Source organism: Cololabis saira, chromosome 10, assembly GCF_033807715.1.
Source record: "Cololabis saira isolate AMF1-May2022 chromosome 10, fColSai1.1, whole genome shotgun sequence".
NCBI lineage: Eukaryota > Metazoa > Chordata > Actinopteri > Beloniformes > Belonidae > Cololabis > Cololabis saira.
In genome coordinates, this window is record NC_084596.1 from 11,984,904 (window position 1) to 12,121,636 (window position 136,733).

Below are 136,733 nucleotides of genomic sequence, written 5' to 3' on the forward strand. Positions count from 1 at the left end.
TTCTCTTTCTTTTCTCTTTTTTCTCTTTTTTTTCCTTTTTTTCTTTCTTTTCTTGTTTTTTTTTCTTTTTTTCCTTTTTTTCCCTTTTTTCTTCTTTTTTTCTTCCTTTTTTTCTCTTTCTTTGAATTTATTTTCTCTTTTTTCTCTTTTTTTCCTTTTTTTCTTTCTTTTCTTGTTTTTTTTTCTTTTTTTCCTTTTTTTCCCTTTTTTCTTCTTTTTTTCTTCCTTTTTTTCTCTTTCTTTGAATTTATTTTCTCTTTTTTCTCTTTTTTTCCTTTTTTTCTTTCTTTTCTTGTTTTTTTTCCTTTTTCTTCTTTCTTTCCTTTTTTTCCTCTTTTTTTCTTCCTTTTTCCTTTTTTAATCTCGACATTTCGTCTTTTTTCTCGACATTTCAACTTTTTTCTCAACCTTCCGACTTTTTTCTCAACATTTCGACTTTTTTCTCAACATTTGAACTTTTTTCTCGAGATTGTACTTCAACATTAATCTCAACATTTTGACTTTTTTCTCTAAATTTTGACTTTTTTCTCCACATTTTGACTTTTTTTTCGACATTTCTCCTTTCACCATTTGTCTTCATTCTAAGGCTTATACAAGACCTTTCATTTTTTGCGGCTCCAGACATATTCGTTTTTTGTGTTTTTGGTCCAATATGGCTCTTTCAACATTTTGGGTTGCCGACCCCTGATATATAACAATATAATACTATAGTTTAACATCCCATGAGATTTCATAACTTAATATAATAATATGAAACAATATATCATGATAATGCCAGAAATAATTATTAGAGTTAGAATTGGTAATTTATGTTTTGCAAACTTGTCCTGCAAGTTTCACATGTTTCCCTGCATCAACACACTGGACTCAAATGAATGGTTCATCATCAGCTTGTCATCATGGTCTGCACAAGTCTGTTATTGACACAGCCATTTGCATAGAGTGTGCTGAAGCAGGGAAACATTTAAAACAATGCAGGGCAGCAGCACTCAAGGACCAGGGCTGCCTACTCCGGACAAGAGCCAAGACAAGACAAGACAAGAGCCTTTTTGTTAATCTAATGTTCATGATGAATATATAAAAGTGTTTAAAGATGCCTTTAATTTAGCTAGAAAGTTTTTGGGCTCAAGAAAACATGCTCGTAGGCAGTACTGGAGTTGAGGGGGGATGAGGGGGGATGGCGTCCCCCCTGAAATAAATACGGTCCAAATCATCCCCCTGTAAAACTGCCATCCCCCCTTTCCATCCCTTATGTCATTTCATCAATGAATGTGGTTTTACTGCTATTTCAACATTTAGAGTCATCACCAGAAAAATAACACCAGAAAAAGTAACTTATTTGACAATTTTCACCTGTTTCAAGTACATTTTCACTTGAAATAAGTAGAAAAATCTGCCAGTGGGACAAGATTTATCTCTCATTACAAGCAAAAAAATCTTGTTCCACTGGCAGATTTTTCAACTTATTTTAAGTGAAAATCTACTTGAAACAGGTGAAAATTGTTGTTTTTTCCAGTGATGAGTCTTGTTTTAAGTGTAATGAGATTTTCTTTACTAAAATGAGACATTTTAACTAGAAATAAGACAAATATTCTTGTTAAGATTTTGAGTTTTTGCAGTGATCCATTTTACTTATCCTGTGAAGGACAGAGTCATATTGATAAGTTCAGAAAACTGTTTTTTATTGTTGTGTTTTGATGTATTTGATGTAAGTCCAGTGGATATTTAAAGCTTACAGAAGGCTGCATTTAACTGCTGCTATGTCATTCCGGCAGTATTTCTGCAGGTGTTTTGGTCAGTGCTATTATTTGTAATATATTATATTATTTGTATTCAGCACAAATTATCTGTCCCCATATGTTAAAATCCACCATCCCCCCTGATTTTTTTTTTTACAACTTGAGTACTGCTCGTAGGGGAATGGAAACAGCTTTTGAAAATAAATCCAAATGTGGCACAAGAGCTTTATGAACAATCAGCACTTTCCTCTTCTTGAGAATGAATTTTTCTCCGGAAAAACACGATACATTGTTTTCTTTTTGTTTTAAAGATTTCTTTCTTTACTTTGGGACCATTTTTTTCAGGACTATGTATTCAACAGTTACCCAGTGAAAAGACAAAAGAAAAAGTTTTTTTTTTTTTTTTTTTTTTTTTTCATAAAACTAGTGCAAAATTCCCAAGAAATTAGTGAGCAAATCAACCCATATCAGAGTTGAATGATCCCTGTTTCACAGTTAAATGTGGACAATTAGAGATTTTTCCATCCGTGCAGTAATGTCCAGGAGTCTGATGCAACAGTGAAGGAAGATGTGTGACATTTATAAAGGCCACAGCTTTTAAAGTAAAGAGAAGAAGATTGATTTTCCTGCTTTGCTGCAAGTAAAGCCAGCAAGCGTCTTGGAGTGAGTAATGTATTAGGGCAGGAGTGGGAGCTCCGGTTCAGGCGGATGGCTAGTGGAAGTCCTGCAGGAAGTCCTGCAGGACTTTGGAGGATGTGCTGTAGAGGGAGCTGTTGCATCAATCAAATCTGGTGGCGATAAATAAGACTCAGCTGCCAAGCAAGAGAGTTAAAATGAAGGACGGAAGCAGACAGCGTCTAGTGGCAGAAAAGGCAAAGGAGTGCAAACTAACATCCAATGCTGCAGTCATTTCCCGTTTTCCACTAAAGTAACACTTTATTTAAGATTAATACAGATGTCAAGTAAAAGCTAAAGCATATATTATATGGAGCGGGATAAAAATAAATACTTACACATGATTAAATCTGTTACAGAATCAATGATTTGCGCTACATCGAAAAAAAAAACAGATGAAAACAGATGACCTTGCAAAAAGAGTAAAAGATCGTGACTGCCATCTATTGATCATGATGTAAAGGTTTCTCTGCAGCTCAGACACAGTAATCACTTCACTTTCATGCCTATCTACTGAAATAAATGGACGAACACATGAATAATTCAACAGAGTTGTAAAAGCACGGCCATTTATTTTGTAAATATATGTCCGACATCCTGATATTCTGGGACTATCAGTGGCACAAGTAGATATCCAGTTACACACAGAAAGGGAAACAACATCTGTGGAAGTGGTTCTGCAACCTTTGACCCTCCCACTGGTTAGAGCGAGCCAGAATCACTTGTGCATACCGAGCTGTCAAGTCAGCTGTAAAACTTTTCTCTGTGGTACAAGTGGTGTCACACAGAAAATGCAGACAAGCTAATTATAGTCAGTAATTTGATGGCATAAATAGACACAAGATATTTTGCACTCTTGAATGAAAGTCTGAAGTTAGTCGCTGATGATAAAAATAATAAAAAAACATGACTAAAGATATTTTCCTCAAGGATTTATTTTCTTTGCTCAGTTAATCTCTACTTTATAAAGTGTTTTTGTTTTCAAAAGCACTCAAAATTGTGGAAAATAAAGCAGTGCGTCAACTTTTTAAAAGAAAGAAAATGTGCTTTCATTTTTCATTTCATTTAATTATTCATTCAAACAGGTTAAAACAAAAACAAAATAATCAGAATACATAAAATGTATATACCGAAAAAAAGAAAAAAGAAAACCATAAGCAAAACAAAGCAAATTAAAGAGACAAATCTATATGTAAATAAATATTTCCTGTTTGAAAGGTTTAGGATGAAGTTTCAAAAAACTTTTCTAGTCCTACCCCTTCTAATGTTCTGTTTTTACAATGTATTCATTTCACAGAACTACTAAAGAAAAGCATAAAGGAAAAGAAAAAGAAAAAGTGGTTCAGCTGAGCAAGGCACTTTGGTCATTGGCTGTCAGTTCATGTGTCCATTTCCGTTTTGTATCCATACAGAGTATTGTTTTTAAAGATTCGTTTGAACTTACTTGGTGAATTACATCTTTACAGTTGTTCCACAAATTAACTCCCTTCACTGATACACAATGGGTTTTGATGTGCTTTAAAACCTAAGAAGACATTAACAGTAGTTGTCAACTAATATTCAACCAGTCATTCACTGACTTCATCAGCCAATCCCCCAGCTCTGTTTCTCTGAATTGATGCAAAGTATCCAAGGAACTCATAATGACAGGATGCAGCTTTGGTATTTACTTGAAAAATATCAACATGACTGGATTATGACATCATCACGGATGTGTGCTTTCCCAGATGTACCATATCATTAAAAAAAATAAATCTTATCATCTGATTTATTTCCTTATTCATCTTCTTGTTCTTTATCCATCCATCAATCCACTTTTGCTTATGCGGGTTTGGTTTACATGAGCAGCAGCCTAACAGAAAGGCCCAAAACCTCCTCCTCTCCAGCGACCACCTCCAGCGCATTCGGGGCAGTACCATGCCGTTCCCAGGCCTGGCCTCTGCCCTCTTTCACATGCCCAAAATACCTCCCCAAGGAGGCATCTTAACTGGATTCCAAAACGACCTCAGCTGGCTCCTCTTGATGTTGAGGAGCTACGACTCTACTCTGACTACGTTCACATGCAGTCAAAATCCGGGTTATTGCTAATATTCCGGTTAATGAGACATTCGGAATATTCCGTTTACATGCGTGAGCAAACAGGGTTATCCCTGTTTACATGGTGATTAATCATTCGGGATATCTGGATCAAACCGGCGACGCACGGAGAACATCATGACGCAATTAGCGTCATTTCTGCTTCTTCATCCTGTATCCAAATTCAAAACAAATGCTGCTTCGCGCAACTTTTCTCTCACCTTCTTGTAAATCTCGCTATCCCCGTACTTTCTACCGTCTACAAATGCCAAAATGTTCATATCCTTCATTAAATTTATGAAGTGATTAGTCTCCTCCTCAAGTGTGGCGTGGTCTTGCGTTTCTCCGTGTTTATAAGAACTTCCTGGACTCAAAAGACCAGGATTCCTTGTGAACAGAACATGCGCAGAAAACAAATTCCTGTTCCGTTTGATGGGGATATTCCGTTTGGCGTTTACATGACCGAATATTCAGGTTTTAAAAGGAGTAACCCAGGGGTCATATTCAGGTTTTTAAAAATCGGAATATGAGCAAATTCGGGTTATTCAAAGGGGTTATTGGTGTTTACATGGCCGTGCAAATTTGGGTTACTGCCAATATTCGGGTTTTAAAAGGGTTATTGACTGCATGTAAACGCAGTCTCTGAGAATCTCCTTATACAATGTTCTACTGGTACTAGTCCGCACTAATGCAGACACGGCACTGATCCGCATGCCAGTCTCCTGTTTCATTCTTCCTGTACTGTTGAACAAGAACCCAGAGATTGTTGAACTCCTGGACTTGAGCCAGCGTCCCGTCCCCAAGCCAGAGGGGGCAATCCACTCTTTTCTGCCTGATATCTTTGGTCTCATTTTTGGACTTGCTGATTATCATCCCTGCCACTTCCAGGTCAGCTTTGAACTACGCCAATGAGAGATTCACGGCTACATGGCGCCGCAGCACCACATTATCTGGAAAAAAATGCAGAGATTGAATCCTTAAGCTGCCAAATTGGACTCTCTTTTCCCTCCCGGCTGTGCCAAGAAATTCTGTCCAAAAAAGTTATGAACAGAATCAGTGACTGAATTTCAACTCCCACTTTCTCTCCTGACAATGCAGAACCAACTATTGCCCCCTTCCTGTACAGATAGAATGTCTCGTACCAGTGGACCACATAGAATATCCCAAGGCGCATGGTCAAATGCCTTATCCAAGTACACAAAGCCCATGTGGACCGGTTGGGCAAACTTCTATGCCCCCTAATAGTCCATGGGCCAGGCCAGATATCAGCACCACTCAAGGTGACCAAACTTGCATATAATTTTTGAAAAGATCCATGTCTGTAAATGATATTTTGGTATGATAACCCTTCCTGAGTGGCAGCTGGATCATAGTTATCAGCTCATGAAGTTCAGAAAATTACATTTTAGATGCTGGTGCATATCCTGGTTTAGACTCATGTACAGGATATCTGTCAATGTTTCACAATATTGTCTTTGGTATCATAGCACGTTGCCAAAACATTTATTTTTTGATTTATTTGCGGCTTTGTCTTGGCAACGACTTCTAATTCCAATTAGGGATGCTTGATTGGTGACTAAATCAGACGGAAATCTGATTTTATTTTATTTTTTCCAGTAAATTGAGCACATTGAGCACAAAGTAACACTTCTGATACACTTATGCAAAAATAACATGACTGGTGTGGGAGGGTTCACTGACAGAAGTCTGCAAAAAAACAAACAACTTTTCCCATTCATACATGGCGACTTCAATAAATAAGTTTAATGTTTCAGTTTAATAAGTCATTGACATTTAACAGGAGGAATATAAAAATATATTATGATATAATAAAATATATAAATAAGTAAATAAAATGACACAATTGTAGCAGGTGAGAAATGTACAAAAATCACACTTGTGGTCTTTCCACATTTGATTCCTGTATGATTATCATGCAGTTTTGACCTTTAAACTAAAATAACTTGATGCATGACGACACGCAGGAGCAGCATGATAAGACTGATGACCTGCGCTCATATTTTTGTGTGTTGGAAGTAAAAAATAATGAGCAGCTGAAGCTATGACATAATTGAAAGCATTCATTCAAGCTAAGATGTGAATCTTTCTGACCAACATAGAGGTCACTGCAGCTCTTTAAACTATAAACAACCCACATTTTTACACAATTTCCGCCTAAATGATAACTATCTTTTATCCCTGTGTCACCTAGGAACAACAGATCACATCTTAGCTTGAATGAATGCTTAAAAGATCCCCTTTAAAATGATACCAAAGACAATATAGTGACACATTGACAGATCCTGTACATGAGTCTAAACCAGGATATGCAGCAGCATCTAAAATTTAATTTTCTGAAGGGGGTGGGGGTAACTTCATGAGCTGATAACTATGATCCAGCTGCCACTCAGGAAGGGTTATCATAACAGAATATCATCTATAGACATGGATCTTTTCAAAGATTATAAGCAAGTTTGGTCACCTTGAGTGGTACTGACCAGTGACATTTTGGGCTCTGGCCCCTGGACTATAATGCGGGTAGCTGGTTTAGAGTTCCAGAGGGGAACCTGCCTTGTTCCTCCTGAATCAAAGGTTCAACTATTAACTGGACTTTCTTTTTCAACAATGCCTGGATAGACTTTAAAAGGCTGACAGGCGTGATTCCCTGAAAAGGAAGCACACCCTTCACGATTCAAGATTCAAAATGCTTTATTTGTCCCGAGGGAAATTGCTGTGCAGCAGTTACAGGAAGCAATATATTTGATAGTTTTTTTCAAATATTTTTCCTTTTAAAAAGTGAGCTACCTCCAGTCTACCAGTATTGTTCTTTTTGGGGGCTATCGTGTGCACAAGTACATAAGTATGTTGCATTTGAGCTATACTCAAAACCTAGGTTGTTAATTCATTCATTTCATACATTTGTTTTTGGAAAGCATAGTTCTTATTTATGAACGGAGGCAAAACAAACGAGGACATTTATAATAAATGTGTGTCCCAGCTCTTGGACATGAACTGGAATGAACCTGAGCTTGAGAGCTTTTTCATATGATCTTGCTTTGACAGTAATTTATGAGACAAGACAAAAAAGAAGAAGAAAAAACCCCTCCCACAGACAATGCTATTTAAGAGCTGCGGCACTAAATAAGATGCCGCCACTTAAGAAAATAAGAGAGGCCGCTTCGGCGGAGCCAAGACTGAACACTATATTAGCATAGTGCGTTGAACCAAACTCCAGGCTTGGCTGTTCCAGCACAGCCTATCTTTCTGTAATGTCTATTAACAAAGCATAAAAGCCTTCTCAACGCTTCCAGCGACCATCAGAAGCTTGCGCCCATAGAGTAGCTGATGATATCTTTGAAATCGTTCCCTAAATGAGGTCACCAACCTCTTTATTCATGCTCCATCCACATTCCGGCCAGATTAAATGTGGACCGAGTAAAAGTCAGTAGCTATACGGTACATAAAATGATGATTTTTCCTTCTCTATCTGCTGTCCTTCAGCATTATATTCACAATAAACAACACTGAGATTTCCTTGACATCCAACAAAGCTTTGCACCTATTAAAACAGACACATAATTCAACACAAGTGATAGTGAGGGGCTGTCACGCTGAGTACAGCTTTGATTTCTCTCTCCCCTGCTTCACTTTTTGTGCATTGCTATTCTTTTCAAATGGGAGAATATGAAAGCTGAAGGTTTCACTTTGTTTTTGAAGGAAGTTTTCTCATTTCCAACATTTTTCAGGTTTACAGAGGTTATGAAATACGTATGTTTGACTGATGGGGAATAAAACTCTATACAATCAATCAAAAAAATGAAAAGCATCGGAGAGTACACTGAGTAAAGGTGTGGTCGTGAACTTGAAGGTCAGAGGAATGGCATAGTGCCTTATGTGAAAGTCTTAAAACTGCAGGAGGCACTGAAAATAAGCCACACCCTCAAAATTGATTAGTATGTATCACAGCAAGGATGTTATAATTATTATGTTTCCCATCTGCACTTGGGAATGAATGAATTGCATCTAAAACAAATTATGGAATTTAATGACTAGAGAATCTAATTCTCTAACTAGTACGTGTTCAGTTTTAAATTTGTGTACTCTAACAGCTTAATATGTGATTGCCATATATCAGTGTTTGCAATGATTTTGATTCTGAAATAGAGTTAAATATCTAACGTACCCTCAGGGCATTATACTGTATTGTACGAAGGGTTATTTTGTGCAAAGTGAACGTTTTCATCCACATCAGCAGCATTGACTTTTGATCTATCTATTCATTTTGCTCAGGGTGAATAATCTTAACAGCTATTGAATGCATTGGCACTGAATATCCATCCGTCCATCCTTCCATCCTTTCTCTTTGTCTAATTTTGTTCTGCGGTTCCAGGAGACTGGAGCTTATCTCAGCTGATAATAGGTGTCAGATGCGGGACACCCCACAAAGAGAAAAATGAGCATGCTTGTTCATTCTCACACTTTTGACAAATTTCCCACCCCTTACTTACATAACATTCCTGTATGGACGTTTGGATTATAGTGCACGGTGTATGATTTAAAAGAAAAGAAAACCTTGGTCAGTTGATAACAATGATAATAATAACAATAACAATAATAGTCAAGAGGTCATACATAGAAAAAGGGAGGGCGCTTTCTAAAAGTATATGATGGATGATTGAATGAATAGCAGTCTTTGTCCATCTATTATCGGAAAACTTTGATCAATCTAATCAAAGAACCATGAATATGTGGGTCGAGACTGACTCATTGTTTGAATTTGGATAAAGAAAAACAAAAACACAATAGAAAGTTAAATCGTTGACACATAATAGACATTGATTTTCATTGTTTCATGTGTCTTTGTGGTGATAATTTTAGGATCATCACTATATTTACATTGGTATCGTGATTCCCCCTTTGCATGATTCAGAACATTCCCACCCATAATAATTGTGCATGATGCAGAGACTCCATTCGTAAATAAATGGTACATTGTTTCTTATGCTCATTGTTGCCAGCAATCTTCTTTTACTAAAAGAGCAGAAATAAAACAGCTCCCATTTATTATACATGACGCAAACATTCTTAGGAAGTATTTCAATTGTCTTTGTTTTTTGATGTTTGTATGATCTATTTTATTACATCATAATTTTGATTCAACTTGCCATTTTTGTGATAATGAAAACAAGCTTGCATACGTTAAAACAGCCAAATGATTCTTTTCTATGTGTAATAAATGATATACTGTTATAAGGAGCTTAAACGTGTGTGGCGACAGGAGTACCAGTCAAAAAACACGACATAGGCAGGAATCCAAAAATAAATGCAAAAGGCCTCCACTAGAAAACAAAGAAAACCACAAAATGCAACTGCTGACTGGGTAGTGACTGAGACACACAGGCAAACAGACTACATGAAAACAGACGGACCAGCTGGGAAGAAGGGAAAGAAAAGAAAATAAATACTCAAAGGTGCTGAGACACAGGCGCAAAACCACAGGGGAAGTCTAACTCTGACTAGTGAAACCAAGACAGGCTGTCAAAATAAAACAGGAAGTACTAACAAACAAAGCCAAAGCTAAAAAAAACAACCAGTAAAACCCCAAGAAAAGCACGATTAGATACTCAAACAGAAACATTAGACATGACATATACTGTACAGTTCCCAGGGTTGCAGAGAATTGACTTATTATGTGCACTTGATACTATTTAGCTATCAGCTCATCTACGTTTGGGTGTCGAGTTAATACAAAAATTATTATATTATATATATATATATATATATATATATATATATATATATATATATATATATATATATATATATATATATATATATATATATAGGAAAAGTTGGCTCAGGGGATGTAGTTTTTTGTTAGTTCTTTTTTTAGCCAGCCAGCAAGGGAAATGTGACTACTTGCATTTTCATGTACTTCCATAGGATTCTTTTATCAACAAGGCCAATACCATCTTCAAAAATCTGGATGGTGACGTTGCAAAACCTGAAGCTTAGAAGTAAACGATCTTTGTTGAGTTGGCAACCAGAATGTGTGTGGATTTTAGTGTAAACATTTTAACCCTACTTCCCAGAATACGCTGCAGCTGAAAAACGTATAAATACTGTAGTAAGGAACTAGACGACAGCATAATCAACAAAGTTACACAATGGTGGTTTAATCGTCATAGTATTTCCCGAACAGAGAAATCTAGCCGTAGACTTTGTTGTCACGGTTTGTTTCACTATCCAGTTCCACATTTTAAGTCTGATTCTGGTTCAATGTGACAGGAAAGATTAGAGGAAGTCATTTACTGAAAACGTCTGAGCAGCAGCAAATACTATTGATGAGCCATTAGCTGTACCCCTCTTTGAACCTGCAAAAAAGCAGACAAAAACAAAACACTTGAATCGACTTCACTCATTTTCATGAAGAGCACCTCCTTGTGATCCTCAGTATTTATTTTTCTTAAAGGCTTTTAGTGTTGCGAAATGCTGTGTGCCAATAGAGGTACAAGAGACTGATATATATTATAGTTCTAAAAAATAGCATTACATGACTATTTTAAATACAAATTCATGATAATACTATTACATACTATTAAAGCCATTAAAACATACTATTACAAAACTCTGCAATAAACTTATTTCTGATTCTGAATCTGATCTTAATGTTGCAAGGAAAATATCTTAGTTCTTTCACCAGAGAGTGAAAAAACATCACATACATATAGACAATGAACTTTGGCTGTGGTCAGTTTAAATTTTCAGCTCTGAAACTAATACCCAACGGCACTGATGTCATTCTGTTTAATGAACAATGTGATGTGGGCTCATATGGGTCAGTATATGTTACTGCTGAGTTGGAAGAAGTCTCACTATGTGCTCCACTTTTAAATACGGAGCCTCAGACTGTGAGAAGACGCAGGCCAGGCAATTACATCTGACACACATGTCCCAAGACTTTCTTCCAATGAACGCAATACAGTAAAGGCAGTCTAATGTTTGTTTTTCATTGTTATTGTAAAAACTTTGGTTTGGCTTTTACTAGTATTTTGTTCACATTTTTTAAACACTTTCTTGACATATTAAACTTTAATTTGTAAAATATGATTTTGTCCTGTGGACATATCTGAATCTTGGCCATTTATCTTGAGTTACAATGAACGTCTTTTTACAAATGTTGAACCTGATAAAATACACAACAAGTTAAATTATATTCACTCAGCAAAACAAAATGGTAATTTTATAATAAAATGAAATAAATTATGTATTATTCAAATAGAACACAAGTATTGAGCCAGATTGGGGATAAACACCTTGGTACTTACCTACTGTATTAGTCTATAACAGGGGTCGGCAACCCAAAATGTTGAAAGAACCGTAATGGACCAAAAACACAAAAAACAAATATGTCTGGAGCCGCAAAAAATGAAAAGTCTTGTATAAGCCTTAGAATGAAGACAACACATGCTGCATGTTTCTATATTAGCTATAACTGGGGGAAGTTTTTTTTTTCATTATGCACTTCGAGAAAAAAGTCGAAATGTCGAGAAAAAAGTCAAAATTTTGAGAAAAAGACGAAATGTCAAGATTAATACCTTCTTGAGAAAAAAGTTGAAATGTTGAGAAAAAAGTTGAAATGTAAGATTAAAAAGGAAAGGAAAAAGGAAGAAAAAAAGAGAAAAAAAAGGAAAAAAGAAGAAAAAATAAAAAAGGAAAAAGAACATAAAAAAGAAAAAAAGGAAAAGAGAAAAATGGAAAAAAGAGAAAAAATGGAAAAAAGAAAAAGAGAAGAAAAAAAGAAAAGTAGAAAAATAGGAAAAAAAGAAGAAAAAAAAGGTGAAACATTTTTGAAAAATCTCCAGGGAGCCACTAGGGCGGCGCTAAAGAGCCGCATGCGGCTCTAGAGCCACGGGTTGCCGACCCTTGGTCTATAAAGATATACATTGCAAATGTCTCAGAGCAGGGGTCTTCAACTCTGGTCCTCGGGGCCTGTCCTGCATGTTTTCAATGTTTCCCTGCTCCAACCCCCCTGATAGAATTGACTGTGTCATCAACAGACTTATGCAGACGACCATTAATTAGAATCAGATGTGTGGATGCGAGGAGACGTTTAAACCATGCAGGACAGGGGGCCCAGAGGACCAGAGCTGAAGACCACTGTTTTAGATGATTCCCTGCTCTAGCACACCTTACTAAAATCAATGAATCAATCATTGACTTGTGCAGAGGACGCTGATGGTATCCATGTCTGAACAGACCTACTGTGTATCATTACTCATTACCACCCCAACTCAGAAACATTGACTCATTCCCTTTTTTCAAATCACAACTCAAAACTAATTTGTTCAAGACTGCCTACCTCATTTAATGTTCATGTCTTCTTTATTTCTTACCTCTGCTGTTTTTAAATATTTTTGATGTTTTTTTTTAAATGTGTTCTGCTGGTTTTATTTCTTAAAGTGTTGTGTACGGCGACCTTGAGTGCCAAGAAAGATGCCTTTAAAAATAGAATGTATTATTCTTATTATTATTATTCTTATTATTCTTATTCTTCTTCTTCTTCTTCTTCTTCTTCTTCTTCTTCTTCTTCTTATTATTATTATTATTATTATTATTATTATTATTATTAGCCACCCCCATACAAAAATCAAATAATCAGTTCTGATTTTAAGGTTTGACTTGTGACATATCTAATTTTATTTAGCGTTACGTCTATAAACATGCTCTGACCGTGTCATCATTGACCCGTTCTGAAAGCCTGCAGAGAAAAGCATCCCTGGTCCCTGGAATGTGAATAACCACACCGAAAACTGGAAGTTCAAGTATACTTTCAAAAGTAAAGAACTTTTCATGACAACAATGGCTTATATTCTTGATTAATGTATGTTTAAAAACACCTCAGACACTTGGTTGTATCTTTAACATTTCCGCAATGACTGCTCAAAGTCTAATACTGCTCATTTTTGTTCTGCATGTTACTGCAGGGGTGGGGGTTGAGTTTCTTGGCAGGCGTGCTTAATTCAGGGGCAAAAATCAATCTTTTCCTCCTTGACCTTTTCACATGGGCAAGTTTTCATGACATGTGGTGAATGGTATCTGGTGCATGTACATCAAACTCTGATGCAACACACTGATAGTTGTGTATGTGAACTGTAAAATCAGATCTTTATAAAAAAAATCAAAGTTGTATTGGAATTGAACATTGTGACTTGAGTGAAAGTAATGTTCGAGTAATAACTTAGGTTGTTTCTAATCATCAATGACAATATTTTTGATTTTCTTTCTTTTTTTTAATTAAAGGACAATCTTTTTGAAGTGTTACATCTTGGAAAAAAACCTTACATGGCTACATTTGCATGCAGTGATTATGAAATGTTGTTGCATTTCCAGCGACAGGCTGTCCTCAACTTCTACTTCTCTGTTTCCCTTGTCGCCATTACACAGCCAGGTAAACCCAAAGACTGTTTCCTTGTTCTCACCATGGAAAGTGTAGTTTCATGGTAAGAGGGTGAAAATAATCATTTCATTCCTATTTCCTCATTGTCATCCATGCTAACCTCTTCTGAGCACCATTTCAAGGCAACATGCACTTCCCCGATTATTATTCTGTCCATTTGTACCTTTGCCATATTTATTTGGATTTCAGGCCTGTTCTGGACAGATGCCTCCCTTCTGGTGTCCTTGATGCTTGGTGCATAAAACCAAATTACTTTCGGCACCTTGAGGTCATTTATGGCCTGTGCAATTTCCCTGGAGGTGCAGCGTATTGTGAAATAAGTTGGATGTAATATTGACTAACAATGTGAACTCATTCTGGCAATTAAAGCTATACATTTAATTTGTTTCTAATGAAAAAGAATTACATGCATTTTCTCTCCTGATAATAATGTTTCAATCCTATACAGAGAATTTGTGGCTGAAATCGTAGCTTTATGCAGTTCTGCTGCTTTTTATCCTTAAAACCAGAGCACAGCTTCTCTCAGCTTCCATGTCAGTGTCTCAATAATGAATTGCATGATGCAGCGTTTTTGTGGCACCGTGATGCAAGTTGGTTTCCTGGCTTGGGAATGGGGATTGTTTTATAATCCTCTTTGGAACAATTTAACCATTGTGTTCCTTTTAAAACAGGACGTACACAAAGACACAGAACACTGATATCAGATTTGACCTCCTTCGGAGACACTAGTCACTAGTTACCAGTTAATGCTCATAGTACAGTTTTTCTGACCATTTTTCAGATAAATAATAATTTTTTACATTAAAACACCAACAAGCTGCTGCTGGAGAGGAATCTGCATGATTAAGAATGACACATGCCATTTTTTTTTTTTATATATTTCACATACACCAACTTGGCATTCTCTATTAACTTGTACATTAAATTGTAATAGTTTCTGAGCTTTTTAGATGGTTTAACCTTATAGCTCAATATTCATTTGAATCATGCTTTTCTATTAAACTCTTTTTATGCTCAAATTGTAAAAATAATACATAAAAAGAGAGAGCTGGCTTTTTACCCAACTTCAGTTAGCACTAGTCAAGGTCTCGGCTGACCTAGTGTCTGCCTGTACTCTATTCTAATTCTCTTCCCCTCAGCGTTTGACACGGAGGCTCATGATCTGCTAACTCTCCAAGGAGCTGTCTGCTCCATCACTGTTTTCTGGCAGGACAGCAAAGCCACTTTTGCCTTTGTTGTCTGGACTTTTCAGCTGGGAACTTCTGTCTGGAGATCTTAGTTTTGTTGCCTGGCATTTTGTCTCCCTCATCTCTTACATTTCTTGCTCCGCTTTATTATACTTTGTGTGTTTTCCCTTGTGTGTGTGTTTGTCAGGGATATAATTTCATTGGATCTAACTCGCTCTCTCCAGGATGCCGTAACAGTGGAGCCGAGAACAGAAATCAGAATAACCCCTCCCAAAGACTTATCATCAACAATGCGTCAATTCCACATTTTTTTTAAATGTGATTAAGGTTTAAAATGTGTTTCAGTAATGTATATTAAAAAATTTAAATTAGCTCAAAAGACAAAATATGAAACACAGTATCTTAGATTCATGTCTCCAGCTCAAGGAAATTCCTGGCAATTTGGATCTTAATTATTTGATTTAATCTAATATTATAGACTAATATAATATCTTATATTACTGAAATAGATTTTTATAATAGGCTTTATTGTTTTACTATTCTCATGTTTATATTGGGCATCACATGGTTACATTTTCCTTTGCTGAAAATGGAAAGATTGCAGTAGAATAAAATGTATTATCATCCAACTAAAAAGAAAGCACGAATACAATTATTGAATTATTTGTTGAACGAGAATAAAATTAAATTTATTATAAGCTAATACCTCAAATTACGCATGTGCTTTATCTGTGCTCTGGAGTCTGATAATGCATGTCAGTAAATGACGCACACAGATCAGCGTCCAAACCTCAGTAATCTGACTCAGACTCCAGTCATCTTAGTACAATCCTGTCAAGGTTGGTGGAGATGGAGGAACCAGCTGCAGCAGAGTGGGAGGCAGGAGTAATAATCAGCCTCTTTTAATAATCTAAAAGCACTACAACTGCAGAATTACTGAAATAACAGGAAACCACAGGCAAGATGAGAACAACTTGTGGACACATTCATGACAGGTTGGTCCAACAGACGGACTAGGAATCAAGAGGAAACAAAACACAAAACATATTGAAAAAGTTTTATAATACAACTGGCTAGTCTACTGTACCTTCCATACTGCTCATGTGACTGCCATGGCATAATTACTTTTAAGGTGATACACTATGTCACAACAATGTATGCTTGTTTGCTATACCAGTATAACCTCCTGAGACCTGGGCTTTTGTTTGATGTGCATTTTTTATGTCTCCTTACTATTTGGGATCAGTAGGACCTCATTTTTGTTGAAATTACATTTTTGCTTTCCATGTGCTGTTGAACTATGTCAAATCCAATGGCCTCACATGAGGACAATGGGTTTATTTTTCTCTATTTCCCTTTCTTGGTCCTGCCCTGCATCCTTGCACATCCTGGTCAGGTTCTAATAATAGAAATATGATACATTTTATTTGCAATATACTCAGCATTTTGAATGAAATAAAGTGCTACAGAGTAAAAACATGGGTATTAGGTTATATCTCTATATCATTTATATTTATAGCCTATATAATTTTCAATTGTTTTCTTTCCTATAACAAGGGAAAAAAAACTTGCTCCACTGGCACATTATTCTACTTATTTCTAGTGAAAATGTGCTTCAAACAAATGGAAATCTAAAAACAAGTATTTTAAGTGTAATGAGACTTATTTTGACTAGAAATTGGACATTTGGGCAAGAAATAAAGACAAATATTCTTGGGAAGAATTTACGTGTTTGCAGTGAAGATAGACCTGATGTCCTCAAACGAGACGTTGTAACTTGCTAATATTACTCAAATATATCAAAAAAGCATGCCATGTGAAGCTGCAGACGTTATTGTGCATAAATATACTAGTTTCAATCATAAAATTAGGTTAGGATTTTTACCATGTCCATATTTCTGTCGGGAGCTGCCATAGAAGACTTTCATTGATATCTCAGCCATCTTGTTTTTTCCCAAATTAGTGTAATTTCATTATGAGACCACTAGATGGTGCAGGCGGGGGTCCCGGATGAGGACAATGGGTCAATGTTCGTACAAATTAAGTATCATGGTGCAGAACAGCAGAAATGTAATGTCCTCATATGAGAACGCAGGGTCTCAGGAGGATAAAGTACAGTACATACTAGTTTGGGCAGTATGGAAAATGTTGTTTCGAAAAAGGCCACTGACAAGAACAAGGACACACAATTAAGTTAAACAACGGCTAATGAGGTACAGGTGGAACAATCGGGGACGCAACCGGACAACTAGAGAAACGCAGAAAAGCATCAAAGAAAAAAAACACATAAAATCAAGATCAAGATTATCACAAATTCAGCTTCACTTTTCTTTTGTGAAGAAGTGTAATGGAAACACAACTTTAGACTGTTTTCAAACAATAGTCATCCTTTGTACTGATCTGCCAGTTGTGCACCGTGAGGTGACTTTTTTAGCAGCCTAACCTAATTAATTCACTAGTAACAGTCTGACAACTGATAAATACATAACCCATGTAAACAGATCATAGATAATGATATCTTTACTATTTTCTATTGATTTGGTAGATCATATAATAGGATACATGTAACAAGATCTTTGCATTTAAATGAGCGCTGACTTAAAGGTGGAACTTCTGAGATTAAATCATTTGACGTGTGAGAAATAACACAAGCGCCCGAATACAAATGCAAGCATATTTCACCACCTTAGAGAAGGGGTTATATTTGAATGCACATCACACATCAAAAAGACACTTAGATTCAAGAAGCATTTGTTAGAGTGGTTATGCAAACATTTTCTGTTCCACAATTTATTGGGAGGGTAAAAATGTTACACCTTGAGAATTAATTTGAATGGGTCAAAAGTATTTGACCCTAAAGGAACAGCCGAGACACACGATTTCCCCATGTAATCCACAGATTTAGACTTCTGGACCCGTGCAGTAAAGCACAGGAATATTGAATCAGTGTGATAGAATGATTGTGAATGTTTTATTTAATATGGGTTCTCTGCGTTGTGTGTGCACTCTTGAACTGTTATAACTTGATTCAAGGGCTATTGAGTGTAGTATTTGTCCAAAATACAACAGCATTGTTGTAAAAATCTGAGCACTAATCTCAAAAGTGGGACACCAATGGAAACAGAGGTAGAGTGTAGCTCACTCCACCCTAGAAGATCTAAAGATCTTTAGAGATGTTTAAAAAAAATGGAGCTGGTGTAATGTATATCTGGAGTATTTCAAAAGAAGCAAATCAAAGACATTTCTTCAGCAAACTGCATTAGATTGAGAGGCTGAGTGTGTAATAAGGGTGTAATAGGTCTAATTTAAACAGTCAATCGATCAAATCAATACATCCAGTACTGGAGTTGAGGGGCGATGAGGGGGGATGGCATCCCCCCCTGAAATAAAAACGGTCAAAATCATCCCCCCTGTAAAACTGCCATCCCCCCTTTCCATCCCTTATGTCATTTGATCAATGAATGTGGTTTTACTGCTATTTCAACATTTAGAGTCATTACCAGAAAAATAACTTATTTGACAATTTTCACCTGTTTCAAGTAAATTTTCACTTGAAATAAGTAGGAAAATCTGCCAGTGGGACAAGATTTATCTTCTTATTACAAGCAAAAAAATCTTGTTCCACTGGCAGATTTTTCTACTTATTTCAAGTGAAAATCTACTTGAAACAGGTGAAAATTGTTGTTTTTTTCCAGTGATGAGTCTTGTTTTAAGTGTAATGAGATTTTTCTACTAAAATGAAACATTTTAACTAGAAATAAGACAAATATTCTTGTTAAGATTTTGCGTTTTTGCAGTGATCCATTTTACTTATCCTGTGAAGGACAGAGTCATATTGATAAGTTCAGAAAACTGTTTTTTATTGTTGTGTTTTGATGTATTTGATGTAAGCCCAGTGGATATTTAAAGCTTACAGAAGGCTGCATTTAACTGCTGCTATGTCATTCCTGCAGTATTTCTGCAGCTGTTTTGGTCAGTGCTATTATTTGTAATATATTATATTATTTGTAATCAGCACAAATTATCTGTCCCCATTTGATAAAATCCACCATCCAACCTGATTTTTTTTTTACAACTCGAGTACTGAATACAACCCACTGTTAGCTAAGTTAGTGAGGAGGAAACTTGCCTCTATGTTATGGTGATACAAACAAACATTCATCTTTTTACAGTCTTTGTTTTCATGATAATGTTTTACAAACTCTGTGCAGATTGAGTGATATTTATATCTGGGTCTGTGTATCTGCAGGAGAAGAAAATAGACAACGCCACCTGACAAATTCCTGGCACCATTCTGAGCGTTTGTTCTGACCTCATGCTGGAGTGTCCGTGTTTACTAAAGAGGTCAGGTTGACCATGGTGAGGACAGATTTCACAGTGGTGAAGTGTGGCTTTTATTCCCTCCTCTACTCTTGCCCTCTGGTTGTGCAGCGAAGCAGGAGGTGGACAGGATGACAAAACGGTGTGGTGTAAGTGCTTCACGGGCTAGAAACTCACAACACACACCCATACACACACACACACACACGCAAACTCACACACACCATGTCCATTTATAAGTACTTTTAAGCCTGTGTGAGAGCTGCAGCCTTTGATATTCCTTTTGTAGTGCATATAAAGAAGAAGATCGGCATGAAGAACACCTGCTAAGAAATATAAGGATTAAGATGACAAGTAGAAATGCTGCTCTGTTTTCGCTTATCAATTGTCTTCACTCTGGCTGGATGAAGTAGATGAGCAAAGCTTTTATTTAGCATGAGAAAAAAAACATTTTCACAAATTGAGAAAATTTATCATAATAATAATAAGAAGGAGATAAAGATTATATGAAGTGATTGATAATGCAATGTGAATAAGATAAACTGGGCTCAACTTAAATATGATTAAATAGTCAAACAAAGTAAATAAGATTACTTTTTTTATTATCTGACTGCAGTTTTACAATGTTTCTCCTTGAGAAAATAGGTATCAAAGCTATGCAAAAAATGTGGAACTCAGAAACAAACATTCTTGTCTGGGTATAAAAGCGGCTATTATGAATTTTTTATAGGAACTACTAGGTCACATGGTCACCAGCATGCCCAACGAGCTATTGACGGTGATGGAACCACGGAGACTTAGCGCCGTTAAGGTTTTTCAGTTTTATTTCTTAAGCCTTAACCGTGCAGATTGAGTGATGTTAACATCTGGCATTTCTAGGTGGTGACGAGAGACTGGTTTAGGATCACGTTCACTGGTTTTAAAATGGTTCTAAAACTGACAGCAGTCTCCTGGTTGGCACCAGACCAGCTGGTTAACAGAACAGCATTCAAAAGTCGAAGAGCTGTTTTTTAAAGATCTTTTATAGATGATGGGAAAGTCAGTATAGAGTTCAAGAGAACATCCATCCAACCTTTCATCAGTTATACCCACTGTTTCCTATTCTGGGTCACTGGGGTCTGGTGCAGTCTTTCCCAGGTCACCTTAGACAGATCACCAGCACATGTTAAAAAGATAGTAATCTTCCTGACAAATAACTTTTCCTAGAAAAGCAAAACCTGTAAGTTGGTCTTGCAATATATAATTCACTGAGCCTTTGCAGGCTATTATGGCATGTGGTGCGGAATTATCCAGCTTCCCCATCTTTATCTTGACATCTTCACATTATGCTGGATTCATGGCGCCTCACAAGTGTTTGTGCAAAGCTGTAACTTAGATTTCAAAACAAGCACATTTAGTTGACTTACAGTCATAGTTGGGTCACATAATGTTCAACCTATAGGCCACAAAGATTTTCCAAGGTAGCTACTAGGAAGGATGGGTGCATCATTTTAACAACTGAAGGCTAAATCTGAACTCATCAGCCCACATGACCCCTTACTACGCAGCTATTTAGTCCTAATACTTCGATTCATTTTCTAGAACTTTTGAAAAAGAAATTCACTACTAAACATTGCTGTATACTTTTTCTTTCCTTTTTGCAATTTTATTTATGTGTGGGTGTGTATTTGCATCATGGTGTTTAGAATAATAGTTTAGTGAGCTGTTTTCTTTCTTTTTTTCTTTTTTTATTTTATATATATATTTTTTTTTATTTTTTTTTTTCTATTCTTCTTTTTGCAATTAATTCTTATCCTGCTATAATTTTATATCCATTTATTTTTATTTTATTTTTATGTTTCTATGTTGGAGGGGTTAAAAAAAAAAGGAAAAAAAAATCTTTGAGTTGTGATTTTCTTTTGGTGATACTTGGTACACTACGGTCACTGAATGTAGTGATCTTTCTATTTTCTTTTTCTTCGAAATAGTTATAAAGATGTATGTACCATTGTTACTTTGGCTATTGATCTCAATAAAAAAACTGGAAAAAAAGAAAAAAAAACATTGCTGTGAGTTGTACTGTTGTGATCTTTAGAAGGTTTTCAACATTTCTCTCTTGAAGCTGATGGTACCAATCAAGGTTTTATTTGCTAAGTTAAATTCAAGCAACTTTTCTAACTTTTCTTCCCTTCTCTTTTTTATTTCTCTTTTTTAGGTCACCAGCCAGGTATGCAGATAAAATCACTGCAGCTGCAACTTTTTCTTTTGCACAGTTTTGGCTGGACTGTCTATCATCCTGCTGGGAAGGATGGATCCTCTTCATTTTCTTCACTTCCTCTGCTGTTATCTTCAGTAGTTTATTTTTTTTTCTTTTTACAGTCCATTGTTTTCAAGGTTCCAGTTATTTTCTTTAAAAACAAATGTCTGGCTGCTGGCTGTCCTCGGTCACTGTGGACATAAAGCTGAAACTCCCTTCAGAGTGTGGAAGACTGAGTTTCTTTGTCCTCTTTTTATGTATACCCTTTTTTTTCTTTTTCTTTCGTTTTTATTTATGTGCAGAGTATGGTTATTGTGAAAAGAAAATGAAATTGACAGTCTCTAATTTAAATATTAAATCTTTATCTATTAAAACTCCTTGCAGCTTTTAACTAGGAAAGACTTGTGACATTAAAGGGGACATATTATGAAAAACACGTTTTTTCTTGTTTTAACATATATAAAGTGTTCTCCCCTCACCCTGCCAGCACAGGGGAGACAAAATACCATGAATTTCTGCAAGGTCTCTGACCCCCGCCGGACAGAGTCCCCCAGTGTCACGTGATTTTTTTTGAGCCGATTAAAGTCTGCGCCTAGGGTGACGTCACCATAGGCGCAGAGGTTCGGCCTCCGTTGCTGAAACCACGCCCACAACCAGCTCTCTCCGCCGGCTAGAGCGTCCGCCATTGTTTACAAGCGGTGGCTGTTTCCACCGCGAGGGAGAGTAGAAATGAGATTTTGCATCGACATTTACCCTCATAAAAGGATCAGTTCCCACAGCACGGACCCGGCAACTGCACACGAGTCAGAGGTAAGTTCCTTTTCTTTTAATGTTATTTGTATGATCTTTGCATGGGCTAAGTATTTAGCTTAGCTCCGGAGCCCCGGCGCCGCATACGGAGCTGCGGGGGCTGCTCACGGACCGGACCGTCGAGGAACTCCGGGCTCGGGGCTCTATTAGTACCGTAATACATTTTTCTTCCGTGGTTTCAGATCTTTCAAGCTCCTGGAGCTGTTCACATTCAGAAGACGCGCAGTCCTTTCTTGAGCCAGCAATAGTGCATACATTTTATTTATATATTTTAACAATAAAGTTGCCATTTGTGAAAATTCAGTGTTGTGATTTCTTTAGAGTTAACATGATTCATTTGTCTTGTAACATAAGAAGTGAAATGATGAGGAATTGGAGTAAATAACCGTGGTGTACCTGTTTAGAATTAAATTCAATCTTCCTGTTTGAAGACGAGGTAACTAAAGGCTGATTTATGGTTCCGCGTTACACCAATGCAGAGCCTACGGCGTAGGGTACGTGTCGATTTAACGCAGAACCGTGGACACGCTTTGCTACGCAGCCGCTGCTCTTCTCCCCGGAGCGACGCTTTGTCTCCTCCCCTGCTACACGTTATTCAAGCAGCCAATCAGCGCAGAGCCTCATTATCATAGCCTCCCCCGCCCTGAAAATGATTCACAGAAAAAGGCTTTAGAAGCGTAAAAAATAAAAACATGGCCCAAAGACTGAATTTCTGATTTATGTAGAAAAAACAAGCTTTAGATAGTTTTTAAGACATTCAAGGCCTGTTTAAAATATACATTAAATGCCATAATATGTCCCCTTTAAGTCTCTTGCATGTGTGTGTGTGTTGGAGATCAGCTACCACACACAGAAAACAACATATATGTAAATATCACAGCAGGAACTATAAAATATCATAACATGAGTTTCAAAAGTACAAATAAAAAAAGAAAGAATTAAAAATCTCCCCCAGAATCCTTTACCCCATGTTCATAACAGCTTAAACAGAGCAGAATGTTCAATCAACATATCCAGAAACACACACATTTACTTCTAACATGTTCTAAAATGTTGGTTTTAATGTTTAGAGCTTTAAATGATCAGGCACCAGTTAATATTAGAGACCTTTTGCAGCCTTACGTCCCCAGCACGTCCCTGAGATCACGTGATCAGGGTCTGCTCGGTCTGCAAACACGGCTGAAAACTAAAGGTGACAGAGCCTTTGCAGCAGCGGCTCCCTCCCTCCTGAACGCCTTTCCTCTCAGCCTGAGATCTGTACACTCTGACATCTCTTTTAAGAAGCAGCTAAAAATGTTATCTGTTTAAAATTGCTTTTGCTTAGTTTTTATATTTCACATTTTGTCCCGTGTTTTATTCTGAAGTACTTTGTGATTTTTATCTTGAAAGGCGCTATATGAATACAATTTTACTCACTTACTTTCCTTGGTAAGTACGGCTCCTTAAAATTGATGTGATTTCCATCCGAGACATATTTATGCATCTTTTGTTCCCTCCTCTGAGGGAGGGCATGAGAGATAAATGTACCCGGTACCTTGCAAACCTGAGATAAATTGAGGTCAATGGAATCATTCATTGGAATGCAAACATTAACTCCCCATACTTTTTGGAAGGATGCAGGTTTGTAGACAACTGGACAATATGGCAGTGTCTGAGTCTAAGAGAGGACAGGGCAGACGTCCAACCCGACCAGACTATGTGCAACGGCGTGTAAAGGTCCTTGTAAAACATTCAGCTGACAATCAGTTTTCAAGAACATTAGGCACATCTGGTGAACATCTGCCTTTCTTGTCTATTCAATTTGTGACACACCTTTAGCACTGTCAGACCCCTTAGTGATGATAAGTGGAAGATTAAGATTTCAATCTGAATTCAATAATATTATCAGAGAATCACATTTGAATCACACTAACTGTATTAAAAACTTGATGTAGTTGCATAGCCAGACAATAATAGAGTCTCAGGGATGCAGGGAGCTATGACAATGCCAAACTTGAAGTAACCGTATAAAAGTAGTAGAGAAAGAAGTGATCTGATGCACGAGCCCAGGTCTCTCAGCGTTTTATGACCAAAGATGATGATGCATGACATCAGATGTAACACACAGAAAGAGGCCAGTGAGGCAGTACTGTGGAGTAAATTGGGTGAAGATAAAGGACAAGTTTGATCTAAAACACCAGGAATGCACCAGTATAAAAGCTGAGATCCAAGCCAAAAGGTTTCCTTTTTAATATGACGTTTGGGCCCATCGAGATCAAATGGCTCATCATTGTCCCAGCCCCCCGGAGGTGAATAATTTCTGTCGTTTCTAACTGATGCTGAGCCAGATCTTCCCAGATGGATGAAATAATAGAAACCGCAGTTGGCTCTAATGGTCCATGTAGAATATATGATGGATGAGCTCCGGGGACTGAATACAAGAAAAAGTTCGGGGGAACTCACCCAGTCTCTGCACTTGTCAAGCCTGACAGGTCTGCTTCGTACTGCATCTTTTACTGGTTGATGTCAGTGATTATGTTGATTAATCCGATCCGAAGGAATCTCTGGAATTTTAGAAACTTCAAAAACTATAAGTCAGTCAGTCAAAGTGTAAACACCTTGCTATGCTGATAGATGCAGTGCCATATTGGACTGTTTGCCTTGAGAGGGACATAACTAGGGTTGCCACCTTTCACAAATAGAAATAAGGGACGCCCCGATTTCAGCAGCGCAGACGCCAAAAAAAAAGGGACATCCCCAAAACTTCTAAACTGCATAGAAATATATATATTTTATGCGAAAAAAAACAAAATGCTATGCTTTGATTTCAAGTTTAAAGTGCTTTAATAGCATTGAACTTGCATGACTGTACAGACAGCCACCCATACTAGCAACTGAAATAGCCTCCTATGCTATGTTTGTGTAAAAGTATGGTAATATATGGTGAATATAGTGTAAAAGTTCATTTATTTCAATACTTCAACTGAAAAGGTGAAACTAATATATTGCATAGTCTCATTACATGCAAAGCAATATATGTTAAACCTTTATTTGTTATAATTTTGATGATTGAATTGTTTATTGATTTCATAAAATATTCTAATTTTTTTAGATTTTTTATTTGGGGTTTTCATAGACTGTGAGCCATAATCACCAAAATTATAACAAATAAAGGCTTGAAATATCTCACTTTGAATGTAGTGGGAAATAATATATTTGTTTCCCCTTAAGTTGAATTTACTACGAATAAAGTTTTGCAATATATTCAAATTTTCCGACGTTCACCTGTATATTATGACATTAATAATAAGAGCATAATGTGTCTGTTTTGGTTCAATACGGAATGCAACTTTTAATTCCCAATTACGTAACAATTCTGTATTTCAAGGGACGGGTGGCGACCCTAGACATAACCTTTCCTTCAAAGCTTTTTCGCCTGTCAAGTCTCCCGTTTTGGCCGGGAAACTACCGTATTTGACCGCTCTTTTCCGCCGTATTAGTATTTTCCCGTAAATGTCTCGTTTTATAATATAATAATTTTTAAAAAGCATTTCTGTGCCTCTACAAAGTGAATTGTCACCGGCCTCACGACAACTGCCACTTGCTGCAGCCTGTTTCTCGCGAGGTTAGTGGCAACAACGGGAGAAAACTCGGGACAACTCAGAGATGGATGGATGTAACCAGAGAGAGAAGACATTTCTGCCAACAAAGCAAAGACTTCATTTAAATATCTCTAAAAATGGGATACCAAATTTACTTCTCTAAAGAGGAGCAGGATAGGGGAGAGAGCCACATGAGCTAAAATGACAACTTAAAAGAAAATGTAAATGTTTCACTTAAGACAATCAGTGTATATAAACTGAAATTATTTAAAATAAATGCATGTGCTTTAATTCCCTTTTATGTTTTCATTGAGGCTCTATTATAGGAATAAGAATGCAGCATTTCAGTGTCAACAAAGGTCGGCCTATCAGAAATTGAGCACATAATTGTAGTTTTTAAGTGGTTGATGGGTTATTTTAAATTTCTTGTAAATCTGTCTTAAAATGTAAGATACTGGACGTCGGTTGGGCTGGTGCGACGGCTGGCAGTGGAAAATGACCCTTACTTTTAAATCCAAAACTTGACAAGTATGTATAGGGTTGCCACCCGTCCCGTAAAATACGGAATTGTCCTTTATTTGAGAAAAAAATGTTGCGTCCCGTATTGAACTAATACGGGACACGATTTGTACCGTATTTTCATTAACTTTTACACCATATTCTAGTTGAATTATTGAAATAAATTAACCTTTACACCATATTCTAGTTGAATTATTGAAATAAGTTAACTTTTACACCATATTCTAGTTGAATTATTCAAATAAATTAACTTTTACAACATATTCTAGTTGAATTATTCAAATAAATTAACTTTTACACCATATTCTAGTTGAATTATTGAAATAAATTAACTTTTACACCATATTCTAGTTGAATTATTGAAATAAATTAACTTTTACACCATATTCTAGTTGAATTATTGAAATAAATTAACTTTTACACCATATTCTAGTTGAATTATTGAAATAAATTAACTTTTACACCATATTCTTCACCTGTAACTATATTCTACATCTGGGCTGATGTGGACATACGTAGCATAGGAGGCTATTTCAGTTGCTAGTATGGTTGTCTGTCTGTACAGTCCTGCAAGTTCAATGCTATTAAAGCACTTTAAACTTTAAATCAAAGCATTTAGTTTTTTCATATAAAATAAACACATTTTTATTCAGTTTAGAAGTTTTGGGGCTTTTTTTTGGCTCCTGTGCTGCTGAAATCAGGGCGTCCCTTATTTCTATTTCTGAAAGGTGGCAACCCTAAGTATGTACTACGCTGTCAAGTGTCCTCCTCAACCGGTGGTGTGAATTCACTTGAACATGACACTGAAGTGGATAGAAAAAAGAAGAAAATTGGTGAGAATGGAAGAAGACAAGAGTGAAAATTGTTGTATTTGTTCAGAAATGTTGCCTTCTGTCCCCCTAACTCAGAGGGCTGTCTACTCACTTGTATAAGTATGTCTGAAACAAACCCCACCTCCCCCAGTGTTACTCTTTCCCCTCCCCTGCCCGGGCTCTGGCTGAGGAATCCCAGGCAGCGTTTAATTGCAGAGTGCAAAAGGCTTTAGTTGGACTAATGAGCTCGGCACCGGAGCTGGGAGAGTTTTTCACGCAGACGACCGCATGGAGCCCCTCGCCGGAGGAGCCCCAGAAAGCCACTGCGTTTCAGGTGCCGGGGAAAGAAGGAGCTCTCAAATCCAGGTACAGACGGCTGCGTGAGAGAGAGTCCTACCAGAGAAGCGAGAGAGAGGTGGAGAAAGAGAGGAGAGCGGGAGAAGGGGAGGGGAGGAGACGGGAAATACGCTGCCAGAGCGACGGGGAGAGGGAGAGACTGGACGCCTGCAGCAGCAAATGAGACAGAACAACGAGAGGGAGAGGTAGAGGGAGAGACAGAGAGACAGAGAGACAGACAGGGAGAGAGGGAGAGAGAAAGAGAGGGAGAGGGAGGTGGAGGGGCCCCGTGTTGGAGAGAGGGCTACAGGGTGAGGAGAAGAAGGACTGGGGAAAAGTTAGAAGTATGAGAGAGACGGTTTGAGGAAATTACGCACGCAAAGATTAAGAGCTACAGGGGAGAAGAAAGGGGGAACAACAGACAGGAAGGAAGGGGAGGGAGAAGTCTTGGTTGGAGTAAAAAAAAAAAAAAAAAAAAGAGCTGAAGAAAAGTTTTCTTGTGGGAAGACGCAGATGAGGAAAACAGCGAGTGAATGACTGGGCTGGAGAGAGCTGGGAGAGGAGGAAACCAGTTGTTTTTTCAGGCGTTCTCTACGCAAGTCTCTGGATTTCGTCGGACATGTACACAGAAGGTTCAACTGGACACCAGCGATTCCTCCAGCACAGCACCGCTCCAGCCCCCTGCCCCCGCCAGCGCTGCATCCACTATGACCAGCTGTACGACTACCACCGGGGGTCCGGGTACCCGCCAGCATCCGCCAGACGGACGGACCACCCACTGCCGGACTGCAGGAGGGAGATCCAGGCCCCTCGGGCTCCAGACGTAGGAGACGTAAGAGCGTTCACGGAGGACGGAGTTCCTGAGAGGAACGGTCACCTCAGCCACCTCAGCCCACAGAGGAGGCCTGTGTTCGCGGGGCCGGGCCCTTACAGCCAGTCACATGACTCGGGCCAAGCGTGCCCTTGTGAACTGAACCCTGCCCAGTGGAACCACCCGCCGGAGCCTGGGGTGAGACACTACTCATCTGTGAGGGAACAGTGTGGCTGTGTGGTGCACAGCGGCGCTATGGTTCACCCCTTCCACTCTGGGATACCACACCCTCTCCCTCATCTGCAGGTCAAAGGTCAGGGCTACAGGCGGCGGAGGACCGTCAGGTACATCTCCATGGATGAGGAGGAAGGCTGTGCATGCACTTCCGAGGACTATCAGGCGGAGCCACACTATCTTCAGTTGCAGCATTTGTACATGCCAAACGGTCACTCCGGAGCGAGGCATGTGTTCTTTGAGGGAGGGGAGCCGAACGATAGCCATCAGGACTCGGGCAGAGTGAAGGGTGGATCAGAGGAGAGTTTTAATAGCTCTCACAAAGGCTTCTTCCCCACCGAGGTCCCGCAAAAGCACTTGAGCAAGAACAGACGGAAGGGATCCTGCGTCCTTCCCTCTGACTCCACCTGTTTGGAAAGCTCCAGACCGGCGACTAACGATGACCACCAGCGCCAAGATATGGGGGTGACAAAGCAGAAGAAGAGGCAGGACTCAGTGAGGGAGCAAATCCGGCAAGTGGTGACAAATCTGGAGGACGTGCTGGGGGGTTTGAAGCAAGTTCACGTTGAGATGAAAGAGGTAGGAGGGTCTGTAATCAGTTGTGTACATTACCTGTCTCATCGTGGAGGTCTGCGACAGATGTCCCCGGCTTCTCACCAGTACTGTGACATTTAAATTGATTATTGCAAAAATGCTTGAATGGGGCGTGCTTGCAGGAGCACGCTGATGGTATTGTTTGTGACTCAGTTGTCCTCACTTACCGAAGCAGCGATTGAGAACAGTTTGCACCAACCTTTTGCAGAGGGCTGCTGTAACTGGCAGCGTTCCGGCCAACACATTACAAAGCTTGGAATTAAGCTGTGGCTTAATTGTTCCTCGCTCTCAGAGCATCCATTTGGTATACGTCTGTAAATGAGCATTGATTCATAGACGAATGCATCCCTGCAAGGACTTGTACTCTTATAAATAAATGATTTGCCAGGTCTGTGGATGGAGAGACGTGGAGGTAAACTTGGGACAGGAAGAAACGAAGCAAAACAAAAACAAAAACCCCCATCTTGATTAGTTTATTTCATTTATATAATTTTTTAGATATATTATTGATTTAGTCCAAGACATTCAAACATTGTCACAATTACAGTCGATCCAGTTTAGGAGTAGTTTAAATTTTAATACAAATGAAAATATGTTATAAGTACAAACATAAGTTGAATATTTTGTCCCGCCCTTATCCAAAAGGAAGATCTTTCATGTTTTATTAATTTTTTACCCCCAAACAGATATTTTCCTGCTTTTACCCGACTTGTCAATGTTAATGCTCATGTTTGTTCAGTTTCAGTTTCATTTTATTTAGAAAAGGACAGTACACATTAATCAACATTACTGTAAATGCGCCAGTTTTAGCCAACTGGCTAATTCGCAACTGTAGTCCTTTTGGCAAGATGTTATAAAACATTACACCTATAACAGAAGCATTAAAAGTAAAACACAATATTTACAACACAATCCAAAATAATAGTATAAACAATAATGCAATACACAATTAACTGATTACATGTGGTCACATGTTTGATTTGTTAATAGCCAGGTCTTGAGTTTTTTTGTAAAGGTGTGGTAGGTAGCACAGTATCTTATATCAGTTGGTATGATGTTCCAAAACTCGGGCTCTGACTGTAGTTGTAGTTTAAAGGGGACATGTTTTGCCCTTTAAAAAAAAAAACGAATTCAATTTCCTGAAGGCTTAACGAAATGTCTGCTCAAAATAGCAAAGTAGTCCAGAACAGAAGCACATTTTACAGTCACATCTTTACATCTCAGCTGATTTCAGTGGGGGGAGGAAACATCTTATCTCCACAGCCCACTTTTCTAGGGTATGACTCTTTTGAAATTGGTGTTACGGCTTTGACCTAGCCACTTCGGAGGGACAGAAAAAATGGAACAATGTTAAGCTAAATGAAGAAAAACATGAGGATGCAGAGGATTGTTACTCTGGTATGTGACATCACAGGACCCTGCAAAACCTGACCCCTTGCTGAATTACATATTTTCAGACTTACAGTTGCAACAACACAGTAATTACATATTTTCTGGACTATAAGCCGCACCTGTATATAAGCCGCATCCGCTCTATTTAAAAAAAAAAAGATATGCAAGCCGCAGATATTTATGTTGTTAGATTAGATATTTACTACATGTACAGAAGGATTTTGAACTGTAAATGATGTACATGTTTGTACCTAAATAGATCCTTTCCTTTAACACGGCAGCAACTTTGCTGATTAAAACGGGACAGAACCAAGAGAAAATAACCGGTATTTATTTATCTATTTATCTGTTTGAAATCTGCTTCTACCTACTTCTATCTGCTAAAGAAGAAGTAGCGTATTCTTCTTTGCATTTATTTTGTCTTAGTTTTTAATTCTAATTCCGGTTAGCACTCCCCCTAGCGGTGGAAGAAAAATCCACAGAAATGCCTTACTATTTTTACTATTCTTACTTAATAACCTTTGTATAAGCCGCATGTTCAAAACCTATGAAAAAAGTAGCGGCTTATAGTCCAGAAAATACGGTATGTGTTTTTTCTCAAGGTTTTTTAGCTCATTGTAACTTCAGACACCTTCATACATGTGTTGAGGCACAATATACACATATATGTTTATAATACACACCCTTTAATATAGAGGTTCTTAACCTGGACTTTGGTGTGCAGTCATGAAAATCAATTTATATGAAAATAAATGACATTTACTGGAAGTTTAGGTTGTTAAAGACATAAGAAAACATCTGAGGAAAAGGTTTAACGTTCGTTGAAGCTGAAATTAGATGGTACCTTAAACTGTGTTGCAGTTTTGTAGTATTTATCCTTTTTATCATCATTCAGGTGGTTGATCAGATCGATCGTCTCACGGCCAATATCGACCTCAGCGAGGAGGCACCGTGCATTGCTCAGGGCTCATCCAAAAATGTTCATGAATCAACTCATTCAGGCGACTTCAGAGTACCGCCGCTGGCCAATCACAAGCCTGTTTCCGTTCAGGCGTCACAAGCCTTCGCTGAAGACCGCATCATCCTCAGAACTAACTCGCCCTCCCCGGTCCACATGGCTTCGGTTGTCAAAACAAACTGTTTCACCCCAACCAGTCTCAATAAAGACATCAACCACGAAAGAGCAGGCGTGAACGGCCACCCGCCCCATCTGTACCCTACGAGAGACTGCAACCACACCGGTCAAGAGCACCGGCCACAAACCCAGGTCATCGTAGCCAACAGCAACCCAAGAACTCAGAAACCGCCACCTTACCCCCAAAATGGCCGCTGCGGAAAGGGTCCGTACCCGCCGCCCAAGCCCGTGAGGACCCCCGCCAACCTTATGAGAGGACTCCAGAGCACCAGCATGGTGTGATGGGGGGGCAGCTGATCCGCCCCAGCACCGTGGGGGCCTGAAACATGAGGCCCTGCTGCAATGAGTGGAGGTCACAGAGGGACCAGGCAGGGGGAAAACTCACAGTAAGATTTTCTTTTCCCTCCTTTTTTACAGTGTTGATATTTCTGTCACCACTCGTAGCTGATGACGCTCGCTCTGTTTACTGGCAGGGCAGGGTTCAAAGTCAGTAAATGAATTGCAGCGTTCCTCGCTGTTGCAGGGAAGATGAATGTGTTTGATGTATGTCTGTGTGTGTGTGTGTTTGATGTATGTGTGAGTGTGTGGAAGGGAAGAGGGCGGGCAGAGCGTCAGCTTTTGTTGATATCACATGATTTCCCAGGGTTCACTACACTGTAAAAAGTGTCTGTCTTGGCTTGAAAAAAAAAAAAAAAAAGTCTGCTCGGTTACACTTGGTTATAATCAGTAAGATGAGAAAGGTAATTATTCTTTAATGAGAAGATTTGGGGAATTTCTGCTCTTTAAAACAGCATTAGCTGCTCGATGTTTTAAAAACATGTGAGCTTTTATTTGAGCTGAAAATCCTCAGCCTCATACTTTTTTGTCTTTTAATCACTTCAGTCTGTTGAATCAGAAGGTGGAAAACACCGCCAACTCAAGATAGGCTTTTTTTGTCATTGTAAATTAGTCATAACATTGAGTGAACTAAGACTTGGAAGGAGTGTTATTGTTTTTTTGGCAAAGGAAGACCTCACAACCACTTGACGTGACAAAATTAAAAGTGTAAATAGACTTACAAAATGATCACAGCTATGATGACTCAGAATTGGCACAATTTACTGTTTTGAGTTAAATGAGGAGGAACTATGCTTTTCTTTTTCCTCTTGCCACAGTGAGATTCATTACCGACTGCAAACTAGAAGCAGACTTAATAACAAGGTGACATCTAGGAAAAAAGTTCTCGTAGCAGAGGAGGAACATGAAACAGCATATACACGCAGTTAAGCAAGCTTCTGATGAGCCCGCCTTTGCAAATGCTAAGGAGACACACAGTGTGTGTGTGTTTTTTCACTTCCCTCTTGTGCATAGTATGTGTTACTGCAATCTATTTTTCTGGCCTCTCCAAGTTGGGTAAGCACAGTCTGGATTTAATCATAAAACCCCCTCAGCCACGTGCCAGAGCAGAGTGAGGCAAACTCATGGTATATTGTGATGTCCATATAAACATAGCTGCCTCTGAGCTAAGCAGTGCTGCACATAACGCTGCAGGGAGACACACGCTTCCAAGGCTGTAGCTGCAGAAATCCAGTCTGGCAGGCAAACAAAATGGTTTGAAAAGGTGCATTTGTTTGAGTTTTTATTTATATGAGCGAATGAGATTCTCTGTGAAAGACTATCCTTTCATTGTCTTTAAAAGCTGCAAGCTATTAGGATTTTAAAGGCCTGACTCATTTGAATTAGTCACCGACAGCACAGGTTCAATGTTAAAATCACTATCCCAAGATATTGCTAAGCAACCCAAGCTTGCACAGCAAGTTCTCGCTCAACCCCTGTGCTTCACAGTTAAAAGAATTAATACATATATGAAGAAGAAAAAATAACATTACTGCCTTGTGATACAAAAAAGAAAATTAATCCATACGAAATTTCCAGAACTTTGTATTAATATATATGTAAACAGTCCTTGATTTATTATTTAATTATATATGTACCTGTAGCTATTAATTCAACGAAAACATACAGTGTTATATTGTTTTTTTTATTATTATTATTATTATTATTATTATTATTATTATTATTATTATTATTATTATTATTATTATTATTATTATTATTATTAATATTATTATTATTATTATTATTATTATTATTATTATTATTGATACCTCATATAATTCATTGCTGACTAAAGATTATTTGCTCATAAGTCAAAGAAAAAGAGACTAATACTGTATACAGAGTTGGTTGTTTCTATATCTATAATGTAAATGTTGAGGCTATGTTAATGTTACAAATGTTGGGAAACGTTAACGTGGTAGTGTGGATAGAGTCTGGCAGAGAACTCTCTCTCCTCGTTGTATGCGGAAGTGTCCTTGAGCAAGACTAGAATACAAGTGAGTTAATGTGAATTAGTAAATGAGAAGCCCAGTGGAAAGCTATTTTATCGTCTTTTTTAATGGGAAAAAAATTAAAAGTGCTCACCACTGAAATGAATCTGCCCAATGTCAGATGGGACTATTGATTCAGTCTATGCAACGTAAACGTGGTTTGCCAGCTTTATTTTTTTTCTCTTAAATTTTAGTTGGACATGACTTTCTTTTCAAGTTCTTTTGACCAAAAAAAAAAAAACACCATCCTCTGAAAATGTTATGTTGTAGCAACACTAGTTGCAAATTGAACCTACTTGTACAATATGCATTAACAATTGAAATGCAGACTGATTAACAGCTTTAAAGGTTTGTAATATCAGCTCAGAAGTGTGCTTCATAAATCCAGTGAAAAGAAACTACTTACAATTCATCATCTGTCATGAGGTTTTGTTTATGTGCATTATGCTGCAGGCTCTTGAGGGAAGAAGTAAGGACACTTTTTGATCGACTGATATATGAGCTTTGAGTTCAGCAGAGCCTTCCTGCATTAACCGTAACCACAACTTTATAGACATTTACATCAAAGCTCACGCTTTGCAAGCGAAGCGACACTGAGTAAGTGTGAGCTCAGATTTAAGCCTCCCCACACTTACCAAAAATGTCCTTTCTCTGAAGGTCTAAAACCCCTGCAAAGACACAGATGGAAAGCAGAGATGCACATACTGTACCTTTTGCTGCTAGTTTGATAAAAATCAAATTTACAGCTATGACTCACAAGCCAGACAGCATGTAGGCTATTACAAGGACACACTCAAGTCCTTCACTTCCAGTACAGTGGGAAGACTGTCAAAAAAGGAAAAAAAAAACCTTGAAAAGAAGCACATTTTGTGCGTGTGTGGTGTTTGATTTATCAGCCGCACTCAGTCCCTAATTTCAAGCTCTCTGAGGTGTTGCTGAGCTCTGAAGTTCTGAATATAAATCATTCATTCTTCTTTCTCTTTTATGATCTGATGTTTCCAGCAGGAACTGACGCCATGGACACGAGCCACTATCAGCTGGTGGAAACGGAGCACGGCCTGAAGGTGGGGATGTTTCCAAAGGGAACACTCCACCTAGATTTGACCAGTCACAGTGTGTCACCTGATCACAGAAGTGGGGAGCAGTGAATGTCAAACCTCTCTCAGAATCTAAGCTGCTGATGTTTATGAACACCGAAAAAGGCATAAAATGCAAACTGTTACTCCTTAACCACCAACTGAAACATAACAGTGTATTTTCATGACAGTATTAATTTATTTTTCCTATTGTTATTATTATTTTTTTAAATTCAAAAGCATTTATTTTTGACATTTTACAGTGGATATTTACGACGGAGTATTAGGGCCAAACAAAAAAACAAAAAAAGGAAATTACGAGAATAAAGTCATAATGTAATGAGAATAAAGTCGTAAAATTACGAGAATAAAGTCATAATATTACGAGAATAAAGTCGTAAAATTACGAGAATAAAGTCATAATATTACGAGAATAAAGTCGTAAAATTACGAGAATAAAGTCATAATATTACGAGAATAAAGTCGTAAAATTACGAGAATAAAGTCATAATATTACGAGAATAAAGTCATAAAATTACGAGAATAAAGTCATAAAATTACGAGAATAAAGTCATAATATTACGAGAATAAAGTCGTAAAATTACGAGAATAAAGTCGTAATATATTATAAATATATAAATATAACTTCACAAGATGCTCAATATTCCTCATTTTAACACAGGGAGAAGAAGCTCTTCCTGTGTGAGTTCTCATGAATTATATTCTCATAATATTACGACTTTATTCTCGCAACATTACGACTTTATTCTCGTAATGTTACGACTTTATTCTCGTAATTTTACGACTTTATTCTCGTAATATTACGACTTTATTCTCATAATATTACGACTTTATTCTATTACGACTTTATTCTCGCAACATTACGACTTTATTCTCGTAATTTTACGACTTTATTCTCATTATATTATGACTTTATTCTCGTAATTTCCAATTTTTTTTTGTCTTAGTTTGGCCCTAATACTCCGTCGTAGGATATTACCTATCATAGCGTGTATTATATTAAGATCTATATCATCTTCTCAAGATATGTTTCATATCAGATGTATTTTCTCTCTGCAATATAAAAAGGTTTATCAGGAACATAAAAAAAGGCAGAGAGGAGTTGAACTCCAAATCCATTAAATCTCTCTCAAACCAAACAGTCTTGGTGTTTTACAGGCGGATCAATGATTGTCGTATGTCTCATGTTTGAATACAAAATAAAGACATAATACTTGCATTTTGTCACACCTGATTGAGAAGTTAATAAAGCATTCTTTGAAGTACTGCGTGCTTGTGGAAGTTGTTGAAAGGCTTCTCTGCCTTATCAGGTGACGGCAGTGTGTGGCCCCTCGTGATTGTTGTGTTCCAGTGGAGCCTGGCCAGCGTCTGCGTCTCTGTTTATTTAAATCTTGTCTAAGAATTTCACCACTCTCTTCTCACAAGCTTCTGTTGCTGTTTGAGCACACGGCCTCCCTAGAAAAAACCATACCAATCCATCTTCCGTATGCATCATTCCTGCCTTTTGTCATTTCTTTGTGGCCTGACAGTAAAGCGACAGATAAAGGATGACAGAAACTTGTTGTTGACTTCCCGGGCCACTTTGTGACTAACTGCCTGTGAGAGTAACTGTGTTAAAGTGATGATTCAGAGGCAGTGTTGTAGAAATTGATTAAGTACTGCAGAATGGTGGGTGAGGTCACATGCTGGAGGACATTAATACTTGTCAACATTCAAAATGAATAATGTTCTGGATCAACAAACATTCGGTCTTAACAGGGTATTATGAGATAACCGATCAACATTACCATAAAGCTGCCTTAGTTGATTATTCTAATTAAGACACTTTTTTTTCGAGTTACTTGGTTTCTGAAATGTTATGTTTGACTAAACAAACAAGGGAAATATCAAGCTAAAAACACTAGTTTGCTTAAATGTCATGGAAATCTAAACTAGGTTCAAACTTTTTTCAATTTGTTGTCCGTCCATCCATCTTCCTTCCTTCCATCCCTCCATCCATCCATCCATCCATCCATCCATCCATCCATGCATCCATCCATCCATCCATCCATCCATCCATCCATCCATCCATCCATCCATCCCATTTCCTTCCTTCCATCCATCCATCCATCCATCCATCCATCCATCCATCTTCCATCCATCCATCCATCCATCTTCCATCCATCCATCCATCCATCCATCCATCCATCAATCCATCTTCCATCCATCCATCCATCCATCCATCCATCCATCCATCCATCCATCCATCAATCCATCTTCCATCCATCCATCCATCCATCCATCCATCTTCCATCCATCCATCCATCCATATATCTGTCCATCCATCCATCCATCCATCCATCTTCCATCCATCCATCCATCCATCCATCCATCTTCCATCCATCCATCCATCCATCCATCCATCCATCCATCCATCCATCCATCCATCCATCCATCAATCCATCTTCCATCCATCCATCCATCCATCCATCCATCTTCCATCCATCCATCCATATATCTGTCCATCCATCCATCCATCCATCCATCTTCCATCCATCCATCCATCCATCCATCCATCCATCTTCCATCCATCCATCCATCCATCCATCCATCCATCCATCCATCCATCTTCCATCCATCCATCCATCCATCTTCCATCCATCCATCCATCCATCCATCCATCCATCCATCAATCCATCTTCCATCCATCCATCCATCCATCCATCCATCCATCCATCCATCCATCCATCCATCAATCCATCTTCCATCCATCCATCCATCCATCCATCCATCTTCCATCCATCCATCCATATATCTGTCCATCCATCCATCCATCCATCCATCTTCCATCCATCCATCCATCCATCCATCCATCTTCCATCCATCCACCCATCCATCCATCCATCCATCTTCCATCCATCCATCCATATATCTGTCCATCCATCCATCCATCCATCCATCTTCCATCCATCCATCCATCCATCCATCCATCCATCTTCCATCCATCCATCCATCCATCTTCCATCCATCCATCCATCCATCCATCCATCCATCCATCTTCCATCCATCCATCCATCTTCCATCCATCCATCCATCCATCCATCCATCCATCCATCCATCCATCCATCCATCCATCCATCCATCCATCCATCCATCCCTACCATCCATCCATCCATCCATCCATCCATCCATCCATCCATCCATCCATCCATCCATCCATCCATCCATCCATCCATCCATCCATCCATCCATCCATCCATCCATCCATCAGGAGGAGAATGAGTCGTTCCAAGACCAGCATGCTCTGCTTCAGGATGGGCTTCCAGTTGGAAATGCTCAAAAATGTCCTGGAGAAACCAGATGTCCAGGTGAAAGCAGATGGCTAAACCACTTTTACTGGCTCTTCTCTGTGTGGAGGAGCAGCAACTCTGCTTCTTTTGAATCCTTTTTAAACAAGTGTCCATCTCCCCCTTTCTCTCTGGGACTGTCCAGCCAACTTGGGGAAGAATCTCGCCTAAGGTAACTTTAGCCAGAGTTTTGTTCTTTTGGCCACTACCAAGTGTCAACCATCTAAATTCTGGGATAGAGGCTGGCTGCAAATGCAAAACAATTTCCATTGACTCCCATGTTAAAATGTTTAGTACAGAAAGTTCTTGTGGACCTCCCTGAGTTGACCTCAGTCATCAATAGAGCTAAATCATCCACGTGTCTAAGACCCCATCCCAACTCGACTACTCAAAAATGTTTCTACTCATATTGGTACGACAATACTGGACTAGATAAACTTATCCCTAAATCTAGGATGTGTGGCACAGGTTTTTAAAGTTGCAGTAATTAAAACTTTACTTAAAAAACCCTCTTTTGACCCAGACATTTTAGCTAATTATAGACAATTTCCAACCCTCCATTTATATCTGAAATTCTGGAAAAGATGGTTTCAAGCCAGTTATGTGACCATTTTTATAAAAATTATCCATTTGAAGTTTTCAGTCAGGGTTTAGAATCCATCATACCACAGAAGCAGCACTGGTTTGAGTCCCGAATGACCTTCTTATTGCCTCAAATAAGGGATTAGTGTCCATACTAGTTCTACTGGACCTCAGTGCTGCTTTTGATACGGTAGATCAGCATTTTATTGCACATGTTAGAGCATGTTGTTGGGATTAAAGGGACAGCTCTAGGTTGGTTTAAATCATATCTATCTGACAGATTCCAGTTTGTTCATGTTCATGAGGTTTCCCTATGTACAGACAAGGGTCTGCTACGGTGTCCCACAGGGTTCAGTGCTTGGGCCAAACTTGTTCAGTTTATACATGCAGCCATTGGGAAGTGTTATCCAGAACCACAGCATCAATTTTCTATCCTGATGATATGGAACTGTAGTTGTCTATGAAGCCAAATGAAACAGAACCGTTAATCAAACTAAACTTAAAGGCATGTCTTAGGGACATTAAGCGCCGCTGGACACTGTTTGTGAGGGGACTGTTTAGCAGTAGTCATGCACCGATTGTTCGGTAACCGAAATTGTTCGGCCGAAAATGGCAAAAAAAACACTTTCGGTGTTCGGTGGAATAAGTGGAAAAAAAAAAAAAATTAATAACGGCGTTGTAATATAAGGAAATAGACTGGCCGCTCCCGTAACAGTTGCGCACCACAAACATAAATCGTTGGCCAACCAAAAACTAACCACATAAGAATTTCACCTAACATTCACCAGGAGGTGGAACCAAAACAACATAATGCTGGGAAATTAAAAAATGTTCAGTTTTTTATGTTCAATAAATATTTTATACCTTGTAATTTTGTAAAAGATCAGTCAGACAACACTTAAAGTCTTTAAGTGTTGTCTGACTGATTCTCTCACTTCATTAGAATCATAATCACAATCATTGTAAACGGCATCATTTTGTGAGGCCATGCAAACCTGTATTTATACTAGTGTGGACATTAATGTTTTTCTACAATATTTCCTCCTCATGACAGTAAAATAGGCCATTCTAAGCCAATTTACTGCAGCAATTCCTTTCCAAATCATTAGAAAATGTGGTTAACACCCAGTTGTGCATGAAAAAAAAAAAAATACCGTGATATACCGTGAAACCGATATAATTTTGAAAAATACCGTGATATAAATTTTTGGTCATACCGCCCAGCACTAAGTGTATTATTCACAGGGTGCCCAAGTAATCCTCTGAATGGCCTCCAGCTGATCCAAAATGCAGCAGAGTTGGTGTTGGCAAGAATCAGCAAGAGAGACCACGTCTCTCCAGTGTTAGCCTCACTTTATTGGCTCCCCTTAAAATCAGAATCCAATTCCAAATTTCATTACCTGCGTAAGAAGCCCAAAACGGCATAGCTCTGCGATATTTGTAAGACCTGATAGTACCTTACGTTCCTAACAGAGCTCTCTGTTCTCAGAGGGCAGGTTTACTCGTAGTTCCTAGAGCAGGGGTCGGCAAGTAAGTTTGGCCTTGGGCCAAATTTTTTCAGAGCAACTGAATGGTGGGCCAGAACATCACATCAATCAAGCGAAACATGTTTTTTTTCTCTACTAAACAAAACTTTTTTCCCCTTATCTATAGCCTACTAGTATAATTTTACTATTATATCTTGTACAAAAAAGTAATTTAAGAAAGTCATTAGTTTAAATAAAGTAACTTGAATTTGCTACAGACTGTTATTAGTGTGTTATTACTGCTTTAGCGCTACTCTGTGGCTGCGTTATGAAACTGCTTATAAGTAACTTGGTGATAATAATATTTTCTGTCAAGCTACTAACAAATGCAGTCCTTCTTTAAAATACACAGAATGACATTAAACACATGAAAAACCCATGACGCACCTATGAACAGTAGCACAGGGGACAGTCAGTAGGCTACGTGCACACGGAGCAGCAGCTCTCTGTGTCTCCTGAAGCCAGTGAGAGGATATGCAAATGAGGCGGATTTTCCGATGTATTTTTACACATATAATGGACGTTTTACCATTTAAAAGACCAACAGCAAAACTCAAGGTAAGTTACGTCTTACCATTTCAACAGCTTCAGGAGTTTTGCCGGGAGTCTGTGCCTACGTCACTCCTGAATATTTGTGTGCACCTCTAATTAAGGCCCCCCTATGCTACAGGTGACAGGGAACTATACAGAATTGTGTGCGTCCGGAATCATGAAGTTTCTACTTTTATTTTATTTTATCTTTTCTAAATAAAGGCTTTGAATTCTCTATGAAATTGTCGTTTTTGTGATAGTAAATAATAATAAAAAAAAATAAAAAATGTCATCTGGCGGGCCAGATATTATTGGAGACGGGCCAATTTTGCGGCTGTACAGACACTGCAGAATTTGGTTGCTTTCCTCCTTCTCTGAGTTGGCAGGGTGAGGGGAGACCACTTTATATATGTTAAAACATAAAAAAAAACGTGTTTTTCATAATAGGTCCACTTTTAGCTCAATCCACAGTTATTAATAAGAAGTATCTCATAACCATAATTGTTCTCCATTGTTCCGGTAGTTTGCTATGCTGGTCTGTCCCCGCTTTTCCTCTTCTGTACATGTTTGCAGGTCAGAACTTCCAGAGCTGCATGCTGACCTGCAGTCTGGTCCTCTGACCACCTCAGTGCCTGCTCCCTGTAGTACACCACCTAACCATGTATCAGTAATATGTACGTACAACTCTCAGTTCTCCAATTAACTGATCGTTAATACTAATATGTCTTGTCTTTGACAATATATCTCTCTCTGTTCTTCATTCCCTCTTTCCTGTCTTCCTTTTCCTGCTCTGCCCAGCTGGCCTTCAGCAGGAGGGTCCCCCCTTATGATCCAGGTCCTGCTCAAGGTTTATTCCCTCCTAAAGGGGAGTTTTTCCTTACCACTATTTGGCTTAAGGCTTTTCTCCCACTAGTGGAGTTTTTACCTGCCATTGTTTATGAAATAATTGCTCGGGGGTCATGTTCTGGGTCTCTGGAAAGCGCCTACAGACAACTTGTGTTCTAATAGGCGCTATATAAATAAAATTGAATGAATGAATGAACTTATGTGGGTTTTTTTTTTTTTTTTTAACCATGATTAGCCGAGAAAACCCTTGTAACCACTGGGAGACCTCAAAAAAGGGAAATAGAAACACCTCAGCCTGGATCCAAACTGGGAAACATTACTGTAGTAACCCCGATACGGTTCTGCCTGTGAAAGGATGATTAATTCAGTTAAAACAATAACATGAAAAAGCATTATGTCCAGACTACACAACCAATATAGACTAACCTAATTTTCTGTGTTTGTTGGGATAAAGGGTTTGAAAAATAAAAATGGATTTTCACTTAAACATTACTGAAGCCACAAGATAAGGGGTGCCTAAGACTTCTGCACAGTCTCATAAATTTTTTAATACTTTTCCATTTATACAGTCATGAAATCAGTCTTGCTTTCAAAACAAATATCTGAGGATACGATGAGCTCAGTTTGCTATAACAATGTCAAATTGTAATCCGAAGACGACTATCAGTCTTCAAACAAGTAAAGGCTGCAAAACCTGGATCTCATATAAATTCTGCAGCTCCTAAAGCCTTTTGAGTTTAGAGAAAGGTCAAGTCTTGGCCTGCTGTCCAAATCTGAGCCTTTGTGCTCACCATGTCTGAATCTTGTCAGAAAGATGACATATCGTCTGGGCTGTTGGCTGTGGTGTTTTGTAAATACGTAAGTAAGCCTAGAATGTCAGACAGAAATTCAAACCAAGAACAGCACTTATTAAGAGCTTTCCTTTGTCTCATCCAACTAACAATACGTAGGATTTCTTTGAGCTTACATGTGTTCAATGTTTGTCCACTGCAGGAGTATTAGTTTCCTGGTCTGTTTAGGCTCTGGACAGAAAAATACAACACTCAACAAGTGCAATCAGTTCCTCAAGGGCAGCTCCAACAGCTAGGTGCTAATAGATCCAACCAGACTCCTTAAAGAGCAAGGATGTCAGGATGAGATACTGAACAATAGATATTAAACATTACTCCTGGCACTCCTCTATCCATTTTTATTGAAGCTGCTTTTTCCCAATGATAATGGAAAAAATGGGGGGAAAAAAATAGTTTTTGGGGCCATATGTATCACATGATAAATGTATTGCTGTAGGCAGACAGACCTTTGCAGGCCTTGCGTGGTGTAGCCATTACAGTTTTCATTGTAAGGTTCCAACTGGATACACACAGCCAAAACAGCTCCTTATATCACAGTTGTGTGAGGTAGAGGACCCAAATGCAGACTCACAGGCAGGAGGCAGCCAGGGGAAGAACAAAAGGTTATAGTTTAAGGACTAAAAAAAAAAAAAAAAAGTCTGGCAAAACAGAAAATTCAGTTTGAAACATGAATTTTCCAAAGAATTGCTGGTATACAGAGCAAAAAACAAAACATTGGCCTAACATCACAGAGTTATGACAATCAGTGTCTGAAAAGAGGTGTGCATTGAGGAGAAGAAGCAAAATGAAACAAGGCACACAACAGGACAAGCTCTTACTTGTGTTTGACTTACAAAACTTACAAGAAATATGCTTGACGCCTGTGGAAATTATGTGAGTTACCACAGAGAGGCAAAAACTAAAATGTGGGCACAGTGAATTAACCACCAGATGCAGAAGAAATAAAGGGGAAAGGGAAGTCTTGGCAGGTATGAGCTGTAGAGAACTGCAGCAGAATTACCACAGAAGTGAGAGGCCTTTGGTGTGACTTTGATTTAATTCAAAAGCAGATTTTCTGCTGCTACTTAAACCTTGACACCAAAAATAAAAACGGTTTGGCATGGCTTCTGTCACGCCTTATCATAGAAAATCTTCTCTTTTATTCATGTATTTTCTATGGTTGCTTTAATCCTACTCAGACCCAATTGAGCGGAGTACGCTGTTAGGTCATGAGTTCATTGAAGGGCCACGCGCAGACAAACTAGCAACCATGCACGCTCAGACTCAGTTTAATGGGCAATTGAGAAACACGACATGCATGTTTTTTCGATTGAGAAGAAGTCTGAATACCAGAAGAAAACCAACAAAGACCCCTGTGCAACTCATGTTATGCACTGCCCTTATCACAACCCACTATCAATGATATTATCGTATTGGAGAGGGAGGGTTGGAGATTTTTTTCTTATTCTTGTGCATCACTGGTGCATACAACAGAAATTGACAACAAAGCTGACTTTGAGCATTGCATTTAAACAAATTGCTTCAGAGAAAACACCTGAAAAGGGTTTAAGGCAATATATGAAGTGCTAGGAGACAGTGCAGAGGATTGACAAAAACAAATCCTTTGAAGCCTTCTTCCAAATGCCACCCAGGTTCCAGTACAATACCACCCAGCTTGAAAAGAAAAGCAGGATTCATCATCGGTTCCACTCAAACATGACTCTGTTTTGTCTTCGAGCTTGATGTAGTGTTCACTGGCCTCATTTCTGACAGCATTTCTCCTGGTTGTGTAGGGTGAGGAAGTGGCACGTCGTGGCTGCCCTCAGTGGTCTTCTGTTGACCCCGTCTACGTCCTTACTCTCGACAGGATGACAGTATGGCTGAGGAATTTCTCTGCTCTGTGCCTAAAGCAACCTGCCAAGATGCTCTCTTTACGCTGCGCACGTTCCCCCGTTACATGTCTGCCGGCTCTCACATGGACCAGCTTTGTTGAAACACGACCTGCAAATACCAGTCGCTGCCCTCAGTAACCTCTCCACTAACACTGTTCACCAACGTGCAGATGCACCCGGAAAATGTTTCTTCTTACCATTCACTGTACACTGCTGGCACATGGCATAGACAGCGTTTTCCTTGTTCTGAGGGCGAATGAAAAGTGCCAGCCTGCATTTTTTTTCTTTGGCTTTGTCATTGCTCTTCTGTGCTTTTATAGGGCTAACGAGAAACCGTCCAGATGTTGGAGGGAAACTCTACAGCTGTGTAAACAGTTACTGTCTTCTCTACAGCATGGCATGTTTAAAATGGCGTCCAAACAGGGGCCCGCCGTTTGTGTCCTGACAAATGGATCTGACATCTAATTATCTCATTGAGTTGAACAGGATCAGGTTTACCTTTGGGTCTGCGGGATACCGTGTAACTGTGTCACTTTCAATTACAATGAGAATGAGGAAAAAAAAGTAAAGCTTTATTCAACAGGTAAACAGGAAAAAAATCAAAATATTTTAAACCAAATGATGGGAAAAAAAGCTCATTATTTTGTCTTTGCTTTAATTTGCCTGATACTGGTATTTATTTTGACATTCAACATTGTGTGTCATATAAACTTTACTCACAGAATCAGTCTTTCTGCCACAGGCAACAATCTTTTAAAATTAATTGCAAGCCGTTGTACAACACACTTGCAAAACTGACTCTTTTTTCTTTAAATTACTAATATTGTTGTTTAGTTCTTAATTAGCCCTAAATGACCCTTATCCAAATGCTTTTGGAACGTTTTACAGGCCTTTAAAGCAGAAGTTGATGCATATTAACAAATTAAAAGAATTAGCTAAAACACAGCCTTCATTTTCTTGGGTTAATTAATAATGTGTTGAGGAAAAAGAATCAAGGTAAGTGGAAGAATCACTGAATATTTCTTTTTACATTTTCATGTTCCATATTGTACCAATTTCATTGTAATTTTATTTCATTGAGCTCATACCAGTCACCAACATAATCTCTATAAATCTCTACAAAGGATGCCCTCAAAAACTGCTTATGGTCTCCAAAGGGCGAGGCTAATACACATATTAATGTTACATCATTAACACTTTATACACTTTCTTAAGTTATTTTTAGGCGGAGTATTTTGACTACAGATAAAGCTGCTGGTGTGCCATATCGTGTAACTTGCCGTAGGCCTATGAGTGCAGTTACTTGCATCACAGTTGCATGTCCAAATCATACAGTGGTAACAGCAGCATTGATCGTTGCTGTTTCTAATAAATGAAATTCTGGAACAGATTTATTTCCATTTTCTTGGTGATGTAAATGACAAGTCTTTTAATCGTGTCCTGCCCATTAATGGCACTTTTCACACTGAATGTGGTCTCTTGGGGTGCCGAGGAAAGTGCAACTGCAGTGCTAATCTCAGTGAACTCCGTACAGCCGAACTGTGGTGGAAACGTGGACAGCTAATAGATAGATGGCATCGATTCAATCACATGAGGTAAAATTTAAAGAGTTTAGCCTGATGTTAGACGTTTGTGAATGACCTAAACTACATGGCACATGTTCACTTTTGCAGTCCTTTCATGTCCGTGTGCAGATGAACAGATTTGGGACAGCTCTTTTTCTCTAATTGGCAGGTCTATCGCTAGCACAGAACAGATGATGCTACTTTGTCAGTGAAATATGCACCACATGCTATTCTGGAGCTCAGGCTTGAAGTTTGACTTTGTCTTTTGATTTCGCTCCACCTTTTCTTCCACCAGAAGAGAATTTTTTTCTTCTTCAAAGTACATGGTGTTGGCAAGTACATCAGCCTTCAATGCCACAAGCAATCTAAGATATATTTGTATTGTAGTACAATATTTTCAACATCTGCTTGATGATATTGTATATTAATGAGATAGTGAGTGATATGTAGGCAGTGTTAGTTTTAGACCAAGGCACTTTTGCCCCCTCATACAACCTTGCAGAGCTCTTAGCATGACAAAGGGATCTTATTTGTTTTTCTCTGATCTAGACTGTTACCCTCCAATACAGAAAACCTCTGCAGAAATTATCGCTGCCTGTAAATATTATCTCCAGGACTCCTAGACAGACAAATGATGTCGGTTAAATGGGAGTTGGGGGAATTTTCCAGACATTTTCAATAACATACACAAGCTGTTCTGGCAAGACGGCACCTTGGTAAATCTAAACCTTTTAAATTGTGCTTAATCTCCTGGCGTCAAATGTTTTTTTTTTTGTGTGTTTTTCTTAAAAGATGAGACTGAGCTCTTCTTTTTTATAAACAACGAACATCTGTGCATTTAACAGCAGGTATATTGTCTGGGGCGTGTTTTCCACTACATCATTTCGAAACCACATCAATTACATACATTTCTTTCTTTTTGTTACACTGATTCAGTTCAAGGTAAAATCTTTAAAGAAGGTGAAACAGTATTGACTACAGAGTCAACATGATCCACCCTGGTTCAGAACTTCCCCAGACAATCATTTGCTATTTGAAACTTTGTGCAAATAAACCCATTTTGAATCCCTAAAGATGTTTTCTGGCAGCTTTTGTCAATCCTTCAATACAGACAAAATATTCCAGTGTTGACAGAGTGTGTATTGAAGACAATCCCCGATGATTGCGGATCAAAGCATGATTATATAAATTCTGAGACATGAACAAGTCTTTTTCAAGCAGCTGAGAGACCGTTTTTTGTTTTTTTTTGAACACGCAGCAAAGGGTAGAGTAAGAAAAGGCCTCCATTCATTACTCTCTGGACCTATTTTAGCAGATGTGGCAGAGATGTCCAAGATCCTGCCGGCTGTGTCTTCACAGAGGTCTGTCAGCAAACATGCCACCAGCTTCCGCCTGCAGGCCTGTTTGTCTCTGAGGCCACAGCCTGCTCCATCACACCCCTCAAAGTAAAGCCCCATTTGTTCCCCAGGAATAGGACAAAAACTGATCTTATCCTGCATAGTGATAATGAACAAGCTATTCAGGATTTCTGAGATACGGCCAAAAAGCAGATTTCTGTTGATAACACTGTTTTACCTTCTGATTTTTTAAGGCAAGCTATTGCAAACGTCAGAAAATTGAAGGGGGGTGTCTATATAGTTGTTTTTAGTGACTCCCTTCATTATTGGACTCACCAAACCATTTACATGTGTTTCAGGTGCAAAATATACGGAGTATTAGGGCCAAACTAAGACAAAAAAAAATTGGAAATTACGAAAATAAAGTCGTAAAATTAAGAGAATAAAGTCATAATGTTGCGAAAATAAAGTCGTAATATTACGAGAATAAAGTCGTAACATTACGAGAATAAAGACGTAATTTATGAGAATAAAGTCATAATATTACAAGAATAAAGTGGTAATTTATGAGAACTCTAACAGGAAGAGTGTGTTAAAATGTTGAATATTGACCATCTTGTGAAGTTATATTTATATATTTATAATATATTTAATATTACGACTTTATTCTTGTAATATTATGACTTTATTCTCAAAATTTTACGACTTTATTCTCGTAATATTACGACTTTATTCTCGTAACTAATATTACGACTTTATTATCGTAACTAATATTACGACTTTATTCTCGTAATATTACGACTTTATTCTCGTAATATTACGACTTTATTCTCAAAATATTACGACTTTATTCTCGTAATGTTACAACTTTATACTCATATTATTATGACTTTATTCTCGTAATATTACAACTTTATTCTCATAATATTACGACTATATTCTCGCAACATTAGGCTATGACTTTATTCTCGTAATATTACGACTTTATTCTCATAATATTACAACTTTATTCTCGCAACATTAGGTTTTGACTTTATTCTCGTAATTTTACGACTTTATTCTCGTAATTTGCAATTCTGTTTTATCTTAGTTTGGCCCTAATACTCCGTCGTAAAAATATGCATTACAAATCATGGAAATCAACTGAAAAATCGATATTCATATTTTGCCATTTCAGAAAACTTTTCCTATATATAATAATAACAAACAAAAAAAACTCCTTAGTATTGATGAAGTAAAGCATGTATTACGTATTTCAACAGTGTTTTAGCAATATTAATATTAAAATTCCATTAACTCAGTAACGTACGACCACACATTAACATAGTTTAATATAACCACCAAAGAGTTTCAAAATAAACTGCCTTTTTCATTTTGCACAGTGAATGAAGAAATTGTAAGATCAGTCTGTATTCAAAGTAAAATACGCCTGACCTTCATTTGTCAAAATACTACAGTTAGGTAGCACAAAAGTACTCTTTTCAGGCATTCCTTTACACCGTTTATTGATAGCAACACGTTGCAAGTGGTGGAGTAAGTCCCTCCTGCCAACTTCACTCCACTTCTCCTCTATCACAGGATAATTATCTTCATCAAAGCTGTTGTTGCAGCTTTACGCTAGCCACTTCTGAGATACAAAAAAACGCAGCATCATGAGAAATTCAGTGGAGATTAAAATGGGGATGCCAGATAACTCCAGAGTATTCTTCAAATATTAACAAATGTTAATTGATCAAACATTTTAAGAGGACAGGGCTGAGTTATGCTGGAGTTTCTAAGCTGGGAATCACCCCATGAACCCAAATGTTTGCTTTTAAGCACATCCGCGTTTAGTTTAACGTACCAAGTTTAAGTTTTATAAGGTTATATTTTGCGAATGATAGGTTTGGACTACACAATATCCACTGGACAATTCCCATCCACGTAGGTTTAAATCAAAATTTAAAATGAACATGGAAAATGAACAGTTAGGCTTCACACTTTATTGTTTTTATCCAAAATGTTTCATACCAAAATGATGTGTTGGTTTTAGTGCTTACACAAAATTTGTTGGCAATCTGAAAAATATAGAATATCTTGCCCTTTACATAAAAGTGTAATAAGTAATGGCACAAACATTACGGTGATCAGGAGTATACAAGTCATGGCAATGGCAACAAACCGTACGTTTAAAGCAATTACTCGACACTCAAGAAACAAAGTCGACAGCACTTGTATTTCCAAATGGTTTGTAATGAATCATAGCAGACTTGCAGACGTACATAACCAAGTCACTCAGTTATTGTTTTGTATTAATTACAAATAAATGCAACTCTAGACGGAAGGGATTTCACTGTTAATACAAACGTTACCATGTCAGATCTGTATTTGTTGGTTGTTTGGCTGTGGAAAGCCTGCAGATGATGAGGAGAAATGAAGATTTCAACCCCTGAAAATAAACACAGAAATATGAACAAACAGAAGTCCAGTATGAACACTAAAAGATGCTTGAAGCAGAATCTCTAAACTCCCATCAGAGTTCCTTTTTATCATTGCAATTGTATTTTATGTTGGCGCTTAAAGAAATGTTTGATTTGAGGATATTTCAGCAGTCCTGTTTTTTTTTTAACTTAACCAAACTAACCAATTTTGGCAAAAAAAAATGCAATGAAAATAAACTGATTGTAAAAAACAAACTAGATTTTTTTCCAATCTATATATATTTTTCCCCACACTGACATTATTTTCTTAACAAAAGTTTTTACATTTTTAAATTTTTTAAATTTTTTAAAACATTTTTTACATTTTCTTAAACTAATTGATTTTTCTTGTGAAGCTGTTCTGATGTAAATTCACTGGTGTTTACCTCACATTTGCCCCAAGATTGTTCTTGTGTGAAATGTTTTCTTCAAGATTTAACATTTTAATTAACAAACTTGTGCTTTAAAAACTGACAAGTCGCCACAGGACTTTGGGACTTTGCACAAAAACCTCAAATCATCCCCCCTCACCACCGTGTTTAATTGTAGGAATATATGCTTCTGCTGAAATGTCTTTAGTGTTCACCAAATATGACATTAGAAATATTGAGGCCAAACGAGTTCACTTTGTTCTGGTCTGCTCACGGGAAATTTTTCCAGAAGTCTTCATCTTTATTTGGCTGCAGTTTGAAAACCTCAGCTGTGCTTCCTCGTTCTTTATAGTCTGAAAAGGCTTCCTCCCGACAACCCTTTCCAAGAAACTGTTCTTCATCAGTCTTAACGTTATTTGGCTGTTCTGGAGTAAAACATTTAACACAATTACTGTAGTGAGGCTTGTGGAGTGTGACAGGTACCTTAGAGCATTTAAGGGTCTAACTGTGATATAAATTCACTCCTGGGGAGATTGACAAATGTCTTGAATGTTTTCCACTTGTTAATAATCTTCCTCACTCCATAAAGTTGAGCTCCAAATTGTTTGGAAATACTTTTATAACCCTTTCAGATTGCTTTGGAGCCACAGTTGCTTCTCTAAAACCACTGTTTATGTCTTAACAACCAGCAGTCGGATTTTGTAGAGCTCTGAAAACCAGGTGATGATTAATTCATAAAGGGGTGATGATCAGCAGCACATGGATGCTTCTTATGCTCTTAAATGCAATGAAAACATTTTCCACATCATTTTTCTTGTTCTTGTTCTCATTCTTGTTAAATGAATAAGGACAAAGTTAAAAATATAATTTAAAAAAATATAATATGTTGTTTGTCTGAGGTGGTTTTGCCCTATACCAGGGGTCGGCAACCCGCGGCTCTAGAGCTCTTTAGCGCCGCCCTAGTGGCTCTTTGAGCTTTTTCAAAAATGTTTGACAATTTTTTTCCTTTTTTTCTTCTTTTTTTTCTTTTTTTCCTCTTTTTCCTTCCTTTTTCCTTTCCTTTTTACTCTCGAAATTTTGACTTTTTTCTCAACATTTTGACTTTTTCCTCAACATTTCGACTTTTTTCTCACGATTGTACTTCAACATTAATCTCGACATTTTGACTTTTTTCTCGACATTGACTTTTCTCACGAAATGTTGACTTTTTTCTCGACATTACGACTTTTTTCTCGACATTTCGACTTTTTTCTCAACATTTCGACTTTTTTCTCAACATTTCGACTTTTTTCTCGAAGTGCATAATGAAAAAAAACAATCTTCCCCCAGTTATTACTAATATAGATACACTCAGCATGTGTTGCCTTCATTCTAAGACTTCTTTTTTTGCGGCTTGTTTTTTGTGTTTTTGGTCCAATATGGATCTTCCAACATTTTGGGTTGCCGACCCCTGCCCTATACTTATAAGGCCAAAACAATCAGATGGTTTTAGTCTGATTTTAAACAATCACACACACGGACGCAAGTGGCATCTTTTACATCAAAAGTATGCAGGAGATGCCCCTTATTTTCATTGAAAATAAAAACTTTAGCACGTGCCCTCCTCACTTTTCACTAACACTCTTACCTCGTTATTCGACAGTTGCGTGTCTGAACATAAACCCCCGTGTATGTGAGGTCACATCTCACAGCGTTGTTGCTGAAGTCTGACTCCACGACGTGGAAATTTGGATTCACCATAACCTGAAAAACAGCAAGACAGTTCAGTCTTGCTGAATAAATGACATCCAGACACAGATTAACCGTACAGATCTTAACTTATGTAACGTGTGTTACCTTCAAGATGTAGTTTCCTGGAGGCACGTCAGTGATGTCGATCCACTGACAGTCGATGTTGGCAGCATAAGTGTCGTAGCATCCTGGACTCAGTCCCTGAAATCACACCCCAAACTCAATGTTTCTTAAAGCTGTGATTCCAGACCTGTGATTACTTGATTGTATTCATTTTAAATGTTTCACTGCTGTAAGCCAGCGTTTTAGCGAGAACAAATATTTCTAAATAAGTGATCTGGAGGACTTGAGCAGCTTTGGTGACTATGCAACATGGAGCTGCTCTTCCGTTTTGACTGCAGAACTATCACTCAGTCAAAACTTGGTCTTTCAAATAGAATGGGTATGCATTTAAAATGTTTAAAATACCGTATTTTCTGGACTATAAGCCGTTACTTTTTTCATAGGTTTTGAACCATTCGGCTTATACAAAGGTGCGGCTATTCTGTGGATTTTTCTTCCACCGCTCGGGGTGCTCTAACCGGAATTAGAATCAAAACTAAGACAAAATAAATGCAAAGAAGAATACACTACTTCTTCTTTAGCAGATAGAAGTAGAAGCAGATTTCAAACAGATAAATAGATAAATAAATACCGGTTATTTTCTCTTGGTTCTGTCCCGTTTTAATCAGTAAAGTTGCTGCCGTGTAACATGTACATCATTTACAGTTCAAAATCCTTCTGTACATGTAATAAATATCTAATCTAACAACATAAATATCTGCAGCTTGCATATCTTTTTTTTTTTTTAATAGAGCGGATGCGGCTTGTATATCTTTTTTTAATTATTTAAAAAAAAAAATAGAGCGGATGCGGCTTATATGCAGGTGCGTCTCATAGTCCAGAAAATACGGTACTTTATTAATCCCTGAAGGGTAATTAATTGTGCAGTAGGGACAGCAGATGCAAAATAGCCTTTTTGGCTAATTCTGACATATTTTACATTTGTTTAAATGTATTATTAATGTGCATTGTCCCTGGTAACTAAACCTTTAAATAAATAAATAAGTAAATAAGTAGTTTTCATGATTTAAGTCAGAGGTTTATTGCTGTGGGCAGGAAGGGTCTCCTTTACCGATCTGTGTTGTGAAGAGGATGCTCTAGGTTGTCGATGATCTCTTTCATTTTATCGTGTCCTCCTTTGCACAGCTCCAGAGGCTCAAGAACAACACCAGCCTTCTTTTTCAGTTTGTTTTTAATGTAGTTTCTTTAAGTCACTGGCTCTGATGCTGCTCCCACAAAACGACTGCAGATGTGATTGAACTCTCAACGACAGATTTATAGAAGATATAAAACATGAAGCTGCAAATACTGAAAGATTTTAGCTTCCTCAAGAAGTAAAGTCCGCTCTATCCTTTCTTATAAACAGCATCAGTGTTGCATTAGGAGTCCAGTCTGTTTTCCAGGTAAACACTAAGGTATTTATACACCTCCACCACCTCCACCTAATCCTGGCTCTCCTAAAACCCACACTCATCTTCTTTGTCCTGTTCATACTCATGCCACAAAATAATCCAACAGTTATCTGTACTCAGCCTCTTCTCCATCACTGATACACCGCACAACTGCAGAGTCATCTGAGTATTTCTGCAGATGACACACAATCTGCTCAGTAGGAATGGGCGATATTTTACCGTTCACGATATACCGTCAAAAGAATTCCCCACGGTAAGAATTTGTCATCTCGAGGTAAAAACGATAAATTCCAGTTGATGACGTTTTTGTGTAAAACTGATTTATGGTTCTGCGTTAAATCCACGCACAACGTACGGGAAGGAAGGAAGGAAGGAAGGAAGGAAGGAAGGAAGGAAGGAAGGAAGGAAGGAAGGAAGGAAGGAAGGAAGGAAGGAAGGAAGGAAGGAAGGAAGGAAGGAAGGAAGGAAGGAAGGAAGGAAGGGGCCAGAAAGAAAGAAAGAAAGAAAGAAAGAAAGAAAGAAAGAAAGAAAGAAAGAAAGAAAGAAAGAAAGAAAGAAAGAAAGAAAGAAAGAAAGAAAAAAGAAAGAAAGAAATGAGCCTGAAAGAAAGAAAGACAAAAGAAAGAAAGAAATGAGCCTGAAAGAAAGAAAGAAAGAAATGAGCCAGAAAGAAAGAAAGAAAGAAAGAAAGAAAGAAAGAAAGAAAGAAAGAAAGAAAGAAAGAAAGAAAGAAAGAAAGAAAGAAAGAAATGAGCCAGAAAGAAAGAAAGCAAAAAGAAAGAAAGAAATGAGCCTGAAAGAAAGAAAGAAAGAAAGAAAGAAAGAAAGAAAGAAAGAAAGAAAGAAAGAAAGAAAGAAATGAGCCAGAAAGAAAGAAAGCAAAAAGAAAGAAAGAAATGAGCCTGAAAGAAAGAAAGAAAGAAAGAAAGAAAGAAAGAAAGAAACAAACAAACAAACAAAGAAATGAGCCTGAAAGAAAGAAAGAAAGAAAGAAAGAAAGAAAGAAAGAAAGAAAGAAAGAAAGAAAGAAAGAAAGAAAGAAAGAAAGAAAGAAAGAAAGAAAGAAAGAAAGAAAGAAAGAAAGAAAGAAAGAAAGAAAGAAAGAAAGAAAGAAAGAAATGGCGGATCTGAGTCATTCCAGTTTTGCAGTACATGTGGACTCATTTAATTGGTTTTTATTAATTCAATTTAATTGGTGTAGTTTAGTAGTATTTAGTATTCTTTTAGAGCAGTGATTTGGGGGCTCCAAAGACTGAATGTGATGATAGATTTATAGTTACAAAGGTGGAGTTGAATTGGTATTTTTTTTATCGTCATTTTTATCATTATTGGGATAAATTACAGAAATTATCGTGATACAACCATTCAGATTTACAAACTGTGGTCTGATCGTCAGGTATTCAGTAATCCAGGTGCTTGTCCACCTGTGCCTTCTGGAGTTTCTTATGTAGTAATGCAGGCTGAATGGTGTTAAACGTACTGGAGGAATAGAAGAACGTGATCTTCACAGTGCTGCCTGCTTTGTCTGGATGACTGGGGTTTCATGGAAGCAGGAAAATGATGGCATCTTAAACTCCAACCCCATAATGATAAATTGTACTGGTAGGTGCTTTTTTTTGCTTATTTAGGTTGGGCCAAGAAAAGTCTCTCCAGGACTTTCATCATGTGGGATGTTAGTGTTACCGATCTATGCTCATTAGGAGAAGATGGATGACATATTTCTGGTATTGGCAGGATGTTTTCCACAGCCCTGGAACCTTCTCCTGGCTCAGGCTGAGTCTGAAGAGGTGCTGCAGAATCCCACATAGCTGGTAAAAGCACAGGCTTTAAGGAAACTGGGGCTGAGATAGGGCTGGGCGATATATCGAGATTTTGATATATATTGATATATTTTCAAACGCGATATGGTACGAGACCATATCGTTTATATTGATTATTAAAAAAAAAAAAAAAAAAAAAAAAAATCTATGATTTTGATATAGCTTATTTTGTGACAAATTGACTTGAATGTTTTATTTGAGATTTGCACAAATGTTTTGTTATTTGCACAACTGTCAACCTCAGTGGAAAAGTCTGCCTGTTACTGTCTACATTGTATTAATTGCACAGTGTATTTTAATTTAATTGTTATGCAGGAAAGGGATATTTGTTTTATTTTATTCAAGAAGCATTTTTATTCTATATATGCAGGCAGTTTATTTTTATTTAATTTGTTTTATACATTTTGATATTGTGCAGACCTCTGTTAATAAAGGAACCTGTGTGACATTTGGCACGAGGCTTTGACTTAAAACTGACTGTTTTTTTAAGGGTTTGCCTCAGAAAAAAATGAAGCTAACAGAGATGCTATGCTATAATGCTTTGGGGGAAACCCCAATTATGGCACAGAAAAAATATCGATATATATCGAGTATCGCCATTTAGCTAGAAAATATTGAGATATGACTTTTGGTCCATATCGCCCAGCCTTAGGCTGAGACCATCTTATTTTTTTATTTAACCTTTATTTCACCAGGAAACAAAACTCATTGAGATTAAAAATCTCTTTTCTCTGGACCTGCAGCCTTGTGCCGGTTCAGTCTCTCCACCTTCACCTGACTGCACCCACACCTGTGTATCAAAGGAGGATGGGAGGTCTGTTTGGCTCGGGGTGGGAGAGGAGGATGCTGAGCTTGTTTCTGAAGTGAACCTGTTGAAGAATGTGTTCAGGTCATCGACCTGTCCAGACTTCCATCTACCTGATCTTGCTTCTGCTTGAAGCCCGTGATCTTCTGCACACATCTCTTACGTTGTTCTGCTAGAGCAGGGGTCAGTAACCCGCGGCTCTAGAGCCGCATGCGGCTCTTTAGCGCCGCCCTAGTGACTCCCTGGAGCTTTTTCAAAAATGTTTGACCTTTTTTTTCCTTTTTTTTCCTTTTTTCTTTTTTCCCTTTTTTCTCTTTTTTCTTCTTTTTTTCCTTTTTTTTCTTTTCTTTCTTTCTTGAAATTTTGACTTTTTTCTCGACATTTCGACTTTTTTCTCAATATTTCGACTTTTTTCTCGAGATTGTGCTTCAAGATTAATCTCGACATTTCAACTTTTTTCTCAACATTTTGACTTTTTTCTCAACATTTTGACTTTTTTCTCGAAATTTTGACTATTTCCTCGACATTTCGACTTTTTTTCTCGACATTTCGACTTTTTTCTCGAAATTTGATTATTTCCTCGACATTTCGACTTTTTTTCTCGACATTTCTACTTTTTTCTCGAAATTTGATTATTTCCTCGACATTTCGACTTTTTTATCGAAATTTTAACTTTTTTCTTGACATTTCGACTTTTTTCTCGTCATTTCGACTTTTTTCTCGTCATTTCGACTTTTTTCTCGACATCTCGACTTTTTTCTCGTCATTTCGACTTTTTTCTCAACATTTCGCCTTTCGCCATTTGCCTTCATTCTAAGGCTTATACAACACTTTTCATTTTCATTCATTTGCGGCTCCAGACATATTTGTTTTTTGTGTTTTTGGTCCAATATGGCTCTTTCAACATTTTGGGTTGCCGACCCCTGTGCTAGAGCTTGTTCTCCAGCTTCCTCCAGCTTCTTTGACCTTTACTTTCATTTGTTTTAGTAGTGACCTCAATAACCGTCTTCCTCCCCGAAGGGTCTTTTCCAAACTTTTAACTTGCACTTGACTCTTGGTAGAGACGAATGGTTTGAGAGCAGCACCAGTTATGGGATGGCCAAGAATGACCTCTTACTTTAGAAGGTGGATCAGGATGACTAACAAGACCATCTACAACACTTGCGTGTTTGAAAGAAGCAGAGCCAGTGTAAAGTCTAGTTGGCTAAATCCATGGCAGGACAAACAAAAACATGCAGGCGGAGAGGAAATTTTTGAATAAGTAGGAAATGTCTTAAACTATCCAACTGAATGATGTCACGCATTTACCTCGAGGGCATAGTTTGTTGAAATAGTAATGTTTCTGGTTATGATCTCAGTGACAGCCTGAAAGAAACAACAGAAGTCTATATCACCTGTGTATGAGCGGTGCAGGCGTACCGCCGCCTGAATCCGGGGTCACAGCCAGTGTCCTCCAGACAGAAACTGGCCTTGTGTCCTTCAGCCACTTTACGCCCCGTAGCAATGTCCAGCAGGTCGTAATTACTGAAAGCATCCATACTGTGGTAATGCCTAAGAGTGTAAAATAGAATGAGTATATATATATATAAAAAAAACCCTCACCATCATTCTTAAAGTTTATCTGTACCAACCCTTCCCCCCACCCTCTTGTCTTTTTTTTATTTTTTTTTATTGTTATTGTAATGTCTCTTTTTTTTTGATTATGTGAAATGTGGTGTTGTTAACCTTTGTTTTTTTTTTGTTTTTTTTTTGTCTTTGTCTTCATTTTGAAAAATAAAAAATTATAAATAATAATAAAAAAAAAAACTGAAAGCATCCATACTGTGGTAATGCCTAAGAGTGTAAAATAGAATGAGTATATATATATATATATATATATATATATATATATATATATATATATATATATACCCTTCCCCCCACCCTCTTGTCTTTTTTTATTTAATTTTTTTTATTGTTATTGTAATGTCTCTTTTTTTTTTTGATTATGTGAAATGTGGTGTTGTTAACCTTTGGTTTTCTTTTTTTATTTATTGTCTTTGTCTTCATTTTGAAAAAAAAAAAAAATAAATAATAAAAAAAAAAAAAAAAACTGAAAGCATCCATTATGTATTAAAAAAACCTCACCATCATTCTTAAAGTTTATCTGTACCAACCCTTCCCCCCACCCTCTTGTCTTTTTTTTATTTTATTTTTTTTATTATTATTGTAATGTCTCTTTTTCTTTTCTTTTTTTTTTTGATTATGTGAAATGTGGTGTTGTTAACCTTTGGGTTTTTTTTTAATTTATTGTCTTTGTCTTCATTTTGAAAAAAAAATTAAATATAAATAATAATAAAAAAAAAAGAAACTGAAAGCATCCATACTGTGGTAATGCCTAAGAGTGTAAAATAGAATGAGTATATATATATATATATATATATATATATATATATATATATATATATATATATATATATATATATATATATTAAAAAACCCTCACACTTGATTTTTCTCAAGGTGTGGTGGTGTTTTCTTGGCTTGCTATAATGATCCCAACAACATAACAAAGGTATTTTTACTTTGACTTTTTGGCTGGAGAACACTCACTGGTGACAACTGTGCCATTCCCACTGATATCTGGGCTTGACAGGCAGGAAGTCAGTGGTTCCTTGGTTCTTGACTTTCTGTGGAAATCGCAGGAGTACTCTGAAGTCAATGTCTCGAATGCTGGGTGCATAAGCCGACCTTGGATGAATCAGAGGGGAAACAAGGATAAGCTGCGCTGGAAAGTGCTGCTGGCTGGGCTCCCCAGTCTATTTATTTTTTTCATTTAAGCAACAGAGCGCAAAGGCTTTGTTCCACTGAGCCTCATGCTTTTGGGAACAACCAATCCAGAACATTTATGTTTTGGCGGGACACAATACTGGCGTATGACTATGCCATAGTAAGATCAGACAGTTTTTCGAACTCGTTCAACAGAATGGTAATCCCAAAACACAGACAACTTCTACTCAAATCCAGCGATTCTTATGAAAACACAAAATATAGAAGTTGTGCCCAAATGAGCAAAAATAGGCTTCAGAGAAAGAAAAAATCTGTCTGTGAGTCTACATGGCTGCATCACTGCCTACATGCACATACCAAACACTTGAATAACATTTGGCATCACAGATTACCTGGCCAGACAGTTTTCCTCTGCAGCACAGCGGAGTGCATACATCTGCATGCGCTGCACATAAGCACCTGCCTGGATGGCGTACGGGTCTGGCACAAGGTCTGGCAGTCCTGGGGGAAGGGGTTATAATGGAAAATGTCATTTATTTTTTTGATATCTTAATGCTGCTGGTTTATTCATGTTGACAACCACGCACTGTTATAAGCATTTTTGGGGCTAAACATCAGAGCAGATGTGTGAGTTTGTTGGCACAAATGCTTCACATTCCTTAGCTGTCATTCTGATGGCAGCTTTTCCAAATCTCTCCGCCACTTGTCTCTTTTATGTGAGTAGTTTAGCAAACAATCTTTAAAAGATTTCTCATCTTAATTTAAAATAAAATTGTGTTTTTATCCCAATTTATGTACTTATTAGACTTTTGCCTCAATGTAAAGCCACATATAGCTATATTAGTGAAAAGTTAGGCCAAAATATGGTCAAGTCTGCATTAAACCAACGGTCTTATATACTTACAAACAGATTTTACTTTGTGCAATTTTCTTTTCCATTTATACTGGAAAATAAAACGTTTTATGTTCACTTGGAAGCTTGAATCTGGAAAACTTTTTTGGGGAAAAACATCACCTTCTCTGACTGCAGAAATGCATCAACAAAATATACATGCATCAAAATCAATTTCCCTTAATAATTAATAATTAATAAAGTATTTTGAATTAAATTGAATTGAATTGAAATTTGACTGCTTATAATAGTTCTTATAATTAAGTCACACAAACACACAGGACTGTTTGCTCTTTATCAGAGGACATGCTGCTACACTGTTTATATCTATACAGTTGTTATGAGTAAGGATTGCTAACAGAGGCTTTCGGCAGCAACAGCTACTCCAACTTATGCAAATCAATGTATTTTGTCTACAGTCAGTACGTGCACATGCAGCGATTCAAACTGGTTGGAGATCATTTGCACACATCGTACTGACTTTTAAACTGCATGTGAACACCTTAAGTCAGTCAAGTAATCTGATCAGACTGGATTCATCAACCCGCTTGCAGCACCTAGATAAGCCAGTCGCAACCGCCTTGTTAATGCCATGTGTACGGAGACATGGATATTACAGTCTGCGCATGCTCGAGAATTTCCCCCGGGTGGGGTGTTCCCCCGGGGGAGGGGATTCACCTGGAAGTGAAAGGAGACGACGCAGGACGCAACGCTGCCCAGTAGTAGCTCCCTGGGGTGTCGTGTGACTGCTTCAGGGGTGTCGTCAAAATATTTCCTATTCTGACATTTCATATATAAATACTGTATTTTCGCGACCATACGGGCGCCGTGTGAAAAGGCATAGCCGCAGTCTTGTGTCATATTTCTGTATTTAAAACACACACGGCGCACCGACCGAAACGGCACACACACAACACACACACACACACACACACACACACAAGCACAGGAGTGTGCGTATTTAAAAATACAGCGGGAGCAAAACTTTGTTTGATTGTAGGCTACTTTATTTCAGTTTTTACATTAATCAAACCCATTAAGTCTCATCCTCTGTTTCTGCATTAAAGAGCTCCGCTAAATCAGCTGTGCCAGTCCGAATTACTCGCTGTCAGAGTCACGTTCCGTGCCGTGCGGTGCCTCGGAAATGCACGCTTTTGCAAAAGCTCGCAAAATAATCCCAGCAGACACGTTAGCCCACGCATCAACAATCAATCTGCAAACTGTGGCATAAAAAAAACAAAATACGCCGTACCCTACGCCGTAGGCTGCGTCTATTTAACGCGGACCTAATGCCGCGTTCCATTTATCCTCGGAAGTGGGGATTTCCCAGTCCCCAGTCGGAATTTTCAACTGGAACGCCCCTCGAAGTGGGGTTTCCCACTGGGAAAGTGGGAGAGTCTTCACCACCCCCGAGTTACCATTCCAAGATGGCTGCCATTCCCAGTTCCCACTTCCGATTTCTGAGGTAAATGGAACGCGGCATAAACTCCGGAGCCGGCAGAAAGAAATCTCTAAATTTCGGAGCAAATTTCTTAACAGGCGTAGCTACAACTGTTAGATTTCATCTATTAAACCAACATCTTCCTAAATGATTTATTTCAGCCGGCGTGATTCTCAACAGAGCAGCGTCCCAGAGAGAGTTTCTCTCCCGGGGCTGACGCAGCAGCCTGAACCGGCGGACACGTCTCTTCTCGGGCTGTGAGCTGAGGTTGCTCCCCGGGGGCGGCGGCTCTTCTCATCTCCGAAAACATCGGGTCAAATTTCTTAACAGGCGTTATTTGGATAAACTGAGCCCCGGTTGCGGATCTTAAGGTTACCTTTATACCTGAAAAAATATTAAACTTAATAAAGTGCAATATTAACAGCGCTACAGCTGAAATTAAAACAGCTTTTGGCTCTCTGCTTCCTGATCAGGTTAGGGATGAAAACGAGGGGGAGTAGGAGAAATGGGACAGGCACCTGGGCCAAGTGCCCTAGATCTCAAGTGCCCTAAAATCTCCCCCTTCTTTTTTAGGGGTTAGGGAAGAAAAGAAGTGCGAGTGGAGAAAAGAAGGGCGAGTGAAGGAGAATTGGGATTGGCCCTTAGAATGCACTTTTTCCTTGTTGTTAAGCGGAGGTCAACCGGAAGTGGCTCTTTGTTGAAATGGTTACCATGGTTACCTCGGGTACAGCGCCACCTAGCGTCACGGAGTCAGCCATGCTCTGGTTACAGTGGTTTATTCAATCTGATTCAGTCTGATCTCAGAACAGCATGTGTGATCAGATAAGTTGATCCAATCTTCTGCATGTCATTATCTGATCAGATCTCCAACCACCTTGAATCGCTGCATGTGCACGTACTGAGTGTGACATCATTCAGGTTGAGTTCTGACTTTTGAGTTTAATGGAACACATCATTAAGTCCGGCTTCCAAATTAGTGTCCGCTGTCCTTATCTAGTTTCTATCATTTAAATCCCAGTGTTTTGATTTTAAAGCAGAAATGCAATTAGTTATTCACAAAGTTTCTTGTCATGGAACCACAATCACCTAAAACCTTCTGATTTTATCTAACCTTACAAACTGGTGTTGCATGTCTGAATCTTCACACCTTGTGTCATTTTCTACTACAGTCCAAAATAAACAAAACAGAGCGTGATAGAGTCACGTTTACATTTTCACACCATGTCCTGCTGGAGGAGGTTGAAGCAGATGATATCAAGTCAGTTGAGATCTTCATCTTTAACACTAGATGTCACCAGTACTCGAGTTGTAAAAAAAAAATCAGGGGGAATGGTGAATTTTATCATATGGGGACAGATAATTTGTGCTGATTACAAATAATATAATATATTACAAATGATAGAACTCACCAAAACACCTGCAGAAATACTGCAGGAATGACATAGCAGCAGTTAAATGCAGCCTCCTGTAAGCTTTAAATATCCACTGGGCTTACATCAAATACATCAAAACACAACAATAAAAAACAGTTTTCTGAACTTATCAATATGACTCTGTCCTTCACAGGATAAGTAAAATGGATCACTGCAAAAACTCAAAATAAGAATATTTGTCCTATTTCTAGTTAAAATGTCTAATTTTAGTAAACAAATCTAATTACACTTAAAAGAAGACTCATCATTGGAAAAAACAACAATTTTCACCTGTTTCAAGTAGATTTTCACTGGAAATAAGTAGAAAAATCTGCCAGTGGAACAAGCTTTTTTTGCTTGTAATAAGAAGATAAATCTTGTCCCACTGGCAAATTTTCCTACTTATTTCAAGTGAAAATTGACTTGAAACAGGTGAAAATTGTCAAATAACTTATTTTTCTGGTGTTATTTTTCTGGTGATGACTCTAAATGTTGAAATAGCAGTAAAACCACATTCATTAATGAAATGACATAAGGGATGGAAAGGGGGGATGGCAGTTTTACAGGGGGGATGATTTTGACCGTTTTTATTTCAGGGGGGACGCCATCCCCCCTCATCCCCCCTCAACTCGAGTACTGGATGTCACTGAATCCACTTAAGACTGCGCCTTTAATACCAGGTTTCATACATTTGAATTATTGAACTCAATCTAGATTTCACTCTGAAGCAATTAGACTAGGGACCATTAAAAGAGATAGTGTCAAATATAATATTATTGTAGGCTAATCATTTCTTTCAACTGTTCACAAAGACATGCATCCCGCTGACTTGGAAGAAAAAAGGTGAGCCTGTATTTTTTATCATTGCCAAACTAATATAAAATGAAAAGGATAGTTAATTTACCATTTTGGAAATAGCTTGTTCCATACCCTGTGCCAGGAGGACGGCGCGTCCGGGCCACTGACCTGCCTCTTGCTGGATGCATGTTGTAGAAAACTGAATTCCTGTGGGTTTTATACGGGTTTCGAGGGTCGTCGTTAACCATGCCCTCCCCAGCAGCATCCATACTCCGAGCCGGGTATGAATCTGCAGCCCCGGAGCCGGTCTGCCGGCCCAGGGGGTTTGCTGGGGACGCAGCTGGGGACGCAGCGGGCTCCGAGCGCGCAGGTTGCCTGGAGACTTGAGGCATCTGCTGGCTCTGCGCGCCTGCACGGCCTGGCCCCGCTTCCCTAGTGCGCTGTCCCACATTAATATCCACACCTTCTCCCATTCTTATGGAGTTTGAAGAACTGGAAGTGTTGTGGTATTGAACAGTGAAGCGCCGCGCCCCTGGGTAACCCGCAGATCCTGATCCGTAGGCGCGCTCGGGCCCCTGCCGGGCCCCCGATGGGCGGCCATGGCCGGACGGTCTAACACTGCGCTCAGCAGCAAGATGTCCTGGCGTGTGGGCATGGGTAGCATCTCCCCTGCTGCTGACATAAACCCTCGAGTGGGATCTGGACTGGACAGAGGGCTGGAACTCCGACCCCGTGCTCAGTAAGCTGTAAACCTGCCCGTTGTTCTGCCACTGAATGCGGTGCCGCCAGGGGCCACCTGCGCGCTGCTGCCCCAAGATGAGTGGAAGTAGTCCTTGGAAAAAGTAAAAAAAGTAAAAAATCAAAAGTGAGCATTTTGCCATGACAATAAACCTCGAAAAATATCCCGGCTGTTCAATAAATGTTACATAAATCACGCCCAAAGATGATGGTGCAGAAGGTGATGCTTTCTGAAAAGCTGGTGAAAGGCAGGGATGCTCTTTTTAATTTCAGCTCTTACGCACCACATGCCACTTCTCAGGAGGTTCTAACAGCTGGATAGGAGGGCTGAAACCTTTTTTTTCTGCTCATTTATCGAATTCAGCCCAGTTTCTTTCGTAAAGTCAAACTTCTAGAAAGAAAGTTTAACCCATCCTTTGCCGTGGAAGTTCTGTTACACAAGAGCGTTTGCTGAGTAAACTTTACGCAGGGGTGTAAACTGCTGTCAGTCAGATACCGTTCAATTCCCAAAGGAAGTGTTTGCATACTAGTAAAAATGTTTATTTTGCATTATTGGTTTTACCATAAACACTAAAAGCTAATGCACATCCTTTCACGAGTCATCAAAAACCCAAAACTGTTTATTTTAGTGCATAAGAAAAAAAAAAACTTTACAGAATATGTCTGTTCAATGTGTTAATATTTCATAGAATCCCCAATAACTTGGGAAAGATTTGAATATCGTTATGACCTCACACAGTTAGAGACATTCACCACATGGCGGCAGTCTGCATTCAAGTAAGAAACCACCCTGCACTCTAATGGATAAATCTAATGGGCTAAGGATTTTATTCTACCCTGTTATCCATCACCCTTTCATGCACGACAAAGTGATGCTAAAGCAGCTCATTCAATTTATCTTTTGTTTCAACCAGAGTATTATTGCTCAGAACCAACTGTTTCAATGTTTCATTCAATGTTTCCCATGTTTAAGCACCTCAAAGCCTTTTGAGTTCAAATATTTTATTCAACCAAAGCATTTTTCCCCCCACGGGAATATTTACTGCTGTTGGTCATTTTCTGAATGCAATATCACATTCTCAATCAAGATCTCACCATCTGGAACTGGAGTGGAGCTGCATGCCGGGTCGGCGCATGCGCAGCGCGCATTCAAGGTTCAACAGCAGTGAGACAAGTTTTATCTGCAGTTTATATTTCATCCAGCGCTGTATTATCCAAGTTGAGGTTTTTTTAAAGGTGCATCACAATACTTGTAATTTTAATCTTTTTTATATTAAGTCTCATGCTGTAGAAATATATGGATATGATGTCCCTTGTAGACAGAGCCGGATTAAATAAATGGACTACACTAGGCAGACTGTGATTTTTGGGCCCCCCTCCATCGATGTTATTTATGAATTGAAATCTTAAACTTACCAAAGTTACTAATAAAAGTTAATTCACATTTTACATAGCATAGTCATAGTCAAGTTGGTTCTTTGTATTCCAAAATAAGTCATGTGTTGTATATTAAACAGTCTATCAGACTATTTTTTGATTTTTATTATTTATACGTTATTACACCACTCTATTAAATGCTATCAAATTATCCTTATCTTATCGATTGCGAGTATCATTGTTAAGGTATTAGTACCAGTAAATCACCAATAGGTGTCAGCATTGCTATGTAAACAGAGTAAAATAAGATAAATGTTTTAAGCTATTGCATTTTGCAGAAAATCTTAATTAAATGTGTTAATTAAATTGAATAGTTAAATAAGAAGTCAAATCTACAAAGACCAATAAAATTTGCCGTAAGACAAAGTGTGCTGTAGTATGTATGTTTGTATGTGTTTATGTATGTATGCGTATGTACTGTATGCGTATATATATATATATATATATGTGTGTGTACTAAATATAGTAATAATGCACATATATATATATGCCTTAGGTTTTTACCGGCATGGTATCAACCATTAATATGTGTGCAGACAAAAAAAAAAAAAAAAAAAAATGTGTCCCTCTGTCTAGGCCCCTCCCCTGTCAATCGGGCCCTAGGCACATGCCTAGTTTGCCTTTGCGTTAATCCGGCTCTGCTTGTAGACACCTCTGTCTCTATCCAAACTAATGGTATCTGACCCAACTTGTGGATTTACTGCCTTTTTTATAGCATCCAATTCAAAATGAAGATTTAAATTTGAGAGAAAAATTATAATTCAATGTGCCATTAGTTTTTCTTTGTACAATTTGCAACTGGAAGTTTTATATAATTTCAAATAATTTATCTGTATTTCTATTTAGACTTTTGGTGTAACCTTCTGAGTCCATATCAGTTACTGATCATTTTTCTAGGTGGGGAGCTTGCTTGAAATGTGTCCCAAACACACCCTGATGTGCAGAGATCAGTTTTCATTCTCTCTCAGATGAAGTATCACAGCGTGCTTCCTCTGCCTAATAGGGCATCAGCATGAGCCGTTTTATTTTAAGCCACAGAAACCTCCCATTCGTCCAGAGTCCAGCGCCGCCCTCTCCGTGTTGGTTCCTGATTTATAAGAGGGGGGAGATCCTGAGCACTGGTTTGGCACAAGACTTCTCAAGCAGGACATGTAATCCACAAAATATAGCCAGTGAGTATTGATGTTGCATTAAGTCTTTCTTGTGTGTTTGACCTGAACGTAAACAAATCACAACAAATGTTGCCACAAAAAATAACTTTTACTGTAAGTTATTAATGTTTGGAAATAAACAGTAATAAACAGTTTCTAATTGTTTTCATGGCACACCGACAGCGGCAGCAGCAGCAGCAACAGATCACTCTCTGAGTGAAAGACTAATTATTTTACACTGAAATGATCTTATCCCATGAATCTAGGTATCCAGCGCTGCTCACAACTTTGCTTCTTGTGAGAAATAAAGAAGATGATGGTCTTAACATGGTTTTACTACAAGAAACTTCCCCTGCATGGAATATACCTGTTATCTTTCCTTGAGGCCACACACTGCCATTCTGAGGATTAAAATGATAAATCCAGAGGGTTTACCACAGATCATGGGGAGAAAATACAGGTGAGCTGCTGGAAATGTGTTGTAGAAATTAACATTATTAAACCCTGCTGCTACGTGGATATTTTGTTTTTGTTGAAAATGAAAATTGCAAATAAAAGTGGTTTATTTTTTTCACATCTAGCCAGAATTAGAATAGAATGACAGATGAATGATTGATGATTTGATGGAACATCACTGGGTTTCTTGTGACACATGCTCATCTCTGACTAACCTTTGCAAGTATCAGCCTGGTCAGCTTTCATCACATTTCAGCTTTGAGCAACATGCTGCTGTGTCAGTCTTCATGCTTGCGTTCATTACCACGTGCCAATTTAGAGTTGAAGCTTTTAATGTGTGAACTCTTGAAACGGTTTTATATAGATCATCTATAAATCTAGTCTCTTGTTGAGGCACTGCCTCTATTTGAGGTCTTCTTTTGACCTTAAACCCCTTGATTAGTAGAAAGTAAAAACATGTACAAATGTACTCTCTGTGAAAAACAGTTAAGACATGCTTTACTGAGTGATAGCATTTTCTATTTCTTTTATATATACTTTAGCAACAACTTTGATTATTAAAGGAAGTGTTAAAAATATTTTATTTCAATGTAATATATAATAATTTTAAAAAATAATCACAAAACAAAGAATTACACACTGACAATAAAAACACTATTTTAGATGGCAGGGTTTATTATCTTTGGATTTATTATCTATAGATTTTTTGTCTCTTTACTGCAAACTAGAATAAACTAGGTTTAATTTTGTCCTTGCTTGTAAAAATCCAGACTGTGTAGTCAAAATCACAATTCTGCCTCCTTCAAAGTAATGTAACTAGTTTATGAGTTTAATGTTAAAGTAAATATTAATTAAACAAGTATTGTATAAGTATAATGCATTGATCAGATTATATCAAAATAGTTTTTTGAGGTTAAGCTAAAGAATATTTGGACACTTTGGTAGCTTGAAGGACAACTACAAGGACGAGGCCGACACAATCACATTCAAATATCAAATCATATCGTCCTGTAGGGAAACATCAACACTGGCGGGGCCTGTTTAAATGATAACATAAAAGATACTTTATCAAATACATCTTTATTGTGGATGTTGTGAGTGAATTGTGACCGTCAGTTCTTAATTGGTAAAGTATAATAAATAAATACTCAAAATGTCCTCATCACTGTTTCAAATTACACCAATGTGTTATATAAACTGTTGATGACATATGTATACACCTATATAAGTTTATAAGTGCAAAAGCACAGAAACATCAACTCCAAAAAAGAGATGTTTGCACTTGTTTGCGCCAGTGAGACTGCCATAATTATTGCTATCCTTGTTTCTCTGGCATAACCACGGGTGTCCACATGGCTCGGGGGTCCTCACCCACTCAAACAGGTGGTCTGGTGATCATGCGGCCATTTACCTCGTGTGTAGCGGCCTCTGTGCCCTTAAATGGCCACCCCAGCTGTACATGTGGGGGTTTCCGTGGAGGCGATTGACGTGGGTGCGCATGCCTCCCGCGTGGATCTCACCTTACTGGGTGGTGGTGCGGCAGGAACTGGCCCCTGAGTGGGGTATAGAGCTTTAAGTGGGTGTGTGGCATTCAGTAGTTGGCCGTACATTTGAGAAATATGTTTCCCAGACCAGACACCACAGACGCTTATAGCCTAAATATAAAGCAGCAGAACGACAACTATCTGCTCCAGGCCAACTGTTGGCATGTAAAGACTGAGAAATGCATCACAAGACCCTGAAGCTCCCCCTGACTCACCCCTGTCGGCCCGGGACCGAGGTGGTCAGTCGTTCTTTACCCAGAGTCAGATACAGAATGAGGGGAATCACGCAACGACATATATGTGTCAGTCATTTCTTGGTTCAAAAATGATGAAAAAACATACTTCATGGTACATGATACTTCATACTTCCCCTGGTTTTTTATTGTGAAACACCAATAAAAATGGAAATACACCCGTCTCCTCTCATTTCTGTGCAGACTCATTTCTGTTCTGACCAAGACTGTTGGTTAAACACTAGAAATGAATTTAACTTCTATGCACAGGTGGAAACAGTACTCGAGTTGTAAAAACAAATCAGGGGGGATGATGGATTTTATCACACGGGGACAGATAATTTGTGCTGATTACAAATAATATAATATATTACAAATAATAGCAGTGACCAAAACACCTGCAGAAATACTGCAGGAATGACATAGCAGCAGTTAAATGCAGCCTTCTGTAAGCTTTAAATATCCACTGGGCTTACATCAAATACATCAAAACACAACAATAAAAAACAGTTTTCTGAACTTATCAATATGACTCTGTCCTTCACAGGATAAGTAACATGGATCACTGCAAAAACTCTAAATCTTAACAAGAATATTGTCTTATTTCTAGTTAAAATGTCTCATTTTAGTAAAAAAAAATCTCATTACATTTAAAACAAGACTCATCACTGGAAAAAAACAACAATTCTCTCCTGTTTCAAGTAGATTTTCACTTAAAATAAGTAGAAAAATCTGCCAGTGGAACAAGATTTTTATTGCTTGTAATGAGAAGATAAATCTTGTCCCATTGGCAGATTTTTCCTACTTATTTCAAGTGAAAATGTACTTGAAACAGGTGAAAATTGTCAAATAAGTTATTTTTCTGGTGTTATTTTTCTGGTGATGACTCTAAATGTTGAAATAGCAGTAAAACCACATTCATTGATGAAATGACATAAGGGATGGAAAGGGGGGATGGCAGTTTTACAGGGGGGATGATTTTGACCATTTTTATTTCAGGGGGGATGCCATCCCCCCTCATCCCCCCTCAACTCGAGTACTGGGTGGAAACCTATCAATAAAAAAGTGGAAACAAGTTTGCTCATGTCTGTTGTGACCTGATGCCAGAAAGTGAGATATATAGAGAGAGAAAACAAACAAATAAAAAGATTTTAATCCCTTTCTTGGCAGGTTATACAGAGGTTGTTTAATGTTATGCGGTGTGTTGTCGGCACAGCAGGGAAGCAGGATTTAGTCTTGGGACTAACACCTGGTGCTGAGGGCGTCGGTTCTAGTGTAACATACACAGTTTATTCTTTTGCTGACTCAAACCTCCCTGTATGGGTGCAAGAGAAATAATAATTTACCCAACAGGGTTAACAAAAGTAACATTCACTGAATTTCGAGGGAGGCTTTGGCAGTGTCCCTTTAAACAGAAGTCCACTTCATAGAAAAAAAAGTGCAAATACATTCAATTCTATTCTGAAAGTCAGTTTTTTTTGTTTTTTTTTTACAACAAATTAACAAGTCCATAATCACCAAGGTACATGATATAAACCATCCTGATAAGTCTTTCGTGATCAAACATGATTGAGATCGCCATTTTAAGAAAGTTGCTTCATGTCAAATATGAAATAAATTAAGTAAATCTTGGAAAAAACAATATCTGTTTTCAATGACATTCTGTGAAGGATGGGGCCGACTGACAATGAGGAGTTGCTGTGATCTTCAGGCCTTTTAACAGCAGTCCAGTCAAAACAGAAGTGATACAGTAGCTGTGTTGGAAATCACTTAGAAATACCGTATTTTCTGGACTATAAGCCACACCTGTATATAAGCCGCATCCGCTCTATTAAAAAAAAAAAACAATAAAAAAGATATACAAGCCGCACCTGTATATAAGCCGCATCCGCTTTATTTAAAAAAAAAGATATGCAAGCTGCAGATATTTATGTTGTTAGATTAGATATTTACTACATGTACAGAACGATTTTGAACTGTAAATGATGTACATGTTTGTACCTAAATAGATCCTTTCCTAACAGTGTCTTTTAACACGGCAGCAACTTTGCTGATTAAAATGGGACTGAACCAAGAGAAAATAACCGGTATTTATTTATCTATTTATCTGTTTGAAATCTGCTTCTACTTCTATCTGCTAAAGAAGAAGTAGTGTATTCTTCTTTGCATTTATTTTGTCTTAGTTTTTATTCTAATTCCGGTTAGAGCGCCCCCTAGCAGTGGAAGAAAAATCCACAGAATAGCCGCACCTTTGTATACGCCGCATGGTTCAAAACCTATGAAAAAAGTAGCGGCCTATACTCCAGAAAATACGGTATGTCTGAGAGCAGTTGTCACTGAGCTGTTGTGGTATCTACGGACTTACTTAGACTGATTCGGACTGAAGTAAAGTGGAAAAGCCCTTTGGTGTGATGAAATGAGCATAAAAAAGTCTGGACGCAGCATCCTCTGAGTTAAAGACAGGTTGTTGGAGTCAAATCAAAAACACACCGTTCAACAATCTAGCCTCTATGATGATGTGACAGTGACTTACTTACTTACTGTGAAAGAAACATCAATGATGAACAGTTTATACTCATTTTTTTTTAAATACTGCCGCCCAGGAGCCAGAGAAGACCTTGCTTGTTTCCACAAAACAATATCAAACCGCTTTTTCACGGTTCACAATAAAGCAGTGCCATTTCATCCATCCATCCATCCATCCATCCATCCATCCATCATCCATCCATCCATCCATCCATCCATCCATCCATCCATCCATCCATCCATCCATCCATCCATCCATCCATCCATCCATCCATCCATCCATCCATCCATCCATCCATCCTCTAATCCTGCTTGAATCCTAATCAGACTCCTCCCACAGAAAACATCCCCATAACCATTCATCTAAACCACTGCAGTTGCTTTAATCTGTTATTAAAAGCTGGGAGTATGTTAAATGAGGAAAAGTGCTTTGTTTCAAAACTGGATGTGCTGTCGCTATTTTCATTTGCTCTAGTTTCAGTTCAATAGAGGATTCAAAGCCTTTACAAGCTGTAACTAACTGTGTTATTAGTTGAAGTTGGTGAAGGCATTGAAGTGAGGTAACACCACCTCTTCTTAGTTTATTTGTCTTTCCACTTTATGATGTTTTGCACAGCTCCCTGTTACTGTTTTTTATTCTTATTGGTATAAGTTGTTGGGCTAAGCATCAGTTTTTTTCATAAAGATTATAATAGAAGTTGACACCCTTTAACGAATTGGAAAACTATTGTTGTGTACGCTTTTGGTCACGATCAGTCCTTTTTCTATAGATATTAGATAACAAACATTGACATTTGGGGGTTTCTTGAAAGCTAGACATACTCGAATGGTTTATCTTAATAAATTTGAATGTGTGCAATGACAGTTTCTTTTTTTTAACCATCACATACTTCCTGCATCTTTAATCATAGTCTATTGTCTCATGGGGAAAGTATTATTTTACTGCCAACTGATTTACTACTGTATGATACTAAATGTAATATGGATGCAGATCCTTTGAAGAGCTGCAGGGCATTGCCAATCATTCTCAAGATATATCACCTTTACGAGGGTTTATGGGGACTACTGAGAACGTGTGTGTGTGTGTGTGTGTGTGTGTGTGTGTGTGTGTGTGTGTGTGTGTGTGTGTGTGTGTGTGTGTGTGTGTGTGTGTGTGTGTGTGTGTGCGTGTGTGTGTGTGTGTGTGTGTACTTGTGTGTGTGCATTCAATGGACTCAAGTAAGAAAAGACAAAAGACAGGACACATGAAGTTGATTGAAGTTGGGTTTTTTTGAAGGTGACACAAATCCTTCTTCTCAGTGGACTTTTCCACTTTCACATACAACAGAGTCTCAGTGTGGATATCAGTTACTGGTGTTAAGCACTGGACAATTCAAAGGTGGCTTATCTTTTAGAAAAAGTTATACAGGATTATATAAAACACAAGACTTCTGCCATTAATTCTCGATTAGTTACATGTTTATCTATTTACAAATCAGGCTAGAAGTACGGCACCGGTGTTAAACGTTTACTCAAAATGATATTTACAAGTCTATACACAACTCTGCTGTCAGCGCGTCCTGCTGTGGAGACAGAGAAGAGGAGCAATGTTACTCACATGGGTTCTCAATGACCTATAAGTGACAATGTACTAGATGAAAGAGCTATTATTTACCTATAAGTTGTTCAGCAGGGAGTTTTGTATACTTTCATAGACTTTGTTGTAGATTTCTTCCTTCGATGTCATCCCATCAAGGTACTCTGTCCACATAAGCACAAATCAGAGTTGAAGGATAAGAAAAGTGCAAACAAACATGGAGGTTAACTGATATTTTGATGAGGAATTGGCTTTGCAAACCTATTGTGCTGCAGTTGTTATCCATCTCTTTCCTGTGTCTCAAGTACATGGGCCAGACGTGGCCGTCGAACAGACCGGGTGGGTCGGGGACTGTGTATGTCCTCGTACTGCAGAAACAGAGCCAATGCGCTATGATTACAGCCTGCACTGTAGTGTTTCAGAACCTGCGAAAGCTACTCGGAGAGCGTTTTACCTTCTCCTCCTTTTGCACTCCTCATAAGGAATGGAAATGTAGAAACATTTGTCATAGACGTCAATGAGAGGCCTGCAAAGGAGAATCAGAGATCAGGTGAGCAAGCAGCTTCAGAGGTCGATAGGTCAGCGCAGAAAGGTGAGCAAGATGACTTACTTGTAGTTGTAGATGAGGAACCCCTCCACGATGAGAACATGGATGGACCCTGAGTCAGCTTCCTCCGTGTCAGATGAGAGGTTGACACCGTGTGAGCGGGCAAACTTAATTGGATTCTCCTGCCAGCCTTTCACTGTGCTGACCATAGCCTCCATGTCCAGAGCGGTGATGACTGATGAAGAACAGGGAGAGAAAAGAGAAAAGCAGGGTTCACCCCATGTCCATCTGACAGCCTTCACCAATGTGCTACAACACACATTAGTCACAGTTAGTGAATGTCTGAAGCATTCACAGAATATTTGAATGTCATGTGACTGCTTTGTTACCATACTGACAAAAATGTGCAGGAAAGAAAAGGTACAAAAAGTACATTACTGCAGTGTTTTCCTAAGCGAGATCCATTCTTACCATCCCACTGTCTAAAGCCGTCCTCCCCGACTTCTATTTGATTGGGTTTCTGAAATAACAGTCATCAATAAAACATTGCTGCAACCTAGTAATCGATCGGAGCTGATCACAACCTGGACAGGATAAGTCAAGGGCGCGTCTCCACTAAAAGTGAACGCGCTCTGCATTTCATACATTTCCCGCAGTGCAAATTTAGTATTTCTTTAATATTTTTTAGAACTCTGCAAGTTTATTGCAGCGTAATGTTCTTTGACACTTCTTTTGATGAAAAGAAAAAACGAAAAAACTTTATGAAACACAAATTATTGTTTGGTCAGGAAAAAATTCCTTTCAATAAAAAAAGAAACAAAAATAAACGCGCAGTCTCTTGACAATCAGAGGATAAGAGCTTTAACTTGTCCTTATAGTAGTCACATAGTGACACGTTTGCAGCACATAAAGATCTTCAGGGTTTTTCTTTCTTTTAAAAAAAATTTAAATCAAAATGAGGTTAATGCTCAAAGAAAAAAATCGGTTGCACAAATGCAACACGACTGGACGAGGTCTGACTTAAAGTGGGGACGCTCATCCCTTTCATTGGCTGCCCAGGAGACAATAAGCCAGGTGTTTTACTAGGCTGCTGCATTGACAGGACATCTGCATGTCAGACTGGTGGTTTCTTTTTTCTTAGCATAAAAAGCCTTCAATGGCAACTTTAATTTTATTTGCATTAAGAAAACAAAGTAGTTACAGTAGCTTTGAAGTAAACATGGATAAACTTTATATGGAAAAGGAATGGAGGGTTCATCTTACCTTGAAAAAGTCATCCTGATGCACCACGCAACAGTTAGGCAATGTCTTTAGTAGTTTATTTGTCAAAGTGGTCTTCCCACCGTTGGTCACTCTGAATTTAATGCCACACAGAAGTGAGTTACATCCCAAGATCTTGCAAACTGCCATCAATTTACAGCTGAAGTAGGTAAAAAGATTAATTAAAACTTACCCTCCAATGCCGATGATGATCTTCATTTTTGACTTCTTCTGTGTATTGGTCACCACTTGAATTCAGTAAGTAAAAGCAGGGAACCCACTCAAAACAATCAGAAACAGTTTTCCCCTTGAGCCCTTTCTTTCTTTCTCCTCTTCCACAGATGTTCCCCCTTTTACTACTTCATTGATAGACAATCTCACTGCCGGGTATATAAATGATACGGCTGCAGCGTCATGGCTCCTCAAACCAATCGGCTCCGTTTTCCACCAGCCAATAAGCTGCCACTTCACAGCAAGCAGCTCCAAAGATCTGGTCAGGGCTTCGGAAGCCCCTCACAGTTGCGTGAAAGTAGCTTACAAATGTTGCACCTGCTGTTGGGGGTCAATGCACAGAGGCAGACCCCATGCAGGAAAAAAAAAACACCACACCCAACAAACATCCAAGAAGGTACAGTCTAGAGACGGACAGAGAGAATGAATTGGCTAGAGAGTGAAAAATCCACAATCACATGATCACACTAAGTACAATTGTTGTTGTACTCATTTAGGTATTTATTCAAGACAGATATCAAGTGCAAGTGCATATATACAATCATCAAAAGTAAACCATTTCCCCCATAGTTTGCATACTCAGTTATCAGCAAGGCAAAGCTTGGCTTCAACAGCTTTGGGTGAGTGTCAATCTGAAGCTCTATATTTAGTTGGCCGGTCTGGCTGCTGCATCACGCATATTTCTGATGCAACAGCCTTGAGTACATGGTAGCCTGAGCACATTGCCACCCGCCGTATGACAGCGTCTTGAGTTACAGCAGAAGTTACTATAAAACATACAGTATCAATCTCTTTGAACGTGAGCTTGCTGCTTATCAGTCCTCGCGGTTACTAAACCTCCGGATGTGTGTGTGTTCTTTTTGTTTACATAGTATTTTATCAACTTGTTCTACAGTTACTCTTATCTCTGAAACGCTGAAGGTGTGAAGGAGGTGAACTTTGAGCTACTGCTGTGAGAGCACATGGTCTCACGTTTCATTGCCAGGACAAACTCAGTGGAAGATATTTTCTGAAAGAAAGTGATTGACAGCTTTGATGCTCATGAACCTAAAATGTTGTTACACAACACATACACAAGTACAAGCTATAAAAACTGTCCCTTATACACTCAAAGTGACTCTACGCATCAAACTATGTGATCATATATGAGAAAGTGATATATGATCTATAAGATGCGACCATTTAAATCTGCCCTTTTGAAAAAATAAAACAAAATAAAATCATTTTAAATATAAGATACTTTCACACGTGTCATGTGTACAGTACGCAGCTATGTACATTTGACGTCTGGAAAGTATCTATGACCAAGGTGTAGTGACTTCAGAGAGTTATGTAACATGTCCTGGGGACCACCAAGCAACTCAGCATTTTGAATATTTTTCTTTTTGCCTGAGATTGGTTGAAAAACTAGAGAATCGTGTCAAAAATAACATTTCCCAAAATGTCAAAGTACTAAGAAGAAACCACCAGTCTGACATGCAGATGTCCTGTCAATGCAACAGTTGTCATCAAATTAACATCAACTTATTAAGCATGAACGAGTACTTTGACATTTTGGGAAATGTTAATTTTGACAAAATTCTTTTCAAAGGCTTGACAGTGTTTGCCTTTCATATATATTTAGTCTAAAGCCAGAAAACAGTAAAATAATCTGGAGCAGCATATAGTAGTTTTTCAACCAATCTCAGGGAAAAAGAAAAATATTTAAAATGCTGAGTTGCTTCGTGGTCCCCAGGACATGTTACATAACTCTCTGAAGTCACTACACATTACAGCAGTTGGTCATAGATACTTTCCAGCAATCAAATGTACATAGCTGCTTGCGTACTGTACACATGACGCGTGTGAAAGTATCTTATCTTTAAAAAGATTTTATTTTGTTTTATTTTTGTGTTCATAGGATTATCTGTTGTTTTGCCTCTTTTTTTTCTTTTTTCAAAGTGCACTATTTTATTTTGGTTAAAACAAAAACAAATACATTTATTTATTTTATATTAATTAATCAAAGACCCAGAGACATCAATTGTATTGATGCCATTTTACTTTTTGCTTTATCCAAATAAATGCTGTGTGGGTAAATCAGTTTACACAACAGACTGTAAAGGTTGATTGTTAAAAAATAAATAAAAAAAACAAGAATTTGCAGGGGATAATAATATCTTGTGGTCACATTAACACTACTTAGAAAAATAAAGGACGGTCACTTCAAGGGTATTAAGCCCAGATGACTCCCCTGCAGAGCAGGACAGTCAGCTGACACAGTCAACTGACTGGGCCAGCGCAGTCACAGATCATCATTATGGTCTTTAATAACTCAACTGTCAAAAAACATTGTTGAATAAAGGTGAACACATCAAAAGACAATAAAAGATAGAAGATTTACATTATGATTGATTGATTGATTGATGATTGATATGTTTATTTGGTCACGTTGTAGAAGTTAGTTGTCGATACAAAGTTTTTTCATGTAGATCAAGCAAGGACCAAAAGGTGTAGACTGAAGCCAAAGCTTATTTTGTCTACCCTTTTAACATAATATAACCACTACAGTGCAAGATTTGAAAAAAACGAAACAAAATAACTACGTGAGAAAATAAATAAATAAATATATATATATATATATATATATATATATATATACACATAATGTATGAACCAGACCATCTTTGCAGGTTGTCTGTTTAGTTTCAGGGTCGTGATTGAGTACAGAGGGTAGGACAAGGCAGATTTTACTTAAATAATTCATTTATTTCTTCTTTTTTTTATACAAACAACAAATGGCACATTTTCATAAACAACAAATAAATCAATAATTTGACTCTCTCTTTAAATATATTTAATTTCATTTGTAACAATGTATGCTGTCAAGCTATAAAAGTACTTTTATAGAGCTTAAAAACTGACAGAAAAACAAAAAAAAAATGTACCAAAGGAAGGAAGGATGCAAACAAGCATGCCACCTGCATATTTAGATCTGGAAAAAACAAACACAACTTTGCATCAGTAGCACCTACTCTAAGTTTAAGAAGAACAGGATGGTTGCACATAAGTTACCGGTATATCCATAAATTATCCATAAAACTGACCAAAACCCATGCCATTCATATTCATTAAAAGTTTGTACATATTCCACACAACATATGAGTTGTTCATGTTTGTCTGCAACTCTTCATTCAGAATAGTCATGCTGTAAAGCAAATCTCAAGCATGCAGAGAGCAAAAAAACATTTTTATTTTGTTAAAATTGAATTTTTTAAGTTTTGGCGTAAAACAAACTTTGAAATTTTTGAAAGCGAGCGCTGAGAACAAGAGAAATACTGAGGGCCGATTGTCCTGCAGCTAACAGATCCACCTAAGAGATTCAGTCCTGTGCAAGAAGGTGCTGGTTGACGTTTGATGAATGAATGTTCCACGCAGGCTCTTCCACTCAAAGCTCTGTGAAATGCAAATACAGGTAATTTAACCGTCTGTGTCGCAGCTAAAAAGGCTCAACAAATGTGGTGTGTAGATTTGACAGAGTCTCAGTGGAGACGAAATCTAGACATCCAGCCTGAAAGGTGTCATCGTGGTTGGGTAACATATCCATTCCTGGGACGTCGTCCACTCCTCCAAAGAGGAGCGAGGTGGCATGTAATGATAGCGCAGGAGGCTGCAATTCAAAAATAAACCTCCAAACTAGATGAACCTTAATCAGCGTGACTGGATTTCAGGACAGCTTCCATGGCGCAGATCAATTTGCCGGACCACATCAATAAAGCTAATTAAAAATAGAAGACATTGACTGTGCAAAAGCTGCTTTGAAGAGACACGCGGCTGACCTTTATATAACATAGGGTGATGTCTGAAGGATTAGCTGACATTTCTTGGATCCACACCCTGCCTGAATTGTGACACCTGAAACATGACTTGGCAAAAATGAGCTGCGCTTGATATTTAACTGTAATTACACAGCATTTGGCAGCTTCATGCTCAGTCTTTCATTGGGTTAAGACATGAACCTTTTGATGCAGTGTGTATGCTCAAATCAAAACAAATCTGGTTGTAACTACATAACAGTAAAGAGGTATCCCCAGTACTGGAGTTGAGGGGGGATGAGGGGGGATGGCATCCCCCCTGAAATAAAAACGGTCCAAATCATCCCCCCTGTAAAACTGCCATCCCCCCTTTCCATCCCTTATGTTATTTGATCAATTAATGTGGTTTTACTACTATTTCAACATTTACAGTCATCACCAGAAAAATAACACCAGAAAAATAACTTATTTGACAATTTTCAGTACATTTTCACTTGAAATAAGTAGAAAAATCTGCCAGTGGAACAAGATTTATCTTCTTATTACAAGCAAAAAATCTTGTTCCACTGGCAGATTTTTCTACTTATTTCAAGTGAAAATCTACTTGAAACAAGTGAAAATTGTTGTTTTTTCCAGTGACGAGTCTTGTTTTAAGTGTAATGAGATTTTTTTTTTACTAAAAATGAGACCTTTTAACTAGAAATAGGACAAATATTCTTGTTAATATTTTGAGTTTTTGCAGTGATCCATTTTACTTATCCTGTGAAGGACAGAGTCATATTGATAACTGTTTTTTATTGTTGTGTTTTGATGTAAGCCCAGTGGATATTTAAAGCTTACAGAAGGCTGCATTTAACTGCTGCTATGTCATTCCTGCAGTATTTCTGCAGCTGTTTTGGTCAGTGCTATTATTTGTAATATATTATATTATTTGTAATCAGCACAAATTATCTGTCCCCATATGATAAAATCCACCATCCCCCCTGATTATTTTTTTACAACTCGAGTACTGGGTATCCCCCCTTCCCAGAAAGCAGTTGGTATTTCAGCAATGACAACATTCAGGGGTTAAATTACGATGAAAGCAGGTTTTTGAGGAGGAGGGCAAGACCGAGTTTAGCAAACTGGGTGCACATTCCCTATCACATGAATTTTATGTGGAAAGCCAGAAAGGTTTAATAAGACATAGAGTGACATGTGGCCTTTAAGACTTTATTTCGAATCTGTAGGAATTTGGTGTAGGATCCCGTAGAGCTTTATATTAGTAGGCAAGAGATAATCCTGACCTGCACTGGGAGCTATGTGGCATACTGAGTCGCTAAGGGGTGTCCAGGCGATGGGATGTAGACATTTGTCCTTGTCATGAGACATTCACAGATGAGCAATGAGTTACAATTTGTCCAGGAGTGTGCCATGCCTGGGATGCCCTTTCCAAAGAGTACGGTTAATAGGATGCCATTGTTAACTGTGTCAAAAGTTGTTGCGAGGTCTAGAGAAATGATAACAGAGGACTGTTCTGTGGCTCTAGCTGCCTTTAGGGCCCGTGTCACAGACAGTAAAGCAGTCTCAGTGGAAAGGCTGCTCCTACAGCCAGACCGATTGGGATCCAGGAGAGTGATCTGCAGGAGTAAAGTCTTGGACAGATTCAAGTCTGAGTGTGAGCTTTGATTTGTGTTCTCCACTGTACTTTAATGCGTGGGTGCTTTAGCTTTGAGGTTGGATTCAGTATTGAGGTCACATAGTAGAGAGGGTTCACTCCCCTTGGAAAACGTTGGTCAGTACCCAATATTCCATTTAATCCACTGTATCTTTTGGACACATAAGCAAATGGAAAAGGTCCTTGTATGTCAGAGATAACTTAAAGTGAGCTTACATTACATCGGCAAGAAGAGCTGATATGGGAGGGAACTTACCTTAATGTCATATGTCACGGCCAACCTGTGCTATCATTGACTTCGGCCTGGAAAATAACACATTAAAATGAAGACATCAACAACCCATGAATAAACCATATTTCACATATGAAGTCACATTTCCTTGAAACATATGGAACAAGTTGCTAATTTCATTATCTTATCATTTTTATTTGTCTTTTTTCAGCGAAGCATCTAAAAATGACATTGTGTAAGTATTTTGCAGAGTGGAGCTGCATGCAGCAGACTGCTTGCAGGGCAAAATTAGGTCACCTTTCTTTCAGGAATGTTGAGCTGGTCTGCTGCTGCTCTTGCTCAAGTCTGCAAGTATGAAAAGCCAACGTGAATACTTTTTCACTGCAGTGAGGGAAAAAAAGGTTTTAATTAAGAAATAAATAAAATAGAATGTCAGTGACTTACGTTTCCCTTTGTGCTTTGATCTTTTCATCATCATACCTTTAAAAACATTAGAATAGAAATCTGTGAATTTGTCCTTTTTTCATCCACAGCCGTAAATCAGCATGGCAAGAAAAACGTAATAATGTCACACTAATCAAGCCACATAGTTCATCCTCATACTCCAAGAATGAGGCATTTTCATCTTGGAAAACACCACAACAATCAGAATAGAGATAATTTATCAGAAGGATAAAAGTGATTTAAAAGTGAGGCTTTCTTTAAGTAACTAGTGATAACTGTTTTTTCTTTTTTGTATAGATGTCTTTATTGAGGGCATTAAAAAAAAAAAGAAATAAGATTTACAATAACAATATAATTATCAATATTTCCCCCCTTTTTTTTTTACTTTTCATAACATTAATTAAACCAAAATAAATTATTAATAATAATAATAATAATAATAATAATAATAATAATAATAATAATAATAATAATAAAAGAAAAAAAAGTAAATAAAAGAAAAAAACAACAGCACACCCTCTCCCCTTCCCTCCCTCATATGGTCAATAGATTACATCATTCAAAATTATTTAACATATGTCTATCAATACTAGAACAAAAATGAATAATAAATTAAATAATCAAGTCCTGTGTAAACACATTCATTAATATAGTCGATGATTCAGATCATTAGTCCAATAAAGGCATAAAATCCAAAAAAGGTCTCCAAATAAGGCCAAAGTCTCTAGTTTTTTTTCTAACGGAATACAATATTTTTTCTGGAGTACTATATGATCCAAGTTCATTGATCCACTGTTTGGGTGCTGGGGGGTTTTCTGATTTCCAGTTTTTTAAAATACAATTTTTTGCCGCGGTGCCGGCAAGCAGAATTAAATACTTTTTATGATAAGTCACATTTAATTAACTGATATCTCCCAGTATGCAGACTTTAGGATAACTGTTTTTTCTAACAGATTGTGAAAATTAAAAATTAAAAATGATTAGTATAAACAAAATAATCCATAAGAAATTTTTGGCTCAAATTCTCCATGATAATGGCTTTAGGACAGTTCTTTGCAGGTGTCTTTACTGCCAGTTTGTAATACAAATGAATTCAGATTACACTTCAGTAGTGTTTCGACGGTGCCCCCTGGTGGCGACAAGTACTTACTGCAGCACACACTCAGGGATCTGCACATGCTCCATGGGGATTATTTGGCTGAGTTCCTCCAGAGTGTGAACATACCGGATCTTATCCATGAACTTCACACTGTAGAAAACATAAACAATATGAAGATAATGTTTTTATTTGTTATTATTTGGCCTTTAAAAAAAGGCCTTTTCAAAAAAACATTGCTGTAAACTGTGTTCTCTCTTCAACTTCCTAAACTGCATTTAAATGTGGTTTTAGCTGCAGTTGGATGAATGCTGACGTCACTGCACTTTGTGATCTATTATGTTACTGTGGCTTGATTGTATTCCTTTGTTGTAAAAAAAATATTAACGTTTATTAAATCTGAACCACATTGTCTGTGATTGTGTCATATCTCGAGTTTCGTGTTGTTTTGAACAGAGGTGTCAAGTAACGAAGTACAAATACTTCGTTACCTTACTTAAGTAGAAATTTTGGTTATCTATACTTCACTGGAGTAATTATTTTTCAGACGACTTTTTACTTTTACTCCTTACATTTTCACGCAATTATCTGTACTTTTTATTGCTTACATTTTAAAAAACAGCCTCGTTACTCTATTTCATTTCGGCCTTTAAAAAAAAAACTATCCATATAAATTGCTCCATCTGGATAGAGTGAATTTGGTTGTGGTTGTTTCAGATGTTCTTGTCCAGTTTTGTTCTTACATCCGTTCCCTCAGATTCCTGCAACTAAACTTGGATGTACATTCCAATAAAGGTTAGGATAAATAATAACATGCCTCTGAAGTTTGACTTTTTGCACCATTACAATACTTATAGGCAATTAGTCATCATATTTTCTGATCCCTGAAACACATGTTAATGCTCAATAGTACACATATATGGTTCTTTAATATATTTACATTATACTAAGATACATTCATTTTCAATGGCTTTTGTCCTTAATGGCTTTTCCCCCTTACATTACTTTTACTTTTATACTTTAAGTAGTTTTGAAACCAGAACTTTTATACTTTTACTTGAGTAAAAAACTTGAGTTGATACTTCAACTTCTACAGGAGTATTTTTAAACTCTAGTATCTATACTTCTACCTGAATGAATGTGAATACTTTTGACACCTCTGGTTTTGAATGCACCATAAGAGGTGACTCATACACACTTTGATAACTTATCTACAGTCTTTACTGCTTCTTAGATATCTCGAGTGACAGAGTGATACGTATTTCATCACCTGATGAAAGGTCTTGAGATGGCCAGAACTGTCCGTATGAACCATGTTGGGTGAGTGATGATGAGACACTTGAGATTCTTCCTTAGTCTACAAGTGAATTTAAACAAAATTAGTACTGACCACTTCCCATTTACCATCTTATTCTTAATCCGTAACATCAACAGCATCATGGGTTTCACATTCTTGGCTATTCTGGTTTTCTTACTTTCTGTCAATCATCTGGTAGCATCTCTTCAGCCAGCTTATTCCTGGCATCTTCCTGCGAGGGGTGGCTCCATTCAGGTAAACGATTGTATAATCTTCAGCCACCAGCAGCTCCAGGCTGCTCACGACATACCTTAAAACAAAACAACAATCATATATTTGTCATTTAAAAAAAAAAAAAAAAAACAATGCAAAAGGGATGAGACAAAATGAGTTATATAGGGACATCTTTAATTCAATATTTATGGTTTTGACATTATTAGAAACTGCATTTGAGAAATCATGGAGTAAAAATTGGCATAAAATGATGACGGTAAAGCATGCTGCTGTCAGAGATCAGCGAGGATCTTACAGGAAGAGATTCTCCATGATGTATGTGTAGTCATCACAGCCGCTGTCTGGGAGGTAGCAGGCAGCAAACACGATGATGGCATTCAAACCTTCGCCATAATAACCTGAGGTGAAAGAAACATTCAGTGTTTGGTGTTTTTATGTTTTCTTTCCAGTGTGGGCTTGTTTACGGTGTCATGCTTCTCTTGCCTTGTGACTCAGTCACAAGGCAGCAATCAGTAAGTGATTGGGGCCTAATACCATTATAATGTATTGTACAGACTAACTAGCAGCTGCTTGGCAAAACAGACAGAGCTGGTAGAGTAGCCAAAAATTGTACTGAAGTAAAAGTACTGTTACTTCAGAATAATATGACTCAAGTAGAAGTAAAAAGTAGTCATCCAAATAATTACTTGAGTAAAAGTAAAAAGGTACTTGGTGAAAAAACTACTCAAGTACTGAGTAACTGTTGAGTAACGTCTGATTTATTTTTTTAACACAACCATTCAAACAGAAATTAAATCAATAAAATAATAAAATAAATTAAAATGAATAAAAAATAGATTAAATTAAAATAATCTTAAAGTAAATTCAAGTACTTTAATAAATAATAAAATAAATAAAATAATAACAGAATAAAAAAATTAATTAAGCACAAGTAGCACAAAATTTCAAGCCTTTGTACTTTTCTTTTTTAACCAGGCAGAACTAGAACAAACATGAACTCATAGAAACTCTGTGTGTGTTTGAGTCTGTGTAAATGTGACAAAACATGCAAAAACAAACATTTTTCCCAAAGAATCACTCAGTGATGTCATGAGATTGACACGTACGCGGATAAAAGGGATAAAAGAAAAGTATCAGCTCAACGTAGCCTAATGTAGCGGAGTAAGAGTAACAGTTTCTTCTTCACAAATCTACTCAAGTAAAAGTAAAAAGTATAGTGATTCAAAACTACTCCTAAAAGTACAACATTTCCCAAAACTTACTCAATGTAAATGTAACGGAGTAAATGTAACTCGTTACTACCACCTCTGCAAACAGAGCACAGAAACGTGTGCGTGCATTTTTGTAAATTTGGACCAACTGTGTCCCCAGTGAAGCAGAAATCTGCTCCCCTGAGATTACCAGCTGATAGAGGGGGTTTGTGCTGATATGCTGTGTTTGCCAAATGTGACGCTGTGCTTTCTAAAGGACCAGCTATCTCCCCTTTGAGCTCATCTCCAGAGGTACAGAGGTCTTCTGGTATGTTCTGATGCAACTTTGAAACGTTTTTTGTTGTTGTTGTAGCCGTTTTCTGTTGAGAGAAGAGACTTTCTCCTTCAAGCCCTTCTTAACAAGCCATACCAGTTGTTTTATAATCGTGCTAATTCAGGCCTTGAGCATGTGGCTCGTGGGTAGGAATGGGCGATATTTTACCGTTCACGATAAACCGTCAAAAAATTCCCCACGGTAAGAATTTGGAGGAAGGAAGGAAGGAAGGAAGGAAGGAAGGAAGGAAAGATATGAGCCTGAAAGAAAGAAAGAAAGAAAGAAAGAAAGAAAGAAAGAAAGAAAGAAAGAAAGAAAGAAAGAAAGAAAGAAAGAAGAAAGAAAGAAATGAGCCAGAAAGAAAGAAAGAAAGGAAGAAAGAAAGAAAGAGAAGAAAGAAAGAAAGAAAGAAAGAAAGAAAGAAAGAAAGAAAGAAGAAAGAAAGAAATGAGCCAGAAAGAAAGAAAGAAAGAAATGAGCCAGAAAGAAAGAAAGAAAGAAAGAAAAGAAAGAAAGAAAGAAGAAAGGAAAGAAAGAAAGAAAGAAAGAAAGAAAGAAAGAAAGAAAAGAAAGAAAGAAAGAAATGAGCCAGAAAGAAAGAAAGAAAGAAAGAAAGAAAGAAAGAAAGAAAGAAAGAAAGAAAGAAAGAAGAGAAAGAAAGAAAGAAGAAAGAAAGAAAGAAAGAAAGAAAGAAAGAAAGAAAGAAAGAAAAGAAGAAAGAAAGAAAGAAAGAAAGAAAGAAGAAAGAAAGAAAGAAAGAAAGACAAGAAGAAAGAAAGAAAGAAAGAAAGAAATGAGAAAGAAAGAAAGAGAAAGAAAGAAAGAAAGAAAGAAAGAAAGAAAGAAAGAAAGAAAGAGAAGAAAGAAAGAAAGAAAGAAGAAAGAAAAGAAAGAAAGAAAGAAGAAAGAAAGGGAGAAAGAAAGAAAGAAAGAAAGAAAGAAAGAAAGAAATGAGCCAGAAGAAGAAAGAAAGAAAGAAAGAAAGAAGAAAGAAAGAAAGAAAGAAAGAAAGAAAGAAAGAAAGAAAGAAAGAAAGAAAGAAAGAAGAAAGAAATGAGCCAGAAAGAAAGAAAGAAAAGAAAGAAAGAAAGAAAGAAAGAAAGAAAGAAAGAAAGAAAGAAAGAAAGAAAGAAATGAGCCAGAAAGAAAGAAAGAAAGAAAGGAAGAAAGAAAGAAAGAAAGAAAGAAAGAAATGAGAAAGAAAGAAAGAAAGAAAGAAAGAAAGAAAGAAAGAAGAAGAAAGAAAGAAAGAAAGAAAGAAAGAAAGAAGAAAGAAAGAAAGAAAGAAAGAAAGAAAGAAAGAAGAAGAAAGAAAGAAAGAAAGAAAGAAAGAAAGAAAGAAGAAAGAAAGAAGAAAGAAAGAAAGAAAGAAGGAAAGAAGAAGAAAGAAGAAAGAAAGATATATTTATAGAGGTGGTTAGACATACTGATGATTAATCATGCATATTTGATCAGCAGCGTTCGATTTGAGTGCTATTTCCCATCTTAATACCCCAAGATGGCTGAAAAAGTGTACTTAGTTTTTTTTTGCACACTACATTTTTGTTAAATGAATAATGACTCATGTCATGTGATGTCCTTCATATAAGGTCAAATTAATCAATTTCCCTTCGGTGACTGATAAAGTATTTTTGAATTTAAATTCTGCCCTGGACATGAATGTTAGAATTTAAAGGAAGCCTTTTTCACATAATGGTGTGTTTATGTTTTCAAGATTATGTTGGCATGGGTGGGAGTTTTTTATTTTCCACACTGTCTTTTTAATCCTGTTCAACTGTGAATAAGAATAAATGCATTTCTGTCCATATTTGTACTTGTATTTTGTGTTTTTCACACTTTAAAACCCATAACAGAAATCTAATATTATTCATATTTCTACCTTTACAAGATACGTTACAGCATAGTCATTACACACCAGTAGGAATGGGCGATATTTTACCGTTCACGATGTACCGTCAAAAAAATAACCCACGGTAAGAATTTGTCATCTCACGGTAAAAACGATAAATTCCCGTTGGTGACGTTTCTGTGTAAAACTGATTTATAGTTCTGTGTTAAATCCCACACACAACGTATGTGAAGGAAGGAAGGAAGGAAGGAAGGAAGGAAGGAAGGAAGGAAGGAAGGAAGGAAGGAAGGAAGGAAGGAAGGAAGGAAGGGAAGGAAGGAAGGAAGGAAGGAAGGAAGGAAGGAAGGAAGGAAGGAAGGAGGAAGGAAGGAAGGAGGAAGGGGAGGGAGGAAAAGGAAAGAAATGAGCAAGAAAGAAAGGAAAGAAGAAAGAAAGAAAGAAAGAAAGAAGAAAGAAAGAAAGAAAGAAAGAAAGAAGAAAGAAGAAAGAAAGAAAATGAGCCAGAAAGAAAGAAAGAAAGAAAGAAAGAAAGAAAGAAAGAAAGAATGAGCCTGAAAGAAAGAAAGAAAGAAAGAAAGAAAGAAAGAAATGAGCCAGAAAGAAAGAAAGAAAGAAAGAAAGAAAGAAAGAAAGAAAGAAATGAGCCAGAAAGAAAGAAGAAAGAAAGAAAGAAAGAAAGAAAGAAGAAAGAAAGAAAGAAAGAAAGAAAGAAATGAGCCAGAAAGAAAGAAAGAAAGAAAGAAAGAAAGAAAGAAAGAAAGAAAGAAAGAAAGAAAGAAAGAAAGAAAGAAAGAAAGAAAGAAAGGACCCAGAAAGAAAGAAAGAAATGACCCAGAAAGAAAGAAAGAAAGAAAGAAAGAAATGAGCCAGAAAGAAAGAAAGAAAGAAAGAAAGAAATGAGCCAGAAAGAAAGAAAGAAAGAAAGAAAGAAAGAAAGAAAGAAAGAAAGAAAGAAAGAAAGAAAAGAAAGAAAGAAAGAAAGAAAGAAAGAAAGAAAGAAAGAAAGAAAGAAAGAAAGATAAATTCCCATTGATGACGTTTAGTAGCATTTAGTATTCTTTTAGAGATAAATGCCAGAAATTATTGTGATAATTTTTTTAGTCCCTACACACCAGTCATTTGAATTCAGGACTGAACCTGAAACAAACAGGTTTGTTTCATTTTTAAGGATATGACTAGAAAATATCTGATTTGATGAAATTCTTCTAAGCTCAGAAGTTGACCATGACTTACAGAAATACAATGTAGAATTAACCGTGATAAGCACAAACTAACCTCCATGTGTGACCACCCGCAGGTACGGTCGGATGGTCTGCATGTCAATCCGTTGCTCCTGGTCGCCAATGACCACTGTTCTCCACAGACGGCCACTTGAGTCTCTCTCCTCCTCATCTTCCCCTGGAAAGCGCTTCGCGGTGGCCACGGGAGTGTCATCTGAAAACAGAGATGCCAGATGGCTGATGGTCAGATCTTTTGATAATGCTCTTCAACACTTACACAAATGTGATCAATACATTTTAGTATATTTTTTGAAAATTAGTATTTCAAATAGCCTCCCCATCACGCCATTATTGGATTTGAAAGAACCATTATGTTTTATGTACCAAAAGGAATCCAACTCACACTATATCAACGGTGAAGATTAGATGGGATTTACACCTAGATATTAATTTTTGTTAATTAGAAAAAAATTGAAAACAGAAAAAAATAAATACATTTATGTCAATTTTCTGACACCTATCAGCGGTATCTTCTCTCTAGATCTGTAATGGTGTTAGAAACACAAGTCTTAGATTGAGACCAACAAGGTCGATGTTTAAAGGTTCAGTTTAGAGAAATCATTTTAAGGGAATTTTGAGATAGAATAAAGGCATGCCCTTCAAAGTCAAGTTGTTAAAACGGCAAGCATTTATTTTAGGCTTAGGCTATTTACACCCGGTCACTGGTCACTGGTCACTGGTACACACGTCACTGGACAGGTCAGACACAGGGAGGAAGAATAAGTGTTGGTTTTACGACAATTCATTTCTAACATTCATCCTCTGACCTCGTCCAACCCGTCTCTTAACAGATCACTCATTCATTCATTTTCCGTGCCCACTTCAGCCCGATTCAGGGTCATGCTGGACACTATCCCAGATATGAGGTGTAGGTTACACCCTGAACACGTCAACAGTCTTACACCAGAGCACATTTTTTAATAATATAATTGTAAAAACATAAAAAAGCTGTCCATCTGACCTTCCCACTCCAGCTCATTGCCATTGTTGATGAACTCAAGTGAGTCAGTCTCATCGGGAGTCTCCATGTCGTCGACATTGATGTCCAGGTCATCGGGTGTTTCCAGGAATTCGTCAGAGAGCACCGAGCCCTCGCTCTGATCTAAGGACAGGTTCATGTCGGGGGCTACCAGTGTGCGACGTTTCCTTTGAGTCATGGACTCCCCAACATTCAGGCTGGTGGGAGGATCTATTACAGCATGAACGTATATGAATACAATGAATACAGAATAAGGTATCCTGCAACGTAATAACAGCCCACAAACGTACAACAAACGTAATAAACCACAAACGTAATAAAAATCTGCAGCTTTGAATGTAATAATCCTGCAAACGTAATACATTTCCCACAAACGTAATAAAATTTGCCTACTGCAAACGTAATACTGAATTTCCTGCAAATGTAATAACTATTACATTTGACACATCCTTGCCACATATTCTTGTTCTTTAGATTCTTGCTTATTTTCATCTTATCAAGTGTTGTGTATACAAATGAGCAATAAATTCCAGATTTTTTGGGAAATCTTTTATTGCAAGAAAATGTCAGCCTGTTAAAGACTTTTAGTGAGAAACTTGTATAAGCAGAAGATTTTTAGTATTCATGTTTTTTTTTCATTCAATTAGATTCAAATTTGCTTCAATAGTGTAAATATCACAACAATATTGCCAAAGCATCAAAAATAAATTCAACAAAAATGAATAAATTTCATGAATTAAATCAAGAAAAGAGTTGCATTGTACTATTAAAACTTGCTCTGTTTGTGGGCGTACAATGTGTATTTTAGTTGTATTATTGTATGTGTGATTTTGTATACGTGTGTATATGGGGAAGAAATAATCAAAAGAAATAATAAAATATAATAATAGTAATAATAATTTTATTAAAAAAATGTGATTATCACAATTATGTTATCTTTTTTTATTAAAATAAATTATAATTTAATCATTAAAGATTCCTTTAATGTATTCAAATGTTTCTCTTTGAATAATAATTTTTCCACAAAAAAAAAAAATCTTGACATCTACACCTTCTCCCTCATTAAAAGAAGAAAGACCAAACACCAACAACCACAAAGATCATTATTTTGTCTGATATTACTGATATTATTTGTGGGAAGTTATTACATTTACAGATTTTCACCTTCCCACATATGTAATAATTTCCTGCAAATGTAATAGTTATTACATTTGCAGGAAATTCAGTATTACGTTTGCAGTAAGCAAATTTTATTACGTTTGTGGGAAATGTATTACATTTGCGGGATTATTACATTCAAAGCTGCAGATTTTTATTACGTTTGTGGTTTATTACGTTTGTGGGCTGTTATTACGTGTAACAAAGGTACAACATTAATTGAATGCTGTGGATTGTTTCCACTTACTGGATCTACTGTCGGTGAGGCCACACAAATCCCCATCCTCTGGCAGTGGTCTGCACGCAGAGACACAGAAAAAACACTATATTAGCCTAATAACTCCCTGCTACAATGTCAAATGTATCTTCCGTTGCATTATAATTGTATCTTATAAGCGTAGCTGTTTAAATGCGTCCCAGAAAAAGAAAAACTAACTTGTAAAGTCCAACAGTTGGCTCTTTGTCCCATCCCACTACAGGGACGCTGCAGTGGGATGTAACTACACTCCATCCCTGAACACAATGTCTATCATTTGAGAGAGCAGCACCAGTAATTACCAACTCCCCTCTGACATAAGCAGGCCTTTTAAAGACAGCTGAACCATCAGTGTGGGGTAATGAGACGGCCAAATTATAGTAGATTCTACGCATCCTGTACCAACACACACACGGAGAAAGACGCAGACATTATCACAGCAGTTCATTCACAGACAAACATGCCCAAAACTCTACAGGCACGGACCTGCTGATTACGGCGCTGTCATGTTTTCAGTTGCGTTTGGAAGGTTAGGTAAGGACGGCATAAACACGTTTTCAGGAATGAGTTAACCAGCAGGAGAGAGTCACATTGTATTGTTGAACACTTTGTTGGGATAAACTCTTGGCCTTCACAGTACATTTGAAGAGATGAAAATGTGTGGCTGAGGTTAAGATGCTCCTGCTTCTGCCCACATATGTGAATTAGTGTTGTTTCTTCCTGTGTGTTACTCCGAAACAATCACATGGCATAAACACCTATTGTATTGTACAATAAACACAAGGATGACTTGAAGATGAAACTTATCAAGCATGCAGATTATTATGTATTTAGCATAAATTGTGAATATGTTTTAAAGGTATAGTTTGTAATCGTATTCAAAAACATTTATTGTTATACTGGGTGAAATGGTCCTTCCATCCTGAGAGTAGCCAGTGAATAATGTGTTCAGAAAAAGGAAGGAAAAAAATCCTCTCTGACAGCTTTAATCCTGTAAAAACTCTGACCAATCTGTTTTTTGGTCAGAGGACCAGAGGATTGGCAGGGGGGTAAGAACCAATCAGATGCCTTAATTTTAAGTCCCGCCCATGCCCCCCTCCGTCCCATGCGCGCACTCGTCACGCCGAAAATCTTGCCGGAAAACTTCACACACTCCAGACACGTTTGCTGAAGAATGGTGCAGAAAACGAGAAAACGAAGCCAAAAATAACACCTCCCCAGTATGGGGGTCCGTGGGGACGGAGGCATCTCCATCCCGGCGAGGGCGGAGAGCGCCGGTGCGGGTGGCGGTGCACTGCGGTGCCGTGCAGGCTCTGGAGCCACGGCTATGCCGTAGCCTACGCCGTAGCCTACGCCGTAGCCTACGCCGTAGGGTACGCGGCGACGCGCACCATTCTGCGTTGGTGTAACGCGGAACCATAAATCAGCCTTCAGTGTGTGCTCTGTCTGCTGTTCTGAACTTCTCTGTTGTCTCATTTTGCTGGGACGTCGACAGTGGTGGACAGTAACGGAGTAAATTTACTTGAGTACATTTCCAGAGGATTTGTACTTTACTTGAGTATTAGATTTCTTTGGTACTTATTACTCTTACTTGAATACATTTCCAAGACAAATATTTTTACTTTTACTGGAGTAAATTTCTAGGAAGGCTGAAAAGTACTCGTTACTTTCAGGTCTGCTCTTTTTTCTTCTTCCCTAAAATCCTATTGGACACAAGCTGTTTTTGTCAAAGGAGGAGACCTATCACAGTGCACGCTCTCCACTGGGATGTACGTAAAGCGGAAATACGTCAAGCCTCCTCAAAACGATACCGCCAAAGTAGCCTGCGTTTGTCAAGACAGAGCTGCAACAAGTCAAGACATAGCCGAAATTTACTCTTACTCTTACTTTTACTTAAAGTAAATTTAAAAGCATTTTACTTTTGGATACTTAAGTACCTTTAAAAGCAAGTACTTTTCTACTCTTACTCGAGTAATATTTTGACTGAGCTACTTTTACTTGTAACGGAGTAAATTTTTTGCGGTATGCGTTCATTGTTGTGTCTAAAAATGATGCGCAGTGCCGACCCAATCAGAAACGGTACACATATTCTGTGATATTTTTTTAAATTTATAAAAAAATAAAATTATAAAAACATAAAGGATCCCCATAACTTTGATTGGGTGGGCAGGATGCACGTTTGGGTGGACACAGCCCACCCCTGCCCCCCCCCTAAAACCGGCCTCGCTTACGGGTGAATGAGACTTGGGGTGGTTTTGTTGAAAATGTGCTGTCCAAAATGTCCTGGAAAACTCGACTCCTGCAAATGCGCGTTCCCCAAAGTTTGTGGGGGCGTGGCTTTGGACGGAGCGCTGACGGGAGGGGGAGGAGGGGGCGCGGCTTAGAGGAGGTGCCACTTTCAAATCTTGCTAGCTCTCCAACATTACAGACTATACCTTTAATAGCTGCTTTTTCTTTGTATTCCTCAGCTGCAGAAATAGATTTAGCCATTCTGAGTGGGTAACTGTTGTTCCACTGGGGCACATCCTGATGTATTTGACAGCTTTTCTCTGTGTGCCAGCTGCTAATTTGCTCACTGACACGATGCACTCCCGTCATGTAACGGCTGCACAACAGAAAGAACACACCTGCTTCCTCTCAGCCCCCAAAAGGCGCACACGTGACTAACTTTCCATCATGATCCGCTTGCCCGAGTCTGAGCCTGCGCACACATCAGGCAAAGCGCACACACACATACTGGGAACCAACGGTCACAGATACCTGGGGAAGTCCTCATCCTGCCACTCGTCCTTCACCTCCATGCTGTCCATGCGTGAAGCGGCTTCTGCTGCACCCCTCCCTCCTCTGTAGGGGAGGATGGGGCTCAGCTCGCTGTGGTCGACAAACAGACACAATAAAACAGTGTTAAAACTCTTGAAGCTTTGTTGACGGGAAACTCCACCCAAAATTACACAACCCACATAATTGGATCGGGATTATCTGAATGTTGAGTGCAGACTTTAAACTTGTAAACCCTGGCTTACAAAATGAAGATGTGAAGTTTGAGAGCCATCGATGGAAAAAGTGGGATTCAGTACCAACTTGTCCTGAATCTATTTTGTTAAAGTCTCATTTTTCTTTTCTTTTTTTTTTTTTGAACCCAGCTAATTTAAAGGCATAAAAAAGGTCAAGTACAACATTTGCTCTAGGGCAGGGGTCGGCAACCCAAAATGTTGAAAGAGCCATATTGGACCAAAAACACAAAAAACAAATATGTCTGGAGCCGCAAAAAATGAAAAGTCTTGTATAAGCCTTAGAATGAAGGCAACACATGCTGCATGTATCTATATTAGCTATAACTGGGGGAAGATTTTTTTTTCATTATGCACTTAAAAAAAAAAGTCGAAATTTCGAGAAAAAAGTCGAAATGTTGAGAATAATGTTGACATTTCGAGAAAAAAGTCGAAATGTCAAGATCAATGTTGAAGTACAATCTTGAGAAAAAAGTCAAAATGTCGAGAAAAAAGTCAAAATGTTGAGAAAAAAGTTGAAATGTTGAGAAAAAAGTCAAAATTTCGAGAAAAAAGGTGAAATGTCGAGATTAATGTTGAAGTACAATCTTGAGAAAAAAGTCGAAATGTTGAGAAAAAAGTCTAAATGTCAAGAAAAAAGTAGAAATGTCGAGAAAAAAGTAGAAATGTCGAGAAAAAAGTCTAAATGAGAAAGAAGAAAAAAAGGAAAAAAAATTTAAAAAATAAGAAAAAAAGGAAAAAAAAGGTCAAACATTTTTGAAAAAGCTCCAGGGAGCCACTAGGGTGGCGCTAAAGAGCCGCGGGTTGCCGACCCCTGCTCTAGGGTTTTGGAGCCGTACCCAAAATTTCTGGAAAGTAGCAACATTTTCCATTCTTGTCTTGCCTAGACTTTCATCTAATTTGCTTTATAACAAGTTGGGACACACTCGACACATCAGACATGTATGACACACAGTATCATTTTAGCCAGGGGTAATTACTCTGCAATGAAGTCACAATTATGTAAATTCTGTTAAAACCCTATCTCTGTGGATTCTCTTGTCCTTCACCGCGAGGGAAAGACAGAAATAAATCATCAAACCATCCACATGGCAATCAGTCCCTGAAGGCAATACCATGCAGCTCGCACGTGTATCCATAAATTAGATATGAGCCTCCACACTAGCAAACAAAAGTCTTCATACTGCATTAAATCCTTTTCCCTGCATTTGTTTCGCAGCTTTGCAACAACTTCTGCATGTTATTCCTTTTACCCGGACATGCAGAGCTATATTGTACACACGTGGACAAAATTGTTGGTACCCCTTATAACCCTAACCCTGCCATAAAAAAGCGAGACTGGAATTTGCAAAAATGCATGTTGACAAGCCACAAAGCTTCTGGGAGAATGTCCTTTGGACAGATGAGACCAAACTGGAGCTTTTTGGTAAGGCACATAAACTCTATGTTCATAGACTCAAAAACCAAGCATACGAAGAAAAGAACACTGTCCCTACGGTGAAACATGGAGGAGGCTCAGTAATGTTTTGGGGCTGCTTTGCTGCATCTGGCACAGGGTGTCTTGAATGTGTGCAAGGTAAAATGAAATCTGAAGACTATCAAGGCATTCTGGAGAGAAATGTGCTGCCTAGTGTCAGAAAGCTTGGTCTCAGTCGCAGGTCATGGATCTTCCAACAGGACAACGATCCAAAACACACAGCCAAAAACACCCAAGAATGGCTGAGAGAAAAGCGTTGGACTATTCTAAAGTTCCTTCCATGAGCCCAGATCTGAATCCCATTGAACATCTGTGGAAGGAGCTGAAACATGCCATTTGGAGAAGACACCCATCAAACCTGAGACAACTGGAGCAGTTTGCTCATGAGGAGTGGGCCAAAATACCTGTTGACAGCTGCAGAACGCTCATTGACAAATACAGAAATCGTTTAATTGCATTGATTGCCTCAAAAGGTTGTGCAACAAAATATTAAGTTATGGGTACCATCATTTTTGTCCAGCCCTATTTAATTAGTTTTTTTTTTTTTTAATAATTATGTTAATCAACAATCCAAAATAATGGCTGATTTTGATTATTTAATTTTCAATACATTTTTATTTATTGTTACTTTTGTAGGTTTCAAGTGATTTCAGTGAGAGTTGTGGGTTTTTCCTTCTTTAACTGAGGGGTACCAACAATTTTGTCCATGTGTGTATGTACAGTACGTGAGGAAATATCGTCCTTCCTACGTCACAGAGATTCATGTAAACACTAGGATGGCACTGACATGACCACTCATATGGAAAAATAAACAAAACCAAACTGGTACAGTACATATATGGCTCCTGATGCTACACTGGAACTGGGTCCTAATGATGGAGAAGAGAGGCGGGAGCACACACACTTTTAAAGCCTGGGCCTTTTTAAGCCTTTTTATGCAAGTTTTGTTGTTTTTCGTCTACACTTTTAAAGAAATCGCTTCAACAGCACTTTAATTAAGAGGCTAAACTTCTCTTCTCACAGAAAACCGTTAACGTGATCATCGGTTGGTATAGTGTATCAGTTTCCAAAGCTTTACGACTCATTAGGGACTCAAAGTCATGATGCAGCAGCACGTGCTTAGAGGGGATTTGTGTCCAGATGGCGGGGCTGACTTCATTTTCTGACACACTCATGAGCTACAGACTGAAATGTGCCTAACAGAAAAACCTGTGTCAGATGTCAATGCACATGCAGACGTTGCATGTGCATTCAATTTATTACATCATTTTCCTGTGCATTCAATTTATTATATCATTTCCTGACCTGACCCATGTTTTTGAAACTTCAATAAAGCATGGGCGTCTCCTAAGTTTCCTCTTTTTAACAGCAGTATTTTTCTGTGCTTGCAAATATTGCAGCTCGATAATTATCCACCGTGAATTAAAGGTGTTTTCATTAATCACATGCTTTCTCTTCATCAGCTTGTCTGTTTTTGTTTTCAAGCAAGAGGGCAACGATGTCAAACCTTGAAAATAAATAAATCAAATCTAATCAAAAACATTTAATATCCTTGGCTTGATAAACTATAAAAGACAACAACATTCTTTTGTGTCACCCTAAACACAGTTGATGAGTTTCTGATCCCAGCTAATTTGTTTCTTGAAGACTGTTCAACTTTCATTTGATCACATTTAAATGAAAGTGACAAAAACAACTGAGCAACATCTGTAGAGTTCACAGCAGTCCCTTTTCTCTTTCATTGTGCTCTCTGCTTAAAACAATGAATAAAGCACAGAGAAATTAAGAGCCATACTGTGTAAAAGATCTAATGTGACGTGTTAAAAAGATCTGCAACCTCAGCAGAACATGATGAGAGGAACATCTTGCTATCTTCTATTGCAGAGCTAACAGAAAGATGCTCAGTCTTCTGTCATCGGGGCTACCTTTTATTTACCAGACAAACTGAATAAATCTGACATTTTTAAATCACGTGTAGCACCAGAATTCACCACAGAGCTGGACATCAGATTTGACAACCTGCATCTTGTTATCCAGCTGTAACCAGGAAAATAAAGGCTCAAGCAGCATACTTACATATTGTAATCACAACGCTGTCCTCCGTGCTCAATGCTGCTCTTTTTCTTCACTTGCTTCTCATCACTGTTTAACTTCACAGGTGATATAATCGTATGCTCAGAACTGGGCTACTGCACAATCCTTGATTACTGTTGGTTTGAATGGATGCAAGTAGAGAATTATCCCCTCCTGCAGAGGGGCGAAGGATGTCAAGAGTCAGCAGCAGACGTCACCTGGGTCTCATCTTTTCGTTAGATCCTGTGCGGTTTTCTCAAACAAAAGATAATCCTCAGACTTGGCTTTTAATTTGCCTCATGACGTCTCTCTCTTTCTCTTTGCCTTCTATTTACTTCTGCTTCAGCCTGCAGAGTCCCCCTCTCTCCTCCTCCTCCTCCTCCCACCACCCCGGGCACTAATCCTTCTGATGATGTCAGCCTTATGGGAGCTGTGTTATGATGGTTATGTAATCGTAACTCCCTACCTTCTCTTGAATCTGTCAGGCTGTTCAGAGAGGGGATTGCCTGTTTCTCTGATGTTCAGTCCATTTTGCCTCCATCACTCACTGTGTTTTCATCCTCCTCCGAGCTGTAAAGGATTGACTCTTCTATTGCAGCACTGTTCCCTGGCAACTGCATCCTCCTCCCTTGCAAATGCTCTCTAACTCTCTCTTGCTCTTTCTTGAAGCCTCTTTCGCTCTCAATGAAACCCCTCCTCTATGTGAACTCCTGTTCTCTTGCTTGCAGGCTGTGACGTTGTCCTTTCACTCCCTCTCTTACTCTGTCCTGCTTTCCTCTTTGACCCCTGGGGGGCATCAGTAAAAAAAAACAGAGTGGCGTCTCAGTCAGATTGCTCTCATTTCCAAATGGTGGAGCACAACCGTTTTCTGTTTCCTTCGACCAAATGCAATGAAAGAAAAAGCCTTTCTTGTGTTATTTTGGTGTTGAATTCCAAATTAAAATAACTTAAAATACTGAAACAGGCGTGATAATTTCCTACAGAAAACCTAGAATAGAAGCCTTCAGCCCTTATGAACAGACAATTTATTATTATTATTATTATTATTATTATTATTATTATTATTATTATTATTATTATTATTTATTCTTTATTTAATTCAAAAAATAAAACAATTCAGTACAAATACAAATGTTCTTCAATTGTGAATGAAAAGGGAGCAGAAAGAAGAACAATCTTATCTGATCTGCCCCTTTTTCCAAGAAATAACTTCACAAATAACATAAATTAAAAAAAAAAAAAAAAAAACAACTAAGTGAAATAAAAAAATAAAAAAATAAATAAAATTACCGCTGTCTATGGGTATGTCAATCAAACTTAACTAACATATTTTATTATATTTATTTAACATACAGGCTTTAATTGTTCTTTTGAATGTAATGTTTGATTTGTATTCTTTGTTTTCTTTATTCAGATTGTTCCATAAACTGATTCCTTTCACAGAAACACAACGTTCCATCAATTTTGTCCTGCATCTTGGTTTTTTAAAAATCTCTGTTCCTTTTTTTTTACCAATTAAACATAATTTGCAGAATACTATAGTCTACTAGTTCATGAAATTTCAACAATTTTAACTGAAGGAATAATGGATTTTTTAACAAATGATTATTTTAAAAAAAAGCAATTAAGTTGTCTTTATTTTTTTTTATCTCAATTTAATTCAGTGTTTATATCTTTGCAAAAGAAACAAAAAGCACATTCATTATTCCGCTGCCAACCTATATTATGTAGTGGTTACGTGTTCAACCTGCAGAGTTATAATGTGAGAAAGAGCCACAAGCAGCAGCGTATAACTGGGTCACTATCAGGTATGTTTCTGCCAGTAGAGGGCGTGAGAGAGTTCAGTCTGATCATGTCAAAGTGCAGAAGTTGGACAAGCTGTCTGCTCTGCATATGAACATATTCGAGGGCCGAAGAAAATAACCTCCTATCTGAAAATGTCACCTTTTTGGAAAAACACAAAAAACTGTGTTATTTTCTTGTAGAATTCTATTTTTCAAGGATACCCCTATACATTTCACTGGAAATAACGTACAGACAGGCTGAATAGGTGCAGCCCTCCTTGTGATGTCATCCAAAGACAAAACACCAATCAGACAATTTTGCAGATAGGAGTTTTTTTTTGATTTTGAGTTTTTTATTTCGGTCCATTTGGATACAACATAATACAACATAAAAAAAAAAAGGTCCAATATATTAAATGGCACCGAAAAGGTATAGGCTGAAGCCAAGGCTTATAATGCCTACCCTTTTATGAACCTTGACTCAGGAGGTTTTATACAAAACAAAACAAATAATTTGGCTTCAAACATTGAAAAAGAATGGATATATTGGACAAGTAACAAGCAAACAAGCAAAGACAAAAAAAAAACAAAAAACAAAGATGAAAACAAAACAAAAAACATACTATAAATTGCAAGGAGTGATAAATTAAGTGGTTCTTGGCAAGAGACTGTACAGCACAGAGAGCAGAGGTTTATTATCATATCAATGTTTTATATTTATTTAATATTTTATTTTTAAACTTATTTTTGAATTTGGTTACAGTAGTGCATAGTTTTAGAGGTTATGTTCTTCGGCCCTATTTAACATCCTAACTTATGCATTAGTTATTGAACAGCGGTGCTATATTAATGCAGTGGCAACAGCTCAAATGTTGAACTCGGGAGTTGTCACTGTTTCTCATAATTAAAGAAATTGCAGCTTTTTGAATTAGATGCCAGAAACAAGGAAATATGATAATCGGTTACAAAGACTGTAAAGTTATTTACTATTTTGATAAACAATACAAAGACACTTTCTGGAACATCTGACAGCTACTGTATGGTTGAGTCATACAACCTGTTTCCATATTGGTGTATAAAACGTGTATAAATAGAGTCTTTCAGATGGAACAATGAGGAAATGTTCAATGTTCCACCAAAGTGTCTTGTGTTATGATGGGAGGTTTATGGAGGAAACAAAAGCTGGAAAAAAAATGGTGGCAAGGGTACAAATTAAACTGAACGTACTGCCGCAAGAATACTAAAACCAAAAGTCCAAAATAGAAGGCTGAAACAAACACAAGTAAGCAGGCGAGTAACACAGACAACTATAGCAGGACAACAAAGACCCGGCAGGGACTTAATGAGACAAGAGTATACGTTTCATCATTGTTTCCGTCAAAATTCAAACATTCCTCAGCGAACATCTTGCTTATTGCAGATATGTTAAGATGGATCCATGACTTTGTCAGTGTAGTCAAATGATTAACCTTTGTACAATCTCGATGTTTTATTGAGGCTTTGTGAAAACAGAACCATGTCCCCAAAGGTTTTATCATGCTATATTCAAACAAAACCTGTTTGAAAATCCTGATTCTGATATCCGCATTTATCCAACACTAGACACTTGTACTGAGGTGAACTTAAACTCTAAACAATTTCCGAAACAGAGTATCAACATCTCATAAAATGTGTGCTTGCAAGGTGTGTGCGCTTACAAAATCCAATCCACAATCATGAGCAGTGATACGTCTTCAGTGGGCAGTCCCACTGATGCCAGAACTATCACCATGGAGACCAGCTTGTGGGATGCCTGCTGCCCCAGTGCACCATATTTTGCAGAGGAATGCAACGTAAATATAGTACAATAATCTTAACTGTGCTTTGTATAAGAGTCTTTTTTTGTAAAATCAAAACAGGCCAAATGGAATTAAAATATGCACTTAGCAAGGTATATAACAAATTGTTATGTTGTGCTTAGGGATGCCCCAATATCGATACTGGTATCGGTATCGGGGCCGATACTGCTCTCAAATACTCGTACTCGCAAAAATTCTCCGATACCGCGCACCGATACCTATTCATTGTTGTTGTAGTTACTGGTTAGCGCCTCTAGGGGGAGATGTTGAGCCACCCCGCGGCTCCCCGGGTGAGTGTACAGCCTGGCTGAGCAGCAGCCGCTGAGCCGCCGCTGCTCAGCCAGCTGTTCCGGTTAGCCGCTAGGCTAGGGTGTGTGCTCCCAGCGCGACTGGGCTTGGCTGAGTTTTGTTTAAAATTGAATTTCTCTTGCAAATAAAACCTGCCTTCCATTTTTCATTGCATTTTTAGCCTAGTTATTTTTGTGGTAGAAGTATCGTATCGGTACTCGGTATCGGCGAGGAAACAAATTAAAATACTCGTACTCGGTGTGGAAAGAATGGTATCGGGGCATCCGTAGTTGTGCTTAAAGCATGCATATCTCGATTATATACATTTCACATATTTCATTTTATTCAAAAGTTCAGTACCTGAGAACAAAGAGTTGCCAAGGCCAAAGTCCATGTTGTTAACCTGGACTATGAATAAAGCAGCCACTGCATCATACAGTATAGGGCTTCCCCATCCATGTTCATGGCGGCACCTATCGAAAGCATGAAGCGTGTCACAGGTAAAGGATGGTCACAGGTAGAGTTGCAGAGCTGTGAGGTACAACGTTCTGTATTAAGGTCACTCACACTCCATCACTGGGAGTGCAACATGTTTAAATGTTAAGCTTGAAGTCCAGAAGGTAGTGGTGAGAGCCTGAAGGAGACCTCCCATTAACTGAAAAGGCAGAGGTGTCAAGTAACGAAGTACAAATACTTTGTTACCTTACTTAAGTAAAATTTTGGTTATCTATACTTCACTGGAGTAATTATTTTTAAGACTAATTTTTACTTTTACTCCTTACATTTTCACGCAATTATCTGTACTTTTTACTCCTTACATTTTAAAAACAGCCTCGTTACTCTATTTCATTTCGGCCTATAAATAAAAAACTATCCAGTTAAATTGCTCCATCCGGATAGAGTGAATTTGGTTGTGGTTGTTTCAGATGTTCTTGTCTAGTTTTGTTCTTACATCCGTTCCCTCAGATTCCTGCAACTAAACTTGGATGTACATTCCAATAAAGGTTAGGATAAATGATAACATCCTCTGAAGTTTGACTTTTTGCACCATTACAATACTTATAGGCAACTAGTCATCATATCTTCTGCTCTCTGAAACACATGTTAATGCTCAATAGTACACATATATGGTTCTTTAATATATTTGCATTATACTAAGATGCATTCATTTTCAATGGCTTTTGTCCTTAATGGCTTTTTTCCCCCTTACATTACTTTTACTTTTATACTTTCAGTAGTTTTGAAACCAGTACTTTTTTACTTTTACTTGAGTAAAAAACTTGAGTTGATACTTCAACTTCTACAGGAGTATTTTTAAACTCTAGTATCTATACTTCTACCTGAGTAATGAATGTGAATACTTTTGACACCTCTGTGAAAAGGATTCTTTTGTGTCACTATGAAGTAGAGGAGAGGCAGGGGGAAGAGGCTGTGTGTTACGAGGCCGGCGATCAGAGTGACAGCATACATGGTGACCTGTCTCTCCTGTGTCTCTCATATTCACAACCTGACCTGCCACAAGGAAGAGAATTCCCACTGGGGAAATACCTGTTATAGAAGGAGATAACATGAAAAAACAAAAACAGAAACAGGAGATGCAATGACATCAGCTACCTATAGATGGTGCCAATCATCCACCCAGGAACCCAGGCTCTTTCCTATTTCCTATTCAGGACCAGGGGGGTCTTGTCTTCTGTCTGTGGGTGTAGAGTACATTCTGGACAGATTACCAGTCCATTGCAGTCTCATTGTGTCAATCATTCACAGTTTGTAGCCTGTATGGAAATTACCACACAGACTGTAAACTGTACGGCAACTACAACCATAACAGTTAAAGGACGATACACAAATACATCAAATAACCCTGAGCACTGATACTTACTTATCAGGTAAATTTAGATTCACCAGTCAACCTTAAAAGCATGTTTCTGGTTTATATGAGAAAGAATAAGCACCAAAACTCTGTTCTGCCCTGTTCAAATAAAGTTGATCCCAATTACATGAAGAGTTAATGGTAAAATGTACTACAGAATGCTTAATACAAGCTGATACACACACGTGACATGGGGACTAACTAAAATAAAAGAGAAAGTAATTGTTCCCTCCTGTTTTAACTTCCTTTTTTTACCAGATAACTTTTCTAACCAGAAGCAGAATGGCTTTATTCAGGCTGTTAAAGAAATCCTGCAGAGGTTTTCTTTGTGTCTCTACTGCTTAGGACAAGGCCAAGTTGATGGAAAAAACCAGCAGACCCAAAACACTGATGCCGTCTGACGTTCCTGGCACGAGTAGTTTCAGGAAGAAAAGAGAGAGATTTAAAGTCAGAGTAAAGTCAGAGAAATAATCATGTAGTAGCAGTACTAACAACAAGAGGGACTGAAGAATAAGAGACTGAGTCAAACAAACAGTTGTTTGCCATCATTGACACAGGAGATAAAAAGTATGACTCACTTTTCTCAGTCATATTGGAGTCACCCGGTTGTTTTTCTGAAGAATCGTTGTTGGAATTAATAGTCTTATACTGGACAAAGAAATAAATACATGCTTTGTTGCATGAGATAGCATAGACATGTTAATATTAGCACTTATATTGCCAATCTTACCTTTCTAAAACAAGCTGCCACCAGATTTGAGAGGAACATGTTTCTATAAACAGCATTCATTATAACATAGACACTGTAAAAAACGGGACATTCAAGGTCATGAAAAAGGCTTTTATGCTCACCTGAGCAGATCCAGGAAAGCATCCACACTTTTACTTATTTTACCACCAGAGGACTCTGGAGGTTGCTGGGAAGATTTACCTGGCTGGATGAGAGGAGCCAGACCAATGCCCGTCAATGCTGCAATAAGGGTGGTGACCAGTACTGGAGTTGAGGGGGGATGAGGGGGGATGGCATCCCCCCTGAAATAAAAATGATCAAAATCATCCCCCCTGTAAAACTGCCATCCCCCCTTTCCATCCCTTATGTCATTTCATCAATGAATGTGGTTTTACTGATATTTCAACATTTAGAGTCATCACCAGAAAAATAACACTAGAAAAATAACTTATTTGACAATTTTCACCTGTTTCAAGTAAATTTTCACTTGAAATAAGTAGGAAAGATCTGCCAGTGGGACAAGATTTATTTTCTCATTACAAGCAAAAAAATCTTGTTCCACTGGCAGATTTTTCTACTTATTTTAAGTGAAAATCTACTTGAAACAGGAGAAAATTGTTGTTTTTTCCAGTGATGAGTCTTGTTTTAAGTGTAATGAGATTTTTTTACTAAAATTAGACATTTTAACTAGAAATAAGACAAATATTCTTGTTAAGATTTTGAGTTTTTGCAGTGATCAATTTTACTTATCCTGTGAAGGACAGAGTCATATTGATAAGTTCAGAAAACTGTCTTTTATTGTTGTGTTTTGATGTATTTGATGTAAGCCCAGTGGATATTTAAAGCTTACAGAAGGCTGCATTTAACTGCTGCTATGTCATTCCTCCAGTATTTCTGCAGGTGTTTTGGTCAGTGCTATTATTTGTAATATATTATATTATTTGTAATCAGCACAAATTATCTGTCCCCATTTGATAAAATCCACCATCCCCCCCTGATTTCTTTTTACAACTCGAGTACTGGTGGTGACCATGTAAGAGGTGAAGGCTCAAAGCTCAATTCTCCCATAAGCCTTTCTGTCTACATTAGACATGGCAGGAATTGAAAAGAAAAAGGGTTTTGACAACATTAACAACAGAGTTTACAATGATACAATTCGCAGGCCTTCAACTCTGACCATTCAGAAATAGTGATATGTGGAAATTGTGTAATCTTAATCATAAACAATGTGCTGTAGATACTGACAGACAATCTCATCAAGCTGTGGATTGAATTTGCACAAGGTTCAAGGGAATATTTTGGACGTTCTTTCTAAAAGAGCCTCTTCAGTTAAGCAATATTAGCTTTTATTAGTTTTTAGCATCATTCTTTGTGTTTTTTATGTTATTTGTTTCATCTAACTTGACTTTTGTTTTGAGTTTGTAGGCTTACAGTTTGAGACGTTCTATTTCTTAAATAGCTTAGTTTCCTATTTTATTTTTAAATTGGTTTATATAATGCTACTCATTTAGCTTTACATCTGTAAACTAAAGCCTCCAGTCTGCCCAAACTCTCCCTGCCCCCTGTCAAATTGTTTTCCTGTCCTCCTCAGCAGCTCTGTTCACCTCTAGTCTGCAGTTCTTGTCTGTTTGCACATGACTTCTGATTTCTTAAGGATTCATTCTTGAACTGAACTTTGATCCCGCCATGCAGCATCTTTGGTTTAGTTAAATGCATGTTTATCTCTTGTCCTGAATGTGAGTCGGGGTCCTTTGCTAAGGCTTTGATTTAATCTTCCAAAGCATCACTTTTAGGAGTAGATTTTGACTCTGATTCAGCCTCATGAAGCTGGATAAAATCTTTAATCTGCTTCATCTGCCATACACCAACTATGACATTTCCATACAAGTTACATTTCTAAAGCCGTATCCGCCAACAGCTTCATCAAGCTTAGTTTCATGAGTCCACCAAAAGATCTTTGCTCTACCATTAATGCCATACTTTATTTGCATATGGTAGACTTGTAAAAGGAGACCTCCACAGGGTTCACTCTTTTGTTTGTCTTTTGTCCTTTATCTTATCCTGGGCCTCATTTTTACATCACTGAGCATTTTACATAATGCTTGTGAAATCCTTCTAACTTCTCAGCGCTATATTATGAAATGTGTATTTAAAAAATGAATAAATAAACACTTTTTTACAAACTGGTTAAATACCCAGCTGAAGTTTTAAGCTAAAATGTTGAGCTATACTGCGATCAGACTAGAAACAGTGAGGGGAAGAACCTTCATCTGCAGGATTCTTAGCAGGATCTCTCCTGGAAAAGTGAAACATTGTATTTCCCTGGCAGACGTGTTAATGTGTTGCAGGGCAAAGCCATGGCCCATTCCTTGAGGAGAAACATACATACAGTGTCTTACAGTGTCTTTATCAAGTAGTGAGTTTGAAATTTGAACAGAAAAAAGTTACAAGGCAGGTGAAAAGTCTGGGAGAAATGTGTTTCACAATGGAAAAATAGATAAAGCTACACTCAGAGAGCGTTTAGTGGTCAAGCTTTATTAGCCAACAAAATACATTTTTAAAGCATATAAAGACCACTTACCTACCTTAACAGCAGCCGTTGTCAGGATGACCAAGCATTTTTATTTAGGATCATCCAAACCTTACATCCATTCTCTATGTATCTGTGATACATCGTTTGAATGCTCTCATCTCTGGTATGTGTGTTTTCCTTCGGACAAAGTTAAAAAAAAGTTTGCCAAATGAGAACAAAAACAAATGAAAATTACATTTTCAAACACTTTTTTAGGAGACACATTAATGATATTGCATAAAAACTTTGGAATAAAACTAAGAATTCTCACATTCTCAGTTAAGTGTGAAAACTCTTTACTCTAAAAGTAAAAAAGAAACTTCCTGTAGAGTTTTTACACAGGAAGTTCCGGGCCCTCAATAAGATAAGATACTGGCTGACTGGAGGAAGGTCCAGCTATTTGTCTCCTGACAGACTTGGACCTTTTTTGCAACACAATAACATTACGATATTAAGCATCAACTTTGAACATGTGTTTTTTTTTGGCTTTGAAAGTTAAGGTCTAATTGTGTTGCTGATAAAAAAGCCTTTTTCAAGCTGATGGTTAGTTTATGCTAAATGCATGATAAAGATATTAAAGGCAAAGTAATGGTTATTCATCTGATCACATGGGGGCATACAGACCTGGGGCCTCATTTATTAAAGAGTGCGTAGGATTCATACTAAAAGTGTACGTGCGCTCAAAAGCCGAAAATGGCGTGCGCACAAAAAAATCCTGATTTATAAAACCGTGTGCACGCACACTTGCACGCACACTTGCACGCAATGTTCGCTTTATAAATCACAGTCCAGCTGGAAGGTTGCGCACGTGAATTGGCCTCATATCCTGGCCTCTACACGCCCAGACCTAACCTAATGTAACCTAATGTAAGAGGTTTTGTAGGCCCCCCATCCCCTCGACTTACATAGTCTTATTATAAAAAAAATCATATTTTGATTAACGTATCACTGAGCCCACTTGAGTATAAACACAAAATACACTTTTTATGACATTTTTTATAACAACCACACACAGCAAACCAAGATGTGTGAAAGTTTACATATAATATAATTAACACGCAGTAAAGCTGTATTTTTGGGATCACTTCCACTTTTTATTAGAACTGTAAAATACAGACTGCAGCTGAACTGACAGCTTGACTGGACACAGAAATAATGTTGAACTAAATGTTGAACTAAACCTGCACAGTAAGGTCTGTGATGCAAATAAAGTCCCATGTTCAGGTTTAACCATAGACTGTAAAAAAAAACAACATACAGGACTGTCTCAGAAAATTAGAATATTGTGATTTTCTGTAATGCAATTACAAAACCAAAATGTCATCCATTCTGGATTAATTACAAATCAACTGAAATATTGCAAGCCTTTTATTATTTTGATATTGCTGATCATGGCTTACAGCTTAAGAAAACTCAAATATCCTATCTCAAAATAGAATATTCTGGGAATCTTAATCTTAAGTGATTTATGGCGTGATCTTCGCGAACAACGGGAAACTAGTGATTATGTACACTCACTGAGTGAATATTATGAAAGTAAAATATATATTTCTCGCTAGAAATGTAATCAAAACACATTTTTATGCAGAAACTAACTCAAAATATTGATTTTATTCACTAAAAAATAATAAATGTCCGCCATGTTTTTTTTTTTTTTTATTCAGTCCGCAAATGACGACGAAAAGCATTCTGGGATTTTTTTTTGTCCCTAGATCAACTAGTGAGGATCGGAAATCGCTACGTCCGTAGGGACAGATTCATAGCCACTACACTAGTTTTCTTCACTACTACTAGGTGGAAAGAGGAATTGGGACACCATTACCCTCACGGGAACACGCAAAATTTAGGGGTAGGGCTGAAAACAAGGGGTAGTGGGAGTATTGGGACAGGGCCTTTATCTTCCCAGTCCCTCCTTCTTTCGGATTCGATTTCGATTATTGGAGCTTCGATTCTTCGATTATAACGATTGTCGATTCGATCCGATTATTGGTGCCACGATTCTTCGATTATTGTGATTTTTAATGCTTTTTTCCATACAAGATTGATTTTTTCTTCATCTGTGGCTACATTTGTAAATAAATAGCCAATCAATTAACTCAGTTCCTCTAACAATACTCATTAAGTAAATAACAAGGTTTTTTGAACATTTGACATGTATTTTTCATAGACACAAAATCATTTATTTTATGACTATGTAAACATTTGCTCTTTGACTTACTTAACTTTGACCAGGGAATGCTGCACTTGCATGAGAGTCCCCTCTATTGGCGGAAAACACTGAAAACGGTCAAGCCCTGGATTTAATGAGTTCATTAATTCAAGTAAACAAGATATGTACTTCCATCAAATTTATTTAGTGTGTTCGGCCGCTCGGTGGCGCAGTGGGTTAAGCAGCGGGCCATATACTGAGGCTACAGTCCTCCTCCTGCAGCGGTCGCGGGTTCGGATCCAGCCCGCGCACCTTTGCTGCGTGTCTTCCCCGTTCTCTCTCTCTAACCCTTTCCAGTCTGCATTTCCAATAAAGGGCCACTAGAGCCCAAAAAAAAACCTTTAAAAAAAAAAATGTATTTAGTGTAAACATATCTGCCATATTTCAAGTGAACAATAAGAAATGTGCATTCTTGAAAATGGAATCTGAATAGGATAACTAAAAAAAATTAATTAATCGATTCCAAATCGTCACGTGACGCGTTGACACATCGATGAATTGCACCCACCTCTAGTGGGCGGGGCTATGATAGTGAGGCTCTGTGCTGATTGGCTGCCTGAATGACATGAAGCAGGGGGGGGGCACAAAGACTCGCTCTGGGCAGAAGAGCAGCCGGCTGCGTACACTATTAAACTGTGTCCTAACTGCATGCGATGCGGGCGAGCGTCAGCCACAAAATCAATTCCATTGCTTTATTTTCTATTGGACTGTTCTAACTGGCGGCAGCGACGCAGCGTAACGCGCCGTTTTGAGCTGAACATTTGTCGGACGCCCTGCTTCTATTTTCTTCCTGTCGCTCACGTTGAAAGCGCTGTAGGAAACAGTCATGATGAGGAACGGCTTATCCACTTAGTTAAAATGAGAAGTTATCTCTATGATTCCTCCTCATTTAACTACAAAAACCTCAATAAAGTGGCAGCTGCTGGAGGGAGATGGACAGAGAGCGTCCGATGTCACGCAGTGCTACGATAGTGGGACGCTCGCATGCAGTTACACGGTTTTATAGTTGTGGGCGTGGTTTGCATTTTGGTTACGTAACGCAAATCAGCAGAATCTGAACGGCTCGTAGAAGTCACATGACACTGGACGGCTCATCCGGGCGGCTGTACAGACACTGCAGAATTTGGTTGCTTTCCTCCTTCTCTGAGTTGGCAGGCTGAGGGGAGACCACTTTATATATGTTAAAGCAAGAAAAAACATGTTTTTCATAATAGATCCCCTTTAACTTGACTTGACATTTATTCTGTTTTCTATCCAAGCAGCACACCAGCCGCTGAAAACGTGAGACAAGCACATCTGAACACCCAGCTGTGAGCAACCAACCGACCACTTCCCCCACGAGGAAATGTCAGGCATTACTCAAGAGGAAATGTGCACTTAATAAATAAGACTATCCAGGTCAATTCCAAATTAAACAGATTATAGTAATTTAATAATAAAGACATGATACAATCGGGGTGCGATTAGATCCATCTCCGACTCACCTGACCAAAGCCAGCACCGTATCCGACGACGAGGCAGGCGCCGGCGCCATGACGACGAACGCCTCCCCAAGCAGCACCAATTCCCAAAGCATCTGGATGTGGAAGAATACCAGGTAGAAACATCTGGACAGAGAGGGAAAACTGCTGATCAGTCGTTTTTTATTCTTCTTGAAACCCGCAGTGGAAAGTTACAGTGACATAACTGGGTTGGGTCTGCATAGAAAGTTTATCTGGGCAAATTTATGTGTTTTCCACAAATGGAGGGAAGAAAAATGCTAAAAAGAAAGAAAGTAATAGTGCTGATGCTGCAGAACGTTACAAGTTCACCACTTTCAAAAGCTGCGCATCAACAGCACTCATTACACTCTTATTTTGCTTTTTATTAGCTAAAATCACATATATTTGTCTATTTGTTATACTCATAAGATTTTCTTGAATAAGGGTCAAACTTAGCAGCTTTGATCAAAATTATCTCGCAGAACTACTTTTAGTTGCTTTTAATTACTATCATTTTATCTCCTATTTCAGTTTTATCAAAACTTTTTTTCTTTAAATGTATTTATTTAATTATTTTTAATTATTAAAAAATGTATTTATTTATTTTTTTAATTTAAATTAATTATTTTTATTTATTTTATTCTAATGAATATTATTATTATTTTACATTTAATACTATATAATGTTCTTATCATTTTATAGTAGATTTCATGTGGGGGAGTGGGGTTTGTATGAGAGGTGGGGGGGTTTGGGCCCTGTTTTAAACCATTTTTGAACATGTAAAGCACTTTGTGCTACATACAATGTGCAAAGTGCTTTATAAATAAAGTTTGATTGATTCAAATGTCAGTGGGAGTGGATTATTTATTTATTCACTTAATATGGATGCAGAGTACGCTGATATTACACAGAGAAAATTACCTTTATTGAGTGTAGTTATGAGGGAGTTTGGAGGCTCTGTTAGGTCGGAGGAATGTAAACCAACTCATCTTCGGCTGTATAATTAGGGATAACGGTTTTACCTGTAGTACCACCACTGTACAGCAGATGGGGGTAAAACCACCTGTAGAGGTTCGGAGCTGGTGCCAGGAGGCCTCATCTGAAGAGGTCGACCTCATGGATGGTTGGCAGCAAGATGGACACCAAATTGTCGCTCTGAAAGCAGACGGCACAGTTTTACGATTTACTTGGTGCACAAATGTCGTACTGAAACCATGACCCCTCAACGCATCGTCCATGTCTGTTACCTGGGCAGACTGGACGAGCTGCGACGTTCCTGGTTTGTCGTAACAGGTGGGAATTCGAACCTGAAGGACAAAATTCAAACATTATTTAAGAAAAGAAAATGTTGTGATTCAGTCTGTTCTTCTACACATTTTAATCAGCTGTTAACACTGCTTCTGCTCATAAAAACTGGACAATGATGTTAACACCTATAGCCTAATACAGATATGTCCTATTGCACACAAACGCGCCAACAAACAGTCCCCAACTCGCAGTATTTTAGGCATTAAATTGCTCCTTTGTGCTGTAAAAAATGATTTTATTGGTCTTAGTGGTTTAGTAAGTTGTATTTAAGGTTGATTTTGCACAAAACACACTTCTATGTTCTAATGTTCAGTTTTCTTTTCAAAACGGACAATTATGCAACTACAAGGAAAAATATTACCAAAAATGATCTGCAAGTAACATTTTTCCCCATAATGAGGCGAGGAGATTCCCGGTTAACATAGTTTTTGAAATACACATTAAACATCTCTCTGTGTGCAACGGAACAATCCACAACCTCTACGACCTCCAGGCTCTCCCTGCCTGCAGAGTCACCGACTGGTCAAGAGCCCTGACAGAAGAAATCCAACGATTCAGAACTGCAGCCTCGAAAAGGCCTGATGCATTTTAAAGGATTAAAAAAAATATAATTACGAGACAGATTTTTCCCACATGAACCTGTTTCAGGGCTTTAGCCTCCAGGCCGAGCAGCGGCGGGAAATGGAGCAGAGCCGCTGTTAATATCATTAATTACTCCGGTTCTCAACCTGCTGCGACAAGTCAACATGAGCTGTTTACCTATTCTGTGTGTGTGTGTGTGTGTGTGTGTGTGTGTGTGTGTGTGTGTGTGTGTGTGTGTGTGTGTGTGTGTGTGTGTGTGTGTGTGTGTGTGTGTGTGTGTGTTTGTGTACCTTGATGACGACGCCCATAATCGGCAGTGTTAGGATTCATCCAGGATGAGGCGTCATTACAAACTGTCAAAAAAAACACGGAAAAAAAATGTCAAAATTCAGAAAACAATCAAAACCACAGCCTTGAAAAAAAAACAAAGTCTACTTTTATGGAGGAAATTAAAAAAAATTTAAAAACTGTTTTGTTTACCAACTGTTAAGTAGTTTAGTAAATCTACAAAATTATTTTTGATGAATGATTTTTTTGTTAAAGACAACCAATTGACCCTTTGTCAAGCAGACATTTTTCGTAATCTATTGTTGGTTTGTATGGAAGAGTTTTCTCGACATTTCTACTTTTTTCTCGAAATTGTACTTCAACATTATTCTCAACATTTCGACTTTTTTCTCAATATTTCAACTTTTTCCTCAACATTTCGACTTTTTTCTCGAAGTGCACGGACTGACTCAGTTCCATCTTTGATACAGCTTAAATAAATAAAAAAAAAACATAACTGGTCTAAAATTACACATTTAGATTCTATTTATCTATTTAGATAGATATAGACACAGCAGTCAGAGCGTGTCGGCCACAGGTCAGTGCACACCCAAGCCCACACCAAAATAGTGTAATGAAATGTCAGGAGGGTGTCTGTGCCATGGATCTATTATAAAACTGGATGGGACGTCAAAAATGGCCGCCCATTCATTTCAATGCATTCTGCTCAGCCAGCGCATCCGCCGAAAAAATCTCTGACTTCCTGGTTTACTTCCGCATACAGCGGCCCATAGAGCATGCGCAGTTGAGTCACCTCCCATGATGCTCTGGGGCCTCCCATCATGCCCCGGGGCAATGACGCGTATATTAATATAATATGTATTAATATAATACATAAATTAATGTATATTATTACATGTATAGTATTACATATATTATTAATGTATTAATATAATATAATTATATAATATATATTAATATAAACATCCGTGGAATGCACGGACACGGCTGTGACGTCAGCCGTGACGTCACGCCCAGAAAGAGACTTTTCTTTTACTTTTCTGGCCGTTATAAAACATTTTTGACGGATATAAAGTCCGGATATAAAGTCCATGACATAAAAATATAGAATACAAAGATTAGTAATTGCCGGTGAGTACAGCTGGAGGTGTCCTGTGAACAGTTTTAGAGGCTTCTCTTTTACTATTGCGGTCTATGGGAAAAAAGCTTTCTGGGCCGCATGGGATTTTTGGTTGCAGTACCGCGGCTGGCCACTGGAAAAAATCGGCGCGCCTTCTGAGTGGGAGACCCGGGGGCTGGGCTGGGGTCGCCTCGCGCTGACTCCCGCTTCCTGATTCAAACGTCTGACGGCCCCGCCCCCCGACCAATCAGTGGCGAGGAGGTGGTGACGTCGGAAATAGTCCCTGCTCAGCCCGCAAAGAACCTGGCTGAAATGGTTACAGAAAAAAGTATCGACTTTGAGCGGCTTTACCCGTCTCAGCCCTAGTGCGAAAGCGCAAAACGGGTAGAACCAAGCTGAAGTGATACTAATGCAAAAGCGCCAATTGTTGCCGGCCGCAAAGACAGCTGAGTAGGGGAGCGAGCCCTTTTCTGAGTGAGGAGGGGAGGCTGGACGCCTCCTTTAGGTAGCGAGGGACCGGGGAGTAGTAAGTGCTGTTGTCCTTTCCTTACTGAGGCTTCCCTGCCACAAACTGCTGCCGGTTGTCCCTAACCCGGCCGCAGTGAGTTTGGTCTGTGACGCTTCACGGGCAACTCCATGCTGAGTCAGCATGGAAAAAGTTAGCTAATGCTGTTAGCAATGTTTCCCTCCTAGTGAGCGCGCTAGAGGCTCTAAACTTCGCTAAATAGATACAGTCATGGGGCAAACGTTACTAAAAGTGTTGAAATGAAATCTCCCCTTTGATATAATAGCTTACCTGTTACAGGTAACCTGTAGCCACAGTTGCTTTTTCTTCTTGGTGAACTTCGCGCGCACTTGACCGACAGTTAGGCTGTGCGGCGTGCAGCTTAAGTGTCCGGCCGGAAATGCTGCGCCAGTGCAGGAAGGTTCCGTTCCACACGTGGGATACCATTGACAGCTGTGACGTTTTGCCAGGGGTGGCCAGTAGGGTGGCCAAGACTCAGCGTGAGGTGGCCACGGCCACCCCCAGCCACCCCCCACCTCCGCCATTGATGCTGACACCCCGTGGGGGGGTGTCGTCGCCAGACCGGGCGAGATAAGTGAACTCAAATACTGTTTACATTTTCCGTTATATGTTGTGTCGTTTATAATTTTCCTTTCATGTCTATGTATTTAGTTTCAGTATTTGAGTGATTTGCATGCCAGTTCATTTCCCCATATGAACTCGAGCATATTGTTTTAAAGCATAGTCCAGTGTAATTGACCCTTTGTCAGGGGCTCATTTAGAGGCGACGCTGATGGCCCCAGGACCCCCTGCCTCCCCCTAGTGGTGTGGAGTGGTTTTGACCTGCTTACAGTTTGGAGTGGTCCCTATATATTGCTGTGCATTTTTAACACTGGGTTTTATTAGTTTGCTGTGCCAGTTATTGGGTTTTAGCGTGTGCAGTGATTCTCTTACAGTGTGCAGACTTTGTCCTGGTTTGTGGATTTACATATTGTGTGGCAGGGTTGTAGGGTGGCCATTGGTGTGCCATAGCTGTTAGCCTCTAGCTCTTAGCCTGTTGCTGGGGCCATATTACCATTTTTAATAGTCATATTTTTCAATAAAGATTATTTAGTATCCTATCTTCATGTATGTGTGTGTTTGATAAATATCCTCTTGCCTCTTTCCGGTTTGACATCTGTAAAATAAATATATGTATGTATGATAAACAAATAGTTATTACAATAGCCTCCATCCTTGGGACGGCCAGCGTGTGTAGTGTCGAAGAGGGAAGGAGACACTGATTTGGCGGAGAGCGGTAAGTACAGTTTTATCTGTTTATTAATATACATTTCAACAACATGGGAAAAGGCACATTGGACTTATTTGTTATGTCCTCAGTCACTCTCCAGTTGAAAGCGGTGGGTGACGAGGACGTTCCCGGCACGGCGTGTCCTGCACCGCGGCTGCAGCACCAGGGCGATCCAAGCGCATGGCGCAGCTGGAAGTGGCGTGTCCTGACTGACACTGTGCTTCAAACACAGAGGGGACATGATCAGCGCTATTATCGACGTGAAAAATGAACTGCAACAAATGCGTGCTGTGATGAACACCATGTGTGACGTAATGTCTTGATATTGCCGGCTCAATTAAAGAACATGTGAAGAAAATGTAACATACTTGTCGTCTTACAAACGCTGCATGACACCGTCTTTTTTTTTTTTTTTAATCCCAAACTTTGCGTAGAAGGTGGCTTGCTCATCTTTCAAGCCCTGTTTTGTGCGCACGCAAGGTTTACACAAGCTGCGTTAAAAGAACCACTTAGATTAGGACAATTAATAGGGATCGCTCCTGAACAGTTCTTGCAGTGTACTTAAGTGTCCTGAGTTGGCAGTGTTGTGGTCAAGTCACCAAACTCATAGTCCAGTCTCGAGTCCTCAAAGTTTTAGCCCAAGTCATTAAAGTAAAGTCATTAAAGACTCACATCCTGTCAATTGTGGTTGAGGAGGACCCAGATGCAGGAGAGACACAGGAGACAGACGGGAGTTCCAAAAAAGTAATGTATTGACTAAAAAAAAAAACAAACAAAAGTGCTGCTGAGCAGGATCTACAAAAAAAACCAAAGCTTAAACATGACCGAGAGAATCCCAAAACTTGACATGATATGCGGAGGTAGACACAGTACACACCAGCAGGGAGAAAGGACAAGACATGCACAAAGGGCTTGATGAGACACAGGTGCAGACGATCAGGGCAGATGGGAACAAGGGAAGTCAAGACAAAACTGAAAGACAAGGACATGGGGTTTCAAAATAAAACAGGAACTTAAATACAAAAAAACTGTGAAGAACCGTGAGCTTAACTCAAAAAATGTGACATCAAAAACGAGTCCACTACTGATCCAAGTCAAATCAAAGTTAAGTGGATGGAACATGGAGCATCGCAGTTCTTTTTACTGTTAAACGAGAAATCTGATAAAGTGGACAATCCCAGGGACATTTCTCCATGCATTTTAGTGCCATTAGTTTGTTTTTTTTTAATCTAAACATGACACATGTATGACATGAACTCATGTTGAACAGTATGTGCATATTATTTTTGACCAAATCATAATGGCATATTACATAACAGAGTCAAATCAAATCAAATCTGAAGACTATTATGTACTGGTGACAGCGAGTACCCCCTGGCTTTTGCTCAGAGAGCTGGGATCGGCTCCAGCAGATCCCCATGACCCTCAATAGGATTAAGCAGGTAGAGATAATAGACTGATGGAAAAATCTGAAGACTTGTCTCTCATTTATGAATCTAAATGCAGTTAATGCATTAAAACAAGTAGAAATCTCCATGTCTAGAATGATTCAATAAATGAAATGAAATGAAGAAATGAAAACCGAATCCAACTCCAAGTCAACAGTAGTCAAGTCCAGGCAATGTAAGAAATCTTCAGCACCAGGACTCAAGTCAAACATGAGTCCAAGTTCTGGAATGGAGTTTGGGTTTATGCCGTGCTGCTGACACGTGCACTCCCATCCCCTATCCCCCTCCCCGTGTGGTCAGAACTGGTATTGCCATATAAAGTGGCTATATGTTGAAGAGATTTGAACATGAGCCTGTCTCTGTTCAGTGTTACAGCACCTGTCATCTGAAAAAAAGAACAGAAAAAAATCTGAGGTCGTACATCAAGTACCGTTCTGACAGCCTTTAATATTTCACAAAAATGTAATTTAGCTTTCTTTACTAGGTCTGGCATATATATATATATATATATATATATATATATATATATATATATATATATATATATATATATATATATATATATATATATAGATAGATTTCTGATCATCTGATGAAAAGAAAGATAAACATTAATGTTGAAATTAATAAAATAAACCTCTGGTAATAAACCCTTGGTCATCAAAACACAAATTATAAGAACTGCTTACTTCTTTTGTTCTCTGGAGGACAAATATACAGGAATGTAGAATATTGTGAAAAAGTTCTTTATTTTCTGTAATGCAATTAAAAAAACAAAAATGTCATACATTCTGGATTCATTACAAATCAACTGAAATATTGCAAGCCTTTAATTATTTTAATATTGCTGATTATGGTTTACAGTTTAAGATTAAGATTCCCAGAATATTCAATTTTTTTGAGATAGGATATTTGAGTTTTCTTAAACTGTAAGCCATGAAGGCTTGCAATATTTCAGTTGATTTGTAATGAATCCAGAATGTATCAAATTTTGGTTTTTGTAATTGCATTACAGAAAATCACAATATTCTAATTTTCTGAGACAGTCCTGTACAATCAGACAATAGTCCAGAAAAACATGCAACATTAGTCTGAATAACAGGAGCTTTCACCCATGTTGACTGTGACTGTAAAAGTTCATCAGATTTCTCTATACTTTTGAAAAGCAAATTTACCTGATTCAGCTTTAAAATGAGACATTTCCTTTTAGCAGACTTACCAATATTTGTCGGGAGAGAATTACTCACCAAAAGGCTGTTGCTCTCAAAAAACCCTGTATTGCAACCATGCTCTCTATTATTTACTCAGTACTTATGTAACACAACAAAAACTCAACTCATGGTGAGTGTGTTTCAAGCTTTTGGGGGATGTTGATACAGATTATTATGGTACATTTTAGAGAAAAGTAGCCACCGTAGTGTCAGATTTTAGCTGCACAGCACTACTGAAAATCTGAAACAAATCCTCTTTAATGAGGTTAACTTATGTCGAGAGTCTTATTGGTTCTGTGTTTGGCACAGAGCTTTTACGTCATTGATGTCCTAAGACATAGTGTCCTGAATATACATTAAGTATCTTAGGAGAACAAAGTATGCTAGCTATTGTAGACAAAGAGCCGAATAAGAAGATCTGAATCATCTGACAACCTCTTCTGTGCAATTCACTTTACTCAGTTATCCACGTGTCCGATCAAGACATGACACTAATAGTTAGGATATCTTTGAACTTGTGTCAAATGGTGCTTCTTGTCTTTTTTTTTTTTTTTTTTTTTATATATATTTTTATCCCCGATTTCTTTTCCCCATTTTCATCACCCAGTGCTCTACCTAAGTGACAGTCCTGGGCATTGCCATCCTCTACCAACCCCGGGATTCCCTACACTGAGCTCAGGTCTCCTCCTTAACCTGAGGAGTGAGCAGCTTCTTTTCACCAGACAGGGTGGGGTTTCTCTGGCCGGACGTAGCGCGTGGAAGGATCACGTTATTCCGGCCGGATCCTCCTCCCCACCCCATCTGGCGCCCCGGCTGGCCAGAGGCGGCATGTGTAGCCCAGGACTGTGCTTCTTGTCTTTCATAGAAGAATGGACATCACAGACCAAAAGGACTGCTGATATTAAACTGACAGTGCACAGGGGAAAAACATATTTTCCGTAAAATATTTTCCATATTTTGACATTTATTGTATTGTTATGGACAGCAGGTGAAAGTGTGGACCTGAGCATGCTGATCCTCTGCTTACAAAACTGGCTCTTGGGACATGGGATTTAATTTTTCTGCAAGGGGAAGGAGCCTGAACTTCTGCATGAGGTTGAGATGTGGCATCTGCATATACACTGAAAAAAATAAATCTAAGTGCATGTAAATATAACATATTTAAATCTGTGATATTAACAATTAAAAATGAAGTTTGTTGCTTTACATGAATACATCTAGTTTTGAACTTAATCTGCATTTGTTTTAAAAAAACAAGACATTGTGCATTTTTAAAGGATGAGATTAAATTACTATTACTATTAAAGGATAAGAAATCCTTTAATAGTCCCACAGAGGGGAAATTTGCAGATTACAGCAGCAAAGGGGATAGTGCAAAAAACAAGAGGCATCAATAGAAATAGTTAACACACAGTAATAATAACACACTATAAACAGTAGACTGGTATATATAATAATAATAATAATATTATTATTATTATTATTATTATTATTATTATTATTATTATTATTATTATTATTATTATTATTATTATTATTGAGAAGAAAAAATAAATAATAAGAAATACTAGTATATAAAAAATAAAAAATAACAGATGGATATTTACAGATGTTATTTACATGATTGCACGTTGCAGTGAATGATATTGCACATCAACAAGCAGTATTAATGTAAAATTTACTTGTGCATTTTTTCCTTAACAAGCAGGATTTATGTAAAATTTACTTTTCCTTTAACAATTTTAATCTATTGGGCAGATTGACCAACGTTTAGATGAAAAATGCTTTATTTGTTTAAATAGAACACCACAAATTAAGGCAACTTTTTCACATGAAATTTTTATGTAGATCAAGAAAGACTAGTCTTTGTATAAACTACTTCATTTTTAGTATGTACAAAATTAATTTGCAAGTAAAGTCATATTAATTTTTACAATTAAAGTCAACTTAATTTTTTTTCTTTCTTTTTTCCTTTTTTTCTTTTTTTCCTTTTTTCCTTTTTTTCCTTTTTCTTTTTTTCTTTTTTTCCTTTTTTCTCTTTTTTCCCTTTTTTTTCTTCTTCTTTTTTTCTTTTTTTTCTTTTTAAAGTGAACTTAATTTTGATAAATAAAGTAAACTTAACACAATTAAGTTGACTGTACTTGCAAAATGTATTATTTACATACAAAAAATTAAGTAGTTTATTCTTGATCTACATAATAATCTCATGCAAAAAGTTGACTTATTTTTTTTAAGTAGATCAAGCACAATATTTGTATCAGTGTAGTTGAGCTCACCTTAATGAATCTCTCCCATGATCAGAGGTGTCCAGGGAGAGAGGTCCCTGGTATTGGCATGTTGAGGTTTTCCCCCGTGGGCCAAAGGCTATAGCTCCTCTGTGCCTTTGGATGGGGTAGTTGGTTATAACTGGTGTTTATGCTTATGCACCAAACAGCAGCTTGGGATACCCAGGCTTCTTGGAGTGTCTGGCAGGTGTGCTGGAAAGTGCTCCTAAAGGAGATTCAAAAATCAATCTCCTAAAGGAAAGGCTTTCTTTTTACTGCTTGATCTATGTCCCTAGGGGAGACAAATGTTAGAAGTTGTTAGAAGCATTATCTTGATGGTTGCTTCAAACACCAGCATCTAATCTATTTTACAACAGAGACAAATACCTTTACAGTAATCCATGCTCAACTCAATCAGAGCGCTAGAGGTTCACTTTGAATGACTTACTTTATATTGCATCTATTACAATAATTAGTGCTGGTTTAAGGGGGCAGATAATGCTGGCTAGAGTGCCTACCTGTATCTTGTTGACATGTTAAATAGTCTACTTTGTAGGCTGTCAATTATGAGCTAAGCCCTTTAGCTGCCTTACTCAGACCACATGTTACCACATGATACGCATGATACAGTCTAATCATCATGATACACAATAGGCAAGGCTCATATTGGGACGTTTGTTTAATGAGCTGCTCCAGTAATTTAAACATTAAGAATTGATTTTTGAAAACTAATCCTTCTCCCCTCCAACAAACATTTCTGTTCTGTTTATCCCACAGGATTAAACTAGGGGGATTTCTCTGGACTCAAATAATGTGTGGTAACTTGAAGAGGTTTGTTTTTGTTTTTTTATTCAGAGGGGGTTATGAAGATGATAGTAAAGGAGTGGATGGAGAGGATGTCCCACAGCGCGTCCACGGTGGAGTTTGACAAGAACCAGAAGCGGCTGGTGCAAGAAAAGCAAGTAAGAAGAGATGCTAATGTTGATGTAGTACGTCTTCATTGAAAGACCTGACCAAAAAAAAAATCATGCTTATGACTAATAAAGGAAAACGGTATAACTGAAGAGGTGATCTGCTTAAACATCGTTGTGTAGATGTGTCAAGAATCTCAACTATCAACTATTGCTCACTTACAATACAACTGTTAATTTATAGATTAGGAATGAAAAAAAATGAAAAAGAAAAACAAAAGATGGAAAATAATAAGAAGAAAATAATCCTGAATATCAATTTATCATTTATCAAGAACAGGCAAGTATGATTAGCAGTACTTAAAGCAAGCTCCTACCTCAGGTTTTGTCTTGAAGTTACAGGTACGATGACAGAAAAAATGTGAGCCTCAGATTAACAGTTCAGGCAACATGTAGTGTCTTTATTATTTATATTATGTTTAGTCTATAAACTGAAAGCTAAAGGTGCATCAGATGACATGGGGTTGCTGGTATAAGGTGTGATCAGGGGCAAAAATCCCGGGGGGGACAGGGGGGACAAGTCCCCCCCATTAGTAAAGCTGTCCCCCCCTAGAATCATTTGAGACAGAATTAATAATTTTGGAAGAATGCAGTAGTATTTAGTAGTGATGCACCAAAATGAAAATTTGTGGCCGAAACCGAAATCAAAAATAATAATAAACAGTAAAATCTCATTACACTTAAAACAAGACTCATCACTGGAAAAAAACAACGATTTTCACCTGTTTCAAGTAAATTTTCACTTGAAATAAGTAGAAAAATCTGCTAGTGGGACAAGATTTATCTTATAAGCAAAACAATCTTGTTCCACTGGCAGATTTTTCTACTTATTTTAAGTGAAAATCTACTTGAAACAGGTGAAAATTGTTGTTTTTTCCAGTGATGAGTCTTGTTTTAAGTGTAATGAGATTTTTTTTAACTAAAAATGAGACATTTTAACTAGAAATAAGACAAATATTCTTGTTAAGATTGTGGGTTTTTGCAGTGTATTATGTCAGATGTGCTGTATTATTGCCACCTTCCACCTAATACCATTGTTTTGTATTACTTTAAGAAAGGTCTTCTGCCTGTTTGCGAGATAGAGATGAAAATGTCAAAATGCTGTATTAAAGGAAGGCTAAAACTTTTATTCCTTGTCCCCCCCTGGATTTATTCTCTAAAACTTTACTGTTTATTGTCCCCCCCAACTATGAAATGGGATTTTCGCCCCTGGGTGTGATGCTCTCTGGATTTAGAGTTTGTTTTCTGTCTGCATTGTCTTCCTGATTTACCTTTTTTTTCTTGTTTTATTATAAAAGTCTTTTGAACTTGAAAGGTGTGTGAGTATTTTGTCAGCAACTGTGTATGGAGCGTATGATCTTTGTCCCCTATTTTTCTTGTCAGTTTACCTGTTTCACTACCCTTTTGTATCTAGCTGTGTTTGTTTGCCTTTTTGTCTCATACTGTGGAAGAAGAATTGTAAAACCCCACTGTGACGTTACCGATTGTTTTTCTGAGTGTTGTTGAAGCCTCTTTGTCCCTCTTTTTTTCACAATTCCATATTACAAATGGGTGGAAGCTATTATACTTATTTGTATTATTTTATATTAATTCTGATCAAAACTGTCCAAACATCTTCATTCCAAGCATTTCTATTTAAACAACATAAATCGAGTGGTGCCAGAACTGAAAGTAGGACTAGCAGAGCCCTGTTAAGACCCAATGTGGCTCACTATACAGCTGCAGGGTCAGACACTGTGGTAGTTTCCAGTAGACTATATCTTTAAAGGGTCTTGAACCACCACAACAAAATTGTATTTTTTGTAAAATGCCCCAATTTATACATACATTTTAAATCTATCCATGCTTTTAAAACTAGGCTGTAAATATGTTTATTTCAGGTGCAAAGTTGGACATTTAAACATGGGCTTCAGTGGATATTGACTCTCTTCTGGAGCCAGTCTCCAGTGGCCAGTCAAGGAACTGCAACTTTTCTTGTTTCTTCAACTTTAAAATGGAATTGTTGGCACTTGTTTTCAACCCATGCTTGTTTCCTGCAGCTTTTTCTCCGTCATATATTGGTGTTTTGTAGTGTTTTCTGTTAAATAAAGGACTATTCATTACTCCTGTTTCTTGATATTCTGCATTTGGCTGCACCTACATACCAACCTTTCACATGTGGATCATGCTGGTGGCATTTCACCCGATATCATTCTTGGTCGGCACAGACGAGTTGCCTTTGTAAGAACAGAACACATGTCGGACACGTGATCATCAAATGTAAAATTATTGGTGAAGTAAAAAGTTTTGTGTTTCTCAGACTGTTGTGAGGGATACTTGAGGCGCCAGTTTAACCCTCTAATGAAAAATAACACCATTTAGTTGTCCGGCTTCTCTGTGCTTTTGCATGACCTGGTCAGGCCTGTGTACAATTTTGACTTGTTCCAAACTACTGTAGGTTAAAGTTCACTGTTTCCCCATTTTAGCAGAGAAAGTTCATGTTAACCCTTGTGCTGTCTTTGGGTCAAGGGAGGGTGAAAGGAGAAAAGAAGGAATGAAGGAAGGAAGGAAAGAAGGAAGGAAGTAGGAAAGGGAGTAAGGAAGGGAGAAAAGATGGAAGGAAGGAAGGAAGGAAGGAAGGAAGGAAGGAAGGAAGGAAGGAAGGAAGGAAGGAAGGAAGAAAAGATGGAAGGAAGGAAAGAAGGAAGTAAGGAAGAAAGGAGAAAAGAAGGAAAGAAGGAAAGAAGGAAGGAAGTAGGAAAGGGAGTAAGGAAAGGAGAAAAGATGGAAGGAAGGAAGGAAGGAAGGAAGGAAGGAAGGAAGGAAGGAAGGAAGGAAGGAAGGAAGGAAGGAAGGAAGGAAGGAAGGAAGGAAGGAAGGAAGGAAGGAAGGAAAGAAGGAAGGAAGTAGGAAAGGGAGTAAGGAAAGGAGAAAAGATGGAAGGAAGGAAGGAAGGAAGGAAGGAAGGAAGGAAGGAAGGAAGGAAGGAAGGAAGGAAGGAAGGAAGGAAGGAAGGAAGGAAGGAAGGAAGGAAGGAAGAAAAGATGGAAGGAAGGAAAGAAGGAAGTAAGGAAGAAAGGAGAAAAGAAGGAAAGAAGGAAAGAAGGAAGGAAGTAGGAAAGGGAGTAAGGAAGGGAGAAAAGATGGAAGGGAGGAAACATGGAAGGAAGGGAGAAAGGAAGGAAAGAATGGAGAAAAGGAAAGAAACAAGGGAGGGAAGAAGGAAGGAATGGAGAAAATAAGGAAAGAAGGAAGGAAAAGCAAAGAAGGTAATAAAGGAACGAATGACGAAAGGGAGGTAGGAAGAAAAAGGAGTAAAGGAGGGTAAAAAAGGAGGAAAGGAGGAAAGGGAGAAGGAAGGAGAGAGCAGGAGGAAAGAATGATAGAAGAATTGGGTCATTTTGACCCAAAGACAGCACAAGGGTTAATGTATTATTTTAAATTTATATCAGAAAAACAAGTTCATATCTGAAATTGAGTTCACATTGTTTTGAAACAGTGGGGCCATGTATTTAACAGTTTGATTTCACTTGTGAAGCCCCTGGTTTTGCATGCCTGACATCAGCGGATGTTGGCCAGACTTACAGGATAGCTTTAGGTGGGGGGTTGTTTCCTCAGGCCTCAAATTAGCCAGAGAAGTAGATTAGGATCCTTGTGTAATAACTCGTCAGCAGAGAAGCCACTATTAAACACATCTCTTAGCCAGCGCACTTTAAAACAATAATTGTTTAATCACCTTACAATCTCATCGAAGGCTGAAGTGTTCGTTATCTTTAATTAGGTTAAAAAACAAATTGTAATGAAGTTAAGGTCTTATTGCTAATGAGAAAATGTAGAAGTGCGAAGCTTTCCTAATGGAGTGTTCAGGGTTTTCATATTATCTAGGTAAGTTCATAAATGAACAAAATGTATTTAACCTTTTTAAGTTAAAAGCATTCAAAATAAGGGATTTTAGGCCTTAAACCCTTCCTGTTTTGGGAGCATAAAGAGGGTTAACTTAAAGCGTGAAGAATAAAGATTTCCCCCAGATTTTCTCCTCATATAGCCATGTTACACTTGTTTCTAAAGCTACAACAGCACATCAAGGTAAGGGCTAGCTGTTGAAATGTGAAATTACACTTTTACTGAGTTATGTCATTGTTTTGAAAAGAAACTTCAGTGTGTTTGCCTTCTGCAGTTTCAGTGACTCTTTTGGAGAACAAAGTTCAGAACTGCATGTAAGTATTGACAGTACAGCAGCGGGAGCAGATAAGGTGAGAGTACTGGCCAAGACATCAAGTAACTGAGGATTTATGCCAAGCTGTAGCTCTGGTGGAAGATAATCTTATTACGGTAGAGTTAGAGCAGACCACCCTTAAATAGACACAGGACAAATCTGTCAACATGGAAACTGTCCCATAGCTCTGATAATGGCATTATTGCGGGGCAACTTAAACAGAATTGGGTTAATAACACAAATGACGTCAGTTCAAAGTTTCCAGGAGAGTAAATCCGGCTCCGGGGGGTGAAGAAGTCACAGTTGATCTTTTGTCAAAACACTACCGGTATGTGCTGTGCACCCCTACACTGTGTTTCATATTACACTGCTTAGTGTTTTTTTTTCTATTACTATAAATAATTTTATAAATTGTTACAAAACTAAACAGAAATTTCACTCAAAATTTTACTTTAAATATACTTTACTTGATAACATTACAACCACATTTCTACGACGGAGTATTAGGGCCAAACTAAGACAAAAAAAATTGGAAATTACGAGAATAAAGTCATAATATGATGAGAATAAAGTCGTAAAATTACGAGAATAAAGTCGTAATGTTGTGAGAATAAAGTCGTAATAGAATAAAGTCGTAATATTATGAGAATAAAGTCATAATATTACGAGAATAAAGTCGTAAAATTACGAGAATAAAGTCGTAAAATTATGAGAATAAAGTCGTAATATTACGAGAATAAAGTCGTAATATTACGAGAATAAAGTCGTAACATTACGAGAATAAAGTCGTAACATTACGAGAATAAAGTCGTAATATTACGAGAATAAAGTTGTAATTTATGAGAATAGTGTCATAATATTATGAAAATAAAGTGGTAATTTATGAGAACTCTAACAGGAAGAGCATCTTCTCCCTGTGTTGAAATGAAGAATATTGAGCATCTTGTGAAGTTATATTTATATATTTATAATATATTACAACTTTATTCTCGTAATATTACGACTTTATTCTCAAAATATTACGACTTTATTCTCATTACATTATGACTTTATTCTCATTACATTATGACTTTATTCTCGTAATTTCCTTTTTTTGTTTTTTTGTTTGGCCCTAATACTCTGTCGTACATTTCAGATGTCAAAGGGTTTCTAGGTTTTTATACTTGGGGAGTTCAGCTTGATTTTATTTCTCCACAGTCATAGCACCCCCTTCAGGTCAATGTGAACATAGCTGCAAAATGGCAAGGCACAAAGTTCAAATGAGATTTCCCTTCATATGTTGCTCAATATCCTGTATTGCGGTCTTAGAAAATGAATGCATGGATATTATTCTTATTCAATAAGAATAAATATGCAGTATTTGCTTCCTAAGATGGAAGGTGATGAAGTGGGAAAAAAAACCAAAGCATTGGGATGTCAGAGCCTGATCAGATTAACAAGATAATGTTTCATACAACAATCTAATTGAATCTACTCAGACGTTTCTGGTGTGAACTCTCTTCTGTTGCTAACAACATTACTGTAATGTTGTAATACTGCTGCTGGTGAAGATACTGATTACCAAGTAAAGCTTTACTCCAATCCACCTGGTTTGCTTAACCTCTGACCTTAGGAGAGTTCATAGTGAAGGCACATGGTTAGGCTGAGAGAATCCAGAGAGGTCGAGTTGAAAAAGCTCGGGAGTGAGATCCTGCAGAGCAACATGCAGGACAGAAGTGCAAAGATCAAAGTTAAAGAAGATCAGATGATGGAAGCCTGAACAGAGCCAATGAACTTGATTTTTTTTCTTAATATGTTTTTTTTTAACAGATCCTCAGCACTCTTCTCAGGCCCCCAATAGCACAGATAAAGTATCTCAACCCACAGCTCCCTTGTCACACCTCTATGGTCATGGATCTTTTTTTAAATACTTTTTTATCCCCTGATTTTTCCCCCATTTATAGCAGTGCTCCTACTTAAGTAAATCCTGAGCATTGGTCATGGATGACATGACATATTCAAAACATTTCCTCACCTTAGGACAGGGGTATTCAACTAGATTCGGCCGGGGGCCACATCTGCAAAAGGACTGTATGGAGAGGGCCGCACAATTTGAAAATATGGGGGTTTTCAAAATGTATTTTGCACTCAAAGACGAAGACTTATGTAAATATAATACATTTGTATTATACATTTGAATATATCTAGTTTACATATGAATTATGTACTAATTGTCTCCAGATTTAGTAATTGTGAATGTTAAATATAATATTCAGATAAAGAAATATTATTTTGAATGCAAGTTCATTTTGAAACCATGCATTGTGCAAACTTAATGAAATTGATATTGACCTACTTTTAATAAAACACGCCATAATGACAAAGCACCACTTTCCACCAAGATTTCCTTATTTGAATATTATATTAAGCATTGAGCACAACCATTTTAGTCCATAGTAGCCAGTTATAAAAATATTATTAAAAAAAAATAAAAAATAAAAAAATAAAAAAAAAAAAAAAATATATATATATATATATATATATATATATATATATATATATATATATATATATATATATATATATATATATATATATATTTTTTTTTTTTTTTTTTTTTTTTTTTTTTTTTTTCAACAAACACCCCCTTTTTTTAAATATGACCAGGGGCCACATAAAGGCTCCTGGCGGGCCGCATGTGGCCCGCGGGCCGCCAATTGAATATCCCTGCCTTAGGACATTAGAAAAAGGTTTAAATGGTGTGGAAGACAGTCTGCTTTGGGGCCAGTCTATAGAAAATATCACCTGTCAGACTACAGGTTCCCTACCATCCCATCATTAATGTCCTGGGGAGACTATTATTTGCTTGTCTAAATAAACACCTTAACTTTTCAGGACCCAATCACCATATTGGTGTTGGGACTGAAAATGATCTTAAGTGAGCCCGCTCTCTTGTTGACAAAGCCGGCAGCATTGATGGGTTAATGTTGTTTGGTTTCCCCTGTACTTTCAGCAGAGGTCAGTTTGCCATGCCATGTGAGAGGCTCCGTAATCTGCAGGATTGTGTCTCTACAACCTTTTGGATTATTGCCTACCTGGCAACCTGACCACTGCAGACTAAAAGGTTGGTTGGGTGTCAGCAGCACTGGAGCTACACAGATGACTCTATTCTCACTGTTTTCATACTATCCACCTCAGACCTGCAGCCCTGTCATCTCCAGAAACACTAACACAACTCTGCTGTTGAGGGGTATTTCATTGATGTCCCTTCATGCACTGGGTTATATTCTTGTTAAATAAAAGTTATATCACCCATATTTTTCTTTTTTCCTTTGTATATGTACAGTATATATATATATATATATATATATATATATATATATATATATATATATATATATATATATATATATATATACATACATACAGGACTGTCTCAGAAAATTAGAATATTGTGATAAAGTTCTTTATTTTCTGTAATTCTTCATTCTTCATTCTGGATTCATTACAAATCAACTGAAATATTGCAAGCCTTTTATTATTTTAATATTGCTGATTATGGTTTACAGTTTAAGATTAAGATTCCCAGAATATTCTAATTTTCTGAGATAGGATATTTGAGTTTTCTTAAACTGTAAACCATGATTAGCAATATTAAGATAATAAAAGGCTTGCAATATTTCAGTTGATTTGAAATGAATCCAGAATGTATGACATTTTTATTTTTGTAATTGCATTACAGAAAATCTAAATATTCCAATTTTCTGATATATATATATATATATATATATATATATATATATATATATATATATATATATATATATAATATTTACATTCTCGTTGAACCTTCATTGTTTATATGTTTTCATTTTCTACTCATTTATGTAAACTGATTTGCTGCTGAAACACTATAATTTCCCCAATTAAATAAAGTAATTTCTCTCTATTTATCTTAACAATCCATCTCTTGTTCTTATTTTTAAAATTTCACCCTATTTCTAAGATAAGCAGCTTGCAGAACCTGCTTGTTTTGTCATTGATGTTAGATCGCAGGCTACCCTGTGTTTATTCCTGCAATTTAATGTGTTACCTGTCCGTTTTACATTAGCTGTGATGAAGTTTGGTGTCGAGCTGGACCCATCAATAACCTAACTCTGGCGGATTGATTGATAACAAGACAATATTGCCTGCAAGCTCCTCCCCCTCAGAGCGGAGGATGCCATAAATCGGCATATTACAGGAACCTTTGCAAATATGCAACTGGCCACTAAAATGAAAGATCACAGGGCTTTTGCAAGAACTCGGGTAACAAAATGAAGAGCCTTAGTGAAGTTGTATGTTCAATGACCACCATGGCAAGAAGGGCAGAGGAAGACTTTGGAGTCTGGAAAACCTTGGAGAAAATCCTGTTGCTTTTCAGGGTAGCATGACTCTGGCACCTGCTCCATCTCCTGCAGCCAGTTCTGCATCAGCCAGCTCTTCCAATGTTGGTCAAGTCAGCGACGCCAACCAAACAGACAGCGGGGCTGTCATGTGATGAGTTAGGCCCAATCCCAATACACCCCCTACTTTTCTTCACTAGCTCTACTTTCTTCCACTAGCCCTCCCTCACTACCACTACCCCTAAAAAAGAAGGGACAGATTTTAGGGCACTTGAAATCTTCCCAGGGGCCTGTCCCAATACTCCCCCTACTCCTACTTTCAGCACCACCCCTAAAATCAGGAAGCTGAGAGCCAAAAGCTGTTTTAATTTCAGCTGTAGCGCTGTTAATATGCCACTTTATTAAGTTTTAATATTTTTTCAGGCGTAAAAGTAACCGTTAAGATCCCCAACCTGGGCTCAGTTTATCCAAATAACGCCTGTTAAGAAATTTGATCCGATGTTTTCGGCGATGATGAGACTGGGGCGAAGCAGCAGCAGCAGCAGCAGCAGCAGCAGCAGCAGCAGCAGCAGCAGCAGCAGCAGCTCACGTACAGACGTGATCGCCAGGTCAACCTGCGCCGTCGTCCCGGGGAGAAACCTGCAGCTCTGTTGAGAATTACCGCTGGCTGAAATAAATCATTTAGGAAGATAAATGTTGGTTTAATAGATGAAATGTAACAGTTGTAGCTACGCCTGTTAAGAAATTTGCTCCGAAAATTTCGGGATTTCTGCCTGCCGGCTTCGGGAGCTGATTTATGGTTCTGCATTAAATCGATGCAGAGCCTACGGCGTAGGGTACGGCATACGGCGCGCGTTGCCGCGTAACCTTCGCCGTAGGCTCTGCGTTGGTGTAACGCGGGACCATAAATCAGCCTTTATTCTGGCGAGGTTGCAACAACGGGCAAACGAATGATTATATACATTCACTGAGTGAATATTATGAAAGTAAAATATATATTTCTCGCTAGAAATGTAATCAAAATGCATTTTTATGCAGAAACTAACTCAAAATATTGATTTTATTCACTAAAAAATAAGAAATGTCCGCCATAATTTTTTTTTTTATTCAGTCCGCAAATGACGACGAAAAGCATTCTGGGAAATTTTTCTGTCCCTAGATCAACTAGTGAGCATCGGAAAACACTTGCTCCGTAGGGACAGATTCATAGCAACTACACTACTTTTCTTCACTACCCCTAGGTGGAAAGAGGAGTTGGGACACCACTACCCTCACGGGAACGCGCAAAATGTAGGGGTAGGGATGAAAACTAGGGGTAGGGGGAGTATTGGGACAGGGCCTTATGCTACTCTATAACAGACTCCTCTTCCATCCGCGTAGTTTCAGGCACCAGGGAAGCAAAGACACCCTTGCACCTCGCACACGTTAAACACAAGTTCTTTGTCCAGGGAAAGTAACGGCTTCTAATTTAAAAACGCCTAACAAATCTCACCCAGGTCGTGTCGCCATTCTGCATCATTCTGTTTACATCACACTTGACCCGAGTTTAACTGTACCCTCGGATGCGAGTTATTGATCCAGTGGCAGTTAATATAAAAAACACATGGGACACGCTACATTCAGGCAACGTTCAGGGACTTTCTTTTGTTACTCTAACAATATTTATAAATAGTTTTAAGAAAAAGATGTGATCTGTCTTGAGAGAATCAGTGAAAAGTTTGTCTGATTATAACTAAGCAGAGGTGTCAAAAGTATTCACATTCATTACTCAGGTAGAAGTATAGATACTACAGTTTAAAAATACTCCTGTAGAAGTTGAAGTATCAACTCAAGTTTTTTACTCAAGTAAAAGTATAAAAGTACTGGTTTCAAAACTACTTAAAGTGTAAAAGTAATGTAAGGGGGAAAGAGGCCATTAAGGACAAAAGCTATTGAAAATGAATGCATCTTAGTATAATGCAAATATATTAAAGAACCATATATGTGTACTATTGAGCATTAACATGTGTTTCAGAGAGCAGGAGATATGATGACTAGTTGCCTATAAGTATTGTAATGGTGCAAAAAGTCAAACTTCAGAGGCATGTTATCATTTATCCTAACCTTTATTGGAATGTACATCCAAGTTTAGTTGCAGGAATCTGAGGGAACGGATGTAAGAACAAAACTGGACAAGAACCTCTGAAACAACCACAACCAAATTCACTCTATCCGGATGGAGCAATTTAACTGGATAGTTTTTTTTTAAAGGCCGAAATGAAATAGAGTAACAAGGCTGTTTTTAAAATGTAAGGAGTAAAAAGTACAGATAATTGCGTGAAAATGTAAGGAGTAAAAGTAAAAAGTCGTCTGAAAAATAATTACTCCAGTGAAGTATAGATAACAAAAATTTCTACTTAAGTAAGGTAACGAAGTATTTGTACTTTGTTACTTGACACCTCTGTAACTAAGTGATGCTCCATCAACTCACTGATACATACCAGTGAGGAGTACCGGTAAGTGACGTGCAGCAGATAAAGGCCATGCTTGCTTCAGAAATTTGGTCAGTGTGTACAATACAGATAAGTAGTCCATAATGTCATATTGAAACATTCAGCTAATGCTTCAACCATGGTAAAACTATACCTTCTTGGCATTCACATCTCACTTCTTGAATACACCAGTACAGATACATACTGAGGATTTAAACTACTGAAAACATGCATTACATTCCAACGAGTTGAACGGTGCAAAGTTACACTGTAAGCGAAGAGAGCATTAACCATGGTAAAGCCTTAATCTGGATGAATCTGAGGGACGCTAAACTCTCTTCTCACAAACAGGAAGACAAAATTATTTATTTAGTAGTCCGGGCTCTCCATTAGAGATCGGGTTAGAAGCTTGATCACCCGGGAAGGACTCAGAGTAGAGCGGTTGCTCCTCTGCATCGAGAGGAACCACATGAGGTGGCTTGAGCACCTGGTGACGATACCCAGTACTCGAGTTGTAAAAAAAATCAGGGGGGATGGTGGATTTTATCATATGGGGACAGATAATTTGTGCTGATTACAAATAATATAATATATTACAAATAATAGCAGTGACCAAAACACCTGCAGAAATACTGCAGGAATGACATAGCAGCAGTTAAATGCAGCCTTCTGTAAGCTTTAAATATCCACTGGGCTTACATCAAATACATCAAAACACAACAATTAAAAACAGTTTTCTGAACTTATAAATATGCCTCTGTCCTTCACAGGATAAGTAAAATGGATCACTGCAAAAACTCAAAATCTTAACAAGAATGTTTATCTTATTTCTAGTTAAAATGTCTCATTTTAGTAAAAAAAAAATCTCATTACACTTAAAACAAGACTCATCACTGGAAAAAAAACAACAATTTTCACCTGTTTCAAGTAGATTTTCACTTGAAATAAGTAGAAAAATCTGCCAGTGGAACAAGTTTTTTTTGCTTGTATGAGAAGTTAAATCTTGTCCCACTGGCAGATTTTTCTACTAATTTCAAGTGAAAATTTACTTGAAACAGGTGAAAATTGTCAAATAAGTTATTTTTCTGGTGTTATTTTTCTGGTGATGACTCTAAATGTTGAAATAGCAGTAAAACCACATTCATTGATGAAATGACATAAGGGATGGAAAGGGGGGATGGCAGTTTTACTGGGGGGATGATTTGGACCGTTTTTATTTCAGGGGGGATGCCATCCCCCCTCATCCCCCCTCAACTCCAGTACTGCTGATACCTGCTTGAGGCATCCCTGGTGAGGTCTTTCTAGCATGTCCCACTGGGAGGAGACCCCAGGGCGGACACGCTGGAAGAATATGTCTGTTGGCTGGCCCAGGAACACATAGGGGTTCCCCCAGATGAGCTGGACGAAGTAGCTGGGGAGAGGGAAGTCTTGCTTCCCTGCTTAGGCTATTACCCTCCAGACCTGACCCTGGATAAAGGTAGAAGACGGATGGATTTGATCTATTTCTTTTATTTGCATCAGGTGATGGCTAACGGTAAGGTAGAAGGATGAGGTTAAAATTAGTAAACTAAAGATTTTAAAGTGCTCAAATAAGCCTGATCTTCCAGATGTGATTCCCTGAATGCTCATACATTGATTTCAACATTACATTACACTCAGTACTGGAGTTGAGGGGGGATGAGGGGGGATGGCATCCCCCCCGAAGTAAAAATGGTCAAAATCATTCATCCTTCCATCCCTTATGTCATTTCATCAATGAATGTGGTATTACTGATATTTCAACATTTAGAGTCATCACCAGAAAAATAACACCAGAAAAATAACTTATTTGACAATTTTCACCTGTTTCAAGTAAATTTTCACTTGAAATAAGTAGAAAAATCTGCAAGATTTATCTTCTCATTACAGACAAAAAAATATTTTTCCACTGGCATATTTTTTTATTATTTTAAGTTAAAATCTACTTGAAACAGGTGAAAATTGTTGTTTTTTCCCGTGATGAGTCTTGTTTTAAGTGTAATGAGATTTTTTTTACTAAAATGAGACATTTTAACTAGAAATAAGACAAATATTCTTGTTAAGATTTTGAGTTTTGCAGTGATCCATTTTACTTATCCTGTGAAGGACAGAGTCATATTGATAAGTTCAGAAAAGTGTTTTTTATTGTTGTGTTTTGATGTATTTGATGTAAGCCCAGTGGATATTTAAAGCTTACAGAAGGCTGCATTTAACTGCTGCTATGTCATTCCTGCAGTATTTCTGCAGGTGTTTTGGTCACTGCTATTATTTGTAATATATTATATTATTTGTAATCAGCACAAATTATCTGTTCCCATATGATAAAATCCACCATCCCCCCTGATTTTTTTTTCACAACTCGAGTATTGATTACACTACATTTAGCAGATGCCTTTATCCAAAATGACTTACTAAAAGAGCAATACAAAAAGTAGAGGGAAACCTGCAGCAGGCTCAGTTTTGGAAAAAAAAAAAACCCGAATGAATTTAACCTGAATGAATTTGATATGAATGACTTGCCTTTTCCTTTTCATTTCAGCTGTAGCTGATCATGTGACCAGTCTATCAGCATATAACCCTCCCTTTCAATCATCTCTCCTCCCCCTGCAGCTCACCATCCCCCTTTCCCACTGTAAGCTGACACAGCGCCTTTAAACATTAGCTGCTTTCTTCCTAATAGGATCTCAGCGACTTACGTTGTCATTTGATAAAACTAAGGCGCTTGATAGCTGTGCTGCACCCTCTTAACCAATTTGTACTCAATTAGGATAATGGGGAAACAAGCAAAGAGGGACAGATATTATCACATATATTAATGTGATAAAATGATTATCAGGCTCTCTTGCCTATGACTTGATTGCTATTAGGAGAACTTAGCGAGACTCGTCCAAATATCATTTAATAGTGTTGTAAACATAATAGTAAATGGCATTACAAACATTTATTTTAAGTAGATCTGAGAATGGATTAAACAGTATCTGTCAAAAGTGACAGCTGAAAATCAAAGAAGTCCAAATGCACAATCCAATGAGACATTTTAATGTTCCTTTCAGATGTGAGTTTTTACAAGTATCTTCATTTATATCATTTGAAGGCCTCAATTGATGTAAAAATGCCTGGCACTAAAACATTTACACAGGTTTTTAACTGTACGTATCAAAATATTTGCCACAATTTGCCGCAAAAAAACAGCAACAGTGATTTTTTTCTCTAACTTGAATTAACCAGTATCTGGTCAGTTGCTCAAAAGCTAAAACATTACTTTTGCATTACTTTTCAGTGAGCACAATATGCTGTTTTGTCTGCCTATTATGTCCCTTTGCTTTTTGATCATTTAAACATACACAAAGATTTAGACACTTCAACAATACAGAAGCCTGACTTTCTTTATAGTCACCATATGGCAGCAACCTGCTTTGTGGAAAATCTCCTGCTGTGATAGCATCTTTAAGATCTTTATTTCATTCACAGGGGAAAATAAGCGGCAAATTCAATCTTTCTATTCTTTGAAAACATTGGTGACAACCAAGGAAGTGTAGTCAGCCGAAGCCACTTAAACCACTGCTAGTGTGCTAATAAGTAGCACTGGCAAGAGCCCTAAACTTGTTAGCATTTAAAATGCCTCAGCTGCTCACTTATGTGTTTGACTCCTGAAAGTTGATGTGCTTCTTTTGGTTCATATCAGGACGCTTTTGAACAAAAATGTAAAATCTATCTATCTATATACATATATTATATATGCGCTGTTTTCTTAGAACGCGGTAAATAACTTCAAAAGTTCAAAGAAAAAAACTCTCTATGATAAACACGATCAAATATTTGCATTCACATCATTAGGTGCACACATTTTTCCAGGTTGTATTTTGCATTTCACGTGCAAAGAACTCCTAAATATATCTTAAGGTAGGGGGAGTGAGGTCAGAGGAAATCTCTAGTGAAGTCTTTAGGCTCATTAAGGATGGGCTTGATCTCTGCAACACCTACTGGAACTGCTACAGCTTTGGCTGCGCCAGCTGGCAAAGGAGAAACTCA

At 37.9% G+C, this 136,733-nt stretch overlaps 4 protein-coding genes and 1 long non-coding RNA gene across 6 annotated transcripts; 2 read left to right on the forward strand and 3 right to left on the reverse strand.

Annotated features, from left to right (window-relative positions):
* Positions 1-27,952: 27,952 nt before the first annotated feature.
* On the forward strand, positions 27,953-35,861 carry LOC133451856 (uncharacterized). Of its 2 annotated transcripts, none has more exons than XM_061730997.1 (3): positions 27,953-29,375; positions 31,678-32,303; positions 35,292-35,861. In XM_061730997.1, the coding sequence occupies exons 1-2, from the start codon at positions 28,371-28,373 to the stop codon at positions 32,197-32,199; spliced, it is 1,527 nt and encodes a 508-aa protein (XP_061586981.1). In that variant the 5' UTR covers positions 27,953-28,370; the 3' UTR covers positions 32,200-32,303; positions 35,292-35,861. The 2 variants fall into 2 exon arrangements, with proteins under 2 accessions (XP_061586981.1, XP_061586980.1); XM_061730996.1 differs by having other exon boundaries at positions 35,289-35,860.
* Positions 35,862-49,790: 13,929 nt separating this feature from the next.
* LOC133451857 (protein-lysine 6-oxidase-like) lies at positions 49,791-64,860 on the reverse strand. Its single transcript, XM_061730999.1, has 7 exons — positions 63,937-64,860; positions 59,680-59,788; positions 59,111-59,248; positions 57,913-58,069; positions 52,485-52,580; positions 52,276-52,391; positions 49,791-50,246 (listed from the first exon to the last, which is right to left on the reverse strand). Exons 1-7 carry the CDS (start codon positions 64,709-64,711, stop codon positions 50,240-50,242), a joined length of 1,398 nt encoding a protein of 465 aa, XP_061586983.1. The 5' UTR covers positions 64,712-64,860; the 3' UTR covers positions 49,791-50,239.
* A 2,248-nt stretch (positions 64,861-67,108) lies between these two features.
* On the forward strand, positions 67,109-69,568 carry LOC133452422 (uncharacterized). Its single transcript, XR_009783257.1, has 2 exons — positions 67,109-67,177; positions 67,423-69,568. It is a non-coding gene; the product is annotated as an uncharacterized LOC133452422 (long non-coding RNA).
* A 3,597-nt stretch (positions 69,569-73,165) lies between these two features.
* LOC133452420 (nicotinamide riboside kinase 2-like) lies at positions 73,166-75,676 on the reverse strand. Its single transcript, XM_061731709.1, has 8 exons — positions 75,492-75,676; positions 75,302-75,392; positions 74,510-74,558; positions 74,102-74,273; positions 73,946-74,017; positions 73,753-73,859; positions 73,570-73,655; positions 73,166-73,477 (listed from the first exon to the last, which is right to left on the reverse strand). Exons 1-7 carry the CDS (start codon positions 75,515-75,517, stop codon positions 73,570-73,572), a joined length of 603 nt encoding a protein of 200 aa, XP_061587693.1. The 5' UTR covers positions 75,518-75,676; the 3' UTR covers positions 73,166-73,477.
* A 2,522-nt stretch (positions 75,677-78,198) lies between these two features.
* atcayb (ATCAY kinesin light chain interacting caytaxin b) lies at positions 78,199-98,560 on the reverse strand. The gene is made up of 13 exons (XM_061731710.1): positions 98,357-98,560; positions 94,090-94,200; positions 91,321-91,370; positions 89,898-90,125; positions 88,932-89,090; positions 84,579-84,681; positions 84,228-84,359; positions 84,023-84,109; positions 82,807-82,905; positions 81,657-81,692; positions 81,510-81,557; positions 81,237-81,283; positions 78,199-78,964 (listed from the first exon to the last, which is right to left on the reverse strand). The coding sequence occupies exons 2-12, from the start codon at positions 94,137-94,139 to the stop codon at positions 81,244-81,246; spliced, it is 1,032 nt and encodes a 343-aa protein (XP_061587694.1). The 5' UTR covers positions 94,140-94,200; positions 98,357-98,560; the 3' UTR covers positions 78,199-78,964; positions 81,237-81,243.
* Between the last annotated feature and the right edge of the window lie 38,173 nt (positions 98,561-136,733).

Bases quoted from the DNA above. Each gene is read 5' to 3' on its own strand.
- LOC133452420 (XM_061731709.1), bottom strand. From the start codon at position 75,517: ATGAAGATCATCATCGGCATTGGAGG. The intron at 74,018-74,101 runs GTAAGTCATCTT...TCTCCTTTGCAG, and splicing joins TTCCTCATCTACAACTACAA to GCCTCTCATTGACGTCTATG. The intron at 73,860-73,945 runs GTAAAACGCTCT...CTGTTTCTGCAG, and splicing joins GAGTGCAAAAGGAGGAGAAG to TACGAGGACATACACAGTCC.
- LOC133451856 (XM_061730997.1), top strand. From the start codon at position 28,371: ATGTACACAGAAGGTTCAACTGGACACCAGCGATTCCTCCAGCACAGC. The intron at 29,376-31,677 runs GTAGGAGGGTCT...ATCATCATTCAG, and splicing joins TTCACGTTGAGATGAAAGAG to GTGGTTGATCAGATCGATCG.
- atcayb (XM_061731710.1), bottom strand. From the start codon at position 94,139: ATGGACAGCATGGAGGTGAAGGACGAGTGGCAGGATGAGGACTTCCCC. The intron at 84,682-88,931 runs GTTAGTTTGTGC...CTTTCACCTCAG, and splicing joins GCGGGTGGTCACACATGGAG to GTTATTATGGCGAAGGTTTG. The intron at 84,110-84,227 runs GTAAGAAAACCA...ATTCACTTGTAG, and splicing joins TACCAGATGATTGACAGAAA to ACTAAGGAAGAATCTCAAGT.
- LOC133451857 (XM_061730999.1), bottom strand. From the start codon at position 64,711: ATGGCAAAATGCTCACTTTTGATTTTTTACTTTTTTTACTTTTTCCAA. The intron at 58,070-59,110 runs GTGAGTGTTCTC...TTACACTCTTAG, and splicing joins GAATGGCACAGTTGTCACCA to GCATTACCACAGTATGGATG. The intron at 52,581-57,912 runs GTGATATAGACT...GTGTGATTTCAG, and splicing joins CCTGCACCGCTCATACACAG to GGACTGAGTCCAGGATGCTA.